This window comes from Glycine soja, chromosome 1, assembly GCF_004193775.1.
Source record: "Glycine soja cultivar W05 chromosome 1, ASM419377v2, whole genome shotgun sequence".
Lineage (NCBI taxonomy): Eukaryota > Viridiplantae > Streptophyta > Magnoliopsida > Fabales > Fabaceae > Glycine > Glycine soja.
This window is the reverse complement of record NC_041002.1, coordinates 27,862,888-27,977,210: the sequence shown is the minus strand read 5'-3', so window position 1 is coordinate 27,977,210 and position 114,323 is coordinate 27,862,888. Positions and strand designations below refer to the sequence as shown.

General features: G+C 35.5%; 1 protein-coding gene across 1 annotated transcript; it reads left to right on the top strand.

Annotated features, from left to right (window-relative positions):
- Nucleotides 1–30,660: 30,660 nt before the first annotated feature.
- LOC114414385 (importin-9-like) lies at nucleotides 30,661–97,657 on the top strand. The gene is made up of 33 exons (XM_028378632.1): nucleotides 30,661–30,917; nucleotides 31,650–31,711; nucleotides 32,482–32,574; nucleotides 33,947–34,118; nucleotides 34,449–34,564; nucleotides 47,143–47,229; nucleotides 47,328–47,444; nucleotides 47,571–47,634; nucleotides 47,718–47,860; nucleotides 50,689–50,736; nucleotides 50,827–50,895; nucleotides 51,901–51,976; nucleotides 52,449–52,579; nucleotides 59,259–59,318; nucleotides 59,450–59,519; nucleotides 59,625–59,689; nucleotides 59,762–59,823; nucleotides 59,891–60,014; nucleotides 60,093–60,150; nucleotides 61,163–61,275; nucleotides 64,784–64,861; nucleotides 64,949–65,011; nucleotides 65,105–65,200; nucleotides 65,304–65,413; nucleotides 76,655–76,844; nucleotides 81,184–81,298; nucleotides 90,050–90,162; nucleotides 90,259–90,336; nucleotides 96,493–96,558; nucleotides 96,641–96,769; nucleotides 96,896–96,952; nucleotides 97,043–97,123; nucleotides 97,213–97,657. The coding sequence occupies exons 1-33, from the start codon at nucleotides 30,794–30,796 to the stop codon at nucleotides 97,261–97,263; spliced, it is 3,081 nt and encodes a 1,026-aa protein (XP_028234433.1). The 5' UTR covers nucleotides 30,661–30,793; the 3' UTR covers nucleotides 97,264–97,657.
- Nucleotides 97,658–114,323: the final 16,666 nt, after the last annotated feature.

The following is a 114,323-nucleotide window of genomic DNA, read 5'->3' as shown; positions in this document are numbered from 1 at the left end:
ATGCATTTAATACCAACTTACTGTATTGCCAGTAAGATTGCTGAATGAAACCATGGTAACCATTCAGTCTACATCTTACTGTATTGGCAGTAAGATTGCTGAATCACTTGGCAAAGCATCAATCAAAATTGACACGCATGCATTTAATACCAACTTACCAATCAACAAAAAAAACTAAGATACACAAAGTTACCAACCAATAACAACCCATAACAAAATTTTATATTTTTAATCATTTCTAAACGCACAAAGTATATTTAATAAACAAAAAGTACCTTGTGGTTGTGGCAGCAATAGATTCAAAAGCTGCTTCAGTCCTTATGCTTGTGGCAGCAATACGTTCAAAAACTTCTTGAGTAACTCTTCCAATCGATATAACTTCCTCTGAAAAAATGTAACGAAATTAATTGTCAACTTAGAAGATAAGGATCTCACTCTCAATTACGCATTCTAAACCCTATCACTAGTATTCATTTCATATACTATTTTGTAAGTACTAAAAAAATATGTTTAAAAAATACAAAGATATACCATTAACGTTATAGACTAAAAACAATGTGAAACATTTGATAATGGGCTAAAAATAGCAAAAAGTATTATTTAGAGAATTAAAATGGAAATAAAAATAAAACAAGGGAGGAAAAACATACTTTACCAACAAAAGAAGGACACAATAAAAATAAGCAAAACACATGTTATTCTTCTACTATCACACACTATCATTTTGCAGAGACACATCATAGGACAAAAAAGGTAGACTAAGAGGCACCAAGAGAAGAGACTAATAGACTAATTCAGAGAATACAAAGTATTGAATTTCTCAAGACTAATGTATGTTTTATGAGCCAAGAGTTTCTTTTATTATTAATATCTTGATCTGAGTTACATTGGTGTTGATTTTTGAAGTTTTGGTTTTCTGTGTTGTTTCCTTTTTTTCTTGTTCCTGCTTGATACATGTTTGCTAAAATGGCTGAACCACTAAAATGCTATATCTTTCGGTTATTTTGGTTATGGAATGTTTATCTGGAGTATAGTCTCATGTATACCTCTCAATCTGTGGATTAAGATTGGTTTTTAAACAAATGTTACTGATATACTTAGTAACACTCTTTCTAACACACTATCTTCTATTGGGTGAAATTCACATACTTACTACTAAATTTCCCATCTCATTTGGTGAGTTTCATTTCCAAAATAATAGGACACACATGAATTTCAACCAAAAAGAACTGAAATTGTTTTCAACTTCTACTGTTCATAGTGGCTACATTCATGTTCACCGGAAGCTCTTCATTTTGAAAATTATACTATTGTCTGGTAGAAATTATGATATGATCTATGTATCTATAGTTTTAGTCAATCTCTACGTGATACGTAGTTGAGTTTTTCAATTCACAATAAAGACTAGATAAAACTCAATATGTATCATGGCTGAAACCATTAATCTGAGACTATATATATCAAGACTAGATAATCCTTTTGGCATATTCAACGATGACATTGTTAGGGCAACTCAACACATTAATAATCACATTTTAAAAGTCTTACTTAAGTAAACCCCTAATACTATAACACATATATATCAGCAAACAAGAACTCTGAGTACTTCGACATCCTTACCTTGACAGTAGCAAGGTCGCGACACCACTCCAAAGAGCACGACTTCGGCTATGGCGGTGGTGGGAACAACAGGTAGCTAGGGTGGGCACGACGGAGGTCAGGGAACGGCGATGTGAGGGTGGGCACAAAAGAGATCGAGTGGGATGAGTAGAATGTGCGCTAGGTTTTAGGTTTTCGTCGTAGAATTTTCGAAGACAGGAGATGAAGTGTTGAATCAATATGGAAACACGAGTATATATAGTACGAAATTTACGACGGTGTATAAGCAACACCGTCTTTGTATCCTTTTATTTCTACGACGGTGTCTTCAAAAGCACCGTCTTCGATAAGTTGAACCAAACGTACAAAGCCGGGGTTAAATTCAAACGTCGTCGTTTACGAAATGTACCGTTTAAAAATCGTATATAATTACGTAAATGCCACCGCGTTGACTACTACGTCGGCTACTGAATGACCGACGTAGAATGTGCGTCGTAAAATAGGATATTTTTAGTAGTGTTATTTTATCCTAAAGATAAGTTAGGAATAGAATTCAGGCATAATTTTTTTTATCGACACAAAACTATTATAAGTTGCTCTATCTTAATATTTTCTAGACTCTTCACCTATAAGAAATCAAATATATGATTTTTTTTATACGCAAAAATTGAATAATAATTAATAGGAAATTTACCGCTCACACTGTCCTAAATCAATATTATATCTCTTAGTTTAATTTTTTTAAAAAAATTTGAAACATATTCAAAATTTCAAGAAACAATCATATTAGAATATAACATTTATCTTGATTTTCTTTTAATTAATCGAATAACTACTAATTAATTCTTCAAACCTTAATTGTTTAATGAATTCGATTGATTTCAAATCAGTTATATATAAGTAATTTAATTTGTTATTGTACAATTTTTTTATGTCCTATCTGCATTTTTTCACGTCTGGACTGATCAGTCCCTATGTCAACGATTCCAAGCAGCTAGCTGGGTCAATGCACCAAACATAGAGGGATGAGTTGAAGCCACCACATTGGCTTTGCATCTCATATAAGCAACAGAGTTTCATAGTGCCGGTTCGATCCATAACAACAACAAGATCAAAAACTCTCCCTAACCGTTAGGCCTTAACTAAGTATTAATCCACCCACCTAGCTACCATAACATAACCAAAAGAAAGTAAAACATGATCCTTTAATTTGCAGTGACCTCATTGCATGTATATTACAAATCCCTTATGCATGAGAATAACTATAAGCAATGAAGTTAATTTCTATTCCAACTGCTAGCTGCAGTAGAGGTAACGTAATTAACAAGTCATGATAGCTGATGATTTGCATATAAGCATAAGTATTAAGTAAATCCATCCATCATCAACCAACATGGTGCTCATTTTTTCTTTCCCTTCGATCATGTTCATTGCTAATTAATTAATTAATAATGACCCATTGCTAGCTTTCTAATTAATTCACAGCACCACTTTTTGTTACCTGATTCAGTTCTGAGGTTAATTACCTTTGTGCTCACTTATATCTACTCACCTCTCGTCAAGCGTGATCAGCATGAGCCCAGACTTCAGATATACTTCGTTCGCCCCACTCTCACCCCTTCCATATGTAATTCCGTTATTCCCGTATCCGACCTATATTACCTTTAGCACCAAAACTCAAAAATATTTGTAGTAGGGGAAAAAAACAATTTATAGACTAAATGACCAAATTTATTTTATTCAAAATGATAATTTATTTTAAAAAAATCACTTCAGTTTTTTATTTGATTTAAAAAGTTTTAAATCATCATTCATCCTTTAAAAACATAAAGAATTAAATTAAATTTTTTAAAAGACAAGAAATTATTAAATATTTCAAAATTATTGTTTCGGTAGGATTATTTTTCTTCTTCAATAAATTTCTAGCTTGTGACAAATTATTGATTAGGCTCTAGGTGCTCATTTACTTGGGAACTTTGAATAATGACTTTTTAGGTAAATTTTTCTATAATTATAGAAGAATATATATATATATATATATATATATATATATATATATATATATATATTAGCAATAAATTTCTTTATTTTATTAAGCTTAATTTAAAGATATTATAATTCCTTATCATTTTCTTTGATAAGTACAAGTTTTCTTTGACAAATCCAAATATGCGACCTCATGTTGATTTAACAAAGAAATCTTGAATGCAAATTGAAAGAAACAACTACTGGTGCATGATTGATTTCAGTTTGTTGATGCAATTAACCACGTCCAGTCTGATCAAGGTCATACCCGAATCAAATAAACATTAAAATGCAGTAATTAGGAAGTGATCCTAGGTCGTTTCCCAATGAGCAATGATAAATCAAATGTTCATAATATACTTGCAGTAACAGTAACAATTGGGGGGGTTGTTTGTTTTGTGAATTAAAGAATAAGTGAACTGGAATACGAAATTAATAGTATTAAAAATGTGTTGTTTCTTCTGATTCAGAAGTCATTCTCTTGTCATAGGTTATGAAGAATTTGTCCCTAACAGTTAACCACTTAATCCAACCCTATTTTAATTTACTAAGCGAAAATCAACTTAGGGTTGTCAATATGTGATTAAGCAACACATACACCAATTAACCCCTTGTTCATTAAGCACGAACGCAATTTAAGCACAGAGGCAATTAATCAAACACTAAGCGTGCACAGATTAACAGAACGCATGTGGGTTAATTGGTGAAGGGAAAACCGATAGGAGAGCAACATTAAAAACAGAACCTCAAAGAGAATTACGCTTCATCCTCAGAGGGAAACAACACTAGGAATTTAGCCTTCCATAAGCTCAACAAAAGCAGAAACGTAAATGAAGCTAAAGGCAGAAAACATAAATGAAACTAGAAGCAGAAACGTAAATAAAGCTAAAGGCAAAAAACGTAAATGAAAGCAGAAGAAGGAACAAGAAACGAAATTGCAATAAGAAGTAGAAAAAAGGAAAATGCCTTAACGTGAACAGTAATCCAAAGCTAAAAATGTAAAACCCTAAAACCCTATGCTCTGAATAATGGAATTACCTTTACACGAATCCCAAGGCTGCTATTTATAAGGGTCACTCAGAGTCACTGGGCCCTATTACATTATTCTGACCCAAAACGAAATAAACATTGAACATCATAAAAATAAAATTGCAATCTCCTAATTAGAAATTAACTAAGGTAAACATTGCTTTATTTTCCCTCTTTAAGTCCACAACCAAAATCCGGATTAAGCTCAATGCTTCATTAATTCCTGAAATTAGATTAAAAACATCAAATTAACTTAATGAGCCCAAATAATAAAACTGTCTAATTAATTTGACAATTAAGACTAATCAGTAATTAAAATGGTGCAAAAAGGTTTAAGAAATAGGAAAAAATAATGGCACATCAAAATCCCCCATACTTAGCCTTTTCACTCCTGGGCAAAATGAAATAAAGAACAAAATCCAAGGATATCAAAGAGAGACAAACAACAACATTTACATATTTCTCAATGAACATCAAAGAATGAAAGGAATGGATAACATCTAACATGAAGAGATCCAAAGAGCCAAAACATTCATGAAAATCATCCAAGCAACCCAATCATGGCAAAATAGTTAATCAGCTCAAGAATGAAAAGTGATAAAGCCTCATAAGATATACACTCTATCTCTCAAGTGTCTAGACTACTATTTACCCTCAAAGCATCCATGAAAACCAACACCACATAAACTTGGCAAGATTCTAAAATTGAAAATCAACCCATAAACACAAGCACATGAGGATCAAAAGGTCTTTTAAGGTTGTAATGGGGCCAAGGACAAGGTAGGGAAAAATATGGAATAAGTAGCTAAATCCCAAAGGAATAGAGGAGCAATGGGGAATAAGTGCATATTAAGAAAAAATAAGAAAACCTAAAGATAAAATTTAAACATAAAGAGTAGAACCAAGAGTCTCATTATTCTTTTTTTTATTTAAGATCTTATTCATCAACAATATGGTCAATTATTTCAGCACGAAATACAGAAAGATCTTCAGATGGGTGTTTCATAGCATCGAGAATATTAAAATGAACAGTTATATCACCAAACTCCATAGATAGTGTGCCTGCATATACATCTATCTTAGTTCTAGCAGTTTTCATAAAAGGTCTGCCTAGAATGATGGGAACTGATCCTTGAGAAAATCCCTCCTCCATATTCAAAATATAAAAATCAACAGGGAAAATTAGTTCACCAACTCTAACTAAGACATCCTCTATGAAACCAGCAGGATGGGCAACACTTCTATTAGCTAAATGAATTACCACATCAGTTGACTGCAAAGGACCAAGAGATAGAGAATTAAAAATAGACAGAGGCATAACACTAACAGAAGCTCCTAAATCTAGCATGGCATTGTCAAACTTATTGTTCCCTATAATACAAGGTATGCTGAATGTACCTGGATCTTTACATTTTTCAGAGATTTGGGGAACAGATTTACCAATCAATGCGGAGACATTTCTGCCCATACTAATTCTTTCACTTCCTTTAAGCTTTCGCTTATGAGTGCACAGCTCTTTCAAGAATTTAGCATATCTTGGAATTTGCTTTATTACATCCAGCAGAGGTATGTTTACCTCTACTTTTCAAAATATTTCCAAGATCTCCTTCTCTGCCTCTTCCATTTTTTTGTTGGAAATTGCTCTTGGAGGGAATGGAAGAGGGATATGCTGCTTCTGTAAATCAGAATTACCAGTGGAAGATTCACCTGCATAGAAATTGTTAGGTAACTTACTCTTTAAATTTTTGTCATCATCTTTTTCTGGAGTAGAGTGAAGTTGGGCAGGTTCATTTGCGGATGAGGAAGATGTTGCTGGTTGAGGTCCTTGACACTGCTTTCCCGACCTCAATGTAATGACACTCACATTTTTTGGATTCTGGACAGATTGAGAAGGTAATCTGTCAGAATTCTGGGACTATTGTTGATTTAATTGTGTAGCCAATTGTCTCATCTGATTAGTTAAGCTCTGAATGAAGGCTCTGGTCTCTTGTTGAAACTGTATGTTTTGCATAGTCATTTGCCTCACAAGTTCTTCAAGGGAAGGTTGCGAAGGAGCCTCAACTGTTTGTTGTTTCTAGGGTTGTTGTTGTTGTTGTTGTTGTTGCTGGATTGGTGGAGGAACGTAAGGTCTGCTTGGGCCAGCAGCATTTTGAAAATAAGGTTGTTGTTGTTGTTGCTGCTGTTGTGAAGGATTCGACCATTAAGGTTGGGATGATTCCTCCACCTGGGCTTGTACCTGTTGCTGGAGAGGTCATAATTGTTTTGTTGTGGCTGATTTTGCTGCTGAGGTTGAGGAGGTCTATTATAGATGTTTGCAGCATAAGCTTCAGGTTGTTCAATTGCTTCAGATTGCTGCACAGAAGGGCAAAGGTCTGTGTAGTGGTCAGCAAAGGAGCATAAACCACAGAGTCTAACAACAGGTGCAGATTTTTGATTCATAGTCAGTTAGGTTACCAGGTTAACCAAGGCATCTAGTTTACCTTCAAGCTTCTTAGTTTCAGATGATACAAATGAGTTTGTGGCTACTTCATGCACTCCTCTAATGACTATAGCATCATTTCTGGCGCTAAACTGTTGGGAGTTGGAAGTCATCTTCTCAATTAAATTTCTGGCTTCAGCAGGGGTCATGTCTCCAAGGGCTCCACCACTGGCAACATCTATCATACTTCTCTCCATGTTACTGAGTCCTTCATAAAAATATTGGAGAAGAAGCTGCTCAGAAATCTGGTGGTGAGAGCAACTGGCACATAGTTTTTTAAATCTCTCCCAGTATTCATATAGACTCTCTCCACTGAGTTTCCTAATTCCTGAAATATCCTTTCTGATGGCAGTGGTCCTGGAAGCAGGGAAATTTTTTTTCTAAGAATACTCTCTTGAGGTCATCCCAGCTCGTGATGGACCTTGGAGCGAGGTAATATAGCCAGTCCTTTGTCACTCCCTCTAAAGAATGAGGAAAAGCCTTCGGAAATATGTGATCCTTCTCCTGGACATCTGGGGGTTTCATGGTGGAGCAGACAACATGGAATTCTTTCAGATGTTTGTGCGGATCTTCACCTGCAAGGGCATGAAACTTTGGAAGCAAATGGATCAGTCCAGTTTTAAGAACATATGGGACATCCTCATCAGGGTATTGGATGCACAAGCTTTCGTAGGTGAAATCAGGTGCAGCCATTTCCCTTAGAGTCCTCTCACGGGGTGGAGGTTGTGTTATGTTCTCAGAATGTTCAAAATCAGAATACTCAAAATCAGGATGTTCAAAATAACCAACCACAAAATGGTCAGACTCACCAATAACAGAATGCTCAGGATGCTCAAAAGGTACAAAATGTTCAGGGTAATCAAGATGCACACTATGCCTAACTAATCTATGAAATGTCCTATCTATTTCAGGATCAAAGGGTTGTAAGTCAGATGGATTGCCTCTAGTCATATACTACATTCAGCATGCACAACTAGTTGCCTTCTTATGCAAGTAACAGTGTAGGTTTGAATTATAGCTACCATCAAATGATATCAAATGACTTAAAATTTTGTGAGCAACACCCTAAAATCATGAAAAGATAGCACAAAAAATTTCAGACAAAAACTCAAAGTCTAACTATGGAAACTACCTAAGGAAAGTTTAGAAAAATAAAACAATAAAACTTGAAAAATAAAAAAAAAAATCTAGTAAATAGGCGATTATAGCAAGTTAGAGACCTCAGCCGGCCTGGGGCAGGCTGCCACGATATGGGAAATTTTTTTCTACCCCAAATACATATATAATAATGGTCATTTTGATACACGAAGCAAAAGTTATGGCCGTTTAAAGTTTTGCTAAACACAAGTTCTCAAATTTTTTTGAATCTCTCAAATCTAGCCACAACAAGTGTTCCTGGTATTTTTCACACAAAATATGAGTCAAAAGAACCTACCACACCAAAATTCAACCAAAAATAACAACCCTAACTATCAAAACAAAAATCGCCAATTAAATTGTCAGCAGCAGTCGCTAAGGGATTTGCACTACTACTCTGTTTTCCAGGTCAGCAAAAGTGATCGCTAAATTCGTCGCAAAGCACTATTCACAGCAAAACACAAAAACTGAAACAGAGGAAGCGCTGAACAGAAAAACTAAAACAAAACACCATACTAAACAAAATAACAAGACACTAAACAACACTAACACAACACGAAAGCATAAAACAACTAAACATAAAACACGAATCACTAGCTATCATGAACCTTTGGACACTGCTCCCCCGGCAACGGTGCCAAATTTGATCAAGGTCGTACCCGAATCATATAAACATTAAAATGCAATAACTAGGAAGTGATCCTAGGTCGTTTCCCAACGAGCAACGATAAACCAAATGTTCATAATATACTTGCAGTAACAGTAACAATTGGGGGGTTGTTTGTTTTGTGAATTAAAGAACAAGCGAACTGGAATACGAAATTAATAGTATTAAAAATGTGTTGTTTCCTCTGATTCAGAAGTCATTCTCTTGTCCTAGGTTATGAAGAATTCATCCCTAACAGTTAACCACTTAATCCAACCCTATTTTAATTTACTAAGCGAAAATCAACTTAGGGTTGTCAATATGTGATTAAGCAACACATTCACCAATTAACCCCTTGTTCATTAAGCACGAACGCAATTTAAGCACAGAGGCAATTAATCAAACACTAAGCGTGCACAGATTAACAGAATGCATGTGGGTTAATTGGTGAAGGGAAAACCGATAGGAGAGCAACATTAAAAACAGAACCTCAAAGAGAATTACGCTTCATCCTCAGAGGGAAACAACACTAGGAATTTAGCCTTCCATAAGCTCAACAAAAGCAGGAACGTAAATGAAGCTAAAGGTAGAAAACATAAATGAAACTAGAATCAGAAACATAAATAAAGCTAAAGGCATAAAACGTAAATGAAAGCAGAAGAAGGAACAAGAAACGAAATTGCAATATGAAGCAGAAAAAAGGAAAATGTCTTAACGTGAACAGTAATCCAAAGCTAAAAACGTAAAACCCTAAAACCCTATGCTCTGAATAATGGAATTCCCTTTACACGAATCTCAAGGCTACTATTTATAAGGGTCACTCAGAGTCACTGGGCCCTATTACATTATTCTGGCCCAAAACGAAATAAACACTGAACATCATAAAAATAAAATTGCAATCTCCTAATTAGAAATTAACTAAGGTAAACGTTGCTTTATTTGCCCTCTTTAAGTCCACAACCAAAATCCGGATTAAGCTCAATGCTTCATTAATTCCTGAAATTAGATTAAAAACATCAAATTAGCTAAATGAGCCCAAATAATAAAACTGTCTAATTAATTTGACAATTAAGACTAATCAGTAATTAAAATGATACAAAAAGGTTTAAGAAATAGGAGAAAATAATGGCATATCACAGTCAAAGCATGTCTTGTAGCTTTTGCATAAAATTGAAAATGGACGTGAAAATTGGCTAACAAACATGTTCTTCTTAGTTGCTTTCACATCAATTTTAATTTAACGTGATTATCAGTTGAACATGGATCCGAGATGTGCAATCAAACATACACTATACATAGGTGTGTTTGAATTAATAAGCATTCACATACATTCCAATGCCCTCAAACGGGAAAATTACTCTCCAAATGGATTGAAATAAACAACTGTTTGAGGTGTTGAAACAAAAACCCAAACACACTTATAATCGTGATTCCGTCAAGATTTGATACAATTTTTATAATCGTGATCGCACCCATGTGCAACAACAACGTCTTTAAATCAGAGATGTAAATCATTGTGTGTCAATCAAGACGGATAAAATAATAACTATGTTTACTCTCATTAACGTCATGCAATTTTATATGTTATAGCCTATAGCTGAATGCCTGAATCATACCCCTCTATTTCACACTACTAAGCACCAACAATTTCTCACCTCTCAAAACTCACTTTCATCCGAAATTACATATTTTAAAGAAAAAGAATATGGGGTAGAGAATATTCTTCAATGAAGATAGCCTATAGGGTAGAGTTCTTATTGCAAAATATGGAACTTCTTATAGAAGAGGGGAGGGTGAAAGACTTAGTAAAGTGTCAAAGTGGTGGAGAGACATTGGGAGCGTTTGTTGAAATGGAAGGTTGAGTGGAGGAGGAAAAGATTTGTGTGGGAAAAGGAGTAGGAGGAAAGATTTTGTGATGGTGATGAGGGAGCAGGAAACTGATAGGTGAATTTGGAATTCAGATGAAACAAGTGTGTTCTGTGTAAAAGATCATACTTGAAACTCTTGCACAGTGGCAATGTGGAGGACAATTCCAATCGTCTTTGTCGGGCATGGACAGCAAAAATACCCTCTAATTGTAGGGGCATTTTCCTAGAACATGTTATAGGACAGAATTTAGTCAAAAGCAAATTTGAGAAAGAGAAGAATGGCTATACTTGATGATAATTACTCTTGTTCATTATGTTCTCATGAGGAAGAGACAACTAGGCATCTATTTTTTAACTTCTCAACATAACCAACCGTGTCAACACTTTGAGTAGTTTGTACAAAAAGTAAAAGAAATAATTTTTAATTATAAGAACTAAAAATTAAGTAAAATTTGTACAAAATCAAATAAATAATTTTTATTGTATAAAAAGAAGATAATGCCATTGAACAACATTTTTCTTCTCCAAAATTGACCTTACATAAAACTAAATTCTTTCTGCTTGTAACTCATCTTTATGAACATCTAATCTCTTATCTCATGGGACATCAACGCGTATGTATGTTAATTTCCTCATCTCTTAACTTTTTTTTTTTATAATTGTATGTACACTACTAGAAAATAGGCCTTCTACATCGGTTTTGAGGGTCTTTCTACATCGGTTACGACGTGTGGTTGTAGTCGGTGTCGTTGAAAACCTGAGGCCCTACAACATCGGTTCGATGACCGACTTAGAGAATGTGGACATTTTACATCGGTTCTGAAGGTACAAACGATGTAGAATGTCCACATTGGTTTTGGAGGTACAAACGATGTAGAATGTGGATATTCTACATCGGTTCTAAAGATACAAACGATGTAGAAAGTTGACATTCTACATTGTTTGTACCTTCAGAATCGATGTAGAATGTGGACATTCTACATCGATTGTACCTCCAGAACCGATGTAAAATGTTGTTTTTTTTATTATTTTCATAAAATTTTTGTGGCGTCTACCTTGCTTGTATATATGTTTTAGTAGCTAGCAGTACAATAGAAAAAAAAACTTATAATTAAATAATTTGTCATTTCACACATACAAGGTATATATATAAATATGTAGTTATGATCTAATAGCTACATTCAATGATTTTATTACCTTTGTCTGCATCTATATATATTTAATTCCCTACTCCAATATTACAAATCAAGTAATATACAACACATATTCTTACATATACCGTACCATAAGGGATAAATTTCATAATTAACCACCCATGTCATTAGAAGAATATGATGCAAGGCCTGCTTCATTTTCCATGATACCATCCCAAAAGACCTTGTCCATTGTATGCTTTATTTTCCGATGCAACATAAAAACATGGGAATCAAAAGTCATAACTAAAATTAGCATGTCATCAGCTGTCAGTAAATTTAATGCATGTTACTGCTTTCTATAGTAATACTTAATATAGGAAATAACTGTAAAAGATTCTAGATTAGGCATACATTTCATACTTGGGGGGATAATATACATAAGCAGATCAACATCAAAGGCTAGAGAGACAACATGAAAGAACATCAAAGACCAGAGAAACAACATGAAAAGATTCTAGATTAGCCATTAAGTCAATGCTAACATTTATACGATAGGTACTAACCTCAACATTGTTTTCAATGTCATGAGAGACATGAAATTAATGAGTAACACTATAGTGATGCTCGTGAAGAAATTCATTTACAAGAACCTCATTGTTTGCTAGCAACTGCTGGTGAAGAAACTAATTTAAGAGGATGTATAGCTTCCTCATAGGCATCCGAAAATGAAAATTGAACACAGAATAACAGAGTCAGAATAAGTACCAATAACATCATGCAATCAATGTTCTTTGCCAACCACTGCTTTCCAATAGAAAAAATAGTGCAAATTAAATTAATAGTAACCTAACAATTTAATTCCCTGACTTTACAAAATTAGGCACCTTCATTTTGAAAGAAATAAACAAAAGTATAAGTAAAATAAATAAAACCTCATCCATAACTGGAGAAATATTATCAGTCAAAACAGCAACCGCTATTCTACTAGTAATTTGTATTGGAACACGGGACAAGCACAAATTAAGTGTACACATTGTTCAGTGTAGGAATATGTTTACCTTCTTTGCATCCTTTGTGTTCAATGTAGGAATATGGTAAGGAACAAACAAGGTATCTGCTAAGAAGCAAACAAAGCCCAGTGTTCTCAGTGTCTTCCTTCCCACCCTCCTCATTTTTCTGGATCAATTTCTTGACATAGTACAAAATGAAAGCAAACCAATACCTCTATGCTTCTTCAGACTGAAAAAGAATTATATAAACTCATGAAAGATGAAATGGCATTACTAGAAAGCAATAGTTGAATTACAAAAGTTTTGGATGCTTGACACTTTTTAGAATATCATATATTAGTGCTTCATTTTCATGAGAGACAAAGATTGTAGAGCTATGCACGCAGAAATAAATTTTGCAAAAAATTTGTATACTCGTGCAGTTTTCAGTTAAAACACTTTTGCTTCCAATCCTAATTACTGCATCGTAAAGACGTAAACCTTCAAATACATCAATCTTGCTGAAACATAGGAGAATAAAATTTGAATTATTACCTTTCCAAGTCATGATCATATATGACAAAGTTATCACCACCGGTATGATTAGATCTCTAATAACAGACATCTTGAATCATCACAATTGTAAAATTAAAATGGAAAACACTATTATTACCGCAGTTTATATGTCCTAGCATGCACTTATCAAAAAATATTTATAAAACAAGAGCATGTGGAAAATTATAAATGATGCCACTCCTGTTTCATGATTAACACAAGTCATGTTGCTCCGTGAATGAAACTGAACACTAAGGGGCTTTTCTAGGTAGTCTTTATCACAAAACAGCTTCAACTGATAAATTTTTCCTTCATGTATAATACTAGGGGGCTTTGTACATATAATACTACCTCGGTCTTGATCTTATTTATAAGAAAGAAGTTATAGTATAAAATATACTATAAATTTTAAAAAGTCAATATGAAAGCTTCAAAAAATAAATTTTAAAAAAATTCAATAGTTTGAGAACCTGCATAAAAGATCCCAATTAGCTCTAGAATAATAAAACCATGCTCTCAAAGCAACAATAATATTTAAAAAAAGTACTTAGTATACATTGTATCCCGAGACTGGTGTCGGTCCTGAGTACACACTGTATCCATTGCAACCATTCACCAATTGGGCAACCTCTGACTTAGTCAGCTATTAGGCTATGAAGCCAACCTGTAACAAATTCATAGTGTTAAGAGATGTAATATAAAATCATTAATATGTCTTCACTTAACAGTTTAAGTGCATTGCTAATTCAGGTACTAATATATCATGTGAACTCTTGGTATCAAGCAACAACAAATGAATGACAAAGGTAAACTTTGATAATTGTTCTTACTTTGATAGCTTGTTGCATGAAGAGCATTGCAATGAGTATGCCAAACAAGAAACACCTCTCCTGCAATACATGTAAACCTGTTGATTATAGAGCAAGCCCCTAAGATGGCAAACAAGAATAGCAATAGTGCAGTCCAAACAAATACCCTACAAAGTCAAGTTGAAAAAGAAAATAGGACAATGTTAAGTCACACTATGATGAATTGTACTCGAAAACAATTGCATCAGGGTCCCCATATGAAAACATTGAGAAATAAATACATAAATAAACAAAAACTTATCCACCATCCAATCCATGCCAGAAACAAATCCCGACCCAACTCTGGTCTCTCTTTTGCAAAATTGAACATGAAAGTGTACATGATCAGAGTAGGTTCTACCACCCCTAAAATTAGCAAAGGTTGCCCTCCAAGGATTGAGTGAATAATGCCACATATTGAAGGGGATGCCAATGTTTGAACTGCAGTTAGAACACCATATGCAAATGCAAAACAACATCAAGTTGTGATAATGTAGTTATAAATTATAATATTTTCCTATTTCCAGGGTTCTTTTAGTTAAGAAGGATCATATATTATAATATTATTTTTTTTCTTAGGAAAAAAGAAGAATCCATTGAAGTCAGAATAATATTTAGTACTAATATCTCACTCTAGTTGTTCCCCGAATGAAATCACCGGTATTGCGGAAGCAAAGAATATGTTTGTGGTGGGGGCCCAAATCCTGTAAAAGGGAAGCAAAAATTGTGAAACTTGCATATATATGTTTGTTTAAATGCCATTGGTTGAAGCCTAGAATCATTAAAATCTTTCACTACATACATACATACATACCCCACAAATGGCTAAACAATTTCAGCATATATACATTACATACCTTAAACCAGCTTTGATTCCACAACTTCACAGGAAAACAGATTGAGTTGCAAAGAAAGAGTTATACCCTTTGAACAACATGAAGAGTTGCTAACCAAAGGCCAAAAAATGTGTCATTCGTTCCAAATGAATAATGGTATTAAAAGTAAATGTATCTGGGCTGAACCCTCCATTGCTTTTCATTCGTTCCAAAACATCTTTCATCTTGTCCAACTTGTATGCCTCACAAAGCCCTTTTACCAAAACAAGATGGAGAAGAAATAGATCCATGAAGAGAGAACAGAGCAAAAGTGTAACAAAAGGAAAAAGAAAGAAATCCAAAACCCTAAAAATTGAAATAAGAAGAGACGAGAGTTGAGAAAGCAACAACAAAGGAAGGAAAAAGGGATCTGGCAGAAAGGAGAGTGAGGAGAAGCATAAGAGGAACGATCTGAAGCGTCAATTCCTTTTCAACAAACTTCCATAGAATAGGGACATTGTTGCCCAACCAAATGTAAGAGACCAAAAACTTGACGAGTTCGAGGGAAGGTAGAGACTCTCCTGCGGAGTTCAAATTGAACCTGAGTGATGATGGCAATGGCGGTCGCCGTGGAGAGTGAGATACAAGAGAGTGAGAGAGTGAGAAACAAAAGGAGAGGGAGATAGTGAGAAACTCGAAACAGAAGATGAAGAGTTTTAAAATAAAAGGATTTCCAGGGCTATCGAGATAACGACGGTGTTTTAATAAAATCTGTCGTAATTTTTATGACTAATAGACATTCTAAGGCGGTTTTTAATAACCGTATTAGAATGTATGTCGTATAATGCTTTTTTAAGCAACATAATTACAAAAATGTCATCGGTTCATTTTCTAAGGCGGTTCCAAAAGAACCGATGTAAAATGTCTGTCGTAAAATCACACTTTTCTAGTAGTGATATTTTCATTTCCTAATCTTCATTCTATTTTTTTCATATAATTCTATCCTATTAATATTGTCACACAAAAACACACATTATGAATTATCAGAATTATATATAATTTTCATATAATATCCTCTACAAGAAGCAATTTTATTAGAAATAGTGATCCAATGCTATAATAGACACCTCTCTTCTAGAAACATTTAAATAGAATTGAGAATCATTATTTTTGTTAGATTTTTTTATCATATTTCTGTTAGATTCAGTTCTAACTATCATACATGTACAAAATAGATTTATAATTTTTTTTAGGTAAGAGCTTATATTCTATAAAAAGAAAAGAAGGTAAAAGCATTATATATATATATATATATATATATATATATATATATATATATATATATTAATAACAAACTATCTTAAATCATAACTTGATAATGACTGTTGAGTGTCATTTTTTCTCCTGTTTCTTTTTCAAAAGTTATTCCAGTATATTTTAAAGTTAATTTAAATACGATCATGTCTAAATTGAATGTTAATTTAATTTATATTTTTAGTCACATATAATATGCTTTATTTCTTGTTTATTTGCTTGTTTATTTTCCTTCTTCGTACAACAAACAAATAAGTAGGTAAACGCATAGTGATTATTAACATTATCCAATGCCCAACCACGAATGATTGCCCATTCATACGGTAAAAAAAATAAATCAACTAAAAATGATGAATTTCTAACACATTAATCATGAAGAATATTTGCTGTTAAGGTAAGAATAAGATTAAGACCCAGCAGCCATGTTTATCGGAAACAAAGTTCAAATCATAGATGCCTTACGAGAAAATGTTGACAATCCAACGTCATGCCACACGTAAAAGTGCAAGAGTGACACTTATTAAACCCCCACCGATCTACCCCAAATCCTCATACACTCAACAATAATGATGCCACCAGCGGGAACCATCGTATTCAACACCGTTGGAAGAGTCCAATACGGTTTCGACGTTTTCTTGGTTGACCTCAACAACCACCACCCTCCGTCCCACGCCAAGGCAGACCACCACCTCACCGACGGCGTCTCAGTTAACTTCAACTCCCAATTCATTAACCAATAAAACGACGTCGTCTTTATCTCTGAACGAACTGGGTTGCCCCGTGTGTTGCCCACTTTACTCTTTCTTAGATGCCTATAAGCATATTTTGTTGTCATTTGAAGAAAACCAATATGAGTATTATCATATTAATTATGAAGAATTTGGGGGCAATCATTGTCTTTTGGTTTGTGACCATTCTAGAACAGGTTTTGTAATTCCTTTTTGTCATACTGCTAGACAGATTCAATTAACAAAAATGTTTTGACTGATAAAGTATGACAAAAGTATCGTGTAATAAATGTTATCCAATCCAAGAATAGAGTCTTCCAATACATTATTCATGTATGTAAGGACTATCAAAATGCAAGAAGCAAAGGTCTAGGATGTTTTTCTCAAGACCAAGATCCTTTGATTCAAAGTTCAATCAACGAGTATATTAAAAAAATTGTCATTTAAGTTTGAGCATATTAAAAATTTGTGTTAAACCAATCACCACCGTGACTAATTCATTCAGGATTTTGCTCAATGTTATGTGTTAAATAGAAAAACAAAATGAGTACATTTTTTATCATCTTGACACCCTTTGGCATTTAGTGTTATCACTCAGAACACGATTCTATTCACACATTAGGCGAATGAGGGAGAAAAGCCACCACCAATCTCAACTTGGACCATTAATTAGATGAGCTAAAACAAATCTATGGGGCACAAAAATGACAAATTTAATGCAAGGATTTGGTTTAATACCTTAGAATAATGCACTGAGCCAAGAGAATTGAATAAACAGTAACAAAATTTTAAAATGGAAGAGGAAACACACCGGTGGGACAAATTTAAATTCGGATTTTCTAAAAATCAAAGAAATCAAAGGGGATTAGAAAACGGAGGACGAAACCCAAGAAATTGAAAAGGTGGGAAAATAAAAAGTTGAATTACATTTTTGTCCTTAACTCATTTGGTAGGTTCAATTTATGCTCTTATATTTTTAAAAGGTGCAACTAAGTTTCTTAGGGTGAAAAAAAAATACGGACCCATTTAGGGTGGTTTTTAGTTTTGAGTGTTGAAAATTTCAAAAATATCAATCGATTTTTAGTTTTAATTTCTAAAAAACTTTGAACCAGTTTTCAAAATATGATTAGTTTCAGGTAAATTTATTTTGAAATTTTCATATCGTATTAAAATTAGTTTAAAAGTATTTTTTGTTGTGGTAGTGATGACAATGATGATAATACTGATGTTAGCAACAACAACGACGATAGAAATATCAGTAATGATCACGATGTAGTGACAATGATGGCAGTAGTGGCGATGATTCAAATGGTGGTGACAGTGACAATGTGATGGTTGTAGCAATGTTGGTGTAACAACGAAGGTGGTAGTGGTTGTAGCAATGAGTCAATTACGATGGTGGTGGTGGTGGTGATGGTTGTGGTGGTTATTACACTAATGGTGATGGTGGTGGTAATAATGTTGGTGATGCCAATGACGATGGTGGTGGTGGTAACGGTGTTTGTGGTTGTCATGGTGACAACCAATTATGGTTGTGATAATGATGATGATGGTAATGATGTCGGTGGTGACAATGACAAATGTGATATGGATGGTAGTAACGATGGTGATAATAATGATGACAATAAAAACTGTCATCGTCAAATATGGAAAATGTGTGATTTTTCAAACTAAACTAAACTTATAATTTTTTTCTTGGTTTTAAAAATGGGTGTAAAAGTGATTACAAAATAATTAAAATTTGTTTTCAGCATCATTTTTGTCAAATATGTTTTGTTTTAAAAATTGAATCTGAAACCTAAAAATAAAAAACTCACAGCAACTCCAAATGGACTCTAAGTTTCTTTTTTTTAAGGTTATAAATATCATTTTGAGTCTTTTATCTTTTTGAATTCAATTTAATTTCTCATTTAAAAAGAAATCATTTTAGTCCTTTGTGTTTTTAAAACATTCAATTTTTCTTTAATGTTATTAATAGTTTTAAGATATTAACCGTTAAAAATTATCATAAAATATAATATATATATATATATATATATATATATATATATATATATATATATATATTTAAAAGATATCTTCATACTATACTATAGTTAATACATATATCCACCACAAAATGTAAAACATAGAACACAATTTAAAAAAATTGGATTCATAGTGGAAATCGAATTGAAATAGAGAAATAAGTTAAATATGAGAAATGGAGAGGACGACATCGGTGGCGAAACACCAAACAACTAACAATGAGGCAGCAACGAGGCCCTCCAACTCTACATCAATGATAGTTGACAATGGAGAGGATACACCACTGTTGTAGAGGACGATTGAGAGAATATTTAAACCTTTTTTAATTTGAGTAATTAATGTTGGTCAACCATTAAATTATTGTCCAAATTTTAAAAAAAATTGTTCAATGCTTGAGATAATGTTACACTAAAATATTGACGTAACAAATGACCTAGCATACATTGATACGTCACTAACATGTGTGTTGACATCCTGACATGATACTTAGAGATTAAAATTGCATAATTAATATATTGTAAGGACATTCTGCAATTGTGATGCTTTAGAGAATAAATTTTTTAAAGCATGAATAACTACATTTATTTCTTTAATTGTTGATCGATCAAAATATAAAATTTAATATTCTAAAATGTAAAAAGTGTGATAAATATATTTGATCATTAACCTCTGTTAATAAAATAGCGTATGTGACGTGGAGGGACGAATTTGTCACAATGCGACCACTCTAAATGGTAGCATAGGAGTATATTTGTCATATAATATTTGTTTATTTTTCTTCTTTCCACTTCGCTCACAAATGTGTACTTGGTGAAAAAACTATAAAATTTAGTTCCTGAAAATGTAAAAAGTACAATAAATATATCTGGATATTAATAGTAGATTGTGATTAATTATTACAATTAAAAAAAAATTAAAATGATTGCAACAAAAGGATCGAATTAGTAATTTAATATTTTTTAACTTAACTCATATATATCAAATAACAAACAAAAGTCAGTCTACATTTAAAATTTTGATTTGTTTGTTAACTGAAATTCAAATCATAAAATTAAGATTAAAAAAGTGAAAGTAAAAAAAATAAATAATAAAAAATATACTAAATAATTATTTTTGTATTTTCTTTATTAACATTAACTTAATGATAAAAACTCGTAAATTAAATTAAGTGTAAAAGAAATAAACTCGTTTTATAAACTTGTAAATTTTTTTTTTTATATTCTCATGCTTAATGAAAGGTTCAAGTAAAAAAAATACTTATTGTAAAACATTATAATTAAATTAGATCCATGAATAATTTATAGGCAAAATTACAATTGTAATACTTTTAATTTGTAAAAAAAATTATCTCCTTTTGAATGATTTTTTAAATCATGAGTCAATAAAAAATAATTATATATAATTTAAAAAAGTTAATTTAAAAATCAACAAACTTTTATTATAAGTTGTAATTTGATGTCATTGCATATACTAATAAACATTCATATTTTATTATGAAAAAATTACAAAAAACAATGAAATAAATAGTATTTGATTAAACAATAAATAATGATTTTCTTATTGTTTTAAATAATTTTTTTTTGTATTGATAGCTTAAAAATTATATAACGGAAACATACACTTATTAGTGTAATATAACTCTCCCAAAATTTTGTCACAATAATTATAAATTTTTTCAAATTATAATAATTAGTCACAATCTACTATTAACGTCCAGATATATTTGTTGCATCCTTACACTTTTAAAGATTAAATTTTCTATTTTCATCTTTCAAGGATGCATTTGTCGGCGAAGTGGGGGGAAGAAGAAAAATAAAAAAAAATATTTTATGACAAATATGTCGATATGCTAACAATTAGAGATAATTTCAGTGACAAATTTGTTCCTGTGTGTATTAATGGTTAATGACCGGGTATATTTATTACACTTTTTACACGTCCGGGGACTAAATTTTATATTTTCGTGCTTTAGAGATGCGAATTACTCATGGACAAAACTGACTATTTATCCAATTTTAAAATTTAAAATAATGTTCATAAAATGAGAAAAAGACAACAATAAAATGAAAAGAAAGGAAAATAAAAACTAAAAAGAATATATTATAAATGTCAAGAAAAGAAAATATACAAAATGCATGACACATGAATTAATAAACAAAAATTAATCCTCGTTTGTTTGATTCTTTTTTATTTACTAGCTAAAGATGTTAAAATTGAGAAACTTCTAAAAATATTTAAAAATCCAGTGAGAAAAAGGAAAACGTGTTTTTTTTGTCAGGTCATGTATTTGTATTCTTCATTTATTTTTTTTTCATTTTTTTTCTTTTAGTTTCCTTTTGCTTTTCTTCCTTCTTTGTATTTTTAATTAATTATTTATTTATTCATGAACTTTATTTTAAATTCTAAAAAAAATTAATGTGATTTTTATTTAGTGATTTATCAGACATGTATTTATTTCTTTTTTTAATTTTATTTTTGTTTATTTTCTTAAAAACAGGTTATATAAATAAAAATCAAATATTTAGATACATTAAAATTATGTTTATTTTCACGCATTTACATTAATTAAATTAGATACGTTAAAATTATGTTTATTCACACATGTACATTAATTAAATTAGATACGTTAAAATTATGTTTATTTTCACACATGTACATTAATTAAATTAAATGCATTAAAATTATGTTTATTTTCACACATGAATGCACATTAATTAAATTAAATACATTAAAATTATGTTTATTTTTACGCTTATAATTAATTTGTTGAAAAAAAAAAACTTAACAAACTCTGTTTAACGTAACAACCCACTTTCGGTGCTGGAATCACGCGTTAATACTTTATATGGAGAGAAAAGATGCGGTTTTTTTCTTAACTATATCTTATCTCCTGGTTTTTCTATATCTACGTTATTTTTTAATTTAATCTTCAATATACAATACTTTAGACTTTCTCTCTTTTTTATTTTTCTTTTTAATTTAAAATATTATAAAATATAAATATTATATTATATAATTTTTTAATTGGTTTTAAAATTACTTATTTATTAAATTAAATTTTATAATTTTATTTTCTAATTATTTTAAAGAAAATGATATTATTAAATTTAATTATTTTTGTTTTATTATTTAATTTACTTAACATATTTTTTAGGTGAATATTTTTATTTAAAATATGAATTTTCTAATATAATTATTTTTAATATAATTATATTAATAAATATAATTAATTTGTTTATGTCATTAGATTTAATTAAAAATGAGAAGACTTTTTGTTTAACAACTTATTTATAGAACATTATAGTGCATTATCAATAAAAAACTTAAACAATTATACTAGGCCAATTTCATATTTTTTACTACTATTCATTTTCTTTTCTTCTTCTTCGTTCATCTTAGTGGGAATGCGAGTTGAAATGGACGACCATTTCCTTGGATCAAAACTCATGACTGATCTTGCTCATATGCCACACATTGATTAGGGTGACAGCAAACAATAATTGCTAATTAAATGTCTTTAAAGATATTTTTAATATATTTTTATTATCAAAAATAGCTCATATTTGACAGTTATCAGTATCTTTTGGATATTTAAATATTTTCTTTTCATATCTACAAGCCATAAATAATAAATATAACTGTTAAATAAATATTTTTAAAGATATTTTTAATATATTTTTATTTTTGAAATTTTATGTCTATTGTATAAAATAGATGTATCAATTATTTTTTTACTGTGTTTTTAGTTTATTTTAATACTACTAACTAATTTTCTTATTTTTTTAATTAACGAACATAACCAAAAAAATATCAACAGAGCATAAATTTAACTACAAAAGTAACTAAAAAATTCTACTCTAATTTTATCTAATTTTTTTTATTTTTCTTTAACTGTATATTTTTTCTTTAAAAAAATAAAAATAATAAAAATATAAAATTTAATTTAATAAATAAGTAATTTTAAAACCAATTAAAAAATTATATAATATAATATTTATATTTTATAATATTTTAATTAAAAAAATAAAAAGGAGAGAGAAAGTAGAAAGTAGTGTATATTAGAAATTAAATTACAAAGTAACGTTGATTGAGAAAAAATAGAAAAGAATGTGTATTTAGGGGGAAAAAATCAAAATTAAAGCTATTTTTATTTGAGTAGATAGAAACAACGGTTTAAAAGACAATTTCGCAACTCCACGAAGAAAACTGTTCGGACTTCGAACATCAAATATCCACCAAAGAAAACCATTTTGTAGTGAAAGTGTTTTAGTCATCTTTCAATGAGAGTAGGTTTAGAAATTATTCAAAAAAAGTAACCGTGGCCAAAATCAGGTATCTTTATTTGGTTCAATTGAAAGCGGTAATGAACACAAAATTTTATACGGTCATACCATTTTTCTTTTAATACAAATGAATTAAATAAATAGAAGATTTATATTTTTTATCAATATGATTTATATTTATTAAAATAAAATTTTATTTAATAAATTATATTATATCTTTCTTAATAGAACATTTTTTTTGCTAAATATCACTGAAATGGTAAATAAATTAAAAAGAAAGAAATGGATCACAACATTTAATAGACTATATTCTTCTTAATTAGTATCTTTACAGCACTCATAATCAAAATTATTATTATTATTAGGATATTACTAATGATTATTCCTAATTTTTTAAAACAAATAAAAATAATTTTTTTAATAGACATATTTATTGAATTAAAAATATATTAGATATGGCATTATAAAAATGTTTCTTAATTAATTACAGTATTTATTAGCAATAATTTCCCATCAAGACATTTTTTGGATACAATTTTTATTATATGTTAAAATTTCTGTAAGGTTATTTAAGTATATGAATCATTCTTCATATTTATTAAAAAAAATGTAAAAAAGTCAATAAAAATATTTGGATGCCTTCGATTACAGTTACAAATCACATTATAGCTTACGAAGGAATAGAGAAAAATTATTAACGAAATGATTCTTTTTAAATTGAGATATTAAAATTAAATTCATCCTAAATTTTAAGAACTAAAAAGATAATTATGCTTAAACAAAATGTCCAAAAAGAAAGATTTGAAACCATGAAATAGACATGCAAAAATTCAAATGAGTTTACGAAAATTAATCATGTGTTATAAAACACATGACCATCATAAACCGGTCACGTGATAGAGATATAGAATAGGGTTCCGTATCCAATCTATTTTATAAAATGGAGTCAATATTTAAATAGAACATAATAAATGAATTTAGATATCAAAAATTGATCCATCATATGGATATTTTATAAGCTTATCCACAATAATAGTTACAAATGTTTAATTAATTTCATTTAGTTATCAAATCTTTCACACTGAAATGCTATTTTTTTCTTTCTCAGCAAAAGTGGTGAAGCTCTCTCTAACTTTTAGACAAGGGTACAACAAACTATGAAATTCTTTTTTAACTCTCAGTTTTTATTTTGCACTTTTTATTTAGGTCATAAATATAACGATGAGGGATAGTAAAAATAAAAGTGTACTAGTAGGTAAAATATGCCATGAAATGAAAATAGATAATTTCACAAATATCTATGGTTTGCAGTAAAATAAATTATTTTTCCTCTACTTGCTTATTAATGAAGCATGGATAAGTAACAATGTACACGAACCTACGGGTACAGTAATTTGAAATTACTTAATTTGTTCTAATTTAATTAAAATATAAATAATTCAGAATTATTTATTTTTAGTTTAAATATATGTTTGAAAAGTATTTATTTTTTTATAATACATTCTTCAAACTTTTTTAGTTTTATTTAATTAACAGATATTCAGGTATAACCGTAGATATACTCACAAATATTTATAAAATTTATTGATACTCACTTAACATATATTTGTGCATATACGAGGCAGACATAGACACAATAAAATACTTTATAAATAATGAAGTAATTATAAATCCACCCCATATGGTGGGACATTGATGGGCAAATTTGCCAAAGGGGCTACCTTTCCAAACTATTTTCTCAACTGGTGCTGTTTTGGAACTTATTTTTGCATGGGTCTGTTTTTTTACGTAAAATGCATGAGGTTTGAAGGAAATCGTCAGCCTCATTGGTGAGTTTGGGCTGGCGTCGACACGTGGCATTGGTCTCGCCAGTTGCACTGGCGATTTGACCATGCAGGGGACTCGCCAGTTTGACTGGCGAGATGCGCTAGGGGAGTAAGCTTTTCAGGATTGCAGGCACGCGTAATAGAAGAGCAGGGTGCAGTGAAGGCATCAGCTTTTGGAAGCGTTTTTTTCAGGGCATATAGCCAGTGGCACTGGCAAGATCACTGAGCAACAAACAGAACGCAAATAAAGACCCCAACCCCGATTTCAATCACAACATCAAGGCTTTTGGGTTTCTGTGACTGAAACGCAACTGCAATTGCAGCTTCATATTCCTCATTCATCGTGAATTTCAAGCAATACAACAAAACCCTCTCCAACACCTCACTAAAATTTCATCTTTGTCCATAATTCCAGCAACACAAAAAAGAAACACAACAAAAACTTAAAACCTAGGGCCCCAGGCTTCTCAAATCCACACCAATTTGTCGCAAAACCTTAACCTAGAAATATCATCCAACAAAATAGAACGCAAATAAAACACAAGAAACTGAAGGGGGCACTCACTCTCTGACGGAGGTATTAACAACCTAGCAAACGACGAGAGCAATCATGGAGATTTTGCCCGTTCCAGATTGTCGCTGGCACCACCGACGTAGTCGCCATCACTGATTTGTTGGAAGACAAAAAAGTTTGAAAGAAAGGGGAAACAGATTTTGGAGAGGTGTGAGATTATAGTGTTGCGAGCCCTAGAAAAGGTGACACTATATATTATTGATATATTGATATATAACCTAAGGCTAAAGGTTTTATCCTCAATTTTAGATTAAAAAATATCATGATAATAACCCTATCTTTTTAGATAAATTTGTGTCATTGAGTTAAATTTAAATTGTCCAGGGGGGTTAACAATGATGTAATGCCTTTTGGTTAACCTTAAAATTAGCAGAATATTTTTTTTACATATAAAAATTAAAAATATGAATTTAAAAAAGATAAATTAAATTAAATATGTGCTATTTTTACAAAAATAATAAATATAATTATAAGGATACGTGTAGAATATGATAAGATTAATTGTAGAATAAGTTTTAATTTTATCTAATATTAGGTGCATGTTAGATAACATTTATATTTTAAAAAAATATTTATTTTAATATGTATTTATTTTATGAGATTTTACCTACACTTTGTATTTGCAAGTAGAAATTTTTTAAACTTTATCTACACCAATGCACAATAGGTGTAAGTTTTATAGGATTCTACCAACATCAAATAATCGTAGGTATAAGTTTCTTGAAATTTTACCAACACTGAACATTTGTAAGTAGAAATTATTTTGAGTTTTACCTACACCAAATAATAACAGGTACAAATTTTTAAATTTTACCTATGACAAACAAGTGTAGGTATAAGTATTTTTTTTACATTTACCTACAATAATTCATGTCTGTAGGTAACAGCCTCCGTAGGCATATGTCAATTTTCTTATAGTGTCTACTCTTCCTTTTCAATCAATTTCAAAACTGTGACACCCTCTACCCCACACATATATGTACCAATAATAAAAGAAATAATTAAAAAAAATTAAACTTAATTCAAGTTTTTAAAACATATTTAAATACAAGCCTTTCAAGAGGGTAGCAAGCTCACATTCACCTTTCTAATATCATCATAAAACTTTTCTAAATAAATAATAAATTCACTTCAGCTCAAACAAGGTCGTCTATAAAATCCTATACCCCAATGCCACATCCTATCAGAGCGTTATATCCTGACGTCCTTCAGCACATGATTCCTTAAAACAATTCACCTAGTCATCTGCTCCCTCGAACACAAAGTTCAAGATCATCACAGGATCCAAACACAAACAACACACGAGGAGTGAGTCATCACATTCCTAACTAATAGAGAAACAAGACAACTAGATATACATATCATATAAACCAAATAAAACTTAGTTACACGTAATTTACGTAATTCCACCACTTTGTCATTCAAAGTTCACTTTTCAACCATCAATCACATTACACAAGAATCACACGCTCTGATCAAGACATAATAACACTTCAATTTCATAATAAACAATTAGCAAACGCATGAGACAGTTATGCTAAGACTCAAGCCTATATGCAATGTGGTACCATGTCAGTGAAAAACCACCCAGGGGCGCTTAGGAGTACATAACAAGACACACCAAACAATGGATTTGTCAGGTCACTCTCACTAAGTAAGATCATAGGGAGACCATTCAGGGTCACGATATTTTGCGAGAATGCTCCAACCATATGGGATCAGCATAGGCTTAAAGAAGCACTCAAACCCGGTGACCCCCAAGGCCTACACTCCGAAGAGTCCATCAGGGCCTCTCCCTCCTGATTCAGGTCCAACCCCTAAAATCATTTTAACACATAGACACTGCTTGTGAATTATACAATACCCATGACCTCACACTCGTGTGTTAAACACGTACAACATATTGCGCTACAATTTAGCATTGGTTCCTAAATAGGAAACCTACACTTTCACTTTAACACTGCGCATTTACACTTTTCTCAAGATAACACTGGTCGGATTATTGTACAATTCACAGCTTACAACACAAATAATGTCACATCAAGAGTTAATCACACACTTATTCACAACCAGAACTTATTCACAATTTCACATCTCATAATGTCACAATCCATCATCACATGTTTTCACGTATCTCACAATTTAACACATGTTCTACTTTACACTTTTACTCAATCTCAATAACAATATTATAATCTCGAGGCAACATATTATTCCATAATTCATCACATATTTCATTTATAAACACTGCTCATGAATTATACAATATCACGACCTCACACTCATGTTTCAAACATGTTTAACACAATTGCGCTACAATTTAACACTGGTTCCTAACTAGGAACCTACACTTTCTCTTTAACACTGCGCATAAACACTGGTCGGGTTATTGTATAATTCATAACTCACAATATAATTAATGTAACATCAAGTGTTAAACACATCTACTTATTCACAATCGAATATCATGTCCACACTTTAACATCTCATAACATCACATCAACCATCTCATAACATTCCTAATGATATTCATAAGGTACAACACACACATGTTCATCAAATTTAACCATAATATTCTCAAACTTCAACACTTAATAATTTTTGGAATCATACTATAACACTCTACAATATTATTTACATAAATTATTAATATAAATAACTACCTCTATATATATAAGCTAGCATACATCATATTGAATCACAAATATCAAAGTAAGCTTTCAATGCACAAATTCTAAATAATTATATGAACACTTTGGTCAATTTCAATTATGATATTAATTTTTTAAATTATATATAAATTTTTCCTTTATTTCATCAATTCATATTAATTAAAAAAATGCTCGATTTATAGGGTTCACGCTCAACACAATAACATATCAATTTCACAACAATTGGTCTGTCAACATATATAATTCATTGTAATAATTATAAGGATAAAATAAAAATTACAAAAACACCCCAAAACTCATTCCAATTGATATCTCTAAGGATCCCTACACATGTTCTCACTAATCTCCAATTGTGAATAACTCATCCCTTACCTCTGAGCGGACTCACGTGTCTTCTGACAACGATAGCGGCATCTCTAGCGGTTTCCTAAGATTCCTCAAATTTTTCCTCCGACTGCTCCGATAGAATTCTCGAACGTTAGAGAGACGAAGAAGAGATTGAAGCCTCCACTTGTACTGTCTTCATGTGATTCCTTTTTCTCCCTCCACGAATATTATCTCGCAAATCCCAACGGTGAAAGTGTGAGAAATTGAATTTCAAACAATATATCAAAATTTCATGAAAATCCAACGGTTAATGAAACCGGGATCATAGTTTTACCGAGACAGTTTTGGGTTCCTGCGAGAAAATAAAAGACTACAGTGCGAAGGGTTTTCCTCTAAGCTCAGATATGATTTTGCAATTCCCAACGGTGAGAATGCTTGAAATTGGGTTGCAACGTGGTACTCAAATTTCACGATGATCAAATGGTGAATGAGTCCGAGATCATCATTTTTCGGAGACAGGTTTTGTGGGCTGCGGGAAAAAGAAAGGGTTTTGAGAGGAAAAGGAGAAATGGGAAAGTCAATGCGCGGTTGCTATGACATTACAGTATAACAATCAAACCCTACCACAACATAAAAAGCTTTTTGTTTGAATCAAAAACCAAAACACACAAACCCCAAACTAAGATAACTCACAATATCAACACAATCAATTGATTTTTTTCTTTTAAAAAAAAGGGATAGAAAATATGTGAAAATGATTTCGATGCCAAAATACCCAAATCTCATCCAACACTTGAGTCAAACTATAGGTTCAAATGGACATGAAAGAAATGGAAAAAAAAATGAGGGAACTTAAACATTCGAGAATAATAATAAAAAAAAATGCCAAATGTGCGAAAGTTATTCGAATGCCACAATTCCCACACCTTATCCTACACTTAACTAATATAATAGGATCAAATGGATATGGAAAAGTTGGACAAAGAAATGAGTGAAGTTAAACATAATGATAAAAGAGTAAAACAAAAATAGAAGTTAGGAGGACTCTCTGAATCCGAACACAACAATTTGATAATAGATGTGATGAACTTGACATTAATTCGACTAAGTCAAGAAAAAGGAGAAAAATTCTTCTAAAATCTGAAGTGAAGCCACTAAGGTATATGTTATCACAACTTCAATTTTTTTTGCCCGTTGGTTTTCTATTCTATGCATATTTTTTTAGAAAGCATATAGATAAAATTATAAATTTAATCTTACAAGTAAAGCTTGAGTTGACTTTTCTTTATTATATAGTAATTTCAATAGTTTTTTATTTTTATTTTTTTAGTTTGAAGATGAAACAACAAAAGTATAATTTTGTTTTGTTATGAGAATCAAATGGGCAATTGAATCAAAATATGACACACGTAATCAAATATACATTCTTTTATTAAGAGAAATTGATGTTTAAAAAACTTAATTTTAGTTTTGTAATATTTTTTTGTTAGGTCAAATGGATTCTTTCATTACTTTATCATATCAATTTGATCAACTTGATAACACATGACAAATTATAAAAATGTCACATCAGTAAAAAAAAAAAAAACTAAAACCTAAAATGTAGATAAGGAGAAGTTCTATTTAACCTGCAATAATTATATGCACAAAAAATTAACTCATGCATTTCCACGGTTTAAAAATTAAAAGGCTAGTAAGAAATAAGAAATAAAATCAAGGAATATCACAAAATTTCATTTCTGCCACTACCCAAGTAATAACTAATAACACTTGAAAAACACCTTCCCAGCTCTTCCCCTATATATACATTCCTTCTTCTGCAGAGCGGGAAAAGGCAGCGCGGCGAAGTGTGAAGCAGCGAAAGCAACAAACGTCGCCGTTCCATCATCGAGCTCTAGGGTTTTCCATTTCGCGCATGGGGAACCTCGTGGATCAAGATCAGCAATGGCTGCTCAGTTGCTTGTCCGCCACACTCGACCCCAACCCCGAGGTTCGCTGTTTCGCCGAAGCTTCCCTCGATCAAGCCTCTCGCCAACCAGGTTTCGTTCATCACTTCAATTCTCTTAGCCGAAAACCTAATTGGATGCGGATTTCGCTCCGTGATGAAAAACCTTAGTTCATGTTTGGGATGGGTTGGTTATTCGGAAACGTTTGTTTAGAAACATAAGCGATTGTTTATTCAAAATTAGGTGAACTGAATTGACGCTTGTTGGTTTGTTAGGTGTGCTCTGATTGCTGTTTGTGTGGTGTGATGTGGAGTGAGTGTTTTGCAGTTGAGGACTTGAGGGGGAGTGGTTATTGGTTTTGGAAATTTAGTTTGTTCGACAATGCTGTTGTTTTTTGTTTTTAATGTGTTACTGAAAGGATGAAAGGAAGAGTGATTTTTGGTATTTCGGAGGTGGATGCATCTGCATAAGCATTTAACAACAAGGAAATGATGATATTCACTAGGGTGGCAGCTTGTTGAATGTGAACATATGATAATGGTGTTATGTATCAATCTTGTGCGGGTTTGATAATTATCATTGTTGAACGAGAATTGTATTTGTCATACTTAAACGGGAATTATATGGTTGATTTTCTTTAGTGAAGCACTTATTGCTGTTTTGCTTTATCTTCTTTTGTAATTTGTATATTGTCTATAACTTGACCATGGAGATGAAGGAGCATAACTTGTAATGCTCATTCAATGCTACTTTTGCTTAACGAATATTCTTAATCTGGTTCAACCATGTTTCTATCCTAATTTTAAATGTTAAATTCTCCTGAAGGTTTTGGCAGTGCATTATCAAAAGTTGCTGCAAACAAGGAGCTCGTGGTGGGACTGCGTCAAATATCCTATTTCATAATGATCACATACTTAGTGTTATTTTTTATTCGAAAGTCGGAACCAAAACATTTCCTTCCATCTTTTCATTATTTTTCTTAAAGAAAGAAATATTTTGTGAGTTTTTCAGTGTTCATAGTAACAATCATTATGTTAGTTTTTATCATTGGTGAAAGGGATTGCTAGATAGAACTTGTAGGAAACGAAGAAGACAGCTGATTTGACAACTAAGGAAGGAAACATTTGCTGTTGTATGCAATAACGCTACAGTTGATATTTTCCTTGTTATCGAATTATCTAATCTTTAGAGTAACTTGATGAAGGACATTTGTGCTATGTTTCTTCTATCCTTTACAATCTTTTTATCATCTTAAATGTTTCCTATATAATCCTTTCGAAAACAGGAAACAAAGTGAAAAACAATATGACATTTTGTAAGTAAAAGTAACAAAAAACATTTTCTCAAACTAAATGCCCTTTTATTCTGAGGAGAAAACAACTTTCTATAATCTTCATGTTTCATTTACAAACTTTTGCAAACAGGAAAGAAAGTCAAAACAATATGACATTTTTGTATGTAAAAGTAAAAACAGAAAACATTTTCTTGAACTAAATGCCCCCTTATTCTTTTAGGAAAAAAACAAAAGTTTTATGCTATCTTGTTTGTTCCTTTTTTTCATCAACATGTGAAGAACTATACTAGAGTTACAACTCAAATGTTTTCATTTTCCTTCTTCCATGGGCTTATGAACTGGGATAACTTAACTTTCCCGTACTTAGCTGCAGTCCTTCTTAAGCAGTTTGTTAAAAAGCATTGGCAAGAGGGTGAGGACTCTTTTGAACCTCCTGTTGTTGCTAGTGATGAAAAGGTAAATATGCTTTCATTTCTATTGTGAGTATTATTAATATGTAGATGTCTAGAAGCTATTGCAGGAAACAATTTTCTGAGCTTGATTTATTAAGATTTAAATATAGGTAAACTGATGAGATCTTTGAAGTTTGAATCTGATATATGTAGTGCGGAAGTTAGGCCATGGTCCTAAGATATGAAAGGTATATTCTAGAAAAGGAAAAAAGAGGGATATGTGAAAAACAAACATGAGAGGTTGTTATGCTAAGTGGAATCATGAGTGGGGTCCACAAGGAGGTGCCAAGATTTTGAGGTGGTTATGATTTAGAGACTAGAGAGTGAGAGGGAATGTGGAAATTTTTTGGAAAGCTTGGATTGGCCTTGGGGCTTTAGCAGGATGTGGCATTTTGTAGCTACTCTGCATTTTTCTTTTATCTTTTCTGCATCCTGTACTTTTTTTGTTTCTTTTATACTGAAAAGTCTAACAATTAATCATTTTTCATTGTTTTAATAGTTACACAAATATTTCACTTGGTGTTATTTTGCTGGTTGGCATCATAAATCTGATTGTGATTTGAATTTGTTTTGAGGTTTAGATACCTCACACCCTTGGATTGTAAATACATCTTTTGGTCTGTCATTGGGGGCCTGAAATCACATTCCATAATATTGTACTGAATTTGGACTTATTAGTTTCTTCCTTCAGTTGCTGTCGTCAATGCCGTATATTTCCTTGCAGTTGGTTGTTTGCAAGTGTTTCTAGTCTATGATAATACCAATTAATTTGGTATTTTCCTTCTTCCCGGGATCTAGACTGCTTCTGTCTTAGTTTTTTACATGATGAATATTCATTTGCGCTTACTTATAGAAAATATCTTTTTACTTAAAAAATGTCCAAAAATTCAAGATAACTGGGTAATTTTTTTAAATATGAAAAGCAACAAAAAATCAATTTCTGTTTTTTGCCCCTCATAAGTAAGAGTAGTTTATTAAAATAAGCTCTAAAAAAACTATTGTAAAAGCACTTGTCAAAGCTTATGTCCACAAGCTGCTATATCTTTTCCCCATTGAGCTTTAGGTCTGCTGGATTTCTCTTTTCACTGGACAAGGATGTAGGGTAATATCAAAGTTTGAATGCCTTTTAGCTTAATTTCAATGGTTCAAAGTTGTCCTCATGGATCTCATATATGGCACTGCAAATAATATTTAATTTTCTGAACATGAATTTCTGGAGCACTAAAATGATATGTCATATGTGTATACATTACTGATAAGCCTGTTCTTGTTCCATGTCAATCTATAATTTTTCTTTTCTGTATAAGGCCATTTAATTAAACTGTCTACAAAAAAAGAACTTTTCTGATACTAACTGAAGTTTGTTCCATCTTCAGGAAATCATCCGCAGAATGCTTCTATTGGCATTGGATGACCCTCATAAGAAAATTTGCACGGCTATTGGTATGGCTGTGGCATCCATTGCAATGCATGACTGGCCAGAGTTATGGCCGGATTTGTTACCATTTCTCCTGAATTTGATTAACAATCAAACCAACATGAATGGAGGTAAGCATTTCTGTTTGAGTTAGTGATTTTTGGGATTTTCTATGTATGAATGATTGTGGAAAAACCTTGGGTAGTAGAGAGTAGAGACTAAACATTACATGGTAGGAGTACTTTTATATCCCTGAGTTGCCAATTGCTTGCTTGATGTTTTTCTTTCCCGCTGGTGACTTGTTGATTCATTCACTTTTTCTATTAGGTTTTCCAGAAATAGTTTTCCAGAAATAATTTTATGATCGATAATTGCACTGTTTTGGGGCTACAATGTTTGATGGAATTTCAGAATGTGAATCAACTTTTTAATTTGTTTATTTCTTAATAATTTTATTCTAGTGCATGGAGCTATGAGATGCTTGGTTCTTCTCTCTGTGGACTTGGATGATAAAATGGTTCCAACATTAATACCTGCTCTGTTCCCAAGTTTGCTGACAATTGTCTCCTCTCCCCAGGTTATGTTATGTATATTTTTCCGTTAACTTTCTAATTATCCTGTTTTATATTTTTCTTTTGGTGTGCTGTGTTACATTTATTGTTTTCTTAGTTTTTTTTTTCTCTTTTCATTCTTATTTTTGGAACAGTTTTTGAGAATTTCTTATCCTCTTTCATTTGTACCTCTCCTTTTATTTACCTAATACATTCTTTCTTTACAAAAAAAAATGTTTTTTTTTTTACTTTTTAAGTTGATTTTTTTGGAAGGAATATTTATAATGTTTGATATTTTCATTTCCTGTTTTCACTTTTAATTGCAATAGTACCACTTTGTTTTCTATTTGTTTCCTGCTTTTGAAGATTTATATATGAAACAGAAAAAAAGTTGCTTTCACTGTGTCCTGTAAAATAGGAAGCAAAAGAAAATTAAGGTGGCAGTTTTGTAATTAAATGTAAGAACAGAAAATGGAAAAAGATGTTCTCTCTGTGAACGGGCTCTAAGTTGCTGTTGGGAGGATTATTCATATGCACATAGGTTCATAAGTTAGTTAATGCGAAAAAATTATAAATTATCTTCAATTAAATATAGAAGCGTTGACCCTAAAATCTAGGGTAATAAATTGAAGGTGATTTCGAGTCATTGATTGAAGCTTGATTGAGGGCTAATTGACAGAATCTGTTTGTAAATTGTAATATTTATCTTGCATATAAATTGAGCTATAGACTAGTGCCACTTAGCACGCTTTCCAATTCAACTAGGGTTCAAATCGTGAATTGGAAGGTTCATTTTCTAAATCGTGAATCGAATTGTATCGTGAATTGTATGAATTATAATCAATAATAAAACATAGCATATGCAACTAACAAAAACATATTAAAGCACATATTCATGATCAATAACTAAAAAAACATAACTGTTGGAGCATGAGATGCATGAGTTCTGTTAAATCTCTGTTTGTGTAGCCTTTATTTTAGTTGAATGAAAATGAAACTCTTAGCGCCTGTTTGGAGTGGTTGCGAGTTTTTGATTTTTGGTTTTCAAATCTAATTTTCAAAACAAAACATGTTTGGCAAAAATGGAGTTCAAATTGTTTTTAAATTATTTTTGAAACAACGTCGCTACCACCAACGTCGCTACCACCACTACCATCAATGTCACTGTCATTGTTACCATCACTACTAACAATACTGTCATCGTCACCACAACCACCACCAACGTTGCTGCAACCACCATGACCACCACCACATCGCCACCACCACCTTGTCATCACCATCACCAGTAATACCTCCTCTGTCACCGTTACCACCACCAACACTGCCACCATCACCGCCACCATCACCTTGTCTTCACTGCCACCACCACCTATATCACCTCCATCACTGTCATTGTGACCACCACTGGTATCCCTACTACTATTGCTACTGACATCACTACCATCATCATTGTCGTCACCATCACTCAAAATCACTCTTAAACTAATTTTAATATGATCTAAAATTTTCAAAATGAATTTATTTGAGACTAATATATTTTAAAAACTGATTTAATTTTTTTTTCAAACTAAAACTAAAAATTGATTGTTATTTTAAAAAAAATTGAAACTCAACTAACTAAAAATCACCCTAAATAAGGCGGCTTTAGAATGTGAGCTTGGTCCTAACTCAACCCCAAAAGTTAGCTTATAGGGTGAGGGTTGTCCCCCACTTATATATATTGGTCTTATCTCTAGCCGATGTGGGAGTTGAATTTTTTCCCAATACACTTCCTCACATCAAGCACTTTTGGGCTTGGTGCGTGGATAACATGGTGGGTCACTCGTTTAATGGATTTATGATAGACTCTGATACCATAACAGAGTTCTAACAGAACATAATAGAAGATATTTTGAGAGAGAAAATCTTTAGAAAGGAGAAGTAAAAAATATTATTGGCCACTGAACTGTGTGTTACAATATGGTATATATAGGCTTAGATGGTTAGTTATGACAGCTGTCAATAACTAATCTACTAACTAACTCCCAACTAACACACTTAGCTGAGAGTGCAGTTGAATACTGCAACTCTATAAAATACTCTAATATTGGGATAGTGCCATTTGCCTTGAAACCTTGGGCTTCCCCTTACTTGCTTTGAAAGGAAAAGAAAAAAACAACTCATCTATCTTAGAGGAGGTGAACAATGTTTCACTATTCCTAAAATGGCACTGTAAGCAGTAGTTTAGAAATTGACAATGTAAGCAATAGTTTAGAAAATTTTCTTGGATTATTTGTATCCTATTTAAGAGAACTTGCTCTTTGGTTTGAACACTTTTTGACACAGTATCAGTGATGTAGCCTGCATAATCTTGTGGCCTGCATTCTGAGAAGTTTCTTCTTGTTTCTTTCACTGTATTTCTTCTTATCCTGCATTGGCAGATTTTTTCCCTGTGAAGCACCTTCCCAAATCCTTAAAATGTCAGAAACAAGAAAAAAAAACCTCTTCCCTGTCTGAATATGTGAAACATTGTAGAGTTGCAGGACATCGAATCCAGCCTGTGTTTCTATGGGAAAAACCCTAAGTACATCATGGTCTCGTTTCATCCAAGCCTTTCCAAAGTGGAAGGGAAAATTGAACCATTTAGTAAAGCTCTGAAATCTTCAGATCCCAAGTTTGCAGCATGGGACAATGCAGATGCAGTTATGATTTCATGATTATGAAACTTCATGATGCCAGGAATGGGTGATGCTTGAATGTTTAAGAAGAAAGCCAAGGAAATATTGGACAGATGTGCAGAGATTTATAGTTTATTCCAGGGTTGGTGATGCTGCTGAAATCTATGAAATTTAAACGAGTATATGATTTACAAAATGGGAATTGATAAGTTAGTGAGTATGCTGAGACTTGACAAAATCTGTTGCAGGAGTTAGACCATCATGAACAGTTTGAAGCAAAATGCACCAAAGATGCTGTTCTACTCAAACATTACAAAGAGAAGAATAGGATCTATAAGGTTTTGGTGGCAGTGTGATCAATAGCAAATTGTATTCCATAACAAAAAGCCAAAAATCCCCTATTTGATGAGGCCGATAGCGTTGCATGTAAATAGTTTTTTTTTTTAATTGGCGAAAGTAGTATTGTATTATAATTAAGATAGTACAAGTTGTACTAGGAAATATACAAGTCAAGGCCAAGGTGAGCAGAAATATGGTGCCTTGGTGCCCTAATACAAGCTATACAACAGAGTTACGAGACCATGATCCAATATGATGTTGCTTCTTATATTTGTTCATAGGTTTCATGACTTTTATTTTCTGTTGGAACCTGTGTTACATGCTTACCATATCCTGTTCTTCCCAATCTACCACTTCCTTTAGTCCACTGCCTCTCGTTACTGGTGAATATTTGTCACAATTCCCTAGTACGCTGCTGGCCTCCTTTTGGACATTGTTGTTTCATTTTTTGAGGGCCCATCTGTTATGTTGGGGCCTATTTGCTTTTTGCATCCTTTGTTTCTTGAGTAAACTTTCATCATGTGTGCTAGCCGATTTGGTTCGCATTTCATATTGCCTTCTGCCCCTTATTTATTTCAGCTAGGGTGGTTTTAGTAAGGCCCTTAACCATCCTGTGAACTGAACGTGTCTCTCTCTCCTTTAATTCAAATTTGTTTGACATCAGTGGGCCCGTTTCATGCCCATTGTCATTGTTGCACTTTATCCCTTTTGATGCGACTACCTTTTTTCGGTTTTCCCCTATACTTGTTCCTGCCTCCTTTGATAGTTCTTTCTCTGTCGCCTCTTTCGTGCAATTACCCCCAAACCTTTGTTGAGTAAATCTGTGTTTGACTCCAACTACTATCCCATCTGCCTCACTTTGTTCGCTTTTGTCTTCCCTGTGTCTGCTTTGGTCTGCTTCATTTTCTCCGCTTCTGTCTTCGTGTCAGGAGCCTTAGGTTATTACCCTGTGGTTTATGCGAAGGGTCTTGTCTGTCGGTCTACTGTACCTCACTCACTCACCGTAACTGCTCTTTGCCGTCTGCAATCGGTAAGTTAATCTCCGGCACAGGTTTGCTTTCCTGCATTAGCCATTGTCCAACAGTGGCATCTCGATTTCGCTCTTGTCAGAGCTTATTTCCTTCGACGACCTTATCAAACTCCCTGTTCGACATTTGCATCTGTCGGGATTGTAGCAAGTTTCTTCAACTAGAGGTACAAAGATTACATAATGGAGATAAACCATACAATTGGTTCCATATATTAGACTTAGCACAGTCTTGATAGGAACCAAACGATGGCTATGAAACAAAATCTGAATCTATTGTTATCTTATGTTATTATCCTCAGCTAAACAAAACCATTCCTAAGACTACTTGACCATTGGTTAAAATGTATTGTAAAATTTCTCTCCAAACTTCTGAGCCAAGTCCAAAGTAGGAATACTGCATCTTCAAACAATTTGTTGCCATTAAACACTGCATTGGAGAACAGTATGCTGTTCCTGTGCTGCCATATAGACCATGTCAAAGTCAGCCACCAGCATTGCCATCTATTAACCCTTATGCCCTTATCCAAACCTGATGCATGTTGAAGAAAATGTTGTCTTGGGGTTTGTGGGAAAACATCTTGTATATTCAGCCAGGATAGGGATTCCCACCAGATAGGTTGGATTTTGTTGCAATGGATGAATAAGTGGGCTGCATCCTCCTCCGAACATCTGCAGAATGGGCAAGACAAGTCGTTAGTTTGCACCTGCCTTCTTTGTAAATTTGTTCTTGTTGGCAACCTATCTCTGAGTAATCTCCAGACAAAAACTAAAATTTTGCTTGGGATCTTTATTTTCCATAGCTCCTTAAAACATTCATTTTGACTTCCCTCAGCTATTTCCCCCCTTAACATGTTGTAGGCACTTTGTACAGAATAGATGTCGCTTGGGTCTGCCTTCCACACCCACTCATCACTTCGATGTTGTTGTATTGTCTTGCCTTCAACCTCTCTTAGAAAACTAACAGCCGTAGAAATTTCATTGTCAAATAGGGGTCTCCTCCATGTGAACTCCCACTCCCATTCTGTGCCCTTGTGATCTCCCATCTGCCTAATGAACTGATTTTGCTGACAAGAAATCAGATATAATCTGGGGTATTTTGCTGATAATGTTTCCTCCCCACTAACCCATCTGTCCTCCCAAAACTTGATCCTGTCACCACATCCTACCCTCCACAATGTTCTATTTTGGAGATTCTGACCCTCTTGCGAGTGAAGTAAAGCCATTTTTAAATCCCTCCACCATATTGAATCATTGGTAGCTCTAGATGTTGTATCCAGGCTCCTCCAACCACCATATTTTGACTCCAATACCCTTGCCCATAATTGTCCGTGGTGCTGAAAAAGAATCCATTTCCATTTGGCAAGCAATGCAAGATTGAAAGTCCTAATGTCCTTGAGGCCCAAACCACCTTTTTCTTTTGGTAGGCACACGGGCTCCCACTTAACCCAAGTAATCTTGTTTTGCTCAGGTCCACCACTCCATAGGAATCTGTGTTGTAATGTCAAAGAAAATTGTGTCATTTGCGTATTGTAGTATGCTTATTCTTACATTGTCTGAGCCCACTGGAAAACCTCTGAACAGATTTTTCTCTACCGCTTTCCTCATCAAACCATTTAGACCTTCAGCAACCACATTAAAGAGAAGGGGTGCTAATCGGTCCCCTTGCCTAAGTCCTCTTTGTGGAGTGAACTCAGTTGAGGGGCTTCCATTCACTAGAACCGAAATAGATGCATATGTTAAACACCCCTCAATCCATTTGATCCATTTGGAACTAAAGCCTGTTCTTCTCAGGATGTATGACAAGAAGTCCCATGATACTGAATCGTATGCCTTCTCATAGTCTACCTTAAACACAAGGCATGATTTCTGGCTCCTTTTAGCTTCCTCAATCACCTCATTTGCTATTATCACACTATGTAAGAACTGCCGACCCCCTATGAATGCAGATTGGGTTTCATCTATTATCAGCGGCATCACCTTCTTCATTCTATTAGCCAACAACTTGGACACTATCATGTACATACAACCTATTAATGAAATAGGTCTGTAGTCATTTAGGAGTTGTGGGTCAGCAACCTTTGGAATTAGGGCTATGAAAGATGCATTACAACCTCTTGGAAATATCCCATTTGCATGGAATTCAGCTAGAAACCGGAGGACATCAGGTTTGAGTATAAAAAACTTCGTACCCCATTGCCCAGAGGCTCTTCGCTATGCGAAGGTATGGGGGAGGGATGTTGTACGCAGCCTTACCCTTGCATATGCAAAGAGGCTGTTTTCGGATTCGAACCCATGACCAACAAGTCACCAAGGCACAACTTTACCGCTGCACCAGGGCTCGCCCTCAGGTTTGAGTATGTGCCAGAATTTCTTGATGAACTTGATGTTTAGTCCATCTGGGCTTGGACTCTTGTCACTCCCTTAATCCCATATGGCTTGTTTTACTTCAGCCTCCTCAAAACATCCCAACAACATATCATTTTGTGGTTGGTCAATAGTCTAAAAAGAGATTCCATCCAGCTTGGGTCTATGCTGATCAGATTCTTGAAATCTTTGGAAAAAAACAATCTGACTTCCTCTTTCACTCATGTTGGTTCATCAATCCAGGTTCCATCAATCCTGATTCCTTTCAGAGAATTATGTCTGCGATTAGCATTCGTCAACAAGTGAAAGTAATGTGAGTTGCAATTGCCTTCCTTGATCCATCTAGACCTCGTCTTCTACCTCAGAAAAGACTCATGCGATTGAGCAGCTACCCACAATGCTTCCTGTAGCTGTTTCTTTGTTAACACTTCTTGGGGAGAAAACTGTCTATGGATTGTTTCCTCTTCCATTTTGTTTAAGTCAGCCTCATTCTTCTTGACCTTCTTAAGGGTATCTCTAAAATGTTTCCTATTCCAAATCTTCAACCTCTCTTTTAGACTTTTTATTTTTTCTTTAAGCACAAAACCTCTCCATCCCCACTGCAAATTGGAATTCCAGCATTGTTGAACAGTTGTGTTAAAGGAGCTATCCGAGAGCCAGTAATCTAGGACCCTAAAAGGTTTAGGGCCCTAGTTTATAAATTTTGACCTTAGTAGAATTGGACTGTGGTCTAAAAAATTCCTATCCAATGTGAATTGGGTACTTCCAGGCCATTTATCCAACCATTCAGGGGACACCAAGAATCTGTCCAGCTTGCTCCTAGTAGCTCCATTGGGTTTGAACCATGTAAATTTTTTCCCCACCCAAAGTACATTATCAACCTCCATGTCTTCTATCCAGTCATTAAACTCCTTTATGCTGCTCTCCCCTAGCTCCCTTTGACAAGTGCCCAGCCTTTCTGCTGGATTTCTAATGCTGTTGAAGTCACCCAGTATGCACCACAATCCCCCAGGATTTGACATTTTCAACTGCTTGACATTTTCCCATAAAGTTCTCTTATTTTGAATATCGCACGGTGAGTAAATGGTGAGTATATTGACTTGTTGTGCCTCCTTCATCCATTGACCCACCAAGAGAATAAAACCACAGCCAATGACTTTCCTTTGTAATTTAAAAGTTTTTTCACTCCACAAACATAAAATGCCTCCTGCTGTGTTAGTTGCGGGTTGCATCTCTCAGCTAACATCAAGATCCCCCCATAATGCCTGACATGTGGATTTGTCAATTATTTTCTTCTTTGTCTCCTGAATACAGATCATATTTGCATGCTCTTTCTTGACCAACCTTCTAATTGCTGCCCATTTCACCCCCATCCCTAGTCCTTTGACATTGTAGGTGATAATATTCATGGGGTAGAGCTTCTATTTTCCAACCTCTCTGCCTCTTTCTTGTCTCTTTCTTCCATTGCCCTTATTTTGCCAATGATTTCCCCTTGGTCTGTCCCCCTTATTGCCCCCAGTTGTTTAGCCATGTTCCATATATCTATTGCCTCTTTTAGCTGATTTCCCTGGAGTTGAGTCCTCCGTTTCAGTGGTGTTGTTCCTTCCAAGGTAGCATTATTATCGTTAAAACCAGTGTATCAATGTTTCTCTGGGTGTATCAATGTCTTCAGGGTTTGAACAACCCACTTGAAATTTCTTTTTGTACCTTCTGTTTCGTGAGTAGACCTACCATGTACACTTGGAGTCAGCTTTTTTAATTTGTGGGCTAAAGCCATATTGTGCTGAGTGCTCATAAGGGGTGTGGATAGAAAAATCCAGCCCATTATTAAAAGCTCCTTCCTCACTATATTGGTGCCCTCTCTGCTCTCTTTTTGAATGGTTTCTATTATCTGCGAGGTTTTTCGATTATCTTGTGGGTGTTCTTTTTCGCTTTTGATCGGTGGGTATTGTCGAGGTCCCGTAGTTATCGTTGTCGGCGTTAGGACCGAGGGTGGTCCTTCACGGTTCAGCTCTGGTTTTTGGCTCCTCCCTGTCTTGTACCTCTTTTTCTTTTTTCAGCGCGCCTACGTACCCCAGAATCAGAGTACCGAACTCACTTTCAACGGACTAAATCTCCTCCGACGACCCCATGACACTCCGTCATCTGCAATGGCAATGTTGGGTGCCATAGCCACATTCCTCCACCACCTGTACTTTGTAGGCCTCCCCTTCGATGTACACATTAACCGTGTGCTGAATAGCAGGCTTCCATGGAGTTTAATGAGTACCCTTGCTCTGTCCATCCTCCGACCGTTCTCGATGTCATCGTCCACCTCCACCATGTCTCCCATGGCGGCCACGATCTTCTGAATTTGTTTCGTGTCCCAAGCCAGTATCGGAATGCCCCAGCATTGTACCCAGGTTAGCCTGAAACCGCGCGCAGGCTCGGACTCCACTTCTCCAGTGAGTGAAACATTGAGATTCCTCCGTGGTTTTCTTTGTTGAGCATTTGTTCTGCTCTGGCATCAGTAAGATCGAGTAGCAAAACAAGGTCATCTCCCAAATACTTGGGTGTTACGTTCGCTCTGATGTCCCATAGTAAGTGATCTTCAATTCTCTTGAACATGGTCGGATTTTTGAGTTGTCCTACCCAAGCTTCATTGAGCCATTTCGTGTCGTCTGGTGCAATGTCGAGATGTACTGATGATGTGGAGCTTGCGCGGCTGTACGGTTCGCTATTTTGTGCCTTTCTTTGCCCTGAATTCTAGTTATTTCTTGCTACCACCGCTGTGTATGAAGCTGGGTTTGTCTGTTGGTGTGGTTGTTTGCCTCGAGCTGCTTCGAGGGATAATGTATCTGTATCTGTAGATGACCACTCTGGATCCTATCAGCCTGTAGCCAGCCTGATCATTGTATCCAATAGTCTATCTAGAACTATATTGTATCTCTAGTACCTCTGGTACTTTTATTTAAATATAACTACTTTTGCTGACAAAAAAAAAAAGGTTAGCTCCTGAAACTGCCTATCTCGGTATCTCTCTCCCATACTTTGGGATATTAACATACAGTTTCAGTCCACCGATAACGATGCTGTCCAGTTGCATTGCAAGTCTCTGGACGTCGTTCACCCCCTTAAATCTAGCGAAATTGTACCTTCTACCATTGTTGTTCCTTCGCTTAGGGATGAAAATCTCCCTCACGTCACCCCACTTTTTAAAATTGTACCACAGCTCCTTCTCGGTGGTGTCATCAGAGAAGTGTGTGAAGTAGAAGGATGATACATCCTTGTGATCCCTCCAGTTTGATCGAATGTAGTATTGTTGGTTTCCTTTCCAGTTTCTGACGGATGTCCGTCGGGGATCCTCACTGAACCTCACTCTGTTTCTCTCAACAGCCTTACCACTAATCCTATCTCTCTCCCACTCAGTGTTTCTCTCTCTACTCATTCTCTCTCTAAAATGTAATAGAAATATGCATCGTGTATTCCTCCCCATTAATCGACGTTGATGCAACGTGTTGGAATATGGGTTGCCATGGTGTCTTAATTAGCACCCGTGCCCTATCAAGTCTCTGGAGTTCTTCCACGTCGTCGTCCACCTCCACCATCTCAGTTGTTTCCTTGACCAGTTGCTCAGCTCTGTTATCCGTGAGTCCCATTAGCAGTACCATGTCATCTCCTAGATATTTTGATGTGATATTTGTTAGATTTCAACTTAAAATCAATTGGCAGTAAAGGAAGTTGTCCAACAGATATATAAGCTGCACCCCAAGAATTGAGGCAGGCGATGTGAGACTTCCTAACACCCCCCCTCCACAGATGCCTGCCAATATAGGCGAGCCTACTAGAATAGGCAAGAACTAAGATGGGCTATAGGCTGTGATATCATGTTAGATTTCAACTTAAAACCAATTGGCACTAAGTGAAATTGCCTAACAGATATATAAGTTGCACCCCAAGAACCGAGGCAGGCGATGTGGAACTTCCTAACACCCCCTCCACAGATGCCTGCCAATACAGGCGAGCCTACTAGAATAGGCAAGAACTAAGATGGGCTATAAGCTCTGATACCATGTTAGATTTCAATTTCAAACCAATTGGCACTAAGTTAAGTTGTCCAACAGATATATAAGTTGCACCCCAAGAACTGAGGCAGGTGATGTGAGACTTCCTAACACTCCCCCTCCACAGATGCCTACCAATACGGGCGAGCCTACTAGAATAGGCAATAACTAAGATGAGCTATAGACTTTGATATCATGTTAGATTTCAACTTAAAATCAATTGGTACTAAGTGAAGTTGTCCAACAGATATATAAGCTGCACCCAAGAACTGAGACAGGCGATATGGAACTTCCTAACATTATCTTCTCCCCTATTCCACATGAATTCGTCTTCCACTCTATCAAACATCGCCAGGTTCTTTAGTCTTCCTACCCAGGTGTTATTGAGCCATGTACTTTCTACACAGGTATGTTTAGCTGCACTGACGAGTGAGAAATTGTTCTTGTTGGACTCACGCGCGTTAGATTCCTTCTTCGTCCCGTCTTTCTGTTGCTTGTCACCACCACTTTAGCATACGAGGTTGGCGCTGTCATTTGTTGGAGTTGCTGTTCCGTTGCACCTTCAAGGTTACCTTGATGTTTCACACCCTCGAGTGATTTATCTGAGATTATCCTCGTCCTGTACTTGTTGTTTGAATTGGCTTCTCTCTCCCTTCCATGCTTCGTTATGTTGACGTGTAGTTTCAGCCCCCCTACTATCAAGTCGTCTAGTTGTCTTTCAAGCCTCCTCACATCGCCCACCTCGAATTTAACGAAACCATACCTCCTGCCACTCCTGTTTTTGTTTCTTGCAATGAAAACCTCTTGCACGTCCCCCCATTTCTTAAACTCATACCACAAGTCTTTTTCTCTCATCTCTTCAAGAAATTTTGTGAAGTAGAAGGAATGGACATCAGATGCATCCCTCCGGTTTGTTCGTCTCATCTCAACTTGTTGGCCATACCCATTTTCGGCATAATTATGTCAGGATCCCACTCTCACCCATTTTCTATTTCTCTCTCCCCTCACTCTCTGTTTCTCTCTCTACCTTTCTCTTTTTCCATCTTATGCATTGCATGTAAATAGTGGAAGCATAGCAGTTAAAATAAATCAGCTACTTCAAAAAAACAATATAGAAATTAATAAAAGCTGTATAAAATAAAAAAGTGGAAAGGATTTATTCATTCTCAAAGTTCCCGTTATATCTTTCCCCCACATTATCTTCATTGTTACATATTCTTAACTTTTTTTCTTTAGAAAGGAAGATAGCATACTGTATGAATTAACAAGTCTGGTACTCTAGTTATGGATAGGAGCAAGGTTATCAAACTCAAGAGTTTACATAAACTCGTGAGAGTTTCATAGACTCGACTCGTAAACTTAATTCGTAGACTCGTAAGAGTTCACTTCATATAAAAATAATAACAAAATATATATAAGTAACATACCAATTAAACATTTTAACAATATAATAAAGCAAAATAATAAATCATAAATTTCACAATACTTAAATAGCCAAGTCTAGTAATGTATCACTACTAGATAATAACTTGCAGATGTTATAGTAGTGGTAGATCATTCTCATTGAGGGTTTGATGTTATTAGACAACAAGGGTTTGATGTTATTAAAGGTGTGAATTTTTTTATTCTGGAATAACACACTAAATAAAGGTATGTTTAACACTAAACAGACAAAAAACAACCAAAAATGACTTATATTTTGGTCTAATTTTTATAATTTGCTGACTCGTTGACTCAGTGCTAAACTCGAGAGTCTACCGAGTTTATTTAGAGTTTATAGAGTCTACCAAGAGTCTACTAAAAAGAGACTTTAAACACTAGTCAACTTGCAAAGGGTAAGTGGACTTGTAAACTCGTAAGAGTTATCGAGTTAACTCGAGAGTTTGATAATCACGGATAGGAGTCCTTTCTGTCTACCTGTATTTTGCATTATTGTCATTTGTCAAAAGTTTTTCCATTTAGATAGTGCTGATTTTTTGAAGTAAAATTGAAATATTTGTAATAATGTAATTTGTTTTTGGTAATTTATTTAAATACTTTACCAGATCTTTGAATTCTACTTAAAAGAGAAAACGAAGAAAATAAAGGAAAATTACCAATTTTCTGTTTATAGGTTAATTGAGTATCTTCTGTTACCTATACAGCTTTCTTACGTTCTTACTGCCATTCAGATATATGATCCATACATTCGAATGAAGGCCCTTTCAATAATCTATTCTTGCACTTCTATGCTGGGGACAATGAGTGGTGTCTATAAGGTATTTTTCCACTAAGTGATTGTTGTGAACTGTTCTTGGGGATTGTTTGTTGGGCATTTTTCTTTTTAACTATTAACAGATCAAGACATTCTGTTTAGGCAGAAACAAGTTCTCTGATAGTTCCTTTGCTTAAACCATGGATGGACCAATTTTCTTCTATTCTACAAATTCCAGTTCAATCTGAAAATCCAGATGATTGGAGTATTAAAATGGAGGTTAGTCTGGTTCTTTTTAATAGTCTTTCCTCCTATCCTATATGTGTCTGTGTGTTTAGTGTACAAACACAGACAGATGTATATATTTCCTATGTAGTAACATGATGTTGTGTTTACGTTGTTAAGGTTTTGAAGTGCTTGAATCAGTTTATTCAGAATTTTTCAAGTCTATTTACAAGCGAATTTGAGGGTATGTTTGCTCCCTAGTTGAGTTGCTAAGTATTTGTTTTTAGTTATTTAATTTATTTTGTTACTATATGCTTTTCGTTGTAGTTATATTGGGACCTTTGTGGAATACATTTGTCTCTTCTTTGAGAGTTTATGAGAAAGCGTCCATTGAAGGAACAGAAGATTCACATGAGGGAAGATATGATTCTGATGGTTCAGAGAAAAGCCTTGATTCATTTGTTATCCAGGTGATGATAGCAGCAGTTTGTTGTGTTTATCATGTTAATTATTTTTTATAGCAAAAAATGAAATTCTTCTGTTAGAGATATTTCCATGTTGGAGTTAACTGACTGACTTTCTGTCGTGAGTGGTTTCTTCAATCTCCTTTTCAATGGCTTTTCAATCTCTTTTATGTTATTTAGTTGATGGCCTGATGCCTGCCCTTGCAAATATTTGTCAGCTGGGTGATATATTACTGAATATGGTTTTCTATCTTGATATCTCTATTCATTGAAGCCCCTATTCTTGTGAATTCTTCATAAAATTGATTTGTTATTATCTTCTATCTGTTTCTGTGCTTCTTATCAATGACAAAATGGAGAAACTTAATAATATTATCCAATAGAAGGTAGTAAGATACCCACTAGTCAATCAACATGAATTTTGGTAATAAATGTATAGCTCCATTCTTTGTATAAAGGTTTTCTTTCATATAAGACTTTCATTTTCCTCCATTTATTTGTGTATTCCAGTAAGTTTTTAAAGAATGGGATGTTTGAATTTGCAGCTTTGTATTGTTACAGAATGATGCAATTAAGCAGGGGTTGAGAATATTCATCCATAATTTGGGCAGAGATAAAATTAGAGTATACAAAGAGGAGACAAACTTAGATCGTAATGAAACATTAGGATCCTAAAATTTATGTTTCAGTAAATCCTAAACAAAATCAGTTACTGTAACTCCTGTTAACTTTTTTTTTTGATCAGCAAAAGTATGATTATATTATATATAATATTAAGTTCAGTACAAGTGGTATTGTTGTATATACAACCTAGCACCATACTACGCAAAGCTATGGTGACCTAATACATGCTATACAGCAAAAATTAGGCAACCATAGATCTGACATTTAGCTAGGCACCCAACCACAAAATATCATTTGAGAAAACAATCCTATTTCTATGGTGCCAAATACACCATGTCAGGGAGATCCACCAAGTCTGTCATCAGTGTAACCTAATACCATTAAGACTGCAGTAGGAGTGTTGGAGGAAATGGTCTCTCGGAGTTTTCGGGAATACACCCAATATGTTTAACCAAGACATCGATTCCCACCTCAGCGACATGATTCTAACACAGCTGAAAAATGGGTGACATGCATCTTTGTCATTATTTCTGCAGAATGGTCATTGGACGTTGTTGATTTCCACATTCCTGCTTCTTAAGTTATTCTTTGTTGGCAGGCAAAGAATGAGGCTTTACTTGGGATTTTTAACTTTCATAGTGCAGTAAACACTCCATCCTGATTTTCATTTGTCGAATCCCTATCAAGCAGCATGTAAACATTCCCCACTGTATATCCCCCGCTTGAATCTCCCTCCCAATTCCAGGTGTCTTGTCGCTGCAGTTGTACGATCAGACCTTCTATATCCTCCATAAATTTTGCAGTCATGTCCATTTCACACTCCAAAAAGAATCTCCTCCCCTGGAACTGCCATTCCCAACCTGCACCTGATGTCGCCTCTAGCTGGTGGATATATTGATGTTGCTGTTGAGAAATGTGGTACAATTTTGGGTACTTTTCAATTAACGAAATCCCATCATCCTTCCACCCGTCTTCCCAGAACAGCACCTTTGATTCACACCCAATTTTCCATTTTTTCCCGCTTTTAATCCAGCTCCCCTCCTCGGTCGAATTACAGATGAAGCTTAGGTCCCGCCCTAGAGGGACTCTCTGTTGGTCCTTCTTGTCTCATCCAAATTCCTCTTCCCTCCATATTTGGATTCCAAAACTTGTGGCCACAATTCTCCTTGGTGTTGAAACAAATTCCAACACCATTTTCCAAGCAGTGCATAGTTGAATTTCACCAAATCCTTAATGCCTAAGCCACCTTTTTCCTTTTGTAGACAAATTGAACCCCAATTCACCCATGTAATCTTTTTCTTATCCGAGTGTCCTCCCCACAAGAACCACCGCTGCAGCCTCACCTACCTATCCACCACATTCTTTGGAGCCTTGAAAAAAGAAAAAAATTTTAGGGATCGAGTTTAGGACTGACTTAATCAAAGTCACCCTTCCCCGAAAGAAAGATATTTTTGTTTTCATTTTGACAATTTTCTCTCACATTTCTTGACTATTAGATCCCAAATCTCACTACGTCTTGAGTTTGCCCCAATAGAGATACCCAAATAAGAAAAGAGTACTGACATCATTCTGCAACTTATCTGACAGCACTGTTCATCCATTGCTCAGTCATCCCAATTGCCCAAAAACAGATGTTGGCAAAGTTTATCTTTAATCCCGATACCAACTCAAAGCTCCTCAACATCACCTTGATTGCTCTTACATTTGCCATTGTTGCTGTCCCAAAGGAAACCGTATCATCTGCATACTGCCCCAAAGAAAACTGCTGTTAACTTGATTGTTTAATTTAAACTGTACATAGTTGTCAGTATTCCAGAGAGAGAAAGGTCACTATGAAGTGTCAAACTGAATCAGCTGCTAGAATGATATCCTTTAACTTGTTATTTGGCAAGGAAGACAGTCCTAAATTTCAAATTAGTCAAACTGGAATTCACAGGGGATACTGTAGTCACTGCAATGATGGCTTCATCAGCTTACTATTGAAAGGAACCTCTTTGTTTGATCTATACCTTTTATTAGTGTCGTATAGTTTTGCTGGATTATTGTATGGAAATGATAAAAAATTATAATTATAGGATTTTAAATAATAAACTGGCTGAGATCTGTCTAAAACTTGCGTAAATCAGGTTTGCATGGTTTTTTGTTTGTGTTTCCTTCATTTCTTGTAATAATTTTTGAATTATCATTTTTATCTAAGTTGTTATTTACAGCTGTTTGAACTCATGTTGACCATTGTGGGTAATCCAAGACTGGGAAAGGTTTGGTTCAGAACATTCTTGAAATCTTATTTTTCTGCTGATTGTGTTCAATTGTATCATTACTTTGATCTATGGTTTGCATTTCTATAGGTGGTTGTGGCTAATATCAGAGAATTGGTGTACTATACTATTGCTTTTCTTCAAATGACTGAGCAGCAGGTATAGCATTCTTGACTCTTGTCATTGCTCTTAGTTCACATTTTTTCTGATTTTACTCAGTAGCATCTGATTGGCTTTCTGCAGATTCACTTTATAATTTTTCTGCGATTTAAAAGGTTGTGCTTGTCATTTGAAAAAAGGGCTGTAGCTTACTTGAGTGGAGTGCAGATTGATTATTCTCTGTATCCATTAATTATTTTGTTTTAATTTTGTTATTTCATCATGAAATGAATGCCAATCCTTTTACCACTTCATATATCACTTTACTGTTGACTCACTTGAACTCATTTTGCCACAGTCACGGAGTGATTCACTAATCAATCTCGTTTAGGTTAAGCTATTAGATGGAGGCTCACGAATGATTTTTTTATCTTATTGAAGTAGTATGACAGCATGAAGATCAAAATTTCAAGATATTTGTGACATAATGATTAAAATCTATTTTGTACATTAAATACTTTATTTCTTTTTCTGAAATTTTTAAAAAAATTGTAATGTAGGAAAATGGTTGAGGTTTTGGGCTTTGCATCAGTGTGACACATGCTAATTATGTTTTTAAATTGTCAATAATTTGCTTTGTTTTGTTGAAGTTTTTAAAGATTTTGCAATGTTGGAAAATTGTAGAGGTTGGGCTTTGCATTAGTATGGCAATTACTAATTTTATTTCTTCCAAAATTACTGGAATCTATAAAAAATCACAATATAGTTTGGCATTAGCTTGCTCAAGTACCTTAAGTCAAGAATATGAAAAAAGGATTGCCCAGTGATGTGGTTCCCATCACTGTGGACTCTTGGAAGTATCAGATGTATGCTGCCATACCCCAATGGGCCGAGGGGCAGTTTCCATGATTAGAACTTGGTGTAGATGTATTTACTGTATTTTATAACAGTGAAAATATGATAATATATAGTGGTGCCTTTGATGCTCTCCCTCTCTCTGTAATTTTTCAGCAATTGAACCCTTTTCTATTTTTATTACTCAAGAATTGTCCATTCTATTTTTAGGTTCATACATGGTCTGTGGATGCTAACCAGTTCATTGCTGATGAAGAAGATGCCACTTATAGTTGCCGCGTCTCTGGTCAGTATCCCCCTTAAGATTTTATTTGCCAGTTTAAGTTTGACACTGGTAATTTATTTCAATTTGACTGATAGGTTCCTATGTTGAGTTAGTTTCCTTCATCTTAATTACTTTGGTGATTGTTTTGATAATGATTTTAATCCTTATCCTTATAATAACACTTCTAATTTTGATGAGTTTTATCATTCAAGAACACTTACAGTTTATCATTCAATAATGTTTTCAAATGGATGGATTTTGGATTGGATCATTATGGATCGATAATTTATAATCCATCAGTTCATTTAGTATCCACTAACAATCTTCACTGACTATTCATTAGATATTTTGGTTGGTTTTTTAACCATCCAATTGCCACCCCTACTTTTGGGTGATTTCGATTTTTCATTTGTGATTGTGTTAAAATGTATTTATGTATGATGTATCTGTTTTATATAGTTTCATAAGCTTCATCAGAAAATGCTTCTTGTAGGTGTGCTTTTACTGGAAGAGGTTGTGAATTCTTTTGCTGGTGAAGGAATTTTGGCCATAACAGATGGTGCAAAACAATGGTTCACCGAGTCTCAAATTAGAAAAGCAGCTGGTAATGCAAGCTGGTGGAGGGTAAGTACAGAATATATATTCTCCTTGGATCTAGAAATTATCTAATATGTTTGGTAGACAAATTTGATTGACCTACTGACACAGGCTATTTTTAAAATATTGCTGATTTTCAAGTAAAGTGCCCACAACCTGCATTCAAATTTCTAGATGCTTCAACTAGGAAAAGTTATCAATGTCCCACTGGGAATTGTCCGCCCAACATCCACTTGGACAGCTAATTGCTTTTAAGACAATTTCAATTAGACATTTCAAAAACCTCAGACATTATTAACTACTTATGAGAAATATTTAACCATTAGTGCTGCATGTACAGATTGATAATTGTATACAATCTCATCCATTTACTTTATCCGCTTGTGTGGTAAAGTTAACTACCATTAGACATTTTAATAACTTCATGACATTTTTAACCACTTGTGAGGCATATTTAACCATAAGTGCCACAAGTACTGATTGATAATTATATACACAATTTCAATTAGACATTTCAAAAACCTCAGACATTATTAACTACTTATGAGAAATATTTAACCATTAGTGCTGCATGTACAGATTGATAATTGTATACAATCTCATCCATTTACTTTATCCGCTTGTGTGGTAAAGTTAACTACCATTAGACATTTTAATAACTTCATGACATTTTTAACCACTTGTGAGGCATATTTAACCATAAGTGCCACAAGTACTGATTGATAATTATATACACAATTTCAATTAGACATTTCAAAAACCTCAGACATTATTAACTACTTATGAGAAATATTTAACCATTAGTGCTGCATGTACAGATTGATAATTGTATACAATGTCATCCATTTACTTTATCCGCTTGTGTGGTAAAGTTAACTACCATTAGACATTTTAATAACTTCATGACATTTTTAACCACTTGTGAGGCATATTTAACCATAAGTGCCACAAGTACTGATTGATAATTATATACACATTTATTTCCTCTTAGTCACCTATGAGACAAAGTTAACCACCATTAGACGTTTCAATAACCTCATGACACTATTAATCACTTCTGAAACATATTTAACCATTAGTGCTACAAGTACTGATCAACATAATGGGTATGGTCAACATAATGGGATGACAATGGCGGCACGATGAGTGGAGCGAAGGAGTAAAAATTGGAGGGATGCATCAAATGTTTACTCTTTCTACTTCACAAGTTTTCTGGAAGATATGGGGGAAAAAGATTTGTCGTTTGAGTTCAAGAAATAGGACGGCGTCAGGGAGGTATTCATTGCAAAGAATAGAAACAGGAGCGGCTGAAGATACGGTTTTGTGCAATTCAAAGGGGTTGATGACTTTAGGAAACTCGAGAGACAATTGGATAACTTGATTCTCGGCAGACTGAAACTACATGCGAATCTTCCGAAACATGGAAGGGAGTGGAAGCTGATAGAGAAAACCAACAAGATCAGCACAAGGGGCTGGTCAGAGGCAGGGAGATAACAGAACAAACAACAATGAATGGAGGACCTTAGAAACAACATCCCCAACGGAAGACAGTACCTATTTTGTATGCGAAAGTGGTTGCGACAGGCAGCAAAACTACGGTGAAGAGGTGGTTACTGAGATATGTGCAAGCAATGAGAATGACATCCCACTTGTCAATTTAGTTAACTATACCAATGGAAAAGAGGACATGGTTCAGCAATGCTTGGGTAGGTAAATTGAGGAATCTGGCGATATTTGATAGACTAGAAGAAGAACTCATGTGAGATGGAGGTGAGGACATTAAGTCAAAGTACCTTGGTGGCGACATGGTGTTACTCATGTGCCTCATTGATACTAGAGCAGAAGAAATATGTAGGGAAGAATTCGAAAACGGACTGCCTATGTTCCGTACATTGGAGAAATAGAGCCTAAGCATGAGGTTTGGATTTTGGTTGGTTTGGATTCTGGGCTGGGGAATCCCATTACATGCATAGGATTTGGAGAACATCCAAAAGATTGTGACGGGTTGAAGTGGTGGATATTGATGACAATGTTGAAGGCCTTCAATGCTTGGATAGGGCACGAGTGCTCATCAAAACATCATGGTACCTTACAATCAATCACACCGTAACTGCGTCCATTAACGGGGACGATTACGTGATCAACATTGTAGAGGAGACGTGCTACAACCCCTGCAGGTGTAAATGCAACAGTGGGAGCCTGATAGGGTCCTCAGAGGAAATATTTTCTGATGAGAGCGAAGTGGGGCTGACCTTATCGTTGGAGGACGCGTCGTCCCATGACGAGTCTCTGGCGATAGCCATGCTAGCGGATGCAGATGGAGATGAGCAGAACAGAAGTGGTGGGGAGCAGTAGTTGTCCGCTGGTCTATATATCACGTCAGTACCTATGACGTAGGGAATGCTTTTGACAGAAGACAAAGACCTACCTAGGTGCGACAAGCTGTTGATAAGGTCAGGAAGGACAAAGGAGGAAGCTATCAGGCATGGCTTTTGAAGAGAAGAACGAAAACAACAAGAATGGAAACAATGGGGAAGAAAGGGGCCCACATCTGACTCAGTTTTGAATTAAAGGAGATGGAGGCATGTGATTATCCAGAAGAAGAGGAAGCAAACAACTCACTTTCAGGTCCCATTAAAAACAATTCTGTTGAAAGACAAGGAGGGGAACATAAGCTATTAGGCCCTAAAGTAAATGGGCCTGACCCTATATGGAAGGTATACTCAAGAAATAGGTGGTGTAAAAAGGAATTGAGACCTAATGAAACAGTTGGGCCCAAAGACTGACAAAAGAGATAGTCAAACAACAATGTAGGAAAGGAGCCCAACAGTGGCCCAAACAATCATTAGACTTCTCCAACAATGATAAGGGGTAGTAGGCTGAAGAAAATTGCTGGATGGGAGGAAAAGCGCTGTGAAAATTATGTTACAGTGGCATCAAAATTAGTTTGAAGTCCTAAAACCTGTGAGCTGGTAAAAGAAGCAACAATTAATTGGGACATGGCAAAAAATTTGGGAGTAAATTGTAGTAACCAGGAAGGAACAATGGTATGCAAACTAGTTAGTATGGATGAAAGGGATAAGGGAGAGGCTCATAGGATGGGAAATAATGAAAGTGATTGATGAAGATCATAACATACAATATAAAGGGGCTCGGGAGGGGATTAATGTGGGCTTCAATTAGAAAATTGGTGAAAAAAGAACAAGTAGATATGCTATGCCTACAAGAGACTAAGGAAGTGATAGATAAGGATGTATGCCAAGCTTTGTGGGGTGATTCCGATGTCAGTTGAGAATTGCAGCTAGCATGTAATAGTGTTGGAGGAATATTGTGCCTTTGGAGTGAGGAAACATTTAAACTGGAGAAGAAGTTGATTGGATGTGGTTTCATTTACCTTGAAGGAATATGGGTTACTGATTGTGGAAAAGTGATAATAGTGAACATATACTCGCCATGTGATGCAGCTTTGAATAAGAAATTTATGGGAATAAGTTAGACAAATAAGGAATGCAAACTTGGGAGGCCTATGATGCATATTAGTGGATTTTAATAAAATTTGAAGAACATCAGAAAGAGTAGGTATATGTCAAAGGGTGCAAGTTGAGAGCATTATGAAGGAATTTAATGGATGGATTGCAGACCTAGAGGTTGAGGATGTGCCTTGTGCGGGACGAAAATTCATCAGGTACAGACCAATGGGACAACTAAAAGTAGATTGGACAAAATTCTTGTATCCGCAGAATGGCTTGCCAAATGACAAGGAAGCACTTAGTTTATCATGGATTGCAATTTCTTAGACCATTGCCCAATTCTCTTGAGATCCACAATTGTTGATAGGGGCCTGAAGTCGTTTCGGGTTCTGGATTGTTGGTTTGAGGATAAATCTTTCAGGAAGGTAGTCCGTGACTGTTGGACAACTAACTCTGTAAATGGTTTTGTGGGTTTTTTTGTTAAAGGAAAAGATCAAGGGATTAAAGCTGACGTTAAAAGCATGGAATAAGACTTAATTTGGTGATATTTGGCAGAAATTAAGAAGAGCAGAACTGGAGCTGAACAAGCTGGAAAAAGAAGGGGATGATAGACAACTGAATGAACAAGAAAAAAATTGCGAAAGCTACTACAGGAGGAATTGTGGGTAGCAGCACACTTAAATGAATCCATTTTGAGGCAAAAGGCAAGGTTAGATGGATCAAAGAAGGGGATTACAATTCTCAGTTCTTCCACTTGATTGTAAATTGGAAATGTAGAATACAATATGGTTAGAGGAGTGCTTGTTGATGGGTGCTGGATAGAAGAGTCATGCAGAGTCAAAGAGGAAATTAGACAGTTTTTCAAGAGGAGATTGAGTGGGAGAGGCCTAGACTAGCTGGGGTCAGATTTCAGTCCATTGGCCAGCAAGATAATGTTCTCCTGGTGGCGCGTTTTGAAGAGAAAGAAGTGAAGGCTGTAGTGTGGGATTGTGGCAGTGCGAAAAGCTCTGGACTGGATGGACTAAATTTCAAGTTTATCAAGGAATTCCGGGACGTTATCAAAACAGATTTGCTCTTTTTTTGGATGAATTCTATATCAATGGAGTATTTCAGAAAGGAAACAATGCATCATTCTAAGCTTTGATCCCTAAGGTCCATGATCCCCAGAGCCTCAATGAATACAGACCTATTTCATTAATAGGATGCATGTATAAAATTGTGGCTAAACTGTTATCTAGAAGGCTGAAGAAGGTGCTGCCAACCATTATAGATGAACGCCAAACTGCCTTCATAGAGGGTAGAAATATGCTGTACAACGTGGTTATAGCCAATGAAGTGGTCGAAGAAGCAAAAAGATGTAATAAAAGCTGCCTAGTGTTCAAAGTTGATTACGAAAAGGTGTATGACTTAGTATGTTGGGACTTTCTGTTGTATATGATGAGGCGGATGGGTTTTTGTACCAAATGGATTAGATGGATTCAAGGTTGCCTAAAATCAACTTCTATTTTCATATTGGTTAATGGGAGCCCAAGAGCAGAGTTCACTCCTCAAAGAGGACTCAGGCAAGATGACCCACTAGTCCCATTCTCGTTTAATATTGTAGCGGAGGGCTTAACTGGTCTGATGAGAGAAGCCCGAGAGAAGAATTTGTTTGAAGGTTTTACAGTAGGAAGAAACGTGGAAATCGGTGTATTACAGTATGCAGACGATACTGTTTTCTTTGGGACAACAATGATGACAAATGTAAGAGCAATCAAGGTGATGTTGAGGAGCTTTGAGTTGGTATCGGGATAAAAAATAAACTTTTCCAAAAGCAGTTTTGGGGCTATTCGGATGCCTGAGCAATGGATGAACAATGCTGTCAGCTATTTAAATTGCAAAATGTTGTTCAGTACCCTTTCCTTATTTGGGTGTCCCTATTGGGGCACTCCCAAGACGTAGTGAGATATGGGATCCAATAGTCAAGAAATGTGAGAGAAAATTGTCAAAACTGAAGAAGGTGGTGGTTAGGTTGGTGAGGCTGCGGCAGTGGTTCTTGTGGGGAGGCACTCGGATCAGAAAAAGATTGCATGGGTGAATTGGGGTTCAGTCTGTCTATCAAAGGAAAAAGGTGGCTTGGACATCAAGGATTTGGTGAAATTCAACTATGCACTGCTTGGAAAATGGTGCTGGAATTTGTTTCATCACCAAGGAGCATTGTGGCCACAAGTTTTGGAATCCAACTATGGAGGGTGGAGGAATTTGGATGTGACAAGAAGGACCAACAGAGAGTCCCTCTGGTGGCGGGACCTAAGCTTCATCTATAATTTGCCCGAGGAGGGAAGCTGGTTTAAAAGCGGGACAAAATGAAAAATTGGGTGTGGATCAAAGGTGCTGTTCTGGGTAACATCAATATATCCACCAGCAAGGGGCGACATCAGGTGCAGGTTGGGAATGACTATTCCAGTGGAGGAGATTCTTTTTGGAGGGTGAAATAGACATGACTGCAAAATTTATGAAGGATATAGAAGGTCTGATCGTACAACTGCAGCGACTAGACACCTGGAATTGGGAGGGAGATTCAAGCGGGGGATATACAGTGGGGAATGCTTATATGCTGCTTGATAGGGATTCGACAAATGAAAATCAGGATGGAGTGTTTACTGCACTATGGAAGTTTAAAATCCCAAGTAAAGCCTCATTCTTTGCTTGGAGATTAACCCTGGAAGGACTGCCAACAAAGAGTAACTTAAGAAGCAGGAATGTGGAAATCAACAACGTCCAATGACCATTCTGCAGAAATCATGACAAAGATGCATGCCACCCATTTTTCAGCTGTGTTAGAATCATGCTGCTGAGGTGGGAATCAATGTCTGGGTAAATGAACTTAATATTATATATAATATTAATCATACTTTTGCTAATAAAAAACAAATTACTCTTCCATGTCCTTCTGCTCCCACATTTTCTCGTTCCCTCCCAAACCCCTTGCCATGTAAGCATGGTTGTTATGGCTCAATTTTGTTTTTTCTGCTCCCTGTTCCTCTTTTAGATTTATTCTTCCTGTATATCTCATTGAAAGCTTCAATCATGCTCTGTTAATCTTTGACATGAAGTGCATGCCATTGATTCCAGAAAAATGTGACATGAATGGCATATTTTACTTATGCAGTTATGCATCGATTATTCTGTGAGATTTTTGTTTTTGTTTTCTCCCCGTTTCATTTCTAAGTTTTGAGCATGTTAATTTTTGGCAGATAAGAGAAGCTACTCTTTTTGCCTTATCGTCTCTTTCAGAAGAACTGTTGGAGACAGAGGTTGGGATTCTTACTTGAGTTGTGAATTCTGATAAGCAGAATTAGGCTTAAACCTTTTCATTTCCATCTTCAATAACTTGTGGTTTTGTTTTCCATAGGATAAACTATGATATATTTTGCTATTGTTACAGGAAACCGGATTTGATACAAGTAGCTTGAAGCACCTGGTTGAGCAGATTTTCACTGAAGACTCTCTAATAGGTCACTTTTCAACTCTCCCGATGCCTCTTTTGAGCTCCCATTCTTCTTAAATGAATGACGCTGTGATACATATTTTTTAATTTTATTTTTTAATTTTTCTGACAGGTCCTCTTGAATATCCCTTTTTATATGCTCGCATCTTTACGTCAGTTGCTAAATTGTCTTCTTTGGTAAATGATCCTGTCCTAACTTTTAAGATTGCCTCTCTCTCATGACTTCTAACTGATGTTCATATTTTACAGATAAGCAATGGTTTACTAGAACACTTTCTTTATTTAGCAATGAAAGCAATTACAATGGATGTGTAAGCACACTTGTGTCTGTCTGTATTCTTTGTGTAATATACTCTCTTCTAACTTTGACTTTAACAGGCCCCCACCTGTAAAAGTAGGTGCCTGCAGAGCACTTACTAACCTTCTTCCTGAAGCAAAAAAAGAAATTGTCCAATCGCAATTGTTGGGTTTAATTTCATCCCTCACAGATCTTCTTAATCATGTACCACACAATATAAATCCTTTTATCATATATCTTCTACTATTGTTGCATCTAATAGTTACCTAATATGATTTCCAGGCATCAGATGAAACCTTGCTCATGGTACTTGATACATTGCTTGCTGCAGTAAAAGCAGGTTAGTTTATATATTGCTCGGATTGGATATTGAAGTTATATTTATGCATGTGTGTTTTTATGTTCTCATCTTACTTACACATTGAAGTTGTATAGATTGGGGTTATGGGGTTATTTTGAGATTATTGCCTACATAAAATGCAGATTGTTCTTGTTGGTAATCCCATTTCATGCAAGAGTAAAAAGCAGAATGTTGTTGCAAGGTTTATTGCAGAGTTAGAGTATCGGGCAATAGGTTTGTAAAGTTGGCCTTATGAGTTCTTTTGTGATAATCATGTAGCCTTGCACATTACTTCAAACCCAATTTTTCATGAGCAAATGAAGTATAATGAAATTGATTGCTATTTTATTAATGAGAAAATTGTATCTAGGGAATTCACTATATCGTTTGTTGGTTCTTATGACTGACTACCATACATCTTCACAAGTCTCTTCGTGAACTGATGATATCATTTATGTAACAAGCTGACTGCATATGGCTTATATGCACCAGCTTGAGGGGAGACTGTTGACATTAGGCATAGTATTTCTTATTATATTTGAGGCCAAATGACCTATTTAGTCCTTTATTTTCTGCACATATTTATAATAGGTAATTATGCTGTAATCTTGTTTATTCCCAAACTTGAGATTCTCTTGTACTGGACATGTATTATAATTTAAGTTTAATTACTTATTGGTCCCTATAGTTACAAAAACTTCCCCTTTTAGTCCCTACACATACCAACTTTAATCCCTTTTGGTCCTCTCCTTAGGAACTAATAGGGATTAAAATGATGCATATGGACTAAAAGGGATTAAAAATGGTATGTATAGGGACTAGAAAGGGATGTTTTAAAGAATAGGGACTAAAACCAGAAGTTTTTGTAATTATAGGGACCAAATAAGTAATTAAACCTATAATTTATAAATCAGTGAGCAGATAGGGTTTCTTTCAAACAAGTTTTCACTAAAATCCTTGTCTCTTATCTCGATTTCAACTGTATTTATTCCCTTGTTATTGCTTATTGTAGGTCATGAGTCATCAACATTAGTTGAACACATGATTTCTCCTGTAATCCTTAATGTGTGGGCATCACATGTTTCGGATCCTTTTATCAGTATTGATGCACTGGAAGTTCTTGAGGTAATGATTGTTTTTTTTTTGAATAATATTATCTAAAGGGTTACTTGATTATTTTTTCTTAGCATCTTACCTTTGTTATGACTGATCACTTATGTCAAACATGTAGATCCTACCTTGAATTGGACAATGGGAGGTAGGAATGTAAAACATGTGATTTTAACAAGAAATGTTCTATCCAACCAATGATAAGCTAAATTTTATGTCAAGATTATTGTTGTTTTAAGTAGTCAATCCTGGATAGCATTGCGTAGTGGCCCACCCAAAACAGCTAAAGCGGGATAGTAGAAAATGGGATGGCTGCTATTCTTTTTTTTTTTTTGCTTCTGTATTATAGGATTTGCTATCTTTAGTCCCTAAACTTTTTAGGATTTCTGATTTTAGCCCCTGAACATTTTTTTGACTGGTCAGCATCCCTTGACTTTTTTCCCTCATGTTTAGTTCCTTCAGGACAGAAGAAAAGTGAAGGGACTAAAACCAGTCAAATAAAGTCTAGGGACTGAAAACTATAAATTTTAAAGTTTAGTGACTACAAAGATAGTAAACCCTATATTATATGTTATCTTTTAAATAATTTAATATGTTTTTATTACTACTATTTTTTTTTTGGAAGGCAAAAAGTATATATATTATTAGTATATATTATTACTACTATTTTTAGTTTATTATATTTCCTCTTCTTGCTCTTGTTCTTCTTATTATTAATATTATTAGGGTAAAATATGTTTTTTGCCCTTGGACTTTTTGTATTTATGGTTTTGGTCCCTAAACTTTTTGACGATTGGTCAGCGTCCTCAAACTTTTTTTCGGTCCATTGTTTTAGTCCTTTCCATCTGTTTTACCATTAAATGATGACGTGACATTTATTTATTTTTTATTATGATTCATTTTCTGGCGGCTAAAAACTGCCAGAAATTGGAAAACACAAAAAAAAAATAAAAAATAACGACCAGATCTGAACCCACATCTAACTGAAATCTTCTCTCCCTCATTCACCCGTAACCTCAAAACCCCAGTTCTAACAAACACTGATACGGCCAGATCCAAATAAAAAATCAAATCCAACAAGGTTGGGCATCACACCCAATTGCAACAATTTCCGGCGAAGCCGCTACTGTCGGGGCTGGACGGAGCGTCCCCAGAACTGGGTTCAATGGAAGCCCGTGGATGAGTCTTTGAAAACACGGACTGATGTGAGGCTCTTGAAGTCGGAGAATGTGTCCATGAGGTGGTTGTTGAAGACGTTAGGGTGGAGGTTGCCGACGTAGAATGATGCCAGAGTGGTGGCGGTTGGCAGAGGAACCACCATGGATGATGAATCTGATGACTGAAGGAATAGAGAACCCTGCCAAACAGAAGATCTAGAACCCATATCGCAATCGTATCCCCAGGTCCAAATCTGGAATCTGCGAGCAAAGAATGAAAATTATTTGTCTCTGAAAATTGTTACGAAGGGCACCGGATTGGAGAAGGTTTGACACAATTAATGTATAAGTTGGTAGTGGTTGATTGGGATCCTTATGAATTCTTATGCATGAACGGTGCTTGCTTAATGCAAAGTGACAAGGTCGGCGTGGATGGGCTTGTTTCTGGAGATAAAGATAGCGGTGAATAATGTAGAAATAGGTGAATTTGAGGATAATGACTTTGGTACTCTGCGAATATTTGAGATTATGGTTTGAAAATTTTCAAGCTGAGAAGCATTAAAACCGATAGAATAGAATCATAAACCAAAATGATTAAAAATATAAGATTGAAGGAGAAAAATGGATGATTGATTGCAAATCTTGGTTCATGTGTTTCTTGTATGTGTGGTGTTTAATAATATAAGTTTCATTTGCCTTGAAAAAACAACAATTTTTGGCAGCCAAAAACCACCACAAAGTATTTAATCTTTTTAAAATCACAATTTTTGGTGGTTTTAAACCGCGAGAAAATGTAAGAAAATAAAATATTAATATAAATAGTGTCATGTAGGCAGCTAACGATGGATTTGGAGGGAAAGGATCAAAATACTGGATGGAAGAAAAGTTTGGGGATAAAGGACCAAAACCATTAAAGTTGAAAAGTTCGGGGACCAAAATAATAATTTATCCTTATTATTATTAAAAAGTTAAACTGGACTCAAATTGAAGCCCAACAAACCAAAATAAAAAAAAAGAATTTGGAGAAGAAATGTTAAAAATTGAGAGGTCCAGGGAAGTTGGTGAACACGTGGAAAAGGGAACTCAAAATGTGAAGACATAAAAATTAATAGGACCAAATTGGGATAATGCTACGAATAGTTGGTTGATGGAGGTTACAGAAAAATAAAAGAGATAAAGGGGAGAGAAAGACCAAGAACAAGGGAATTTGGGTCGCCAGAAAAATGTGGGTCTCTGGAAAATACAGATCATCACAGGTGAGGCTTTTGTTAACAGAGGCAAATATAAAAACAGATAGGAGTGTTTTGAAAATGAAAAGATATGGTTGCCGGGATCCTCATGATAGACTTTTGTGCATTAGGGTTTCACTTGAGCTTATGGACCTTGGGTATGCCCATGAAAATAGGTAATAATTAGTTGGGGGCATAGAGACACGTCTCTTTCTTTACTGGATTTTTGGGCCTTTTCCGCCATAACTGTTTGTGAGTTTATGAAGCCATGAGAATCTGCCATGTCATAACACATGTCTTGTTGAACCACCATGCCATACTGCCATGGCACTATCATCACCGCTATTTGATAGCATTGGTCAAAATAAAGTTCTGAGCTACCAAATACAAGCAAACCAAAGGAATTCTTATACGTAAATATAAATAAGAATAGAATTGGAAGGGGGGGGGGGGGGGGGTGAAGGGTGATCAATGAAGTACATAAAAAGGTAGAATAGAACACAAAGATACGAAATAGGTGTGAACAGGTAGAACAGAATGAGGGACTAGAACACAAAAAATGGTGATGAACAGAACAGTGGTAGAGGAAAGGCATAGAGCTTTCTTCTACTCAGAGGACTTGAGTGAAAACTTAAAAGAGGAGCAGAGTATGAGCAAATGATAAACAGAACAAGAGAAGTGAGTGTGCCCTGGCTTGGCCATAAACTTCAGTGAGCAGTGAGTAATGGTTGTTGTGATGAAAAAGGGTGTAATTGAAAAATAACAAAAATAATGGTCAAACTCAAATGGGGAGGGGGAAGATGTGGAATTATACCTCCATTTTGTCACAATGGCCACAACAATTGTGAAATGCTGCAATTTTCAGTGGCAAACTCACTGTAGTGCAGTTTATGAATTATGTGCTGGTTGTGATGAGACACAGATTTAGAACTCTGATGTATGTGTATGTGTATGTGTATGTGTATATATGCTTGCAAATACAAATATATGTTATGCTTATATATATGTGCTTTTCTCATTGATGCTTTTTGATCTGGATTTATATTTGTCAAGCTCCATTATTGACTTTGAAATCAATTATTTCAATAATTTTATATCATTTCTTTTGTCATCTGATAGAATTTATTTCTTTTCCAGGCTATCAAAAGCATTCCTGAATGTGTACATCCATTGGTTTCTAGAATTTTGCCGTATATTGGACCAATTTTGAATAAAGTATGACTTTTCCAAGTTATTACAGTGTCTGGTTAGTGATTTTAGAATAATCTTGTTGCTTATACACTTCTGTAAATGTTCTTATAGCCCCAAGAGCAGGCTGATGGTTTGGTAGCTGGATCATTAGATCTGGTAACAATGTTACTGAAGGCAAGTATACTTGGAAACATGTCATCTTTGACCTTTGAGCACTTTATTTATCTTTATGGTTTTCTCATCTCAGTATGTTATTGCTTTATACAGAATGCCCCTGCTGATGTAGTGAAAGCAATATATGGTGTCTCTTTTAATGCTGTTATCAACATAATCCTTCAAAGTGATGACCACAGTGAAATTCAGGTTATTCTTTTTTGCTAGATAAACACAATCCTATTTCATTATTTGTATTTTAAACTATTTCTGATTATAGAATTAAATATATGCATTGATGTGACATGAGCAGAATGCTACAGAATGTTTATCTGCTTTTATATCTGGGGGAAGACAAGAAATTCTTGCATGGGGATCTGATTCTGGATCAACTATGAGAAGTTTACTTGATATTGCTTCAAGGTAGCAGTCAGTTATTTTACATTTCTAAGTAAATCTACTACCATTATTGCATCAAGCTTCCTTTTCATAATACTGGCAAGATTCTACCTTCTTTTCTACTATAGGTTCTATCTTGACTTTCTATCTAATGTATTTATTCCTAATTCTATATTTTTGTCTATTATGTTAACGCATCCGACACACCATTCTTATCTTTGCTACATATAGTTTATTTTCTTGGATTTTTGCTGCCCAACACTTGGTTCCATACGACATCATTGTTCCGACAGTTATGCAGTAAACTTTTCCTTTAAGCTTGAGTGATAGCTTTTTGTCACAAATAACACTCAAGGCACTTTTTTGTTTCAATTACCCAACTTGAATTCTATGATTTACATCATCTCTTATTTCTCTGGCATTTTATATGATAGACACAGGATAGTAAAACTGTTTTTTTTTTGGTCAGCGAAAATAAATATATATTAATAGAGTACCAGAGGTACCAAGAAATATAATTTACAAGGTAGATGCCACATGATTGGCTCCATGGCAGCCTTAATGTAATCTAATAGGTGCCAAAGTTTGGCTTCAAAGATGAGACTAATAGGTACAGTTAGTCTGCAATGGGGCCACATCTATTGGCTAAACCCTATGCTAATATTGCTAGACCAGATATTGTAATGAGTAACAAAGTCCTTCTCCAAGTTCCTGAGCCATGTCCAGAGTAAAAAGACTGCATCGTCCACCAATTTGTTAGAATTAAAGGTATCCTGTGAGAAGATGATGCTATTTTTGTGCCTCCAAATAGTCCATGTCAATGCCAACCACCACCACTTCCACCTGTTAGGCTTGGTGCCGATGGGGGCTCCGGATACATGCTGGAGGAAATGTTGTTTTGGATTATGCGGGAAAAACCCCACGATGTTCACCCAAGACAATGATTCCCACCAAACAGGGAGAACTTTGCTGCAATGGAAGAACAGGTGGCCTGCGGTCTCCTCCACACTTCTGCAAAAAGGACAAGTGCTGTCTTCTAATTCAATTTGTCGCCTTCTCAGGTTTGCTCGTGTCGGTAGTCTGTCTCTGAGTAGCCTCCATGCAAATGCTGAAATTTTGTTTGGAACCTTAAGTTTCCACAGTTCCTCAAAGGTACCATCCTGGATCCCGTTTGATATCTCCCCCCTCATCACACCATAAGTGCTTTTGGCCGAGTATTGGCCGCTGGTGTCAGCCATCCACACCCACTGGTCTCTAATGTGTGGGTGAATCCTGTGACTTTCAACATCTCTTAGGAATGAAACCGCCATCTCTATTTCACTATCAAACAAAGGTCTCCTCCATCTAAAGTCTCATTCCCACCCTGTATCTCCTTAAGTCCCCAGCTGCTGGATAGTTTGGTTTTGCTGGGAAGAAATAGAATACAGCCTAGGGTACTTGGCTGATAATGGGCCATCTCCATTCATCCAATTGTCCTCCCAGAACTGAAATTTGTCTCCACATCCAACCTTCTACTTAGTTGAATTCTGCAATGCAACGCCATGTTGTGGATGATGAGACACCAATTTCAAGTCCCTCCACCAAATGGATTCCCTATTGCTTCGAGGTGCTTCATTCAGACTCCTCCAACCGCCATACTTAGATTCCAGTATCCTAGCCCACAGTTCCCCCTGGTGCTGAAAGAGACTCCACTTCCATTTGCCAAGCAATGCTAGGTTGAAAGTGGTGATGTCTTTGATTCCCAGTCCCCCTCTTTCTTTTGGAAGACACACTGTGTCCCACTTAATCCAAGCTATCTTGTTTTGGTCATTAGCCCCTCCCCATAGGAATCTCCTCTGCAAGCTTACCAGCCTGTCCTCCACCTTTTTCGGGACCCTGAAAAAAGAGAAAAAATAAATAGGAATGGATGTTAGGATTGACTGTATAAGAGTCGCTCTCCCCCCAAAAGACAGGTGTCTTTGCTTCCATTTCGCTAATTTTCTCACACTTGCTAATGATAGGGTCCTATGTCTGAGATCTTCGTGGATTTGCTCCAATAGGAACACCAAGGTACGAAAAAGGAAAGGACATCAGACTACAGTTGAGGTAATTTGCTGCATCTGTCTTCCATTGCTCGGGCATACCAAATACTCCAAAACTGCTTTTAGCAAAATTAATTTTGAGGCCAGATGCAAGTTCGAAGGTCCTCAAAATTGCCTTGATTGCTTTCACGTTTTGCATAGATGCCTCACCGAAGAAGATTGTATCATCTGGATATTGAAGGAGACTGATTTTCACCCTGTGTAGGCCAACTAGGAAACCCCTAAATAGGCTTTTCCCCATGGCTTGTGAAATCAGGCCATTTAAGGCTTCAACAACAATGTTGAAGAGAAGCGGTGCTAGAGGGTCCCCTTGCCTTAGTCCTCTTTGAGGGGAGAACCAGAAGAAGGGCTACCATTTATCAGGACCGAAACCGATGCAGACTTTATACATACCTCTATCAATTGGATCCATTTGGTGCAGAATCCCATTCTTCTCATCATGTAGATAAGGAAATCCCAAGAAACAAAGTCGTACGCCTTCTCATAGTCAACCTTGAATACAATGCACGACTTGTTGCTTCTATTAGCCTCATCAACAACCTCATTTGTTATCAACACACTGTGTAACATATGCCTTCCTTCTATAAATGCTGATTGCCTCTCATCTATAATGAAAGGCATGACCTTCTTCAATCTGTTAGCTAGGATCTTAGCCACAATCTTGTACATGCACCCAATGAGTGAGATGGGTCTGTAGTCTGACAGCCTAAGCGGATCCGATACCTTAGGAATTAGGGCTATGAAGGATGCATTGGATCTCCTAGGAAAAATTTCATTGACATAGAATTCATCTAGAAATCGAAGGAAATCAGGATGTAAAATGTGCCAGAACTGCTTAATGAATTTGAAATTAAGTCCATCTGGGCCTGGACTTTTTTCACTCCCACAGTTCCACACAGCCCTTTGTACCTCATCCGCCTGAAATCTCTCCACCAGCCGGTCATTTTGCTGACTGTCTATGGTCTTGAAACTTATTCCATCCAATCGAGGTCTGTCATAATCAGATTCTTGGAAATGTTTAGAAAAGAACAACCTGACTGCCTCTTTGACTGTTATTGGCTCTTCAATCCAAGATCCATCGATCTTCACTCCTTTTAGGCAGTTGTGTCTCCGACTTGAATTGATCATCATATGAAAGTATCTAGAGTTACAATCACCTTCTTTAATCCACCTAGCTCTGGCCTTTTGTCTTAGTAGGGACTCGTGTGAGTGAGCCGCTAACCATAACTTTTCCTGAAACTTCTTTCTGGATACCAATTGTTGAGGGTCTAGGTGTCTGTCAATTGTGTCCTCTTCCAACTTGTTTAAGGCTGCCTCTATCTGCTTGTATTTTTTGAAAGTATCACCAAATTGTTCTCTGTTCCAGATCTTGATACTGTCTTTGAGTCTCTTGATTTTCTCTTTCAGCACGTATCCTCCCTATCCACTTAGCTGATTAGAGGTCCAGCTTTCCTGGACAATCTTCTTGAAAGAAGTGTCTGTGAGCCAACAATCAAGAATCCTAAATGGCTTAGGACCCCAATCTACACATGTGGATCTGAGCAACAGTAGGCAATGATCAGAGAAATTCCTCTCCAGTGTGTGTTGAGAGGTTCCTGGCCATTTGGCTAGCCATTCAGGGGATATCAGAAATCTATCTAGCTTGCTTCTAGCGGTTCCATTTGGTCTAAACCATGTGAATTTTCTGCCTACCCACGGTGCTTCGTCTACCTCCAACTCCTCAATCCGTTCATTGAACTCCCTAGAGCTGCTATCCTCCGTTCCCCTTTGACAGACACCCAATCTCTCTATAGGAGTCCTAATACTGTTGAAGTCGCCTAGTATGCACCAAAGTCCCCCAGGGTTTAGATTTTTCAACTGCAAGACACTGTCCCATAGCACTCTTTTGCTTTGAATGTCACAGGGCGAATAGATGTTGACAATATGAACTTGTTGTGCCTCTTTAAGCCATTGCCCTACCCGCATGATGAAACCATTCCCAGTTACCTTCCTTTCTGACAAAAATGATTTTCACTCCAGATGCATAAAAGTCCGCCTGCTAAATTCGAAGATGGATGTGCTTCCCAACTGACTTCGGGATCACCCCATAGGGCTTGACTCATGGCCCTGTCAATTATCTCCTTTTTTGTTTCCTGAATGCATAACATATCTATGTGTTGTGTAGTGACCATCCTTCTAATTGCCGGCCATTTGATCCCCCTCCCCAATCCTCTTACATTATAGGTGATAAACTGTGACTGACTTATGGTAAAGTATGGTTTCCAAGATTCACCTCAAAGATAGGATTGCTATCTCTTGCTATACTTACATTCTATATACTCCATCTGACTCTGCTTAAATGAAAGATTTGAACTTCTAAAACATGCCTTCCTTTTTTTTTTTGGAAGGCAAAAATATGTATATTAATATTAAACAGAACAGTACCAGAGGTATTGAAAATAACAGATACAAGACACAAAAGTGCCACCTTCCAAAAAGCAAAACAAACCCAACAAAAACCCAGCACAAGGACCCCAATACATATAATCAGAAATTTAACCAAAGGCCATCATAAGATTGGTAGACCAATGGTTAAATGATGTATTGAAACCTTTCTCTCCACATTTTAGCCAAGACCAAGCTAGAATTATGGCATCATTCAACACCTTTTGAGGTTCAAAAGGAATGCCATGAAACAGCAAGGAATTCCTATGCTGCCAGATTGTAATAGATAAAGCAATCCACCACCCGCCCCTCCTACTAAGATTTCTCGCTGCACCAAATCCATCACAGAATTGGATATAGTGGTTAGCAGGATCAGCTGAGAAAGCTCCTATAGCCTGAATCCAGCACATGGATTCCCACCATAGCCTCCTAGTCATTTTGCAATGGAAGAAAAGGTGCCCAGCCTCCTCATGCTACCAGCCACAAAGAGGGCACATAATATCCTGGATAGGGATATTTCTTCTGGACAAGTTGGCCCTAGTGGGGAGTCTGTCCCTAAACAACCTCCAAGAGAAAACCGCAGCTCTTGGGGGAATTTTCAATTGCCAAAGGATCTGGAAGTTCCTCCTGCTAGGAAAAGGGCTGTTGGAGGACATCAACAACCTATAAGCTGATTTAGTGGAATAGACACCACTAGAGTCAGCTTTCCAAAGCATCTTGTCCTGAACCTGTTGCTGGATAGAGATATCAGAAATTTCTTCCATGAAAGCAACTGCCATCTCATACTCATGGTCAAATAGTCTCCTTCTCCACTTTAAATCCCAACTCCATAAATTGTGAGAGAACTTTCCCATATTAGAAATAGAAAGATTCTGCTGTCTACTAATCATGAAGAGTTGATTATACTTCTGCTGAAGATTACAGCCCTCACTCAGCTAAGAATCTTGCCAAAACTTGATTTGATCCCCACAACCAACCTTCCATATCATATTCTGCTGTATAATGTTGAAATCAGGCTGATGATAAAGCCTTCTAAGGTCCTTCCACCATTGAGAGTGCCAACCTTTATCTCTGCCAGTCTGCAGGTCTGACCAGCCTCCATATTTGGATATTAGAACTCTAGCCCAAAACTGATTGTGGTTGGCAGCTAGGTCCCAAATCCATCTCCCCCTCAGGGCTGCATTGAATTTGGCTAGATCTTTGATCCCCAAACCCCCCTCATTCTTTGGGAGGCAGATCACATCCCATTTTACCCAAGAAATTCTCTTGTGGTGTTGGCTTCCCCCCCACATGAAATTCCTTTGAAGAGACACCAGCTTATCAACTATTCTTTGAGGAATCTTGAAGAAAGATAGAAGATAAATGGGGAGAGCATTCATAGATAGATTCTTCTGGTTCCACTTGAAAGTTTAGCTTCAAACTTAGAAATCAAAGGCTCCCAAACAACCCTGCTTGAAGATTTAATTCTAATAGGCATACCCAGAAAATGGAAAGGAATGTCCATCTGTCTACAATTCAGAAATTGGGCTGCTTACTGAATCCAATTGGCCTGAACCCCAACCACCCCAATTTGGCTTTTGGCAAAATTAATCTTCAGTCCCGAGGCCATTTCAAAGCCTCTCAGCATGGACTTCAAGACTACAACATTCTCCCACGAGGCCTCACCAACAAAAATTGTGTCATCTGCATATTGCAGGATATTTATAGGTAGGTTTTGCTTCCCAACCAATAAACTTCTATATAGGTCTTTGTTAAGGGCCTCTCTCATCATACCAGTAAGCCCCTCAGCCACTATGTTAAAGAGCAAAGGAGCTAGAGGATCCCCTTGCCTCAAACCTCTAGAAGGGACAAACTCTTTTGTGGGGCTCCCATTAATTAAGACTGAAATGGTAGCTGATTGAAGACAAATAGAAATCCACTTTCTCCATTTAAGGCAGAAACCTAATCTCATCAACATGTAATCCAAAAAAGACCAAGATACTGAATCATAGGCTTTTTCAAAATCCACTTTAAAAATCATAGCAGACTTTTTTCTTTGAATAGCTTCATCCACCACTTCATTTAGAATCAGAATTCCATGGAGAATATGCCTATTCTTGATGAAGGCTGACTGCCTTTCATCTATTAATCCGGATAACACTACCCTCAGCCTGTTTCCTAAGAGCTTGGCTATTATTTTATACATGCAACCAATGAGGGATATGGGCCTGTAGTCATTTAATGACTGTGGTTGAGTAATCTTAGGAATAAGAGCCACAAAAGATGCATTGCTGCCTCTAGGAAAAGTGCCATGAGTATGGAATTCATCCACAAATCTTCTAAAATCAGGTTGCAACAATTCCCAAAACTCCTTAATAAAATTAAAATTGAAGCCATCTGGACCTAGGCATTTATCTCCAGCACAGCTCCAAACAGCATCCTTGATCTCTTTGTCAGAAAAGGGGGCAGTCAGCCCCTCTCTTTGATATTGGTCAATAGAGGGAAAAGAGACCCCATCCAAAGTAGGTCTATAGGGATTCTGTTCAGTGAACCTCTCAAGAAAGAAGTTAACCACTGCATTCTTAACAAGGTCAGGCTGCTGGACCCAAGTACCATCAATGAGAATACCATGAACTGCATTTGAGCTTCTTCTGAAATTTATCACCTTGTGGAAGTAAGCTGTATTTCTGTCACCCTCCTTGATCCACTTAGCCCTAGATTTCTGCCTCAACAAGGATTCATAAGCATTTGAAATATCCCACAGCTCTTGTTGCAAAGCTCTCTTGGTTATAACTTCACTATCAGATAGAAGTCTATGAGAAGCTTGATTCTCCAAATCACTTAATTTCTGCTTGAGATTCTGAATCTTGGAAGCTTTAATGTCCCCCTGGTCTTTACACCATTGTTTTATAGAGTATCTCAAGTTCCTCAACTTGTTTTTAAGGGCAATTCCCCCCAACCACCTTGCAGATCTGTATTCCAGGCCTCTTTGATCAGAGTGATACCCTTTATGATTAAGCCACCAGTCCACAACCCGAAAAGGTTTAGGGCCTCAATCCACCAGCCTTGTCTTCAAAATGATTGGACAATGATCAGAATAATCTCTTTGAAGGACATGTTGGGAAGTATCAGGCCACAAGGATAACCACTGGTCAGACACCAAGAATCTGTCCTGCCTACTCTTGGCACTGCCATTGGGCCTAAACCAAGTAAAATTGCTGCCAAGGCATCTAATATCATGGAGTTCCATCTCAGATATCCAATCATTGAAATCTGAGGTATCTGAGGTGACAACACTCCTCTGAGATAAGCTAATTCTCTCCTCCTGGCTCCTGATAGTATTGAAATCCCCTAGAAAGCACCATAAACCAGTAGGGTTAGAAGCCTTGAGTTGCCTCAAATCATCCTACAAGGTCCTCTTCCCAGCTAAGTCACAAGGTGCATAAACGTTAACAATTCGAATCCACTGATTCTCTTTTACCCACTTCCCTTCCAGAATTATAAAACTTCTACCTTTAACCCTCCTCTCCACCTGAAAATGTGAGTTATTCCACATGCACAACAACCCACCTGATGCTTGAATTGAAGGAACAAAATCCCAAGACACATAAGAATCTCCCCACATAGATTGGCAGATGAGCTTATCAAAAGACTCCTTTTTTGTTTCTTGAATACACACAAGGTCCACCTTATGCTTCATATTAAGCCTCTTGATGGCAGCCCAGTTAATCCCCCTACCCAACCCTCTAGAATTATAGGAGAGAATAATCATGATGGAGCCAATTTAATTCCCATCTCAGCTGCAGCCTTGTTATCTCTGTCTTCCATGTCTAACATCATCTGTCGAACCTTCAAGCTATCTTCTTCATGGGTCAGGCCCATTTGTTTTACTAAGGCATATTGGTTTTCCAGGGTATGAGAGCTGGGTTGCCCAGGATTATTATCTTGGGGTTTTCTATTTGGAACCTCTTTAGGAGCCAAGAGGTCCACAGCTGGTTCTTCATTAGATAGGGCCTGTCCTCTATGCCCCAGTAGCTCTTTTCTCCTAACATAGTACCTAGTAGTAGGAGCTGAGATTGGGCCTTGAGGTCTGAGGCCCAAATCTCCCCCTCATCCACGCATATAATAGGTTTGCCTGGGGGTGTATGATTCCTATTATGAGGCTGGTCAAAGGGAGCTGGCAAACTTTCTTGATTCAGAATTGGCTTATGCTGCACTCCTCCTGCATATCGGACTGCACCTACAGGAATATCCAGAAAAAGGTTTCCATGTTGGGCTTCCTGTTTTTGATTATTAGCACTCCCTTCCTTATTAGGTAAATCATTAATTGCACTCCTCTTTATCAGCTTTTGACCAGAGCTGACTTCGTTGGACACTGCAGAATCAATGGTTGGGGGATTCAAAAAATTATTGTCGTTGGGTGGGAGGTCCCCATCACCATGGTCGCTGAAGGCCCGGTCCAAACAGCGTCGACCAATGGCTTTTACCCAATGGCCACGACGTGTTTGGAGGGAGCATGGCTGGCTCCCGTCGGAGGAAAATCCGTCAACGTTGCCGGGACTGCCGTCGGAGATGTCGAACGGACTATCATCCCTATGGGTATCAGCTCCGGCGGAGCCCGAGCTGTTTGGCTCCGTGGAGAACAGAGATGGCGGAAGCCCACTGGTCATTCTCTTCGGATTCGGCCACGCACCCAAACAGGTCATGTCTTCAACCACATGAAGGACGTGTGGAGCTCCATCAATGGCCGCCATTACCGCCGATTGTATCCCTGACCTCCTCTGTGTCCTGATGAGAATCCTGGCCACGTCAATCCGCCGTCTCTGCTCCACCATTTCATCAACTTCCACCAAGTCTCCTATGTCCGCCACCACTTTTCCCATAGATTCTGGCTCCCACACCGTCGGCGGCAAGCCCCACAGGAGAACCCATGCCAGCCTATGTGTCGGACTGATGTCCTGGGACCATTTCTGAAGGTCCAGGAGCGGTGTGGATCCATTCGTCCTCTCCTCATGTATAATCTGCGTGGCCTTGGAGTCTTGCAAATTATGGAGGATGACCCAATCATCACCCCAATAACATGGGGTAACATCAGTATCTATTACCCATTTGAGTTTGTTGTCTAGCCTTTCGAACATACCGATATTTTTTAGCCGTCCCACCCATGCATTCCGTATTCATTTGTTCTGTACCCTGGTTGTATCAAGGACCACCGATGTCTGCACATCCTGTGAGAGCTGGGAAGATTCTGGCTTCTGGTGACAAAGGTTAGTCGTTCCCGGTGAAAGCGCTTTAACCACCTCGGCGTACGATCGAAGTCTTCCACCATTAACATTCGTTTTCGAACCTCCTTGGCTACGTCTAACCTCAGCTTGTAAGTTGGCATTATCAGCCTTAATGTTAACATTTTGTTTCCTTATGGCCTCCTTACTCCTTTCGAACTTGGGCTGGTTAACGAACATTTTCATCCTTCCGAAGAAAATGCTGTTATCTAGTTTTCTTTCCAGCCTCTCTACATCATCAACATCCTTATACCTGACAAAACCGAATCTCTGCCCTTCTCTATTTTTATGTTTGGGGATAAAAACCTCCCAGACCTTACCCCATCTTTGGAAGGTCTGCCATAGGTCCTTCTCATTTACCCATGTGGGGAATCTAGAGAAGTAAAAAGTTGTGATATCAGCCTTGTTCCCCCATGAGACAGTTCTATTAGCTCGATGTTGGTTTGTTGGTCTTGGTTGCACCCTACTAGTCGTCGTAGTTTTGTTCCTCCTACGGGTTACCTCAACCCAGTCTCCATGGTTGACTAAGGATTTGTAGTCGTCCTCGTGATCCACAGCTCCTTTCTCTGCACTTCGCCTTTGTATATTGTACCCTCCACGTTCATTGCTCCAACTCCTTACACGTCCTCGTCGCACTCTCTCCAGGTGTCTCCCTCGGGGTTGCCCTGTGTTTCTCTCGCTGTCTCTCGATCTCTCCCCCCCTGTCTCACACTCTCTCTCTGTCTTCTCTCACTCTCTCTCTGTTTCTCTCTCTCATTCTCTATTTTTTTTCCAGTGAGACATGATATATATACCCTAAAACTGCCTCTATGCTTATATATAATGAATGTAAAATTTAGCAGTAGTCCAAATCAATATTCAATAGACAGGCAAGGAGTGCAAAATTTAGCAAATGTCCTAGTCATTTATTTGGACAGTGATGCTTCAATGAATTAATAAATTAATATTAATGGTATGTAGCAAGTTTGTAGGCTACATGTGGCACCTTCCTTTGATATCCGAGTAATGTATAGTGCAATGCTCATTCAGAATCAATTCCACCTAAAACATGCCTTCATATTTCTAACTTCTCATTTAGTTCCTGTCAACGTTCTAATTTTCACTATATCATCCACAAAGGCATGCATGGAACTGATTCTTGGATATGCTTAGTAAGCACATCCTGTACCAAGGTAAAAGATAGCGGCTGGACTTTGGTTATATCAATTTTGAAACATGACACTATAATGCCCTATTGTAATTAATAAAAGTAGTAAATTGCACCTTCCACAAAAAAAGAGACTAATTGCTGAATGCTGATTAGTTTAAGTAATCAAAATGTAAAAGTCTTACTTTGCTTCTGGTTCATCTGAACTCTCTAGTCCAGTGTCCATTACAGTTAAAAGTAGGGCAGTTTTATTATGGTTTTAGTTTTGGTTTTCTACTTTTGTGTGTATATGCGGGTGTATCTGTTCCCTGTTTCTGATTTGTTATCTGATTTCTTGTAAATTTTGGAACAGACTGCTAGACCCCAAATTGGAAAGCTCTGGGTCTCTCTTTGTTGGAAGTTACATTCTTCAACTGATTTTGCATTTACCATCACAGATGGCTGTACATATACGAGACCTGATTGCTGCTCTTGTCAAACGCATGCAATCTGCTCAAAACTCTGTCTTGCTAAGCTCATTGCTAATTGTTTTTGCCAGACTGGTAATATCGCCAACTTTTCAGATTAATTTGAATGATTCTACTGTCAGTTTTTGGTGGTAATGGTTAATGGTCAAATTTCTATTTCTATTTGGTTCTCATTGATTTGCTAATAGATACAGTACAAAAGCAGAAGTGGGCTTAAGGCCCAATAAGCACAACACATAAAGTAGAACCCACAAACTCTAACACTATTAATAACCTTCAGAGGTTGAAAGCCAGTGCTTCTGGAAATGGTCATTTATAACATTTTTTGCTATTAATCAAGGCAAAGACTACGGTGGACAAGCTTGTAAGTGGTTCATGATGAACCAACTATATCAACTGTTGGATTCATCTAATTTATATGGTTCCAATTTACACCACTCACACTAGATTTATTGCTTCCCTCCTAGCAACCTTCTGATCACCATTTGCCGTTGTCGGAGGCAATTTCTGGCAACGGCATTTTTTTTAATCCTTTCCTCACCACCTTTGTTCCTTTCTCTCCCCATCAATCCCTTGTCTTCGACTGCAATTGTCTTTCACAAAATACTGGTACCCCTAAAATGTGAAATTAAGGCCATTCCAAGATTGAAAAGTGAAACGCAACATAAACATCAAAAGTGATGCATATGACCGAAAGTGCATTCAACATACTAATCTTCAACACAACAACAAACAAATGAAAAAGTAAAAAAAAATAATAGCTTCATTTAGACCTACTTTCCAGGGCCTGCTTTACACTTTAATGGGAATTAGAGTTGATGTGGACACAGATTCACTATGAGACATAGTATTTGATGATTGAGGATGAGTGGGAGAGGGTGCAGTTGGTATAGATTCACTAGATGACACCGTATTGGATGATTGAGGATGAGTGGAGGTGGATTCAGATGAGGTCTGATTTAAGGCAGTAACAGAGAAATCAGAAGGAACAGAGGGAGCTGAAAGGGAATTGGAGGAGGGTATTTGGGAAAGTGAAGGTGTAGAGGCTGAAACAGGAGAAGATAGGTCAGGATTGAGGTTGAAATAGGAAGTGATATTCTGTGTTGAACTAGAGGAAGAGGAAAACAAATCTAAATATGGAAACCTCAACTCATTAAACAAAACATCCTTAGAAATATAAATTCTACCAGTTGAAGACAGATATTTATAGCCTTTATGTGAAGAGGAGTACCCCAAGAAAACACACTCTTGAGACCTGAAATCTAGTTCATGAGTATGATAGGGTTTCAACAGAGGAAAGCATGCACAACCAAATGTTTTAAGAAAGTGAAAATCAGGCTCTTTGTTAAAAGAGTGACAAATGGAATAGCAAAGTTGAGTGATGCAGTGGGTAACCTATTAATCAAATAGACTGCAGTGACAAAAGCATAATCCCAAAACTGTAGAGGTAGAGTTGCATGATGAAGTAATGTGAGTCCTAGATCAACTATATGCCTATGCTTCCTTTCAACTACACCATTTTGATGATGAGTGTGTGGGCAAATTAACCTGTGTGAAATGCCATAGGAAGCTAATAAAGCAGAGAAGGGTCTGTATTCACCACCCCAATCAGATTGAACCCCTTTTATTTGTGTATAGTTGAAGTTCAACTGATAACTTGAAAGTTTGGAAAACAGGCACAGTTTCAGTTTTGGTTTTAATAGGAAATATCCAAGTATATCGTGAAAAGGCATCAATAAATGATACATTAATTTGAAACCAGGGTAGGAGGTTAAATGAGATGGCCCCCATAAATCTGTAAAGACAAGTTCTGAAGGAGAATAAACTGAAGTGGAAGCACGAGAAGACAGGCTATGAGACTTTCCCACACAACAAGAGATACAAAATCTGAAATCACTTTATTAGATGATGAAATGTTACACTGATCAAGAACAAGTTTTAGTAGATGACTATTAGGGTGTCCTAACCTAGCATGCCAAAGGTTAACAGTGCTAGGAGATGAAAAACCAGAACTAGATGTTACAGTAGACTCTTTATTAGCAGTAGAAGATGTTGTTGATAACAGCTAAGGTCTGTGATCATGGAGTTTGATGTCATGGAAAGAATAGAGACCATCAGCACCCTGAAGGAGCACTTTATTAGTCCCCTGTGATTTGACAAGGTATAAGTGAGGGTGAAATTCAAAGAAAACATTATCTTTAGCAAACTGACTGACACTTAGTAAATTTTTCGAAATGGAAGGAACATGTAATAGCTTATTAAGTTTGAAAGTAATATGAGAGTCATTAGGAGACAAAAATGATGAAGAACCAGTGTTGGAAATGCTCAAACCTTCACCATTTCCTATAAAGATTTGGTCAGGTCCATCAAAATGTGACAGCTGTTTGATATGCTGTGATTCACCAGTTACATGGAAACTAGCTCCAGAATTTGGAATCCATGTTGAGTTAGCTTGACCATTACCCTGAGGTGTTGAATTGGTAAGCATCACACTAGGCTGGCTGGAGGACTGAGCAACTGGTTTAGAGTTAGGATTAACCCAAGTGTTTGAGGTCCTACCTAAGGCAATCGAATAAGGAATTGGTTGGAGTGTAGTTGTATCAACAAAGGTGAGTGACTCATGAGGTTAAAAATTCATATTAGAACGAAAGTGGAACACATTAGCAGTGTGACCATACTTGAGGCAGATTAGACACTGGAAGTTAGCAAATCTGCCTCCACTGTGGCCTTTTCTAGAACCACCGCGACCACCACCTCGATCAAACAAAGCATTGCGACCACCATTACCTCTGCCATAACTTCCTCTGAAACTGCTGGAATCATTAGCTTTGGACGAACTTTCATATGAGTAGCCTTGAGTGTAATTAATAGACAGAGATACAAGCAGTTGGGTGTCGCGATTGTATCGAACTAGGCGAGTTTCATGGCCATAAAGGAGAGCCTCAATCTCTGCAATAGATGGCGTGCGCTTTTTGCTTTCAATCGCGGAAACCACTGGTGCATAATCCGAAGGTAAACCTTCAAGAATAGCATCAACATGCTCATTATGGAAAACTGGAACTCCAAAACCGGCGAGCTCGTCGACATAGTTTTTGATTTTGTGAAGGTACTCGTCCATTGTTTTCCCGTCGAGTGAGACAGCACGCATTGCCGTTTGCAATTGATGTGGCCTAGACTTGGTGTAAAGACTAAAATGCTCGTGAATCTTCTCCCATACCTGATAGAAGTGATTCGAGCCTAGCATGCGGGAAAGGACAGACTTTGAGAGTGTCAACTGAAGCCAAACAAGCAATTTTTGGTCCTGCACTTCCCAGGCTTTATATTCAGGATTAACGCGATCCATGATCCGATCATCCTCTTGGAGAAATTGAGGTGGAACGATCAGATTAACCCTAAACCTCTGCAGTTTATGGGACTTGATGACTTGACTGGCACAACATATTGTCGACAAATGTGAATTAAAACTTTGAGATGCCGAAGCCATGATCGTGAAGATGAAGCTCGATAAACTAAGGAAAGTGAATTTTACTTTACAGAGAATAGAAAACTGATCTTGTTGAATCAGAAAAGTTAGATCTAATATTGTTACAAAAGAGGTATTTATAAACCTCTAGACCTTGAAGCTAATCACAAACTAACTAACAACTAACAGAATTCTGTTAGTGAAAGAAAAGTAGTTTGCTTATACTAACTGTCCTGCCTGCAATTACTGTTTGTAACAGTTATTTTTATACATTCATTCTAATAGTATTAGGTTACAGCGATGGCAGATTTGGTGGATCTCCCTGACATGGTGCATTTGGCACCATAGAGATAGGATTTTATTCTCAAATGACAACTTCAAAGGCCACAAGTTGTTGGAGGCTGCTTTATTCTTCTGCTGGACATGGCTTAAAAATCTGGAAAAAGGATTTGATATTACATTCCACCACTGGTCCAACAAAATCTGGCTGGGGGGGGGGGGGATTAGCTTATAGATATTTTGTGGTTGGGTGCCTAGCTTACAGTCAGATCTATGGTTGCCTAATTGTATTGCATGTATTAGGTCACCATAGCTTTGCATAGTATGGTGCTAGGTTGTATATACAACAGTACCTCTTGTACTGAATTTAATATTATATATAATATAATCATACTTTTGCTGATAAAAAAAAAAATCTATGCGACTTTGTTATGCTACTTTTTCCCTTCATGTTTCTCCTGAATTTTGTGTTTCCCTTATCAATAATTATTCTTTGTTAGTAAGAGCCTGTGTTTTGACGTATCCTTTTAATTTTTTATTTTCTGGTTCATGTGAAGTTATCCTTAGCATCTTATTTTGTATCACATTATATGTTTTGCAATAAAGCTGCTCCTTTCCCTTTTTGTTCTTACTCTGTAGGAATAAGTTACTGAAATATTACTTAAAATTCAGGTACACATGAGTGTTCCTAATGTTGGACAATTTATTGATTTGCTGATCTCAATTCCTGCGGAAGGACATGGTAATTCCTTTGCTTATATAATGTCAGAATGGACTAAGCAGCAAGGTGAGCATCCATCTACTGTTATATTTGTTAAGGTATCTTAGTTTGTGATTTTTTTGGGATTTTGTTTTTTGCAAATTATGAACTTGTCACTACATAGTTTGTCCATAGGACTGAAGTATGTTTCTGTAATTTCTCTTTTTGGTTATGGCTATGGAGTTATCCTCATGAATGAATGGTTTAAACAGTCATTAGTTTTGACTCTACTGTTAAGGATCAAATCCAAATACCAAATAGTGTTTAATGCTTTGTGTTGGAAATAGGAATATTTTAGGAGATGCAACTCTAGTCTCAAATATAAGAAAAAAAAACACCTTTTTCTTGGTCTCAAATATAAGAAAATTTCAACTATCAGTATCTCATTTAATGCTACTATCTCTAAAATACCCTTCATGTAATTGAGGTTATAGTTCTAATGACTCCTTTTTATTCATAATACCAAGTTTGAATGAAGGGTAAGTTGGGGGAATTTAACTTTTAATTGAGACTGATGCAATTGAATGTGGTTAACTAACTTTCTTAGTTAGCGTGAATCGTTTTTGTCTCTTATATTTGAGACCGGAGGGAGTAAGAACTTCAATATTTATTTTTTCAAGTTGCCTAGATACTTGTTATAGCTAAGTTCAATGCATCATAGGAAGTAGTGGTATCTTAATTGTTCTCTTGTAAATATTTTTGGCATTAATTTTCTTTGTAATTCTCTTGAATATAAATAACTATTTCAGCATTAATTATCTCTGTAATTATCTTATTGCGCATAGGAAGTAGTGGTATCTTACATGTTTGTGCATTCACCCATACATGGCATCATCAAAATAAAACCTAGCAAGCAAAGTCTCTAAAGCTATTATAATATTTATTTTACTAATACAAGACACAATAAAGCTTACTCTTCTATCTTCAGTAGGTGTCTTGGTCATCAAGGTTTGCTTCCTCTTTTCTTTGGATTTAATGTCTCAAAGATTTCCATCTCACTGGGTCCTCAACTCTGGAGCCACAGACCTATGATATGACCCCATCATCTAAGGACTTTTCTACCTATTCCCGAAGTCCCAACAATAAGAGAGTAACAACTGCAGATGACTCCTCCACCTTTAACTACAACTGTTGTGTTGCTGGATATGAAGCTGCCCCACAATTTACTAACACCTATGCTATCTTTGTTGGAATCTTCCCCCATAACATAAAGGCTTTCCTTGAAGTTAATCCAACCAAGCTATGCAATGTTAACTGCTTAAGCTTCCTTTTCCATACTATTTCTTCTCCCTCCTCTCCTCGATCAACTCCATTATTGGATTCTTCTTCCTCTATTAGCATGATCTTTAGATGCTTATTCTTGCTATGTGAGTAGGGGAGTATCTTTCATCGCGAGTGAAACACAAGCCTTTCATCTTCAGGAAGCTGCTTAGGGGTGGAATTCAAATTTGACCCTTTCTCTTCCTTTCCCAGTTGAAATTTGGTTGCTTCCTTATTTTGCCCATCACTTATCATATTCACTTATTTCCCACTGCTAAATGGTGAGGCTCTATTGCTTCCCCAAGACTCTACTCTTCTTCCACTCTTTGTATCCTTTTCCAGTACTCCCTTCAATAAAAAATGAGAGGGGGGGGGGGGTGGAATTTTTTTCACATGATTAGAATCAACAATAATTAATTTCTACTATTAATAATATATTACAATTTAGTCTAATGAAAAATAAGATATGTCATGAAAGTAAATAAATATAATTATATTTTGTGCAAAAAAAATAAATAGAAATAGGAAAGCATTCTTAGGACTTAGTTGAATTAAGGAGTAGACTGAGATTGATATAATTATTGACTTAAATATGAATAACATTGAAACAATAATTTAGTAAGTCAAGATTAAATAATACTAATTTTTTAGTCTAAATACACCAATTTGAGACCAAAATAATATTTATTGTAGAATAACAAGTTGAATAAAGTCCAAAGCAAATATTGCTTGAACCAATCTTTGATATAGAAGTTTATTAAAATCAAAATATGTTGTCTTTTTTATACCGGATATCATCACAGCAGCATCAACTAATTTGTCAGATGGGAAGTCATAAGGACAGAGGTTGGGAGTGGAATTTCATTTGGAGAAGGTCACTATTCGACAGTGAAATTGACCTGGCTGTCAACTTCATGAGAGAGGTTGAAGGTAAGGTCATACAGCAACAAGGATCCGACGAGGGGGAGTGGAGTGCAGACCCTACAGGCCAATACTCAACACGTAACGCATATCAAATGCTAGAGGAGGAGGCAGTTGTGGGTAGTCAAGAGGAATGCTTTGTGGAATTATGGAAATTAAAGATACCAAGCAGAATTTTATGTCAATGGTATCTTCCCAAGGGGAGGTAATGCATCCTTCATTGTTTTAATCCCCAAGGTGCCCAATCCGCAGTCGCTGGATGAGTATAGACCGATTTCATTAATTGACTGCATGTACAAGATAGTGACCAAATTGCTGGCCAACAGAATGTAGAAGGTCATGCCATTTATAATACATGAAACCCAATCTGCATTTATAGAAGGGAGGCACCTGATACAAAGTGCAATGATAGCTAACGAAGTGGTGGATGAGGCAAGGAGAAGTCAGAAACCGTGTCTAGTCTTCAAAGTAGACTATGAGAAGGCCTACGACTCAGTTTCATGGGATTTTTTTATCTATATGTTAAGGAGGATGGGCTTCTGCGCTAAATGGATCCAGTGGATAGAGGGATGTTTAAAATCCGCTACCGTATCGATACTGATAAATGGTAGCCCCTCGGCGAAATTCTCACCACAGAGAGGTCTCAGGCAAGGTGATCCACTAGTACCTTTTCTATTCAATATAGTGGCAGAGGCACTGAATGGACTCGTGAGAGAGGCTGTCAAGAGAAATCTGTACCGAGGCTTTTCAGTGGGGTCAAATAGAGTTTAGGTTAGCATCCTTCAATACGCAGACGACACAATTTTCTTTGGGGAAGCCTCACAGGGGAATGTTAGGGCGATTAAAGCAATCTTGCGGATTTTTGAACTTGCATCGAGTCTCAAGATTAATTTTGCTAAAAGTGGTTTTGGTGCATTTGGTATGGCGGAAAGATGGAAGTCTGATGCAGCCAGCTGGTTGAATTGTAGCTTGTTGTCCTTCCCGTTTGTCTATTTAGGCATACCTATTGGGGCAAATCTGAGGCGGGTTCCGATGTGGGATCCTATCATCAAAAAGTGTGAGAGGGCATTATCTAAGTGGAAACAAAGACACCTATCTTTTGGGGGGAGAGTCACCCTTATCCAATCAGTCCTAAATTCTATTCCTATTTATTTTTTATCTTTTTTCAGGATACCCAAGAAGGTAGAGGATAAGCTAGTCAGCTTGCTGCACAGATTTCTGTGGGGTGGAGGTCCAGATAAAAACAAAATAGCGTGGATCAAATGGGAGATAGTATGCAGACCAAAAGAAAAAGGAGGCTTGGGCATGAAGGATATAAACACTTTCAATCTTGCTTTACTTGGCAAGTGGTGGTGGAATTTATTCCAGCATGAAGGACAGCTGTGGGCAAGAGTCTTGCAATCCAAATATGGCGGGTGGAGGGGTCTAGATGAAGAACCTGGCAGCAATAAGGATTCATTGTGGTGGAGGGACCTAAAGATAATTTTTCAAGCCTCACAACAGGGCGAGCAGCTCAAAAAAGGGATCATGTGGAGGGTGGGGAGAGGGGACAGGTTTAAATTCTGGGAAGACGAGTGGATACAAGGAGAGGCCTCATTAATCACAAAGTATCCAAGACTGTTTGTAGTCTCCCAACAACAGAACCAGACAATCCAGCAGTTGGGAGATTTTAAGGACAATGAATGGGAGTGGAACTTGTCATGGAGGAGGCCATTGTTTGACAATGAGATAATAATGGCTTCAAATTTCCTAAGGGACATTGAGAGGAACACAATACAGTGAAACAGAAGGGATGAGTGGGTGTGGAAGGCATATCAAAGCGGACAATACACAGTACAATCAGCTTATAAATTAATGACAAGGGAAGCAGTTGAGGGGGAAAGGGATCGAGCATTTGAGGAGTTGTGGAATCTAAAGATGCCAATAAAAGTTGCGGTTTTTGCTTGGAGGCTTCTTAGAGATAGGCTGCCTACTAAAGTAAATTTATACAGGAGACAAGTAGAGGTTGCGGATAGGAGTTGTCCATTTTGTGGAAACATGGAAGAGGAAGCAGGGCATTTGTTTTTTCACTGCAGCAAAATCCTCCCCATTTGGTGGGAATCATTATCTTGGCTGAATATTTCAGCAGCTCTACCGATTGACCCAAGGCAACACTTTCTCCATCATGGTTCCATACTGGCTGGTGGTACAAGGACTAATAGATGGAAGTGCTGGTGGCCGGCTGTAACTATGACAATTTGGCAGAAGAGAAATAAGATCATCTTCACCAACGAATCCTTTGACAGCAACAAATTGATTGATGATGCTTCTTTCCTTTTGTGGACATGGTTATCAAATCTGGAGAAAGGCTTTGCAGTACTTTTTAACCAATGGTCTACTAATATCAGACAAGGCTTTTTGTATTAGCATTTTAATTCATGGCAGGGTGAAGCCTTATGGTTCCTATCCAGACTCTATTTTAGTCTGATTTGGATCCAGATTATGGCCATCCAATTATATGTATCTCAAGTACCTCTGGTACTTTTCTCATATATATGAATATAATTATCTTTGCTGGTAAAAAAAAAAAAAAAAGATACCAAGCAGAATAGCAGTTTTTGGGTGGAGGCTTCTTAGAGACAGACTACCTACCAGACAAAATCTACAGAGAAGGCAAGTGCAGCTCATAGACACGCTCTGTCCTTTCTGCAGAAATGCAGAAGAGGCTGCATCACATTTATTCTTCCACTGCAGCAAAACCCAACCCTTGTGGTGGGAAACCATGTCATGGCTACACTTACAAGGTGCTTTTCCTCCAATTCCAAAACAGCATTTTCTTCAACACACAGGTGTTCAAGTGGATGGTGTAAGGTTTAAAAGATGGCACTGCTGGTGATTAGCTTTAACTTGGTCTATTTGGAAGTTCCGAAACAGCATAGTGTTCTCTAATGCAACCTTCAATGCTAACAAACTGCTTGAAGACACTACATTCCTCATCTGGACGTGGCTAAGGGGTTTTGAAAAAGATTTCACAATCCATTTTAACCAATGGTCAAGTAGTATTAGTCAAGGTTTTTGTATCAGTAGAGGCTAGAATAATGGGCAGGGCAACATATGTATATTTAATTTATTCCTTACTTTGGTTCTCCTTTAGACTAGGACTATCTGACTGTGGAGCCAGCAGTAAGATCTAATATATATGTATATCAGTACCACTGGTACTGCTTTTTATCTATCTAATATATTATCTTTGCCGATCAAAAGAAAATGTTGTCTTTATATTATATGTAAGTTCAACTTTTAGCAAAAGACTTTTATATGAATTAGATTGTTGAAACGGTGAATCAAAGAAAGAGAAACCGAGTTGGTGATAGAGGCTTAGTGAGGGCATTGGCCCATTGATCTATAGCAGGAATATGATACACTTTGAGCTCTTTAGCTAAGACTTTCTCCCTGACAAAAAGATGTCAATTTCCATGTGCTTAGTCCAGAAATGAAGAACTGGAAAATGAGTGATAGCTACTGCACTTTGGTTGTCACAGTAAATCTCTGGGGTCTGAAAAGGAACAGATAACTCTGTTAAAAGAGTTTGAATCCATGTAACTTCAGTTGTGGCTTGAGCCAAGCTCCTGTATTCAGCTTCAGTGGCAGATCTAGTCATAATTTGTTGTTTTTTGGACCACCATGAGACCAAATTAGGACCAAAATAAATCACTGCACCAGAGGTAAACCTTCTATCACCTGGACACGAGGCCCAATCAGCATCACACAGGGCTTTGATAGTAAAAGGCTAAGAGGAAGGAGAAACGTTGAAATGCAGACCATGACGAATAGAGCCTTTGAGGTACCTTAGAATGTGTTTAACAGCTGTCCAGTCTGAGTCCATAGGATGAGCCATGAACTAACAGACCTTGTTCCCAAGCTCAGACCTTGTAATGGTTGTGTATTGGAGAGCGCCAACAACAGACCTATAGAGAGATGGATTATTGAATAAATCCGAGCCAGCTTTGGTTAACTTGCAATTAGCAGTCATAGGGGAAGAAATAGACTGTGCTTCTGCCATTTTAGTTTTCTGAAGCAAATCTCTGATATATTTGCTTTGAGTTAGTAGAATAATCCCATCAGCCACTGATTTGATTTCTATACCAAGAGAATAGTCAAGTTTTCCTAATTGTTTAAGAGAAAAATTGGAATGCAGCTTGATGGTGAGTTGCTGAATTATAACATTGGAGTTACTAGTAATAATAATATCATCTACATAAACAAGAATGTAGATAATGTGTCCTTTGTCTTTATAAACAAACAACGAAGGATCGCACTTGCTGGCCGCAAACCCAAGCTGTAAAAGTCCTTTGAGCCTATCAAACCATTGTCTTGGTGCCTATTTAAGGCCATACAAAGCCTTTTGTAGCTTGCAAACCAAGGTTTTATCTGAACTTTCGAAGCCTGGTGGTTGCTGCATGTGGATAGTCTCTTCAAGATGACCATTTAAAAAGGCATTGTTGACATCTTGCTGGAACAAATTCCATTTATTAGTGAGAGCAAGAGTGATAATCAGTCCGATTGTAACTAGTTTTATCACAAGAGAAAATGTTTCATTAAAGTCAACCAACAACCTGATGAAATCCTTTAGCCACTAACCTAGCCTTGAACCTGTTAACTGTCCTATCAGCATTCTCCTTAATTCTAAAGACTCACTTACAACCCACAACTTGCTTGTCTTTGGGAAGAGGAACAAGATCTCATGTTTTATTGTTAAGAAGAGCCTCATACTTTTGTTTCATAGCAGCAAACCATTGAGGGTCCACAACAGCCTGTTTTAACAATCTTAAGTTCACAATGTGTCAAAAACAGTGAAGGATCTAGTTTGCATAGGATGGACATTTTGTGAGGGAAGAACATGATTAGAAGAAAGAGAAGTGACAGTGTGAGACCGAGAAGAAGAGGTGCTGGACAGTTCACTTGGATTTATGTTTAAGTCAGAAACAGTGTTAGAGTGTGCATTAGTAACAGAATTTGGTTCTGCATTTGAAAAAGGAGATGATGTGACATTTTGAGAATTAGGGAATTCAGTATTGAGGGATATAAAGGGATCAACACTTACAGAAGTAGAATTAGCTTCAGCATGTTGAGAAGAAAGAGTGGGTTCATTAGGAGAAGGTGAAACAAGAGGAATATAAACAGTAGGTAAAAAATTACTCTTAGAAGAAGTGATAAAGTTGGATAAAGATGGAAAAGGATCATTGTAAGGATATTTAAGCTCATTGAAGATAACATCTTTGGAAACATATAATTTGCCATTAGGAGAGAGACTCTAGGATTAATAGGGGAAATAAACTAGTGTAACCAGAAGACTTAATAGAAAGGCCTTGGCCATTACCAATGTATATTTGGTTTGGCCCTTCAAATGGACCAAGCTGCTGGATGTTTTGAGACTCTCCAGTTACGTGGAAGGATGCACCAGAATCAGGTATCCAAATAGTAGAGTTAGGATCTTGATTTTTAGAATTAACCAGCATTGCACTAGGTTGGGAGTCTGTGAGATCTAGTTCCCTGATTCTGTTTTGAACCAAAGGTGTTTGATGAATTGCTTTGAAACTCTGATTCCATCAAAGTGAGAGACACATTTGGCTGAAAATCAGAATCTTAACGAAAATGACACAAAGCTACTGTGGGACCAAATTTGAAGCAAACATGACACTGAAAATTTGCATAACGACCACGGCCTTTGCCGCCACCACGATGACCTCCACCACGATCAAAGTCATTACCTCCACAACTGTAGCCACCGCCGCTATCAGAATCATCGCCTCCATAACTGTAGCAATCGCCACGATTGAAGCCACCATGATTTCCAGAATAATTGGATTGATTTTGTGGATTGAAATTATTCGAGGATGAATTGTAAGAATTTATAGATGAAGTGTAACCTTGAGCAACAATAATCGAAGGTGAATCAGCTAAGCGCTTCTGAAACTTTTTAATGCGTGCCTCATGTTCGAGCAGCAGTGCCTTTACTTCTCCAATCGGAAGTAGTTCGCACTTACTTTCGATCACTGGACTGTACTCCTTTGGTAGGCCTTCAAGAACCGCGTCAAGGTGTTCACCTGGAAGAACAAGATCTCTTCATGTTGTGTTTTATATAAGGAGTAGGCATGCACTAGTTCAATGTTTTAAGCTTAACTATGAATCTATCATTATGAATTTAAGCTTAATAAGTATTTGATGTGTGTTAATTTTCTTTTCTTTTTTATTTATACTATGTTAGATGCATTTATAATATATATATATATATATATATATATATATATATATATATATATATATATTAATCTTGTAGAATCTTATGCTTCGAGTTACAATTCTATGCTTTATGATTCTGTGACTCCTTTTAGATTCAGAGTAGAATCTCGAGTTTGACTTCCATGATCCTAACAACTTATTCCCACTCCCCAGTTCTAACTGGGTGTGAATAGTCTATTTGTTTTTTTTTTGTGTGAAACTCATGTTTATGTTACATGTAGGTCTGTGTCAAACATGAGAATGATCAGTAAGGAATGCTTAATTGTGCATAAGCAATATCAAGTAAATTTTCTAACACTTGATATATGATTGTAGGGGAGATACAGGGGGCATATCAAATAAAAGTCACTACAAGTGCCCTGGCCTTGTTGCTAACCAGTAGGCACAATGAATTGGCAAATATACATGTCCAGGGCTATCTTATTAAGGTGTTACTGTTATTTATTTATTTGTTTGTTCTGTTTTTCTTCGCCCGAGAGGGTGGGAGTGCTTGCTGAATTCCTTAACTTATTTGTCTCATGAAGTCTGGCGAGGGAATAACTACAAGATCAAAAGCTAAATCAGCCCCAGATCAATGGGTAATGTTGCCACTTTCTACAAAGGTAATTCTTTTTTATTGTATAGACTGCCTTGTGGAAGATATCTGATCATCTATAGAGCTTAGTTGTTTGGACATGTTTTGTTGTTGTCAAATGGTATTAAGAATTGAGTAGAGAGAATACTGAACCTTATTGATCATATATCTGAAAAATACAAAAAAATGATGATTTTCTGTTACAATAGATCTATATATTGGCCAGAACCAGAGGATCATTACTGATAAGTGTCAGTTATAACCGACAAACAGAAGTGCAAGTTAACTAAAAAACTAAAAGAATCTAAGATCTAACAGAATAACAGAACTAAAACTAACTTTGAGTGTATTTATTTCTTAAGTGAGGAGAGGATCATACAGATATTTCTAGGGTACAGAGTGCTAGAGAAGCTACTCAGTGCTGACTCAGCACTGACTAGACTCAATAACTAACTTGAGACGCAAATCAGTTATAGAAGAAAAACTAGCCAACTGCAGGTCTACTGTTAGACAGTGAACCTTTTAAACAAAGAGTTTAAACATATACACTTATACTCCCCCACAAACTCAGAGTTATTGATTTTTTATCAATAACTATAATTCTGAGTTTGTCTAGATAAACAAATCTAGTACTAGATAGTGGTTTAGTGAAAACATCTGCAATCTGATCTTGAGCAGGAACATGAGTGACTGCTAAGGAACGATTCAAAACTTTCTCCCTGACAAAAAAGATATCAAGCTCCATGTGCTTGGTGTGAGAGTGAAGAACTGGACTGGATTATGAGAAAGAGCCACTGCACAGATTGTCACAGAAAATGGTGGGAGTAGTGCCGAGGATTTTTAACTCCTGAAGAAGCGACTGAATCCAGAGAAGTTCAGATGCAGTAGTAGCAAGGCTACGATACTCAGCCTCTGCACTTGATCGAGCCACTAAGGATTTCTTCTTGGACCACCAGGATATGAGATTGGGTCCAAAAAATACGCCTGATCCAGAAGTGGACCTTCTGTCATCAACATCAGAGGCCCAGTCTGCATCACAGGATGCAGAAAGACTGTAGGGAGTTGACTGAGATGCTGGCTGGAAATGTAACCCAAAAGATATAATGCCTGAGATACCTTAAAATCCTTTTGACTGCCTTCCAGTGAGTCAGCAAAAGGCTGTGCCATAAACTGGCAGACTTTGTTGACACTGTAACCAATCTCAGGTCGACTGACAGTAATATACTGTACAGGCCCGACAATGGACCTGTACGGAGCAGGATCTTCCATACTAACAGAATCTAAGAGAAAGAGAATATGAGAAAACTAAAGTGAGCTGACATTGTTGATTGTATTCAACCCAAACAGAAACTGAGTACAATACAGTTTATATAGCAGTTACATAACTATAACTATAGTTAGACTAACAACATGACTAGAAGAAAAGAAAGAGTTACACAGAGTAAGTATACTCCTATACCCCCTGCAAGCTCATGAGAGGTTGACAGAATGCTTTTCAACCACTCTGAGCTTGGACCTATAAGTAGTGAATTAGAAGGAGTAAGGGCCTTTGTTAGGATGTCTGCTCTTTGATCAACAGCTAGAACATGAACAACTTGAAGATGCTTTGCAATGACTTTTTCCCTAACAAAAGAATAAATCAAGCTCCATATGTTTGGTTCAAGAATGAATTTTTCCCTAACAATGCTCATATTATCACAAAAAATAATAGAAGTTGCACAAGGAATATGAAGCTCAGACAATAGTGATTTGATCCATGTGACTTCTGCTGTAGCCAAGGCCAGACTACGATATTCAGCTTCTGTGCTGGACCTAGCAACTACAGATTGCTTTTTAGACCACCATGAGACTAGATTGGAGCCAAAGAAAACTGCTGCTTCTGAAGTGGATCTTGTGTCATCTGGATCAGAAGCCCAGTCAGCATCACAATAAGCATGTAGAGAAAATGAAGGTCCAGTAGAGGAAGGGAGAAAGCTTAAACCAAAATTAATAGTGCCTGCCAAGTATCTTAGGATTATCTTTACTGCTGCCCAATGCTGTTCAGTAGTATCAGACATAAATTGATAGACCTTGTTGACAGAAAAACTAATTTCAGGTCGAGTGATGGTAGCATACTGCAAAGCTCCCACAACAGATCTGTACAGGGTGGGATCAGAAAAGGACTCATACCCGGACTTGATTAACGTGCAGCCCTAACCGTGGGAGAGAAGATGAAATTAGCTTCATCCGTCTTGGTTTTAGTCAACAGGTCACTTATATACTTGGACTGAGTAGGATTGTGACAATCATGTCATAACATATACCAACATATAGATCACAGTGCTGGATTCAGTGTAGATGAATAAGGATCACATTTGTTTGAACTGAAATTGTATTGAAGGAGAGTAGTCTTAAGTCTGTCAAACCAAGCTCTAGGGGCTTGTTTTAAGCCATAGATGGCTTTGTGCAGCTTGAACACAAGTTGCTTGTTGCTGTTTTCAAAACCAGGAGGTTGGGACATGTAAATATCCTCTTCAAGGATGCCATTTAAAATGTCATTGGTGACATCTAACTGTTGAAGACTCCACTTGTGAGTAATGGCAAGAGACAAAAGAATTCTGACAGCTACAGGTTTGATTACTGGAGAAAAGTCTCATTGTGATGATAACCAAGTTTCTGATGAAATCCCTTTGCTACAAGTCTTGCTTTGTACTTGTTGATAGTGCCATCAAGATTCTCCTTCACCCTAAACACCCATTTGCAGCCAATTGGAGCCCTAGATGAAGGTAGATCAGTAAGAGTCCATGTACCATTTTTCATCAAAGCATCATAGTCAGTCTTCATTGCTGCAAACCAAGTAGGATTGGAAAGAGCAGATTTGTGGACTCAGGCTCAGAATGAGCCAGAAAAAGTGTAGGATGGAGTCTAGACTCGACAACACCAGCTTTAGCTCTTGTGCACATAGAGTGCACATTATCAGGTCTGACAAGAGCATTTTGAGAGACAGTGACATGCTGTACAGAAGCAGTGGTAGAAAAAGATAAACATACCTCAGCAGTAGTGGCCTCAAGATTAGATGATGCATCTGAGGAACAGATGATGCTGTTGCTGGTGGAATAATAGGTAAGTCAGGATTTCCTTGTAGCTAAGGAAAAGAACTAGATGTTGATAAGGCTGGTGTTGCAGCTGCAGGTGAATTGACAGATGCTGCAGCTGCAGGTGAATTGACAGATGCTGCAGCTGCAGGTGAAGCAGTAGCAGAAGGTGTTGAGGCAGCTGGAGTATGAAAAAGCTTATGAGACTGTAGCACAGTTAAAGTATTGGGACACTCTTGGGACCTTGGTTGCAGCTTGTGTTGATTATAGGGCCTGTGAAGAGGAAAACAGGCACAGCCAAAGACTTTAAGGAATTTGTAATCTGGCAGCTTGTGAAACAGTCTTTGATAAGGCACTTTTTTTTGAATTGCTGAAGAAGGAAGTCTGTTTATTAGGTAAACACTAGAAATGACTGCATAATCCCCATAGTCAAGGGTCATTGAGGCCTGGGACATCATAGTTAAAGCTGTTTCAACTATGTGTCTATGTTTCCTCTCTACAACATCATTCTGATGGTGTGTATGAGGACAGATCATTCTATGCATAATACCAAGATCTGTAAGATACATAGAGAAAGGCCTATATTCACCTCCTCAATCAGACTGAACAGCTTTAATAGGTAGGTTAAATTGAGTTTTAACCATAGTTTGAAACTGTTTAAAAATAGTTAGTGTCTGATTTACTTTTTAACAAGTACAGCCAAGTAAATCTGGTGTGAGCATCAACAAAGGTTACATAATATCTGTAGCCAGTGCTGGACACAATGGGAGAAGGACCCCACAATTCAGTATAGATAAGTTCAAAAGGAGTTGAATAGACACTAAGAGAAGGGGAGGAGGAAAGTCTATGGGATTTACCAATGCAACAATGTGAACAAAAGTCAGAACCTGTTTTATTGATAATAGGCAGATTACAAAGTTTGAATACAAGTTTCAAAGTATCAACATTAGGATGTCCTAATATAGAATGTCAAGTTGCAAAAGAAATAGAACTATTAGAAACCTGTGTTTACAACAGAAGCATCAGTAACCCTATTTACAGAATTGGGAACAGAATTTGAAGAATATGCTCTGAAGACAGGTTCTGAAACATCAGATGAAATGGTATTGACAGTGAACTGAGACTTGAGCTGCTGTCTTGATGACTGATGCAGATTAGGGAATTGGTAAAGGCCATCAACACCAACCGACCCTTGAAGGATCTCTTTAGAGACCTGAGATTTGACCAAGCAAAACTAAAAATGGAACTCTAAAAACAGAGTTATCTCTACAAAATTGACTGACACTCATCAAGTTTTTGGTTATAGAAGGAACAAATAACAGGTTATTAAAAACAAGAGGAATTTGAGAGTTAAAAGGAGATTTAAAGGAGGCTACACCTGAGGAATTGATGTTTAACCCCTGACCATTACCAATAATAATTTGATCTGGTCCTTCAAAGGGTGTGGTCTGTTGAATATTCTGAGAAACATTTGTGATATGGTGAGATGCACCTGAATCTGAATACCAATTTTGTGAAGAGAACTGAGCACTGGTTAGATGAGCTTGTGGTGGTGGATTGTTGTATTGAGGTGGAGCATTCTGATATGGATGCTGATTAGGATATGAATTGGAAGATTGAGTGGGATAATGGTTTGAATGTTGACTAGTAGGATACTGGTTTGGATACTGATTTTGGTATTGGTTTGGGTGTTGGTTAGAATACCACTGTTGATTGGGATTTTTGTTTGAGTTGGAGTACTGATTCTGAATTGCATAAGCCATTGGTTGAGTGGGGATACAGTTATCATCATGCCTGTAATAGCAATAGGAAGCCTTATGTCCATATTTATGATAGGTGTTTATTATCAAAGGAAACTGTAAACACAGAAAAATGAGAAAGGGATAACACAAAATGAGAGCCATGCTCCCCCAAAAACAGAGAAAGGTTCTCAGGTCTCCAATTCTATTTCCAAATCCCCCATACCCCTACAAATACTAACCCCATTCCTATATAACAACAATCACACTCAGCATTCTCTCTCCCCTAACTAACTTTCACTACACAAACCAACCAGATACGATTAGGACTTATTGGGCTTGGGCCCACGCGAATACACTTGGAAAGGCTTGTTCCAGTTGATAGCAGAATTCCTATCAATCTACCACCATGGCCATCACCATAGCCGCGACCACCACTATGGCCACCGCAAGAGAAAATGCGGCCACCTCCACGGCCATTGCTGTGAAAAGAGGAATTCATTGGTGAAGCTGGAATAGAAGTGGAAGAATTGACACCAGTTGGCGAAACCGTGGGGAATGGTGTAGGTTGAAAAGGACCAGAAGCCATTAGAGAAGCTTCTCAAGCTCTGAATACCATAAAAGAATCTTAACATCTAACAGAATAACAGAAAACTAAAACTAACTTTGAGTGTATTTATTTCTTAAGTGAGGAGAGGATCATACAGATATTTATAGGCTACACAAAGAGTGCGAGAGAAGCTACTCAGTGCTGACTCAGCACTGACTAAACTCAATAATTAACTTGAGACACAAATCAGTTATATAAGAAAAACTAACCTACTGCAGGTCTACTGTTAGACAGTGAACCTTTTAAACAAATAGTTTAAACATATACTCTTATACAAACAGAATATACCAGAGAAATATCTCCTACAAATGACAGTGTCTTAGCATTTTTGTATTTCTTGATATGTGTACTTTTGAGGTTCTATCTTGCAAATTATTGCTGATTATTGTGTATTTTTTGTTTAGTGTATGAGTAGAAGCATCTTTTTATTAACTATTCCAAAAGTTTAAGCAATTAAAGGAAGACACGTAAATTGTTTTATATTACATGTCCAACCAAACGCTTATTATTAGGTAAAAATATGTGAACGGTTTCATTCATATTAATTCTCTAGCACTTGTTTTTATCAAAATGCTTTTTTTCCCTTTAAAACCCAAAGTGCTGTTTTGACAAAATGTCTTGGATGAATTGCAACAATGCTACTGTGTTACCATCCTGATTAAAATTTCTGGTTATCTGTAAAAGGAGACTATGGGTAGTAGTGGAATTTTTTGATATTGTACATAAACTTGGTATGTTTTTTCTTTTTTAATATCTTGCAGATAGTGGCTTTATTGGCAGATGCATTAACTGAGATACAAGAACAAGTTTTGGCCGCTGATGATGAGGTATTTAATGCATATTGATGTGTATACTAACTATACACTAATTAGTAAGCTTATTACCTAATATAATATAAACTGTACTCAGGATAGTGACTGGGAAGAAGTTCAAGCAGATGGCATTGAAAATGATAAAGAATTTCTTTATTCAGTATCTACATCTTCGGGAAAAGCCACAAATGAACAACTTGAAGCAATGGCGAAAGTATTTAATGAGGTTTGGTTGAGTTACAGTAGTTGTCACTCATCTAAATTTCTGTATTATGCAATTATATCATACTTTTATGCTGAATGTTTAATTTATTCTTTTTTTATTTTGCTGAACTTGCTTCAAAATCACAAGGATCAAGATGATCACTATGAAGATGACCTTTTAAGTATTGCTGATCCTCTCAATCAGGTCTGTGCTCTAGAGTCTGTTTTGTTTCTTCTCAACGTGTTTCACTAACTTGCTTATGTATCTATTGACAATTATGGTTGCAACTGACAGATAAACCTGGCAAATTACCTTCTTGATTTCTTTGTTAGCTTTTCTCAGTCTGACAGACAGCTCTTAGATCACATTTGCAAGGTTATTACACAGTAATATTTTTCATTTAGTTTACCTTGTGGTACAGACGATTGTTACTTAACTTGTCCAATGATTGTCTTGCACTTCAGAGCTTGTCTCAGTCTCAACGAAATGCCATTCAAATGGTACTGAAGAGATGAGAATTTCGTGTCCTGTCATCGAGTGCTGTCTCAAGGATGGGTTGATAATACCAGAGAGAGTGAAACAAAGAAATGGTTGGAAACCAATATCTTACATTGTTCAGGTTGGGGAATCTGTCTGCAGTTCTGAAAGGTATTTTCTTTCTGCTGCAGTGTTCCCCCTTGTATGTCTCTGATTCTTTTTTATTGGATGTGTTATGTATGTATCGGATATCAGTTTTGCTTTTATATGGTTTCGGCCCATCAATTCACCGAATCTTTTGTTTGTATATCAATTGTGCATTTATTAAAAGAAGGGGGAAAAACATCAGTTGGTAGCATAATGGTGCATTATAATGTCAATTGGATGTTTTCTGAAGAAAAAATGAATGTCAATTGGATTGGTTCCTGCTTATTACTATTTGGAAAACTTTTGCAGTCTCGAGTTTATTCCAAACAGTTTTTAAGTGCATGTTTGCTTTCAATTCTTCAATGCGATTAACCACCACAAAATATATGCTACAAATATTTGCTTCTGCATAATGAGTGTTGGACGTGGAGAGTGTCCGATCCACATTGCATAATCCGTTCCAAACATGGCTTTATAAGTTTTAAAATTTTAACTATCTTTCATTGCCACCCTCCCATATATCCCTGGGTCATATGAAAGCAGTACATCCTACAGGGCGGAGTTAACCACAATAAGTGATTCACCAATTTAACTATTGATACAATATTCTTTCTGAATCAACTAACAATCCGTGTTTCACAATATGATAATTAGATAATGTTTACTTGCTATGATAAAAAAAAAAGTTTTCCTAAAATAAAAACTAAAATTCTTTAGATTAACTATTAAAAGTTATATTTGATGATGAATTCATCAAATTATTTATTGAACATGAAATTTTACAATTATTTGTTTATAAAAAATTGATAAATAATTTCACAATATATTAAGCTATAAAAATAATATGAAATGAATGTTTTACATTATTAGTCATGCCAAAAGAAATCCAACAAGTGGTTGGTGTAAGGCAACTGCTTGGGTTACCAAACAGTTTTTGAAAAGTTTTTGAAAATGTCAAAATAGGAAGTTTGATTTTTCATTTTTGTCGTGTCTTTTTCACAAAATCTTACGCCCTTAATGTAAGTTGTTTTCGTTAGTTTTTGTTAGTCTTCTTTTCTGAGTGTTTTGTCTTTGATGGCAAACGTGTGTATTGTTCAAGAGGATAGAGTGAAATTGGGTAGTTACTCGTCAAGTAAAAAAAATTTAGAAACATATAAAATGTCAATCCGTATGATTTCGGATCATCAATCCGTATATTTCTAATTTTTTTTAATTTTTAAATTAGCATGACTAAACAATGGTTAATAATTAAATTTTAAATCTTTAATTTTGGTTTCAATATTTTTTATAATTATCAAATTTAATATATTTTTAAATTTGATTTCAATTATTATCTTAAACTAACAATCTTATCATATTTGAAATTTGAAATTTTGGTTTTAATATTTTTTATAAGTACCAAATTAAATATATTTTTAAATTTAATTTCAATCATTATCTTAAACTAACAATCTTATCATATTTTAAATTTTGATTACCATATTTTTTATAACTATCAAATTTAATATATTTTTAAATTTGATTCCAATCATTATCTTAAACTAACAATCTTATCATATTTTAAATTTTGGTTTTAATATTTTTTATAATTATCAAATTTAATATATTTTTAAATTTGATTTCAATCATCATCTTAAACTAACAATCTTATCATATTTTAAATTTTAAATTTTGGTTTCAGTATTTTTTCTAACTGCCAAATTTAATATCTTTTTAAATTTGATTTCAATTATTATCTTAAACTAACAATCTTATCATATTTAAAATTTTCAAATTTGTTTTCAATATTTTTTATAACTACCAAATTAAATATATTTTTAAATTTGATTTCAATCATTCCCTTAAACTAACAATCTTATCATATTTTAAGTTTTAAATTTTGATATCATAATTTTTTATAATTAACAGATTTATTGTACATTTAAAAATTATGTCTCAATATTTTTATAACAAATTTTAATTATTTAAAATTTTCGTTTAAATATTTTTTGCAACTAACAAATTTAAATTATTTTTAATTATGATTTCAATATTTTTCATAAGTAACAAATTCAACATCTTTTAAATATTTATTTCGATTTTTTTAAAAAGTTAAACATATAATATAACAATATTAAAAATTAATTGTTTCACCAATCTAATCTTAATTTTATCACTTTAATCTAATCTTAGTATTAACTAATATATTTTTTTATAAATAAAATCAATACTTAACATATAAATAAATAAAAATTATAAAATTTCACTAACATTACAAAAAAATCTTACATCACGAAACAATTTAAATAATAATTGACAAATATATATTTACAATGTAAACAAAAATTTCAAAAAAAAAATAAATTTAGAAGAAAAAAATTGAAAAAAAAAATTATTCAACAAAAAACAAAAAAAACCATATAAATCTGCAATCCTTATGGGTCATACGGATTGTCCGTATGACACATACGGATTGATGATCCGTATGGGATTTTTCCAAAAAAAATGTCATTTTTGTTTGCGACATTACTTCAAACAATAACATCAAACTAATACGAACAACATCCAAAACAACAACATCCAGCACCCACAAAGGAAGAAGAAGAAGCACCAACGAAGTGAAACGACACAGTGAAGAGGAAGAAAAAGAACCACAACGGCGCGACAAGTGGAGGAAGAAGAAGAAAAGAAGAAGAATCACAACAGGACGGAAAGTGGAGGAAGAAGAAGAACCACAACCATGATGTGCGTGAAGGAGAACGAAGAAGAAGGAGACCACCATGAGGAGGAAGAAGCACGACACAAAGGAAGAAGAAGCATTGCACCGGAATCGTACGGACGCACACTGTAGCCGTATTTATATTAATAAGATGAAAGACATTTTAACCCTTTCACCTAGGGTGTTGGGTGTCCCAACAAAATTGCTGAGTGCCCAAAGTAACACCCTTGGTCTAATAGTACTGGACTTGGGTCTTTTAGGCAAGTAGTTGAAGGTTTAAATCCTAACTTTTTGTGTATGAAATACCCTGATTGAAAGGGGACATTTTACCTCTTTATGTCTTTAAATCTCTCAGAAAATGATTAATCTCTATGGATGTCTGGAGATACTCGTTGCAATTATATATGTACAAAAAATCCTTTCAAAAACTTCGTATAAGGTACTTACATTTTTAGATATTCATATATACATATATAGTTAAATTATAATTACTTATATTTCAAAAGATGCAAAACAAAACGTGGAAGTAATGACAATTATTTTTATTTTATAAACTTAAATTTATTTTATAATAGTTTTAAATTTAACTGTTACATTAATAAAATGTACGTTTGATAAAAAAAAAAGTATGTTATTAAATTTAAGGCTTGACACCTTCCTATCCTCTATATCCATTTTGTATCTGTATTGGGGGTCATGCACGGTTGCATTTTGGATCACCAGAAGTATTGTAATATATTCTCTAATATAATTATAAAATGAGAGATCATTAAATAAGGAGTGAAAACTATACAATTTTATGATTTTGGTAAATTTCAACTAATTATCAAAAAAATGTGTTACAAGAGGTGTTGCTTTTTAACACATCAAATAAGGATTTATTTACTCACATATGTAGCTAGGCTATATTGATTATTTAATATTTTTGTAATAAAATGAAGAAAAAAAGCTAAATTCATTTTGCAAACCTAAAAGAAACATATCAGGTGAAAATAAAAATAAACATCATAAAAGGTTGTTTCCTTAATTTATCAACTACATTCACAATTTTTCAATTGCACAGCCAAAAACGTTAAATAAACTAAACTCTGCGATTGGTTTATTTCATTGGATCCAAAAGTTTTTTTCCCACTATCCTTCTATCGATAGTCTGAGACTAATTTGATTTCAGACGTAGAGTTATTGTAGTGAATTTTATCTCAACAAAATATTTTTTTATACACATGACTAGAACTCGAATTTCCAAACCATATCTTAAAAAAAAAACTAACAATCTACACACTGTGCTGATGTAGGATGCAAAAGCCTTGAAGCCCCCATTAATGTACTCAGCGTAGCCACCATGTCTCACCATTACACTTTTGGACAGAACAAAACTGAAATAGCACAACCTCAGCTCCAGAGTTAGTGATAGGCCTTTCTGGAGTCACTGATCCTCTGCAAAGAGGACACGTGGCATTCTTGAAACCAACCATCTATCCAAACAACCTTTGTGGAAGACATGCTCACATCTCATAACTCTAATCACCTCATCTCTTTCTCCAAATTTGCTTAGACACACAGCACAATCCACATGTTCCTCTGAGCCAGAGGTTAATTCATAATGAAATGTACTCAATTCAGTTCCAAGATTTATGGGTGGATGAGAATCATAAAGCATGTAAAAGGGGTAGTAGAGAACAAAATCGAATACCCATTTGAGATGAGTATAAATTGGAGCTAGGTACTTAGTCAGCATGCTTAAGTTTTAGGTGTTGGAAAGTATGAAATGGTATATAGGGTTGAGAAAAAGGTGGTGCCATATGGGAATTTATACACCTCTTCAGTCTCGAACTTGAGTCTTGAATGGTGAGAAGCAATGGAAACAAAGGAAAGAAACAAATTTAGGGTTGGTAACATATTTTATGTTTTTTTTTTTCTATTTTACAGTTAAATAAAATTTTATGTGAATCTTATTACTAATGATTATTTCAAATTTTTTGTGTGAAATTAATAACATATTTTACTTCAAAATTCTTACATCTCATATTATTTGTCATTAAAGGCAATGAACATTAAATTATAAGTTATACAAGTTATTATGTTAATATTCTTTTTTTTTTGTAAAATTACTCTCGTTAATTATTTAGGTGAGATATCCATGAATAAAAATATTGTTAAAAGTGTTAAAATATGATTATGAATTCATTTAATTATTTAGGTGAGATACCAATGATTCAAGGATGGATTTTATACATGAGAAGAAAAATAAAATACAATAAAAATAAATTAATATTGATAGAGAAAATTGATAAATAAAATAGAATAGTGAGTTAATATTTGCTTAATTTTCTTATAGTCATAGATTTTACCTCTAGTTTTACACAAATTTAATAATAAATACTTTTGTGGAATTTTTTATTTATCAAATAATTATTTATTAAAATTTAAATAATTGTGTTAAAAAAATTGTCCCCTTTAATGCATTCTTGAATCTGTCCGTCCCTGCCAATTAATAAAACCATTGTTAAAAAAGTTAGAATCTGATTGTAAATTCATTTAATTTGTGAGTGTGTATGTTTAATGAATAAAACCATTGTTAAAAGAGTTAGAATCTTAAAAGAGTTAGAATCTGATTGTAAATTCATTTAATTTGTGAGTGTGCATGTTTAATGAATAAAAACATTGTTAAATTAAAGAGTTAGAATCTGATTGTAAATTCATTTAATTTGTGAGTGTGTATGTTTAATGAATAAAAACATTGTTAAAAGAGTTAGAATCTAATTGTGATTTCATTTAATTTGTGTGTGCACATGTATTTAATGAAGAAAAACATAGTTAAAAGAGATAGAATATGATTGTGAAATCATTTAATAAGTGTGTGTTTTTAATGAATAAAAACATTGTTAAGAGAGTTAGAATCTGATTCTGAATTCATTTGTGTGTGTCTCGGTCTCCCTAATTTAAATATGTTTTTTAGTCTCTCATATTTTATTTTGAGGATTTATCTTCTAGGTCTCTCAAATTCACCAAATATTTATTTTAGTCCTTCATGTAGAAAAAACTATCATACATTCTGCTTCCAAACTACCAAAAGTTGGCCAGGAGTTATTAAAAAATATTTTGTAAATTTAAGGAATTTAAAAAATATAAATTTTAATTTGGAAGATTAAAATAGATAAATTTAAAATTTGTTGGACAAAAACATATTTAAGTTTTTTAAAAAGATATAAAATAAAGGTAATAAAATATCATTTTTCTATAAATAAATAAAATTTGTTAAATTTCATTTATTTATTATAAATTTAAAATTAATTATTAGATTAATAAAACATATTTTTAATAGAAAATATTAAAAATAAAAAATTTAATATTCTATAACATTTCAACCTATCCTATCCATTTGTTGCGAGTCACCGTTCGGTTGCATTTTGGACCACATAAAGCATTGATTCATTTCCGGTCAGCATTAACAGTGTAAGCAAATTCAACCCAATATAAATGTGAATCAGGCAATGTAATTAAATTTGTGTGAGTTAAATTAAATTATTGAATTAAATTAATTTTAATTTAATAAAAATTGGATTGCATGATAGATTTGAAGTTTTTATCCAATCAAACTCAATCCAACTTATTCTAATCTACATACAATTAAATTACTAAAATAAAATTTTTAAATTAAGCACATCAGTAATACTATTTTATCTTAAGTAATACATTATTTTAAATTTTATCTTTTTATGTTTATTTTAAGAAAATATATTTTTTATTAATAATATTGTGAGTATACATTTATGGTTTATTTTTTTTTATCTATTTATCACATGAATAACATAATATTTTATGAATATTGATTTTGAAAAATATTCTTATTATTATGTAAAATAAAAAAATATCCTTATTATTTTTGAATTTAAAAATTTCTTTAATTTTTTTCTAAGACTTAATATAAAAAGATGATATTTTTTTAATGACTTAATTTGATAATCAACCCAATTCAATCCAATTAAATCTAACCAATCCAACTCAATTAAGTGTAAGGGTATTGGGTTAAAGAATATAAAAAACTCAAACCATTCAGACCACTTACACCCGACCAGAATAGCGTTTCCTAAACCAGTCATTACATTCTTATGTTGAATGATTATAGTTTGAAATGGAATGAAATTATGAAATAAATCAGGAAAAAGCTAATTCTTAAGGAAAACATCACGTGAACTTGGAAAAAGGATAGTACAAGGTTATCTTCATTAATTTTAAGGTATATTTTTTTATGTGTTTTGAAGGAAAAATAAACAAAACAGAGATAAAGATAACTGTATAGAATATTAATTTTTTCACGTTTAAATAATGCAATTCTACCTTGAAATTGGAAAAGAAGAAAATAAACGTATTGAATCAAAGGGAATAAAGAGTATTTCATCGTGTTCTATATTATTTTTCTTATTTTAAAAAAACGATTAATAAAATATTAGATTTTAATATAATTATATTCTAAGGTTAATAGTGTTTTTTATTTTTTTTTTAAATTCAAATTTTAGATTTAAATTCCAACATTTAAAATATTAACTTTAGAAACTGAAATTTGGGTACTCCCCCAAACAAAACAAAAAAAACTTAAGTACGGATTTGCAGTCACCAAATTATGAAAAGTGATATAAATTTATGTCTGATCACTCCACATATAACTATATATATATATATATATATATATATTAAAAAATATATCATTAAAAATAGAATAAATTTTGATAAAACATATGCTAAAATTCAAAATAAATTGTCTTGACTAAGTTATCTCGAACTTTCTTAAGTAAGATTTTAAGTTTAAATTTTATGGATGAAAAAAATATGATTAAAAGAAAAAATTTCTTTGAAAATGATTAGTTAGATTTTTTGATAAAAATTAATTATTCATAAAATCGATGAATACTTTACATTTACATTAATATCGTAATGATAAGAAAAAAAAATATCTTGTACATATCCTCCAATTAAAACAAGAATTTAAAACATTTAAAAGTATACCAATGGGACAAGAAAGAAAAACGCATAAAGCGTTGGAATCGTGTAATTTGTGGCTAATCCGAAGTCAAACCTAAATAGGACGAATTGCAACTAATATCTGACAAAGGTTTTTTTTTTTATTTTTTTTAAGGAAAATGATATCCTTAACATAGCAGCAGCGAACCATATTGATCTCTGCATATTTTTCTAGACAAAGTTGGTCCAATCTAAACAGATTTTGTAACAGATTTACAATTATTAGTTTTTGAAAACTAAACACTAAAATCAAAATTTTAAAGTCACTAAAAATTTCACTAATTCTTACCTCCGCTCCAAAATAAAAATAATTTTCATCCTACATAGATTAAGAAATAAATAATAAATAAAAGAAAATAATAATTTTATTAAATTAATCTTAATTTATCAGTAATTTAATTTTAGATTTTATAGTTCACTATTAATATATAAGTGATATAATTAAGTGAAGAAATAATTAATATTATATTAAAAAATTAAAATAATATTTTTTTATACAATAATTATAATAAGACTGAGAAAGTACATTCTATTCCACACTATTCTTTCTCCACGTATAGCAGACTTCTTCTTATCATTGCTTGGTTGTTGGCAGAACAGCGCGTTTACTAATACACAGATCGTTACCTTTCATGTTCAATATGTTTAGGAGTAAAATGAAATGAATGATATTGAACGGAATGTTGTAAAAATAAAAACCAAAAACAAGTTACTGCTTTATTATTGGATTATTTGAATTATAAAAAAATAAGATAAAAAGTAATAAGTATTTAAATATTTTTAGGATTAAAAAAATAAGATAAACTAGTCTAGGTGCCTTAAAATACAAGGGCTGAAAAATCCTACATTACTAGGGTACCCTCCCTACACTATGATGCCCTAAATACAATGTCCAAAAATAATGAAACCTTAATCTAATATGTACAAAGATAAGTGGGCTTATACTTAGCCCACGGGTCCAAAATCTACCACAAGGCTCATGAGAATGCGAGAGCCTTCTCTTGCATTTCTGGCCCAATCTTTTTAGAGTCTTCTATCTAATGTCCTTGGGGGGTAGGATTGTATCATTCCCTCCCCCTTGAAAAGGATTTGACCTCAAATCCAGAGGTTCTTGAAACTTTGGACTTCTTCCCTCAACACCTGTAAAAAGAATAAAAACATATATATTAGTGGTGTTTGGTATGTTGGAGTAAGGTAAGGTCTGAAAACCTATTTCCTGGGCATCTTCCCATGAGGGAACATGGTTCCTCACCAAATCAATGAGTGGCGCTACAAGTATAGAAAAATATGGGACAAACCTTTTTAAAAGTTTCTTAAGTCATGGAAGCCCCAAATTTTCCTTATACTTGGTGGAGTGGGCCACTCAGGAATGATCTTTATTCTCTTAGGGTTCTTGGGAACCCCTTGATCACTATTTAAAAAATTAAGGAAAATAATGCAATAAAACATGCCTTTTTCTATATTTTCATGTTGATTATTCCTACCAAAAAGTATGACAAACCTAAGGTGTCCCATATGAGCACCTAAGTTTGTGTTTAAACTAAAAATAAGAACAAACCTACCTAATGAGTCCCTATGTATGTGAATCATGAAGATGTTGGATGCATGGGTGATTTTAAAAAAGAGGGTTGCACCACTCAACACATTCATCATACCACCTATCATAAGGATTCAGTGCCTCATAATACCTATTTTGGGTACCAACAAAGCACAAGGAGTTAAGCTCTTACGAATCAAACCCTCATCCGACAACTCCTTTACTTGAGGAATAACCTCAAGCGTAAGAGGTATGATAGTGCTAAGGGATGTTTCCCTTGATAGAAGAAGGTAGAAAGATTGTTTAAGAAGGAGTGATCTTTTGATATCACCTTTTGTTGCAAAATGATTTTCCTTCTTAATAATCTTCTTGGAGGAATCCTTTTCCTCTTTTTTCTTCCCCTTGGCCTTTAAAGACAAGGCCTTACTATCTTCTTTTTCTTTTGTTTTTATAGTTTTTCTTCCTCATCCCTCTTATCTTTTCATAGTTAGTTGATCTTTGGCCACCTGCGAAGGTGTTTGAGGATGCAACACAAATTTAGTGCCAAGATGGGTGAGGGTAATCTCATCAGTTAGGCCATTCTAAATGATCTTCCAATCAAATTGCCATGGCCTTCCTAAAAGAATATGCCCTGTTTCCATGGGAACTATATCACAATTAACTTCATCCTTATATGTCCTGATGGAGAAAGGTACCTTCACTTGTTGGCTAACTATCATTTCCCCTTGCTTATTGAGCCATTGAAGTTTATAAGCTTTTGGGTGGGGAATGATAGTGAGGTTCAACTTGGAAAATAATCTTGTGCTACAACAATTGTAACAAGATCCACTATCCATAATGAGAGAATAGGTTTTATCTAAAATTTTGCATCTTGTATGAAAGATGTTCTCTCTTTGGGATTGAGATAGATCACAAGATCGACCTCCAAGGAGCCTTCTAACCATTAGGAGGTCACCTTCTTCACGGGGGTAGACTTCCTCACTAGACTCTTCACCCCTTACTTCATCTTCACTTCCACTACAGGAAGCGGAAGAAGTAGTCTCCTCTTGACTACTATAAATGTCTTCACCCCTCATAATCAAGGTTTTCTTTGTGGGGCATTAAGAGGCAATGTGACCTCTGCCAAGACATTTGAAACATTTTATGTTGCTAGTCCTTTCTTGGGAACTAGTCTTAGGGGTGGATTTCTCTATGGTCTTACCCTTATCTTCCTTGGGTTTTCAAGGTGCAGCCTCCAAAATTCCTTGGGCTTGGTCCTTCCTTGGATAAGAGTGAAAGCCTTAAGATTTTAAAGAAGACTTTCTTTTAAGTTGTTGCTCCACTCTTATACAAAGTTGGACTAGCTCATCTAGGTCCATATATGGAAGGAGTTCAACCTTGTCCCTCACTTCCATATTAAGCCCACTAAGGAACCTAGCTATGCTTGTTCTTTCCTCCTCCCTAAGTCCAGCTCTTAAAAGGAGTAGTTCCATTTGTTTTCTATATTCTTCAACACTTATACTCCCTTGTCTAAGCCTTTGAAGCTTGTCCATAAGCTCCCTTTCATAGTAGGAGGGAATGTGCCTTTTCCTAAGGGCACTCTTAAGATCATTCCAATACTCTACTGGAGGATCCCCATGAATCCTTCGTTCCCTAAAATGGGAAGTCCACCAATAGAGGGCATACCCTTGAAAGCTAAGGGTAGCCAATGGAACTTTTTTCTCTTCGCTAATATGATGGCAAGCAAAGAGTTGTTCAACCTTTATTTCCCAATCTAAGTAGGCCTCAACATTATCTTTTCCACGGAAATATGGGAGGCTAATGTTAACCTCTTGAGGCCTTCTATCCTTTTCTCTTCTTTGGGAATGATTTTTAGTATGTGAGCTATGACGCCTTCTATAATAGTCGCTAAGTTCTTCACTTAAACTCTTGCAAGAGTTATGACTACTATAGGAGACATGTTTTTCCCTTTTCATTTCTTTCATTATTTTTCTTCTTTCTTCCTTTCTTATTTGTTCTCTCTCATCTTGATTTATTTCTACCCTCTATTTTCCTTTTTCTTTTCTTTCTAGTTTTTCTTTCCTAACTTGAGGGAACTCAAATCATCTAAGATTCTAGATAAAGGATCCTTATGACTAGTACCCTCACCATTAACACAAGATGAATGATGACTTATGTTGGTTCCTAAGTTGTGGTTCTTTCTTGTTGGGGGTTTGTATAAGGTAAAAACTAGGATTCAAAAGAACTCAAGATAAGCGTGATACGAAAGAAGAAAATATTATGTAATTACAAGATAAACTAGGTGTGACTAGTAAAGAAAATAAGCTATGAAAGTAAGCAAGAAATTAAAGTGCAAGAAATGTAAACTAGGCGGATCCTAGGAGTGTATGAATGACCACATTTAAGGTTCCCAACAAAACACTCACTATCCTAAGGAAAAATTGCCTAAAATTATTACACACAAATGGAAGTTTGGTAACCTATTGGAGGCTCCCAACACACTTCCAATGAAAGGCCTTTTTGTTACAAAACTTGAAAACAATGAAGGTACGTAAATTGCCAATTACAAAATTATAAAACGGTCCTTAATTTTGGTGGTTGTTCTCTCTTTGGTGATCCACTCAATTTAGAGTGTTTCTTAGTCCAATAGCTCTTAAGGTGGTTGGCCCCTTGCTTCTTGACTCAAATTCTTCAAGGGATGACACCAATCCTCTTTTCCAATTCCCAATATGGCAACTCACAAACAAGGAAACAAAGAGACAAGCAATAACAAAAGACCAAAAAATGAAATGAAAGCTAAACCAATAGAGTTTTAACAAGACAAATTTTCAAGGATTATTCAACAATTAAAGCAATGAAAAACACATAAAAGCAGGCTAGGACTCAAAGAGAAACCTAGAATGACTCTAGAGTAGAGTAAAAAAAACTAAAAAAATTAGACTCCAGAAACCTCTAGTTTTGGTACTTGTTTTCACACTAATTTTCAATTGAAATTTCAAAACTAAGATTGGTATAAAATATGCATCAATTATAGAAAAAATTTCGAGCCAAAACAACAAACACTTCCTTTTCACTTTTCTTTTTCCTGGACACTGATTTTCCTGCCAACTTGTGTGATTTTTCATATTTTTTCCTTTTATGCAAATCACTTGGTTCTTTTATTCTAATTTTATCTCAAAATTCGCAGTGGCCAATTCCTAGTAATTTTTACAAGTTTGTATGTTCAAGCTGCCAGCACCAGTGATTTCAACCTAGAAATCAAGAGTAGTGTTTATGTTTCTTAAGGCTTGGATAATTACAATTTGTGTTTGCTTATGCTTAAATGTCTTGAATAAAACAATTCAAGAGAGCTTAAGACTTATTTTGATTCACAAATCAAGCCACAACTCAGCACCACAACTCAATTTCTCCATAGGCATCATGTAGGAAACTTTGAAAACCAAAAAAAAAGTTCAACAACAAGACTACTTCTAGGCATTGATTTAGAACATGTTATGAAATAAATAACATGCATGAATTAGACTCAAAATTCAAATGATAGGCTAAGAATGAAAAGAATACATGAAAAAATGTATCTAGAATTCAATCAACAAAATCAAAATTCAACACAAACTTAGAGATAATGTGACAATTATTATGACTAAACATGACTCTAAGACAACATGGATTAAGTGATTTACAATTAGATTTTTTTGCTTTTTTTATAATCAATATTTTGGAAGAAAATTTAGATCTAAAGGTTCAGCCCAAGAAGATTATGACTGAAAAATGATAGAACCTAAAATCAACACAAAAACATGATTCAAGAGTAGATCTATAAAATTTGAACCATAGAAATGCAATAACAACTGTAGATCTAAGATTTAATCGGTTTATTTTTTTGAATCTACTCTAAACAGCACCAAACCACAATATAATGGAGGATATACATGGAGAATAAGATGAAGAACAAGGAATTAAATTGATTGTGGAAGATGCTCTTGATACCACATGATGTAGCTCCACGTGGAGCTTGTAGGCCTTGGATCTTTTTCATCAATGGAGTACTTTGGTTCTTGAAGTTTAATGACAACATAATGGAGAAAGAGAAAGATGATTGGAGATGCCACTTCAAGGAGAAGATGAGTCCAAAAGAAGCTCACCACCGTAGGAAGCCATGGATAAGAGCTTGATGGTAGGAGAAGATGAGTGAAGGGAGAAAGAGAGAAGGAGGACAAAATTTTGTGTCTCAAATGAGGTCTGAAATTTGAAGTGTAATTCTCAAATGATCAAAGTTGAAAAAAAATGCATACACAAGGCCTCTATTTATAGCCTAAGTGTCACACAAAATTGGAGGGAAATTTGAATTTCTATTCAAATTTCACTTGAATTTGAAATTTAATTTGTGGAGCCAAAGTTTCACTAATTATTGATGCAATCCTACCCCTGAAGGGCATTGGATAGAAGACTCCAAGAAGATTGGGCCAGAGATGCAAGAGAAGGCCCTAAGGTTCTCATGAGCCTTAGGGTAGATTTTGGGCCCATGAGCTAAGTATGAGCCCACTTATCTTTGTACATATTAGATTAAGGTTTCATTATTTTTGGGCCTTATATTTAGGGTTCCATAATGTAGGTAGGGTACCCCAGAAATGTAAGATATTTTAGCCCTTGTATTTTAGGGCACCTAGACTAGTTTTTTGTATTAGGGGTAGTTTTATAATTTCACATGCATTAAGTGAATATTTGATGTGTGTGTTGGGAAATAAATTTAATTGAATTGGGAAAAGCCCAATCCAATTAAATTTTAGAGGGGGAGGTGAGCATTTTCTTCCTACACCCCATTGCCACATCATATAGTCACATTTTGTGCATATCCTTCATGCTTTACATGCCTTATGACCCCTAAGCACACTTAGTAGAGAATCTTGGACTTGATCTTGGATTAGTGGGTTGAACCATAGCTAAAATTCACTAATCATAATTAGTAAAAATTTGGCTACACAAATTCAAGTGAAATTTGAATAGAAATTCAAATTTCCCTCCAATTTTGTGTCACACTTAGGCTATAAATAGAGGCCATGTGTGTGCATTTTTTCAACTTTGATCATTTAAGAATTACACTTCAAAGTTCAGACCTCTTTTCTCCTTCTCTCTTTCTCCCTCCACTCATCTTCTCCAACCTTCAAGCTCTTATCCATGGCTTCCTATGGTGGTGAACTTCTTCTTGACTCATCTTCTCCTAGAAGTGGCATCTCCTCTCAATTCTTCTTCTTCTCCATTCCGCTGCCATTAAAATTCCAGAAGCAAAGGACTCCATTGATGAAGAAGATCCAAGGCCTACAAGCTCCAATGGAGCTACATCAATTATGATTAGTGAATTTTAGCTATGGTTCAACCCACTAATCCAAGATCAAGTCCAAGATTCTCCACTAAGTGTGCTTAGGTATCATGAGGCATGTAAAGCATGAAGGACATGGATAAAGTGTGACTATATGATGTGGCAATGGGGTGTAGGAAGCAAATGCTCACCTCCCCCTCTAAAATTTAATTGTATTGGGCTTCTCCCAATTCAATTAAATTTATTTCCCAACACACACATCAAATATTCACTTAATGCATGTGAAATTATAAAACTACCACTAATACAAAAGACTAGTCTAGGTGCCCTAAAATACAAGGGCTGAAAAATCTTACATTACTAGGGTACCCTCCCTACAATATGAAGCCCTAAATACAAGGCTCAAAAATTATGAAACCTTAATCTAATATGTACAAAGATAAGTGGGCTCATACTTAGCCCATGGGTCCGAAATATACCCTATGGCTCATGAGAACGCTAAGGCCTTCTCTTGCATCTCTGGCCCAATATTCTTAGATTCTTCTATCCAATGCCCTTTGGGGGGGGGGGGTAGGATTGCATGAATGACCTTAAAAAGCCAAAGTAGTAGAAGAAGAAATTCTTCAAGTCCCAAAAGAAGAGCCTCTGGAGCACTTGGGAGGATCTGGACAATTCATCGTCTGATGAGGACACTAAGGAAGAAGCCAACCTGTGTCTGATGGCTGATGCGTCCACCGATAAAGTAGAACAACACTGGACACAAGTTCAGATGATGAGGACTCTTAGCCTGATGACATTGTCAACTTTGATGGTGAAGAGGTAATATTCGAATCTAGAGAATACTTAATTAAAGGATACTATCAACTTTTATCTGCCTCTACTCACATGTCTAAAGCTTATAGAAAATTAAACAAACGTTTCAACATCTTGAAAGAGAGCATGAGGATCTCAAGAAACCTCATCAAGTTCATTTAGTTGAGTTTGTCTTGGAAACCACTTCTCTTAGTAATGTATAAGATGCCTCTGTTTGTGAGGACGTCAAGGCACTACTGGACGAAAAGGTATCTAGTGGATGCAAAAAGTTTCTTAAGGATTTTCAAGACTTGGAAGAAAGGGTGAAATCCTTAATCACAGCTCTTAAAGATTCAAAAGAAGGGTGCAAGGAAATGCTTAAACAAAAACTCTTAGTTAAAAAAGAATGCCCCTTTTCTAATGATGAACTTGATAAGATGAAAAAGAAGAACTCAGATCTCTAGACGGAATGTCAACATTACAAAAAAATGTCTTCTGATTTGAACTATAAGCTTAACGGACATGAAGTCTTTAAGGAACTACCTTCTGAGATTGTAAAACTCTATGAGGAGATAGAAACCTTGAGAAATAAACTAGGCAATTTTTTTGGTGGTCATGAAGCCCTTTAAAAAGTTATTAAGGTGCAAAGAAACCCCAAAGACAAATTTGGCCATGGTTTCAAAGGCAAAAAGATTGTACATAGTGAAGAAGTCACTGTTTGTTACTTTTGTGGAAAAGTGGGTCATGAAACTCATAAGTGCAATGACCTCCCTATAAAGGGTAACCCATCAAAGGGTCCGTCTAGTGCTTACCAGCATCCATAAGCTAACAAGGAAAAAGGACCCAAAAAGATTTGGGTATCTAAGAGCAAGATAATTCCTTTTGTAAACCTCCTTAATAGCAAGAAAGAAACATCAGTCATGGTACCTGGACAATGGATGCTCACAACACATGATAGGAAAAAAGTCTATGTTTCGATCCTTAAGCCTTATGTTTGGTGGGGTGGTCACTTTTGGAGGGAATAAGAAAGTTCTGATAGCTGGTGTAGGTAAGGTCTGTATCCACTCAAAAGGTGTCATGCTTTATGTCTGGTGGGGTGGTCACTTTTGGAGGGAATCAGAAAGGTCTGATAGCTAGTGTAGGTAAGGTCTGTATCCACTCAAAAGGTGTCATGCTTACTTTCAGCCAAAGAGCATCACTAGGTATGACATAAGAAACTTGGTCATGCTAGCTTATGGTTAATCTCAAAGCTTCAAAAGTATAGCCTCGTAAGTGGACTTCCAAAGCTATCATATCAAGATGATTCTCTTTGTGAAGTTTGCCAAAAAGGTAAACAAGTAAAAAGTTCTTTTAAAGAGAAAAATGTTGTTTCCACTTTGAGGCCTTTAGAGCTTCCACACCTTGACTTGTTTGGACCAACCAGAACTGAATCCCTTCCTAAACATAGATATGGACTAGTCATAGTGGACGATTATACAAGATGGGCATGGGCCAGGTTCCTAACCCATAAGGATGAGTCTTTTGATACCTTTTTATAAATTTTTTAAAAAGATTCAAAATGAAAAAGGCATTTGTATCTATTCAATCAAAAGTAATCACAAGGGAG

Coding starts and splice junctions, on each gene's coding strand:
- LOC114414385 (XM_028378632.1), top strand. CDS start 30,794: ATGGGGAACCTCGTGGATCAAGATCAGCAATGGCTGCTCAGTTGCTTG. Junction 31,712..32,481: donor TCGTGGTGGGACTGCGTCAA/ATATCCTATTTC, acceptor ACTTTCCCGTAC/TTAGCTGCAGTCCTTCTTAA. Junction 59,690..59,761: donor TTGCTAAATTGTCTTCTTTG/GTAAATGATCCT, acceptor CATATTTTACAG/ATAAGCAATGGTTTACTAGA.